Source organism: Camelus bactrianus, chromosome 4, assembly GCF_048773025.1.
Source record: "Camelus bactrianus isolate YW-2024 breed Bactrian camel chromosome 4, ASM4877302v1, whole genome shotgun sequence".
NCBI classification, from domain to species: Eukaryota; Metazoa; Chordata; class Mammalia; order Artiodactyla; family Camelidae; genus Camelus; species Camelus bactrianus.
Window position 1 is genome coordinate 74,863,074 of NC_133542.1, and position 122,395 is coordinate 74,985,468.

A 122,395-nucleotide genomic window follows, 5' to 3' on the forward strand; every position below is an offset into this window, starting at 1 on the left:
GCTGCCAGACCCTGAGCCTTGGTTCCCCAGGGCCAATACCAGCCGCTGTGTCCCAGGTGAGTCACCTCAGCACCCCAACCTCCCAAATCTGAAAATGCAAGGAATTAGGCAGAAAAGCCACATAATGTGGCAACAGGGCGCAGAGGCGCAGTGGGCCGGTCCTGGGGTCCTGGCAGGAGGCCTTGCTCAACTCCTTCCTGTCTGGGTCTCCTGGAGAAGCCACTTCCTCCCTCAGCGCCTCGGTTTCCCACTTTGCAAACGGACAGAAATCTGCACTCTCCCTCAGCTGTGTGTAATCAGACAGTCGGCGCTCACCCGCAGCAGGGCCTCCGGGGGAGACAGCTCTCCACGAAGTAGCTGCTTTATCCACGTCTGGGATCTCATGTCCGGCATCGAGCCGAGCCTGGCACGTGGGCACCGGTAAACCAGTACTCCATGGACTGACTCCCGGACCACTCTGGGGGGAAGGAAACAGGAAGAGGGCAGACCCTGAGTTCCTACCAGAGAGGGGGCAGGCAGCGACTTCCCACCTGGCCAGCGGGCTGGACCCACCTAACCTGGGCAGCAGGGGTGGGGGCTGCGAGGTGCCCATGGCTCTAGGCCGGCCATCTGGAGCCCCACCTGGGTCCCCAGGACCACTGCCGGCTGTGACTTGGCACGTGGCCGAGCACCAGTGGCGCTCTCCCCTCTCCAGCTGCCCTGCCTGTGGTGGTGAGCGGCCAAGAGCCACCAGCTGTCACTGCGCTACTATTCCTCCCTTCCCCCGGCGCCGTGACTGTCCTTAAGACTATTACTACGACTTCCCTTGTGAGGCAGCCCCTGGCAGCTGCGGGAGGGCGCTGAGACCCCCTCCCATGTGGGGCGTCCTCTTTGCCCAGGGCCTGCCAGGGCGGGGGAGGGACCAAGCCTGGGCGCCCCCGGGCTGCCCCCACGGCTTCCCAGCCCCCCTCGGCCGTTCCACTGCAGCGGCGGCGCGGGGAGCGCGCGGGGCGGCGCGCGGAGTTGGTAGCGCCCGCTCCGCCCCCGCCCCCGCCGCCGCCGCCGCCGCCGCCGCCGTGCGCTCCCGCAGGATGGCGCGGGCCAAGCTGCCGCGTTCGCCGTCCGAGGGCAAGGCGGGTCCCAGGGGAGCCCCGGCCGGCGCCTCAGCCCCCGAGGAGCCGCATGGGCTGAGCCCGCTGCTGCCGGCCCGTGGGAGGGGCTCCATGGGCAGCGACGTGGGCCAGAGGTAGGGGCGAGGGCGCGGGGTGCCGCCGGGAGGGGCTTTGCATCTCTGCCGCTCGCATCCTGCACGGTCTGCGCTGGGCTGCACTCGGCTGCACCTGCCGCGTTGCCTGCAGCCCCGGGAAGGGAGGGAAGGAAGGGACCCCAACCCAGGCGCCCTACCCACCTTCTGTGTCTCCAGTCTGCCTTAGGGAGCTTGTGGGACCCCTGTTCCCTACTGCTTTTATAGGCTGAGCGCAGTGGGCCTGCAGGTAAGATCAGAAGGGAGAAAGGAAGTGGGGACCTGGGCGCTGTGCCAGGTGGCTTGGTGACCACTGCCTGAGCCCTGTCCCACTGGAGGCTGCACTCATATTGGTTCCAGCAGCCACCTGGAGGGAGGCAGGGCCAGCATTTGTGTCCCCACTTCAGAGGTGAATTGTGTGAGGCCCAGGGTGGTCCGGGGGCTAGTGGAAGGCTGCACAGCAGATTGGGGCATGGATGCATCAGGGCTTAGGCTCCCTGGGGCTGGTGCCCAGAGCCAGTGACAGCTGGGGTGCAGGAGGCTGGTTCCCTGGCCAGGCAGGGGCAGGGCTGACCCCTCTCCAACCCCTCCTTGACCATGGATGCAGCGCAACACCCCCATTTCATGGATGAGGACACTGAGGCTCAATGTCTGCAGCGCTGATACTTAGCCAGCACCTTCCCTGTGCCAGGAGCCCTTCTAGATGCTGCGGGGGAAACGGAGATGAATCAGACCCACTCTGATGTGGGCACACATCGTGGGCAGGAAACCTGTGCCTGCTAGAGGTGCAGACTTGGCCGGGCAAGGAGAGTGAGGGCTTCCTGGGGCTCTGGCCCTTCAGGGGGAGCACGGAGAGGTGGGCAGGGCCGAAGCCTGGAAGGGGGTGCCATGCCTCTTCAGGGTCGGGGCAAGGAATTGGCAGGGACTCAGCCTGGCAGATGGTAGGACAAGGATGCCTGGGGGGCCTCCTCCTGCCCCTCCCTGCTGCCCACAGGCCATCCAGGCCCCTCCCTGTTCTCACATCCCATTTCCTGCTCCTCGACAGGGCAGTGAGGGGCAGCTGCCTGATGGTCATTCCCATTTGCTGGAGGAGACCGCTAAGGCTGGAGGTTAAGTGTCTCTAACAGGCACTCCTGGTGGGTTCAAGCAGCTCGTGGGCAGCCCCTGGGCAGGGAGAAGGCAAGTGCTGGCTGGGCCCTGGGGACCAGATACCTCTCCTCCCCATTCTCTTCCTGGACGCTATGCGGGCCAGTGAGTCCAGAGCCTCTGGTTACAGCCAGCCTGGCCCTTGCAAAGAATTGGCTCCCTTCTGTCCCTGTTCCTGCAGGGATACAGGGATGGCAGGTCCTGCCCAGGCTGCATCTGAGCCCACAGTGCAGCATGGGAGCTGTGGTGGCAGGGCCACCTCCTCCAGGAAGTCCTCCCCCCCCCCCACACCCACCTGTGCCATCCCCAGTCCTGTGCTGACTCTGCATGGGGCAGCGTCACTCAGTCCCCGTGCAGCACCTGCGGTGCAGGGTCCTAATCAGCCTCCTTCTGCAGAGTAGAGGAAAGGGGGCTGTCTGCAGCTGCACAGCAGGCCTAGCAGCATGGGGGTCTGCAGCCACCTCTTCCCCCTCAAGCATTAGATGTGGAGTTTGCTCTGATGGGAGCAGCAGGGAGCCATGGCAGGTTCCTGAGCAGAGGAGAACTTGCAGGGTTTCAGGGTTTGTTCCTTAAGACTTCAAGTCTGATGGAGATTTCAGCAAGACCAGAGCAGGGAGGTAGGTGCCCCCTGCCTAAGGGAGCCGGCGGCCATAGCTCCTGCAGCTACCCCATTCTACATGCTTGGCCATCTTTGGGAGCCAGCAGGGTCAGGGCTCACAGGGCCATGAGGCCTCAGCCCTCTCCAGGGTGGCCCAGAGCCGCCTGAAGGCCTCATTATTGCTGGGAAGGTAGCGAGGCAGGGGGAGGAATCTCTACTGCCCCCAAGGGACTGAGCCACAGGAAGGTGCTTGCTCCCGACACCCTGCCCAGAGCAACTCACCTCCGCCCAAGCACCACGCCCCCATCTCCTGGATGCTGTGGGCCAGTGTTCATCCCTCCTCCCCCCAGCCCCTGCCTGGGCTCATATCTCAGGGGTCTGCCCCTCCTTCTCTGTCTGCGCCTCCAGCATGGGGTGGGGTGTGAGGGGAGGGGTGGTTAGGCCTGGGGCAGGGGTGATGGGAACCATCACTTAAGAGGTTTTGAGCTAAAGAACCAGTGAAGGAGAGGCTGGCCATGTAATGAACTCTCCTGGTGGATCAGGAGTTTGCGCCCCCAGCAACCCCAGGGCTGAGTGGCCTTGCCGCTCACAGGTGCCACCGCACAGCTCACACCCAACTGGGCCCCAGTGCAGCCTCTGCCTCCTGCCGCCTTCTCCCTGGGGGCTTCCTCAACCACGATCTTTTTCCTGGGTCTGCGCAGAGTGGTAAGCGATGCCCACACTGGGTGGTGGACAGGCCCGCAGGCCTGCTGGCGCAGTCGACACTCCTGCAGGCAGAGCCGTTCCCATGTGTGTTCATCAGGAGCCCTTCCTCCAGTCAGGGCCAGGGAAGGCGAAGCTGCCTACATGGACTGGGGCTCCAGTTTGGGGACCTGCTGGTGGTGGGGGGGGTGGTTCAGCCCTGGCCTTGGAGCCCCAATAGTTGTGAGCAGGAGGGGCTCCGAGAGCCAGGATGGGGTGGGGGTGCTAAGGCCCAGCACTGTCCCCCAGGGCCGGGAGGGGCGGCAGGCAGGGGCCCACAGGAGAGCAGGGCAGGCCAGTGTGCTGGCTCCTGGGGACTCTTGCAGAGAACATGGGGATAGGGGCATTTCCCGGGACCCCCAGGCTGGTAGGGATAGAGTCACTGGATGGTGTAGGCAGGAGGCTTCCAGGTAGGTCCCAGCTAGGTGCACTGACCTGGAAGGAAGGAGGTGGAGGGACAGGGCGGGGCTGGAGGGAAGGGCCTGGTTACTCAGCCACTCTGCCCCAAGTGAGGGGCTCACTGGTGTACTGTTGGAGAGCACTTGCAGGGGTAGCCTGGAAGACATGGTGGGGCCCCGGTGACAAGGAGCAGGCTGAAAAAAGATCTAGCAGGTAGAATCCTGGGGTCTGAGAGTTGCAGGGAGTCGTGGCAGGGTGTAGGGCACACTGTGGACAGCTGAGTTTGGGGGACCTAGAAGCATGCCCGGGGTAGAACTCTAGGAGGCAGAGCCCAGGCTGGGGAGTAGGGACCATTGTGTGGGTGTGGGTGGGGCCACAGGGGCAGGGGGAGGAGTGGGAGGCTGAGGGCAGAAAGAGAGGAAGAGGGTCCCGGGGAGGGGGGAGCAGGAGGACCTGGGCAGAGAAGTAGAAGCCAACAGGAGGTGAGGCCTGCAAGCTGGGCCATGGGGCTGTCTGCACTCCCTCCCTCTCCACCTCCACCCCCCAGCCCATAGGTTTAGGAGCGGGGCTCACCAATCCAGGACCCTCACCAGGAACGGACATCCAAGGAGGGACTTGCTCAGAGCTGGTCTGATGGGAGGGCGTGGGTAGGAGAAGGGAGCTCCCAGAGGTGGGATGGAGGGTGGAGTCAGGAGCGGGGCCTGGGGGGGATTGAAATCAGCAAGAGACCCAGGTGGTGGCTGCAGTGGCCCCTAGAGGCAGCTGGTACCCCCAGGGCCCTGACTCGGGGTGGCCCCTCTGAGCCTGGCTGCCCAGCAAGGACCGGCCTGGGGGGTCAGGGCCCACCTCTGCATGCAGGGCCCTGGGGGCTTCTGTGAATTATGGGGGCTGGGAGGTCAGGGGAGCAAAGACTGCGGGAAGCAGCAACTCAGCCAGCCCAGGACCAATCCGGAACTCTGCGTCCGAGTCTGCACACCCGCCCTCGCCCTCCCCGCGTGCTCAGAGCCCACCGTGTACCCACCACGTCTCACCCTCGGGCAGGCTGCAGTGTGGCCCTCCCTCCTGCTATTCTCAGAACCCCTCAGGGCTGTCTGAGTTCACCTGCTGCAGGCAGAGCCCCACCCCTTACCCCGGGCCTAACTCTGCTGGCCTGCTACCCCTGAGCCCGGAAGCCGCCATGCTGGGGCCCCTCTTCCCCCACAGATCCACACCTTCATGCGGCCCCCTCCCCTCCAGGAACCTGGTCTCTCTCTGCTCTCCGTGTCTCCTAGTCTTCTCCCGCCAGCACCCCTTACCCACTCTCCTGCTGTGACGGGCTATGGTCCTGCCAGGCTCCTGCCACTCCAGTGCAGCTGTCGCCCCAACTCAGCACTGGGGCAGCGCCCAGGCCAGAGGGAACCTGAACCAGATGAACATGCAGAATCGGCTGGAAGCTCCCAGCAACCCCAGGCTCAGGCCCATTTAAGCCCGGGCTTCCCCTGCTCTCTTCGGCGCCCAGCCCCCACCATGCCCTGCCAGGAGCTCTAGGCTGGGGGCCCTGGCGGGGCGCCTGCCCACCCAGAGGGCCCTACACAGGCAGGCAGGCAAGTGTCTATGACCCCACCCTGCTGGCCAGCTCCCTCCTCCCCGCCTGTGGCCTTGGGAAGGCGGTGGTCCTCTCTGAACCTTGGTTTCCTCTTCTGGGAAATGGTTGCTTTAAGAATTAAAAAAAGAGGCCCCCTGAAGTCCTCTGCAGAGGAGCTGGCCTTAGATGGGCGCATCACCAGCAAAAAGCAGACCCTCTGCACCTCCCACCCTACCCAGCCCCAACACAGGCCAGTCCTGGGAGCCAGGAAGCTCAGCTCCTAGCAGCCTCTCTCTCCCTCCCAGTCTCCAGTCTCCAGTCTCCCATAGGCACAGGCTATGTCCACCTTGGTGTCAGCGGGCTGCGGCCAGTCTGGGAGAGCCCTAGGCCAGGCCACCCAAAGGGCAGCAGGTGTGTGTTGCTGACTCAGTAGAGGGGGTGCCCTGGGAATCCCTAAGAAGGGTTAGCTCCCAGCATGGGCCTGTTCTGTTGCCAGGAAGCCGAGGGGCAGGGTGGAGGGCGCCATGGCCTGTGGAGTGCAGGGGAGTCAAGGGGAGGCCAGCAGGCTTGAAGACAAGGAGCCTTGAGCATAATGTCCAGCTGGTGGCCCTGTGTGGGGCCATCCATCACTGCCATCAGCCTCCTGGGTGTCACGGGGGCTGACAGTGCCACTTCCTGGACACTGGGGTCACCCAGGGCTTGCAGCAGGCTCAGTGTGGAGCAGGAGCTGTGAGGACTCGCCACACCTGCTGCCCTAACCTGTTCACTGGGCTGCAGGTGGGGTCCTGCGTGGTTTCCTGATCTGGCCTGGGCAGAGTTGAGGTGCATGTGCTGGCACTGCCACATGCGCCGCGCTGCTTTCTTGGGCACCAAGGGGCCAGGCCCAGTCAGGGGTGTGTGCGCGTGGGCGCGCCTCTGCTGCCCTTGGACCCTGCCCAGATCCTCTGTGCGCCTGTGCCTACGCCTGGTCTGGGAGTCCAGACCCTCCATCTGTCTGTCCACCCCGCTGTCCACGTTGATGTGTCCACTCCGTTCTGTCCCCAGGCTTCATGTGGAAGATTTCAGTCTGGACTCCTCTCTGTCTCAGTAAGTGCTTTGCTTACAGGTGTTCTCCAGCCCCTTGGCAGACCCTAGGGGTGGGCGTCTCGGCCCGTGCCAGCCCTGGTGGGAGAGTCCACTCTGCCCAGCAGCCCCTGTCCTGCAGCCGGACCTTGGGCGGGGCTGAGGCTTGGGATGGGATGATGTGCGGTTCCCTGGGGAGGAGACAGGGAGGAGGAAATGAGGGTGTCCAGAGGCGAGTACCCCCTTAGTCCCACAGTGATGGCTACAGCCCTGGAGAGGGAATGGGGACCCCTGCCGTGGTGCCTGTGTGGAAACAGGCCTTTAGGTCCCACTGAGGCCCTGGCTTCTGCCCACCGCAGCCACCAGTGCAGGTCCTGGCCCCTGGGCGGCTGGCTGGGCTGCACCGCTGTGAACCCCACCAGGCTTTACCAGCTTCAGTTAAGATTTACGTCAAGTTGAAAGTGCTTTGAGGCTGGGGGACCTGATCCCCGCTCAGCAGCCATGTCAAGTGCATTCCTGGGAAAGAGCCCCTTGCCCGCTCAGACCCACGGCGTTCAGTGCGGCCTCCGAGGGGGGCTGGGTTATTCCATTAATCAGCATCAGTGGTGGCGACAGCCACGCCCACTCGGTACTTCCCGTGATGCCCTCCACGTTGCCACGTACAACCCGGGACTCGGTGTCATCACCCCCAGCAGGAGCCTGGGAGCTGGAGGCTGGACCAACTTTGGGCTGCAGTCTCCCAGCCGGTCCCCTGTTGGGTAACGGGTGACTGGGAAGGCACCTCCACGGTCACAGGGCTCTCCAGGCCCCACTGGCTCCCCAGGAGCAGGGCTGAGACTGTGGGAGGAAACAGAAGGTTACAGCCACCCAAGGGGCTGAGGCTGCAGTTCCACTGCCCCAGAGTGGAGTTGTCACTGGTGCAGCAAATGTCCCCAGGCCCTTGGAGGCCCAAGGAGGCTCCCCAGGACCCCTGGCTCAGCCAAGGTGCCAGACCCTCTTGGATGTGTGTGCAGTGGGCCGCAGGTGGGGCTACCCTACTGGGGAGGACCAGCCAGGCCCATCTGTCAGTCTGAGAGGCCACTGTCCACCCTGCCGGCCCCTTGGAGCCCTCCCTTTCCTCAGTGTCCCAGGTACCCACTGCAAGACAACCTGGGAAGTCGGGTGTCCTGTGGCCCAGCCTGAGGCCCCGTCCCCTTCCACCCTGCCTTGGAAGTGGAGCCAGAGCCACCCTGGTGAGAGTCCAGGCGGGGTGAGAGGGATGTCCCCGCCAGAATGTTTTTTGACGCCCATAGGCAAGTCTGCAGGCTCAGGGCTGGCTGTGCTGGGGGGCAAAACAGCCCCTTCCTCCCCCTCCAGCCCAGTGACCTTCCCCAGCGGCCCCCCTGCCAGTCTTCTGTGCCTCCAACCCCAGACCAGCCCCAGGCACCTGCCTCCCTGGCCGGCTCCTTACCCGCCCACCCCAGGACGTGGCGTTGCTTGGGGAGCGGAGCGGGCCACGTGTCTGCCCTTGCCCGGGCCCTGGGCTGGTCACAGGCTCTGCCCATTCTCAGAATAGCTGGCCTCAGGGTCAGTAGTTGGGCCTGGGCTCTGCTTTTCCTTCTTGCCCACGGCTCCGTGGCCTCCTGTGTGGAGCTCCCAGGCACCTGCTGCAGAGCCACCCGCAAGCAGTGGCAGACAAGGGAAAGAGGCAGCCGGACCTCAGCCCCATGTGAGTGTGTGGCTGTCATGGCTGGGCGGGTGGGCCTGCCTGCGGTCGTGTGCCTGGTGTCTGGCCACCCTCCCGCCAGGGCCGGCCGCCCGGCCCTGCATTTGCAGCTTCCCAGCCCAGGCCATCTGCCGGCACCGCCTGCCAGGAATCCCGGGAAGACCCGCCCCCCGAGCCTGCCAGTCAGCAGGGAACGCTGCGGCCCCCGCCCTCCACCTGCCCTCGCCTGGCAGGTCCCAACCTGATGTGGGGTAGGTGGGGTTCAGGCCACTTGGCTGGAACAAGGGGACCTCCTCAGGTCCACCCCAGTGTGGGCAAGACTCTGGTCACAGGGAGGCAGCAGGCCCGGGCCGCACACCGGGTCTGAGCTCGCTCTAACACAAGCTGTGTGGGGATGGGGCAGAGCTACCTGCTGGGACCTGACCCTGCACCCCCAAAACTCGGGAGGCCCAGGCCCAATGGAGAGCCCAGAGCCCCAGTGCCTCTGACCCCCTGGGTGACTGGTGTGGTCTGCCTTACCATGCATGCAGGGACGGGGCTGGCGGGAGTCCTCTGAGGTGCAGGGCTCAGGGAGATGGCTCTCCAGCCACCTGGCCTGAATCCCTGTCCTCACCAGCCCAAAAGCTGCTCACTCTGAGAAGGACAGGAGGGACCAGGGCTGCGGACTGTCCCAGGACAGGGTGTGGGTTTGGCTTGTCCAGTCCTTGTGGCTCATGGCCTGACCCCAGGGGGCATCCCAGGGACCGTCTGAGGCCCAGATTCCCTGAAGCCTCAGGGCCAGGTGACCAGGCCTGCCCAGTACGTGCCGGTGAGTCACCCCTGCTGTAGGCCCTCCCGCACCCCTGGCAGCGGGCAGCAGTGGCCAGCCCTCCCCAGCGGGCATCTTGCCGAAGGAGTAAGTAAAGAAATGTGAATGAACCCCCAGTAGGAGGACCCTCTTTTCTGCCCTTGCCCGAGGCTCTTGAGCTGTGTTTGCAGGCAGCTTGCCACCTGGCTTCAGGACCCGTCACCGTGGGAGCTCTCGCAGCCCACAGTCCCCTGCCCAGCTCCTCCCTGCTCCTCAGAGCATCTTCCTGTGAGCTTGGTCACCAGCTCCACCATGGGGCTTGAGCCACAGCTGGACAGACCACAGTCCTCACCCAAATTCAGGCCTCTGCCCACTGCCCATGGTAGGCGTCAGCCACAGGCCCGCTGCAGGTGCACACGGGGGTTTGGGGTATGGGGCCGTCCTTTTCCGGTGGCGTGAGCGATAGGTGTGGCCACAGTCGGACACACGGAGCAAGGCCAGCCCTGAGCTCCCAGACTGTCTGAGCCCCTGGGTGCCAGGGCCCGCCCCTCACTCACTTCTCCCCTTTGAAAAGCACTGTTTAGCTGGACTGTACAGGGAAGGACCCTGAGACGCCTACAGGACCATTTTAATTTCTCCATGGTCTAAGCACCCCCTGCCAGGCACCCTTGGGACACCCATGGCGGGGGTGGGGGGGTGCTCCTGTCACTGCCTGGTCAGCCAGTCTGTCTGTCCATGACCTCAGGCCGGCTCACTTCCTCCCATGAGCTTGCTGAGCCAGGACCAGCCCATGGAGAGTGTCAGCGGGTGGGCCAGCACCCTCCCCAGCACCACTCTGGGCCGAATTGCACTGCAGCCTTAGCCGTACTGCAGCAGGGTAAAGGAGAAGCTCGGAATTGATTTTTGTGGTGGTGGGAGGAGCAGGCATCTTAGCTCGTGAAAAATAAAAGTGGAGGGGGCTTCGTGGGTTCCCAGCGCCAGGCTGGACCTCCCGGGGTTGGTCTGCCTCAGGGCATCTCCCCTCACCACTCTTCCTCTCCTCTCATGCGAGAGACTGGGGCACAGGGGTCTGTCCAGGGGGACGTCCACAGCCGCCTGAGGGGGCAGGCTGACGAGTGATGGAGGTTCCACATCTGGGGGCTGGAGAGGGTCTAGGATCTAGAAATGAAGGTGTCCGAGGCATGACCAGTGTCAGGCCCGTGGTCCTGATCCACGAGCCCCGGTGCGACTGTGAGAGGCACGTGGGCCGGGAGCCGGGGCAGGGAGGGCGCCAGCAGGTGTCAGGGTGCAGGAGCTGAGGAGGATGGAGGAGACTCAGCCACCAGCCATATGGGCCGAGCACGGCCTTGCTGGCCCAATGAGGGTGCTGTGGGGCTGCCGGAATGGAGGGGCCCAGAGGTGAGGACCCCTCTTTAAGGGTTCGCTGTGCGGGGCAAGAGGGTGGGGGGGCATGTTTGTGAGCTGGTGCTCTGGGCCACGTGGTCCCTCAAGACATGTGGGTGCTGCTGAGGGGCATCTGTCCCCTGATCCGGCCCCAGCCCAGCCGGGCTTGTCTGAGTCCCTCCTCCAGAGAGAAGGGACCCTTGGGAGCTCCCCGACCCCACTCCAGGTGGCACCTACAGAGCTTGGGGCTCCAATGCAACGGGCTGTGCTGGGGTGCTGTGTACAGTGGGGTATGCTGGGGTGCAGTGTACAATGGATTGCTAGGGTACAGTGGGGTGTATTGGGGTGTTCTGGGGTGCAGTGGGGTGTGCTGGGATGCAGTATACAGTGGGGTGCGTTGAAGCACAGTGGAGTACACAAATGTCCTGTAGGACAGTAGGGTGTGCTGGGGTGCAGTGGGGTACACTGACCACTGGCTTTGTGCATCTTCTCCCCTGGGCCTTTCTTGAGCCCTGAGACTAGTGGAGGCCACTGTGGTCAGGCCTGGGCCCCCAGCAAGTGGCAGGTCGGGGAGGTGCTGGGGCTCTGCCCAAGGCCCCTCCCTCAGGCCCAGCCCCAGGGTAGGTCCAGATGGCTGAGGCCAAAACATCAAGTCTGTGTCAGGTACTTTACCTCGAGCAGACTTTGGGGAGTGATGAATATTTTAAACACTTCTTGGGGATGTTGGGGCAGCCAGCCCCTAGCAGAGCAGCACATTTAACTTTCAAGGTGAGAGTGGCATTCACTTCTGCTTTGACAGGAGCCAGAGTCTGGTCAGAGGAGGAGGACGCTCACAGCCCACCCGCCTGGGTGTTAGAGCCCCTTGCCCTGGGAGGAGATGACAGGGAGGTGGGGGTGGGGAGCAGGGACCTGCGAGAGCCAGCACCTCACCTCTGCCTGTGGGCCACTGTCCTGCATCCCCTCTGCTCAACAGCCACCTCCTCCATGCAGCCCTCCAGGATTCCCCTGGGCAGCTGGAGTCTGCCTTCAGGGTGCTCAGCTCCTCTGCCTCCCATGTCATGACCATTGTATGGAGCTGTGGGTAAGCAGTTGCCTCACCTAGGGGGGTCTCGTCCCACCCTGACAACATCCCTGAGTGTCACGGGCTGCCTCCACCTGACATTTGGGTAAGGTGGGGCACAGGACATGGCATCTGGACCAGGCCTTTCTGGCCAAAAGCCTCACCCCAAATCCCTGGGCTGCTGGTGCCTATGCCTGGTCATGGGGTGAAGCCTGGCCACAGTGATGCCTGTGGGCTGCTCGTGGGATTCCTAAGACTCTCTCGCCGATGAGGGCAGATGCAGCCTGTGATGGAGGCTGTAAGAGGCTTGGGAGACAGCAGGTGCAAACCCAGAGCAAGGGGGCCCCACTTCCACGAGGAAAGTGGTGTGAGCCGACCGTTCCTGCCCTGGGAACCTGGCTGCGGGGTCATCCGTGGTCCTGCCTGCTGTCAACACTGGTGTTTTCATTCTGGTGGAACATTAAGCCCTCGCCCACCCATCCAGCATGTGGGTCACAGCAGGCCTGTTGCCTGCAGGCCTCACACTACCCTGGGTGACCAGATAGCTTGTTCTAGCTCCCCTATTCAATGGGGCTCCAGCAATGTCTGTGGGTTCTGGGAGCCTAGACAGGGGCTCCCAGCATCTGAGGATTGGCCAGGTACAGTGAGCTCAAGGGAGGGGAGTGGCTGGAGGGGCCCCACTGCTGGCCGTCTGCCCCAACTGTCCTGCAGCCTGCATGAGCCCCCAGGCATAACCACCAGGGGATGCCAGACAGATCACCTGCCCACCAGCTTCTGGAACATTCTATACAGGTGATATGGCCTTGGAGCCCCAGGCCAGGGGCCACACAGGCCCCATTGAATCCTGGCAGCTGCTGGTGACAGCGAGGCTGGGGGCCCGTGAGTGTGCACCTCTGCAGGGCCCTGGGCGTTGAGACGGTGTCGGCCGGTGGGCAGGTCTGCTGGGGGCCTGGGAATGTCGGACACGGGGCCTCCCATCCGAGGTGGAGGCACTGACCTTGGCTCGGGCAGTGGGGAGGAGCAGCCTGGTGCGGGGGTTTGGGCTTGAGCCCCTGCTGGCCCAGAGCCCACGCCCGTGCTGGCCCCCAGGGTCCAGGTGGAGTTCTACGTCAACGAGAACACCTTCAAGGAGCGGCTCAAGCTGTTCTTCATCAAAAACCAAAGATCCAGTGAGTGGGGCCTGCAGGGGTGGGGGGGGGTTTGCAGAGGAGGGGCTGTGTCGGTGGGGGGTGGGGCACAGGGGCGGTGGGAGTGCCCCCATCTCAGCTCCGCACCACCTTCCGTGGTGGGAGCTGGAGGGAGCCTGTGGGGACCCGGCCCCCTCCCAGGCCCCTGCATGTGCCCCCCCCACCCTTCCCAGCAGGAGCTCGGCTACCTGGGATGCGGGATGGGGCCCGGAAGTGGTTCCCGTGGGTCCTAGTCCATTGGTCTGTCGGTTGCTCCCCAAACCCCTCCAGTCTGCCCCGGGGGCCAGAAGCTTGGGGAATCCTCTGCATGCCCACCTTAGGATGTCCTGCATTAGGACGGGGTGGAGCCTTTCAGAGTCTGGCCCAACAGCACCCCCTCAATGCAGAGCACCCCGTCAGTGCTGGCAGGGCCAGTCAGGGTACCCGAGGCCCAGTAGGGAGGGGGAGTGTGGCCTGACCACCGTCCCCGCCCCCACAGGCCTGAGGATCCGACTGTTCAACTTCTCCCTGAAGCTGCTCACCTGCCTGCTCTACATCGTCCGAGTGCTGCTCGACGACCCAGCCCTGGGGATCGGATGGTGGGTGACCACGGCCCAGGGCTGAGCCTTCCTGCCGGGCCTGCCGCTGTTACAGAGGCCCACGGGGTCTGCATGGGGGTCCATGCCCGGGGCCTTGGGGAGTCCTTCCTTCCCCCACGTGACCCCACCTGACATCTGTCCCCAAAAGAGTCGCGGCCAGCACACTGCCCACAGGATCCCGCTGACCGGAAAGTTGCGCATGAGCAGATGGTGTCAGTGTCTGTGGACAACGGCTGCGTTTGCAGCTGTGCGCGGACCTGGACAGGTCTCTCCTTGGGGGTCTGGGATGCCGCCCCCTCCCCCCGGCCCTGGTGTGCGGGAGGCTCTCAGCTACTGCTGGGTGGGGGTTGGGGGTGTCGCCAGGCCCCTGGGTGGAGTGGGTGTGAGCCCTGCAGGGTCTCTGCCCCTTTCTTGGAGCTCCACCTGGTTCCACTGTGCCACCCGGGCCCCTGGTGTCCTCTTCCTCACCTCTCCGTTTACCCGGAACACGGGCCATGTGACTTCCTGGCAAAGCGCTGGGAACGGCTGCCTGGGCCCACGGCCGGAGGCAGGGTGGGGCGCGCGGGCTCCTGCTGCGGCGTCTTCCTGCTGCGGTCGAGGTGGCCTGGCCGTTTCCACTCGTGATCCTTGTGGGGAGCCCAGCCTTCCTCCCTGGAAGCTGGGGTCCTTCTCTCTGTGCCTGTGTCTGGCGAGTCTCTGTGACGCCTGGCGTGGCCCCTTCTCTTCACCACGTTGGTCCCCGTGGACACTGAGCTGGGTCCACGCCGGGCTGGGCTCCTCTAGAGTTGGGTCTTTGGAGGTTGCCTCCCCCGTCTGCTCCGAGAGCCCTCCCTGGCCTCCCTCGTACCTGGATGTGGGATTCTGGAATGTTCTGGAATGATTGTCTCCCTCCTGTTTCCCTCTTGTTCTTTCTGGCGGCTCTCCTTGGCCTTCTCTCCAGCTCTCTAGTTGAGATTTTCACTTCTGCTCTCGTATTTTCTAATTCCCAAGAACTCTTCATCTCCGAGTGTCCATCCCTGCTGCAGGCAGCACTGTCTTCCATGCCTCTGGGGCTTGTCTGAAACCCTTTTTCTTGCTTATGTGTTCCTCTCTCGCTCCATCTCTGCTCTCCTGGGCTTCTGTTGAGGGGACTTCCTCAGAAGTCCGGCCACCCTGGCACGGCTCACAGTAAGGGTGGGCACTCAGAGGCTGCGAGCCCTGCGGTCAGGGGGTGCGGCCTGGTCACCACCGTCCTCTGGGTGGCCGGGGCCACTTGTCTGCCCAGCTCCTCAGAGTAGATCTTTCCTAGAGGGGAAGGCCTGGTACTGGGCTCCTGTAGATGGAGGAGGAAGGAAGAAGGGTGAAAGTTTGCTGTGCAGGCTTATACTTACCCACCCCCGCCCCCAAGTGCAGCAAGATGGATTCCCCAGGCCAGACTCTAACACTCTCTCCTGAGAACGGACCTCTTGTCTTCATCCCGAGTGCAGGAGGACGGACAGATCCCACCATGGTGGTTTGAGAAGGAAAACTGGGGCTCTAATTGACTCTCATACTGACTTTTGTGGGTGCATCCCAGCTTCTCACACTCCCAGAGGCATCTGGGTCATCTGGCTCCACATCCCCATGGGGACCAGGTCTGCTGTGTTCATTGCACAGATGGGAGAGCGAATGGATGGATGAGGGGGCTGGTAGAGGCATGGGTAGGATGGATGGGTGGGTGGGTGGGTGATTGGATAGATGATGGATAAATGAATGGATGAGTGGATAAACAGAGGATGGAAGGATGGATAAATCAGTGGATGGATGGAGGGATGGTGGATGGATGGACAGTGCACGGATGGACAGTGGGTGAGTAGATGGATGGATGGGTAGGTGCATAGATAGATGCATGGAGGGTGAGAGGGTGGCCAGCCCCTTCTATGGGCGGTGAGTTTGCAACAACAGCCTCAGTAAGACTGAGGAGGAAGCAAGTCAGTTGAGAAAAACCGGAGGGATCTCCCATCACCATGTGGCTCTGAGAGTGAGGGCCCATTGATCAGCGACACTGGCCTTGGTTATAATCTGGGGCAGAACTAATGTGTCCATCAGACCCTTGCCACCTTCCCAGTGACAGGTATCCAGGTGGCTTAGGGGACTGGTCCTCAGGAGTGACTTGGTCTTGGAGTCACCCCAGTGGGTAGGAGCTCTGCTTTCTCTCCATGCCTCCCTCCCACTGTCCAGCCTTGTGTGCAGCAGCTCTGGCGCTCAGGAGCCCCTGAGTGCTCTGTGGTCCTTCTCTGGCCGTGTCCAGCCCTTCCCGGCAAGCTGCTTCCTCTGGCTGGCCTCTCACACCTCAGAGGGTTGTACCCTCACCAAGCCTGGCCTCCTTCATTAGAGACCCTCCGGGCATGTCTGCAGGGTGGGAGCAGGCTGCCTGGTCCCTCCACCCCATCTCTGCTAGAACACAGATGCCTGAGATGTGTGGGCTGGGCCCTGGGAGGGGAAGAGGGTGCCCCCCACACTCCCTGAGCCTGTGGCAGCTCTGGGAGGGGTCTGGTCCCTTCAGGGCTGGTACTGGGAGGGGGAGGGGCTGCAGTTGGGCCAGCTCTGTCTCTCCACAGCTGGGGCTGCCCCAAGCAGAACTACACCTACAATGAGTCGTCCTCCGAGATCAATTGGTGAGTTCAGTGCCCAGCTCCCACTCAGAGGCCGAGGGTGGGGTGCGGTGGACAGAGGTTGACACTGCCTGGCCCCCAGGTCAGATGCCCAGCCTCAGCCTGTGAGCCTCTTGAGGTCCCTGGGGACATAGCCAACCAGATCCCCCAGGCCCTGGTGGAGCAGTGGGCAGCGCTGGGGCACGGCCCTGCGGAGAACCCTGAGGGCCCAGGAGCAATCTGTGAGTTACAACTAGTGTCACCACAAGCAGGCCTGGCCCAGGCCCCATCACGGATGATGGGTGGGGAGGAGAGAAGCTGGGAGGACCTGCCAGAGTGTCAGTCACTGCGACTCCATGTCATGATACTTTAGCCCAGGAGAGCAAGTGCCCCTGTCAGGCAGTGGGAAGTGACCCCAGAGACATAGGATGCCTGGTCCAGAGGTTAGGACGTGTCCCAGGGGCTTGGCTACCTCCCTATTAGGGCCTTCTCCCTTCCAGTCTCTCACCGTCTGTCCCCAAAACCCAGAGCAACCCCCTCGGCCTTATTCTTGCACCCACAACCCTCCCCTGGTACCCCCAGCCCAGCCTTGCAGAGCAGACCTGGTTCTTCACAGCAGCAAGACCGAATTTGCAGGAGCCCTGACCCCTGGTTCCAGCTCCTCAGCTGTTCCTACTCCAGCCCGTCGCCCATCTCTGGGGGACACAGAGGGTTGAGGAAGAAGGGACATGCCAGCCCTTCCCGGCACACCAGGCCCTTGGAAGTCCCTCCTTTCTGGGGCTTTGGCTTGGAGTAGGGGTGGGGTGGCAGGTGCTCACAATAGGCCCAACACCCCCCACCAGATAGGGGGCCCTCCCACCCCAGGGGGGGGCCTCGGGGGTCAGGGCCTTGGACACCTGGGGTCTGGCCTCTGCCTGGGGAAGCAGGCTCAGCGCTGAGCTGGCCTGGCCCCATCCCTCTGTTCTCACCCAACCTTTGTCCGGAGGCTACGTCTGGGCAGGAAGACCCCCTCCCCATGTCGCTCCCCTCACAATAGCTCTGCCAGGTTATGGACAAGGAACTGAGGTCAGGAAACCTGAGAGGGTGGCTGGTCAGCGCCTCCCCTGCTGGGACATGTGTAGGAGCCCATCCCCAGGAGCCCAGGCAAGAAAGGGTGGCACCTGGGCCAGCTGGAGCCTCTGAGCCCGCAGCCCAGCCCCCAGGCAGGCAGTTTAGGCCCTGAGTTCACAGGCACCTCCCTGGAGGCCTCCGGGGAACCTCCGCTCCATCCTGTTCTCGTCCCCTCTGAGGGCAAGGCTGGTGCCCTCTGTCTGGCTGGAGACCCCGGCAGCTGGGGTCTCCCAGTCCGGGGCTCACCTCCCTCTCTCCCCAGGGCCCCCATCCTGTGGGTGGAGAGAAAGATGCCTCTGTGGGCCATTCAGGTGAGTGGGTGGGGTGGGTGCGGCTCTGGGTGGGCCCTGCCTCCCCCAGCCCCGCTCAAAGGCTCCTGACCCACCCCACCCCAGGTCATCGTGGCCATAATCAGCTTTCTGGAGACCATGCTCCTCATTTACCTCAGCTACAAAGTGAGTGCCCCCCAGGCCTGGCCTTGCCCCTGGACCCCCTCCCCCACCCACTTCCCTGACCTCCTGCTTGGTTTGTCTTTCTCCTCAGCCCCCGCCCCACTCCTGTGCCCCCTCCCCACCCCACCTCACCTGAAGGCCCCCTTGGCTCCCCAGGGCAACATCTGGGAGCAGATCTTCCGCGTGTCCTTCATCCTGGAGATGATCAACACACTGCCCTTCATCATCACGGTGGGTGAGCCGCCGGCTGAGCGGGGGGCTGCTGGGCCCCCAGCCCCCTGACCCATCTCCTCTGCAGATATTCTGGGCCCCACTGCGGAATTTGTTCATCCCCGTGTTTCTCAACTGCTGGCTGGCCAAACACGCCCTGGAAAACATGATCGTAAGCCGGGGGCCAGGCAGCTCCGTACAGGGGGGTGGGCACCCCAGGACCCTGGGCAGCAGCTTGGCCCTGGCCCTGGCCTGGCAGAGAGCTGGCCAGCTTCCCACGCTCCTGGTCTCCATTACTGAGATGCCCTCATGTCTCCTTCCCGACCAGCTGGAGCCCCAGCCCTGATGTCCGAGGGGGTCACCATGGGCTGTTCCTGACCCCAGAACCTTGGCTGGGGGAAAGGGCAGGGAGACTTGCAAGTGACAGCCAATGGGGCCATGTGACCCAGGGCTCCACACAAACTCAGGCCACACAACGAGGACCACGTGACCCAGGGCCACAGGCAGGTCCCCGTGCTGAGGTCTGAGCAAGGCCCACGGCAGCAGGCAGCACCGTTTCCTCCCAGGGTGCCACCCCAAGCCTAGGCCCCATTGCTCTCCCTCCCTCCTAACTGTGAAGTGAGGAGACGGTGCTGAGGTCACAGCCTCTGGTCACCCCCCACCCCATGGTGGAAGCCTCTCAGGGTGCTGAGAATGAGAGCTGAGGTCGAGTCCACCTGCTGTACCCAGGGGCCTTCAACCTCCCTCTATTCTCTCTTGTGTATCTGGGCTCCATCCGGGTCCGGGCTCTGCTGCTGACGGCACCCCCGCAGAACGACTTCCACCGCGCCATCCTGCGCACCCAGTCAGCCATGTTCAACCAGGTCCTCATCCTCTTCTGCACCCTGCTGTGCCTGGTCTTCACGGGGTGAGTGTGCTGCCAAGAGGCCCCCGCACGCCCAGAGGTCCCACCGCGTGGCAGGGCTCCCCATTCCCTGGGCAGAGCCAGGCCCTTGTGTCCAGAAGGCCAGGAAGGCCTCCAGGTGGCGGGTGGCAGCCCAGCAGTGACCGAGGACCTCAAGTCAGCTTGGAGCCCATGTTCCCTGGCCAGAGCATCCCACGTCCAGCTCCTCTGGTGCCGAGAAGCCCCAGGTCTGGCTTCCTGGACGGTCCCTCAGGAGGCAGCTTGGAGGAGGGAACTGGCCTCAAACCCTGGCCAGATGGGGACCCTTTACTTAAGGTCCAGCTGAGAATAAGGTCTGGGAGCAGCCTGGGTGAGAGGTGGGGCCCCTGGAGCTGAGAGCCCCACCCCCACCACAGCCCCACCCCTGCTGAGCAAGGCCCACGCCCCAGGCCTGCTTGTGCCCCAGACCAGGATGTGGGCAGGCACTGGGGCCCAGGAGGGAGGGTCATGTGTCTCCTTCCCCCCCCTCCACTCACCCCCAACACACACAGACCTCAACGAGCTGATGGGGTGTCCTTGGGGTAGAAAGCTCCAGGGTGATTCAGCCTGCTCCCTCCCAGCAGACACCGTGTCCATCTGTCATCCCAAGGGGAGGGTCCCACACACCACAGTCCACCGTCAGCACCTTCCAGTCTGGGGACAGGGACATGAGGCCACGGGCATGGGAAGGATTGTCCAGCTCAGCCCCAGCTGGCAGGGGGCTGAGTGTGCCCCATGCCCTGTCTGTCCTCCCAGGCGAGGATGAGGCTCTGAGGTGGGGTGGCACATAGGGGCCCACAGGCTGGGCGGCCATGCCCACCCCCACTGACCACTCCCCCCAGGCCCAGGCTGAACCCACACAGCTCTGTGTCCACACTCCGGGTCAATTTTTTAGGGGCCTCAAAAGAGCCAGGGGGTGGGAAAGGAAGGTCTGGGGGGATCCGAGGTGCTGGGTGTGCTGGCTCTCACTGGTTGGGGTCCGGAAGCACTGGGAGTCCCAGTCGGTGAGCTGGGCTGAGGGCCAGCTGGGGGACCATGTCAGTGATGGGGCAACCCTTGGGCTCTGGGTGACGAGGTACTGCAGGCAGGCAGCACTTTGCCCCAGGAGCTCAGGGTATCTGAGGCCCCACGCAGCCCCTGTCACCCGGCCCCCAGGACCTGTGGCATCCAGCACCTGGAGCGTGCGGGTGACAACCTGTCGCTCCTGACTTCCTTCTACTTCTGCATCGTCACCTTCTCCACCGTGGGCTACGGAGATGTGACGCCCAAGATCTGGCCATCCCAGCTGCTGGTGGTTGTCATGATCTGCGTGGCCCTTGTGGTCCTCCCACTGCAGGTGAGCCCCGCCCAGCAGGAGTCGTCCCTCCTCCAGACAGGGGTGTGAAAGCAGAGGAGGGGTGATGCTCACTGGAGGGTCCACGGGGCCGAGATCCCAAGAGGCAGGGAACAACACTACACGGAGTGGGGGTGCCTGCCAGGGGCCCACTGGGGGTCTGGTAAGTAGTGAGGCCTGAGGCAGTCAGGACTGTGGATGAGGACAGTGTTCTCAGACGTGGAGAGGTGGTCTCCAGGTGCCACAGGCCGGCTCTCCCAGGACCTGTGCGGAGTGTGGAGCTGGAAGAGCTGCCAGTCTTCCGCGGGCTGGGTGTCAGGAGTCCTCAGCTGGCGTAGCTGTCAGGACCACATGTCACCTGTCAGCAAGGCCAGTCTGACAGCTGAGTCACACTGCGGGAAGAGAGACCCCACCTCTGTTTATGTATGAAAGGTGGAGGCCTGGAGAGGGGGCCAGCCAGCTGCAGACACCCCTGACCCTTCAGAGGGCAGGAAAAGGCCTGGGGAGGGATCAGGACAGATTAGGGGAAGCCAGACCCCAAGGTAGACACTCGGGATGTGGAGGGACAGGGGTGAGGGAGGCACCTAACTGTGGCTATAACAGGGGCCAGTCCACCCAGGGGGTCCTCTGCTGCCCCTGAGCTCAGCCCCCCAGCCCCTGCCCCCACCCCAACCTTGCAGCTCAGAGCCCCTAGCCCCAGCCGACACCCCCTGTTCCCTGCTTCCCTCTGGGCCAGAGAACAGCCCCCCAGGAAGGCCTACTTACTAGCACATTGCCCAGGGCAGGTGAGCACTGTGGGGGCAACCGCTGCCATTCATTTTAAACTGTGTTGAATAAATGACCTGAGTGCTTGAGATGGAAACCTGAGAACTTTCATGGGGAGAAACTTCACAGGTCAGACTGCAGCGGGAGGCCCTGGGCGGGTCAGCACCCCGGACAGCTCCCTGGAGCCCTCACACACTCTCACCTCCAGCTGACTTTTATGTATCTGTCAATGTCGTATTTAAAAAGGGCTCCCAACACCCAAAGTTCACGGCCAGGAAGAGTGGGCCAGAGTGGACGGCACCCCAAACAGCAGCCTTGAGTCGGCACACCCTTGGTGTGGGCTCATAACCACAGTGGTGTTCCTTCCACGCTAGGAGTCTGGGTCCCTAATTCTGTGGCCGAGAATTTCCTGACACTTCGAGGTTTCTCCAAAATGTGTCTCAGGTGCTGATGGAGACCCAAAGGTCTCATAGTTATCTGGATGTCCAGACCGCAGACTGGCAGCCACGATGGTCACCTTGGCCTCTAGGGGCTGGGAGCTGGACCAACGTGTCTCTCACTGTCCTACACACTGGCCAGGATGTCCACTCTGCGTCCACCCGTCCCACTGAGTGACCTGTGCTGCAAACACCTAGTCTTCCAAGACATAGTCGGGACGCAGCTTCGTCCTTGCCCCACACCCACCTCCTCCGTCCTGCTCTGCTCTCTGCCCTCCCTGCCCTGCACGTGCTGCCAGCCGTCTGTCTGTCCTGCTCTGTGCTGTCGCAGGTCCTGGAGCCCCAGGCCACCTGGCACTCACCTGCTCTTACCTGCAGTTTGAGGAGCTCGTCTACCTGTGGATGGAGCGGCAGAAATCAGGAGGCAACTACAGCCGCCACCGAGCCCAGACAGAGAAGCACGTGATCCTGTGCGTCAGCTCCCTCAAGATCGACCTGCTCATGGACTTCCTGAACGAGTTCTATGCCCATCCCCGGCTGCAGGTGAGGCCGCACCCACGGCCCCACCCCTCCCCAGGATCTTGGTTCCCCTGGCTGTGTGGTGGAGCCCAGGTGGTCTCCCACACTCTGGGGATGGATTTGTGGGGTCCTGCGTTTCCCTCCTGCGAGATACTCCATCACAGAGAGGGCTGGGGATCTCAAGAAGCAACAGGTGTGAAAACACTAGGAAAGCAGGGTGGGCAGAGGGTGGGGTGAGCTTGCTAGATGGCTGAACCTGCCCTACCTGCAGGACTATTACGTTGTCATCCTGTGTCCCACTGAGATGGACATCCAGGTTCGCAGGGTCCTGCAGATACCCCTGTGGTCCCAGCGGGTCATCTACCTCCAGGGCTCCGCACTCAAGGACCAAGACCTCATGCGGGCCAAGTGAGTGCCAGCTGGGGGTGAGGGTGTGGTCCTGCATCACCTGAGCAATGGCCCTGAGCGTGGGCCGGTGGGGATGGGCCATCAGGCAGGCAGCACCTCCAGCTCCATGCCTGCTGCCCGCCCAGGAGAGCCAGGCCCCCCACTGAGCCCGCAGAGCAACCCAGGCAAAGCTCTCCCACCTGCCCAATGTGCACCAGGTTCTGGGAGAGGCTCAAAGTGGGAGTGAGGGTGGGCTGGTGGGAAGCTAAGGCTGTGGGCGGGTTTTCTCTTAAAGACGAGGTGACAGAGTGACTTGAGGTGAGAAGACTGAGTTGTGAACAGAACTTTTCAGAATGTGATGCAGCACATTCTGAGACACTGCAGGAGCCCCACACCCCCATCATGACTTTATTCCAGAGCCCGATGCAACCTTCCTGCTGAAATGTGGGTTGTATGGGGGCCAAGGGGGTAGGAGACCAGGCAGCCAAGTCCTCCACCTGCCCAATTCCTGAGCCCTGGACCCCACAGTCTCGCACATAAACTGGGGGCAGGAATCAAGTCCCCAGGCAGGGACATGTTGGGGGTGCATGGTGATGGGGTGGGAGGCTCCAGGCCTCCCTGCCCTGGGGTGTGAGTGACAGTTTCTTAGATGCTCTTTCTGTAGCCAGGGGCTCTGGGAGGTGTGAGGGGAGCAGAACTGGTCATCCCAGACCTCAGGCAGCCTGCCCCAAGACGGGACAGGCCAGCAGGCGGGGTCCAGCATCTCTGCTCTGCCACCAAGTGTGTCCTCTGTTCTGTGCCCCGGCCCTATCCCCAGTTAGCCGGGGCCCATCCTCAGCCCATCCAGGGCTGGTGAGAGTGAGATGGGGTCTTGACAAGGTCCACCCCTTCCCCTGATGGCCAAGACAGGAACACAGACAGTCCTGAGGGTGCTCAGACCTGGTGCTTTGCAGGATGGACAACGGGGAGGCCTGCTTTATCCTCAGCAGCCGGAACGAGGTGGATCGCACAGCAGCGGTGAGCAACCCCCACACACCGCCCACCTGCCCACAGGCCGGGGGGCGCCTGCACTAACTGCCGCCCCCCCACCCCCAGGACCACCAGACCATCCTGCGCGCCTGGGCCGTGAAGGACTTTGCCCCCAACTGCCCCCTGTACGTCCAGATCCTCAAGCCCGAGAACAAGTTTCACGTCAAGTTTGCAGGTACATTTGGCCAGGATAGGGAAGAGGGTGCTGGGGTGGAGAGGTGGCAGAGCTCATGCAGGCTGTACACCTGGGGGCCTGGGGGTCAGTGAGGGCAGGAGCCCTGTCTGACAAGCACCGTTATGGGCACCTGGGGGACAGGTGAGTGCCCTGGGTGGGCTGAGCAGAGGAGGGGTTCTGGGAGGGCACCTGGCAAGGGGGCGGCTGCCGTTGGGGCAGGGAGGCCTGCGCAGTGACCTGCCCTCCTCCCGAAGACCACGTGGTGTGTGAGGAGGAATGCAAGTACGCCATGCTGGCACTAAACTGCATCTGCCCGGCCACATCCACCCTCATCACGCTGCTGGTGCACACGTCCCGCGGCCAGTGAGTGCCCCCTCCCTGTGACCACCACCCAGCTGTGCAGTGCCCACAGGGCACCCCAGGGAGACAAGGCAGGGGTGCTAGGGGCACGGGAGGGGTGTGGGGCTGCGGAGATGGGGGAATGCCCCAGAGGGCAACCACGGGAGGACTCAGCTGAGGATGTCGGGCTCATGTGGGAAGCAGTAGGCAGCTCACCAAGGGAGGGGTTGGAGCTGAGGGGCAGCCAGGGGGCTGCTGGGAATTGCAAGCAGCGCGCGCCATGGAGCAGAGGGAAGGGTGGGGGCCGGGGAGAGCCCTGAGTTTTAGGCACAGTGACGGGGGCTAGTGCATCTTGGTTTAAGGGAGAAAGTGCGTTTGGTTCTCAGCACCTGGGCTGCCCTGGGACAGAGGAGGGGCATTATCTTCTTCCTGGGAAGACCAGGTTGGGGCTGGCACCCCCTCCCCAAGACACTGGGCCTCCGCTGGCTCCCTATGGGGCCTGGGTGGCCCCAGGGGAGGGACCAAGCAGGGGAGGAGGACCCACAGGTCACAGAGGCTGGTCTTGACCCTAAAACATTCTGACACCCCCTAAAGTCAGACCATTGTGTTTACAGATTTTGAAAAATGGCCAAGTGACCCATGAGGTCACCCATGTCTAGTCTCAGCCAGATAAGAAGGGGTCAGGGGCCAAGCTGGCTTCCACCCATGCCATCAGAAGCCAAACTAGGGGGGCACCGGCATCCCGGCCAGGCTAGAGAGTGGGGGACAGGGGGCAGCCGTGGAGGTGACCTCCCACCCGCCTCCCACCCAGAGAAGGCCAGGAGTCGCCGGAGCAGTGGCAGCGCATGTACGGTCGCTGCTCAGGCAACGAGGTCTACCACATCCGCATGGGGGACAGCAAGTTCTTCCGCGAGTACCAGGGCAAGAGCTTCACCTACGCTGCCTTCCACGCCCACAAGAAGTACGGTCCCCACCCCGGCCCCCTAGACCTGGACCACGGCAGGGCAGGGCAGGGGAGTGCTGGGCAGGGCTCTGGAGGCTAGAATGGGCGGGCCATGCCCGGTGGGCACGTGGGGACCCGGGGGTTGGACATCACATCCACACCAGCACCAGACCCGCCATGGGGCGTCTCCCCTCCGAGGCTCGGACCTGGGTGGGTCTTGGGTCGAGTGGGAAGGGGTCCCGATGCCCAGGCGGGGTGCCAGGAGGAGTAGCTCTGGGCCCCACCGAGCCCCCGCCCGCCCGCCCAGGTATGGCGTGTGCCTCATTGGCCTGAAGCGGGAGGAGAACAAGAGCATCCTGCTGAACCCGGGGCCGCGGCACATCCTGGCCGCCTCCGACACCTGCTTCTATATCAACATCACCAAGGAGGAGAACTCCGCCTTCATCTTCAAGCAGGAGGAAAAGCAGAAGAAGAAGGGCTTCTCGGGGCCGGGGTTGTACCACGGGCCGCCCCACCTGCCCGTGCGCAGCGTCCTCGCCTCCATGGGTGAGGCGGGGCGGGGCGGGCGGGGCCGGCGGGGCGGGCAGGGCGGGCCAGGGCCCGCCCCCTCCTCCTGGCCTGCGCTGTAGCCGTGGGGAGTCCCGTGTCTGGGCCTGTTTTCGCTTCTGGCCAGAGGGCTATCCCTGCCTTCCTGTGGGGACTGTTGTCGGCATCGGTGTCCAAGTGCCTGTGGGGTGAGACCGCCCTGCATCATGGGAGCCTCTGTCCACCTCCGCTCTGGGAACACCTGCCCGCAGGAGGTCTGGGAGGGGCTGTCAGCCAAGTTCAGCCTCTCTGTTCCAGGGACCGTGGCCATGGACCTCCAAAGCACGGAGTGCCGGCCTGCACAGAGCGGCGGGGGCGGCGGGGGCAGCAAGCTGGCACTCCCCACGGAGAACGGCTCCGGCAGCCGGCGGCCCAGCATCGCGCCTGTCCTGGAGTTGGCCGACAGCTCCGCCCTGCTGCCCTGCGACCTGCTGAGTGACCAGTCCGAGGATGAGATGACGCCGTCGGACGACGAGGGGCTGTCTGTGGTGGAGTGAGTGCCACCTGGGGGATGAGAGCTGGCACCCCGAAAGAGGCAGGGTCACTGGCGAAGGTCCTGGGTCCCCTCCATGCTCTCAATCCCAGCTTCCAAACAGCTTCCCCCAGAGACCTTGTTTGTACAGGGAATCTTCTGAGGACACAACAGGTGGACAGGAAAGTGTCTGTGCCTGCCCTCACCCCTCATCCTCCCTGCCTCGCGCCCTGGGTGGCCACTCCTCAGTGCCGTGGCCTGCTTGGCAGGGGCGGCTATCCTCTGAGCATAGTCTGCAGAGGTCACCTCTAGGGGAGCCCTGGTCGAGGAGCTGGCCAGGCCTGGAGGCCACTGGCCCACCCTGAGCTGTCATCCCAGGGTTTGGGGCCAGGGCTTCCTCTAGATTATGAGATGGGAGAGACCCCACTGTGACCTCAGCAACTCTTAGTCACTTGGCCTCAGCCAGAACAGGCGGCTCCTGACCACAGGGCCATGGCCAGCCACCATCCCATTCCTCCCAGCTGGGCCGTCACTGCAGCTACTCTCTGCTCCTGCCTTTGCCTCTGGGTAGGGGAGACGTGCTTTAAGGGTAGAGCGCCTGCCAGGGATGAGCTCTGAGAGGGAGGGGGCCAGCAGGGCTCTGACACACCTGGGGCAGAGGAAGGGCTAACCTCTGATGCCACGTCCCTGAAGCCAAGTGGAGGCAAAGCAGGAGGCCAGCCCCTCCCCAGGCTGCTTGGGGGTCTCGACCATGGCAGGGTGACCACTCCAGGTGCTGCTGGGGACGGCAGGGGGATCCGCCTGGCTGTGGGAGCCAGTAGAGAAGGGCCAAGGGCCAGCACTGGCCTAGTCACTGGGACGCTGGGGGCACGGGGGGTCGGGGTGAGGGGCCGTCAGAGCCCCTTACAGTTTTGCTGCGGTCTCCAGGCCTGTGTAAGCTCGTGCAGGTGTGCGTGTGCATGTGACTTCCGTGTGCATGTTCTCTGTGTGTGTGTGTTTCGTGGAATCTCCCCCAGACCCCCAGGGAATAGATGGTGGTCCCCGGTACAGCCCTCCTTCCTGCCCCACCCTGGAGTGGCCAAGGCTGACTGTGGGGGTCCTGGGGCTTCCTGGGGGCAGGGAGCAGCAGCAGGGGCCGCTTCACACACGGGAGGTGGAACAGGTCTGTGGGATCTGGCGCCCCCAAGTGGCCACCTGTGCTGAGACTTCTGTCTCCCCACACCCTCCCCTCCCCCCCAGGTACGTGAAGGGCTACCCCCCCAACTCGCCCTACATCGGCAGCTCCCCCACCCTGTGCCACCTTCTGCCTGTGAAGGCCCCCTTCTGCTGCCTGCGACTAGACAAGGTAGGTTGCAGCAAACATCAGGGAAGCTGCAGGGCCACTCTGAGGAGATCCTGGGCCTGATCCCAAGTCCACAACTTGCCCCTTGGCTCCCTGCCTTCCTGGGCAGCTGTTCTGTCATAGGGACATCCTTTCTCACGTTTCCCTCCTGTGTTCGCGTGCATCTCCTGAAGCCAGGGCAGCCCTCCGGTAACCACAGTCCACACACCAAGGCCAGGACACGGTATCAGACCTGCAGCCCACACTCAAGTGCCCTGTTGTCCCAGGAGCCCTCACCACCCTTTGTGGCCGGAGCCAGTCCCAACCCCATGCTGCATCTGGCTGTTGCGACTGCCTCCCTCCATCCTTAATGCTCCTCGTCCCAACCTGGTCCTCAGTGTCTCTGGGCCTCGGCATCTGGGGATCCCAGCCATCAGTTCAGTGGAGTGTCCCCGGAGGGGCACCTGGGCCTGTATGTGTGTTTAGGGCCGGGTCCCTCCTAGGGGCCCTTGTGATGCCGCCTTAGGTCACGTGGTTCAGGTGGCTCCCCTGGGTCCCTCCGCTGGAGAAATGGGTTTTGCCTTTGCAGTCAGGACGTCATTTGGAGGGAGACATTTGGGGGCCAGGTACATAAGCCGCTCTTCACCGAGCTTCCCCCATGCGTTTCAGCTGCATCCGATGTTTTGCTGATTGCATTCCCTTCCATATTTATGTCAGCTTTCCACAGCAAGGATGTGCCTCCCCTTTTCCCAAATGCGTGTTCTTAGCCGTTTACGTACATCAGTGTGGATCTGCTGTTTTATGCAGATGGTTGCTCATTACGGCAGGATCACTGCAGTGCCGTCATTTGCTACAGATCATGCTGGGTTTGATGCGCAGACTTTCCTAGTTTTGCTGGCGGGGCCTTCGGTCGAGCTGGCTTCTGGGTCCTTCCGACACGTCCCCGTTGTCCGTTGAGCACTTGCGTGCTTTTGAGTCCCCGGAGTCCCCGCCCCATCTTGTACTTGCCCAGCCCCAGTCCTGGAACCTACCACTTCTCCAAGAATCCTGACTCCCTTTAGTGGAAACGATGTTTAAAAATGACACCTGGGTCCTGGGTGTGTGCACTGCAGCTGTGCGTCTGGGCCTCTCCATGCAGAGCTGGAAAGTGTGAACACACACGCACCCAGGACAGAACGTGTGTACAGACACGCACACCCGAGACCTCTGTCCATTTCTGCATCTACTGAGACCACGTGCTTGCACAGACACCTCCCTTCCCTCCCGGACGCGAGCTCCCCCGCCGCGGCCCCAGCTCTCTCTGGCGGGCTGGTGGCCTGTGGCCGTGGTGGGCCCGGGTGGCTGAAGACCCCGTCCCTCCCCTGCCCCTCCCTCACTGACTCGACGTCTTCCCCCAGGGCTGCAAGCACAACAGCTACGAAGATGCCAAGGCCTATGGCTTCAAGAACAAGCTGATCATCGTCTCGGCGGAGATGGCGGGCAACGGACTGTACAACTTCATCGTGCCACTCCGGGCCTACTACCGGCCCCGCAGGGAGCTCAACCCCATCGTGCTGCTGCTGGACAACAAGTGAGGCCAGCTGGGCTGGGGGGGCTGGGGGGGAGGCCGGCAGGGCCCGGGGTGCGGGTGGGCCCCTGGCCCTTTCCCACGCTCTCAGGCCCTCAGGGATGCTGCATCGTCCTCCCTCAGAGTCTCCCCGACCCAGCTGGGGCCCCACAACCATGAGCCCCTGGGCACCTACCCAGCACCACTACCCCCAGTCCTGGCAGCCCGGAGCCCAGAGTCCAGCTTTGGCCATCCTGCCCCCTGGGGCCTTGGTTTCCCCTGGGATGAAAAAGATCCTCCCCATTGGCCTCTCATCCAGGTCAGGGCCGGGCTGGACATGGGTGGCGGGAGCGGGTCAGGTGGGTGGCTCCAGGACCGGCTGTCCCCACAGGCCCGACCACCACTTCCTGGAGGCCATCTGCTGCTTCCCCATGGTCTACTACATGGAGGGCTCCGTGGACAAGTAAGGCGCTGGGCCCAGGGCGGTGGGCCACTCCCATTCTCAGAGGGAAGACCCCTGCTCTCCCCTCTGCCTCTGGGCGGTGGCTGGACCAGGCACCCAAAGGGAGTCTCCCTGCAGCCTGGACAGCCTGCTGCAGTGTGGCATCATCTACGCCGACAACCTGGTGGTGGTGGACAAGGAGAGCACCATGAGCGCCGAGGAGGACTACATGGCCGACGCCAAGACCATCGTCAACGTGCAGACCATGTTCCGGTGGGCGCCGCGGGCTCCTGTGCAGGGCAGATGCACCGAGCCCCCCTCTCCCCCACTGTGACCAGGGACCCTCTCTGAGCACCCCCACCAAGTCTGTGACCAAGGGACCCTCCCTGAGCCCCTCCACCAAGTCTGTGACCAGGGACCCTGAGCTCTCCCCATGTCTGTGACCAGGGACCCTCAGCCCCCTCCCCGTCGTGACCAGGGACCCTCCCCCTACCCAGGCTCTTCCCCAGCCTCAGCATCACCACAGAGCTCACCCACCCGTCCAACATGCGCTTCATGCAGTTCCGCGCCAAGGACAGCTACTCTCTGGCTCTTTCCAAACTGGAAAAGGTGAGTGGCCCCCTGCCCAACCTCCCCTGCCCGACCTGTGGAGCTGATGGGGTTCAGAGCCTGTACCAGAGCCTGGAGGGAGTGAATGAAGGGGCTGAGGGGCCCTGGGGGTTGGGGGCCACGGGAGGCCTGGGTGCCTGCCCTCCTCCAGCCAGAGGGCTTCAGAGATGGGGGCTCAGATGTAGCCAAGAGACGGTACGGTCATTGTCCAGGAGCAGCATCATCCCCTAAGGCAGGGTCCAGGCCTGGCCATGTGGGGGGCCGAGGCTGCCTGTCAAGTCAGAAACTTCTAACCCAGGTGACACCACCCTCAAACCTGAACCGTGTCCATTCTATGAACTGCCCAGAAGGGATGTGCCCGTCCCAGCACAGACGAGGGACTGGGAATCAGAGAGGGGAGTAATGTGCCTTAGGTCACACAGCGGAGCAGTGACAGAGCTGGAATCAGTTTTCTGCCCCTGGGGACCCCATGAGGCGCATCAGCCAGGATCAGGTGTGGAGCCCAGGGCAGAAAGACACCTTCAGGGACACCAGCAGTGCTGCCAGAGTGCCCTCAGCTCCCTGCTGACAGTTGCCCAGACGTCTGTCGGTCCCACCATCAGTGCTTGCAGCAAGGGAGCTGCAGGGCAGGAAGCAGCGCCAGCGAGAAGGGCCACGAGCGGGCTCCTGGGTGGCCTGGGCATCTCGCCTTCTTTCTGTCTGAATTGCATTCTGGTCCAGCAAGAAGGGTGGCCTCTTGGGCTCTGAGCCCACCCCTCCGTGGTAGGCCTGCCTCATGCAGGGGGGGGCAGCAGCCCCAAGATGTCCAAGTCCCAACCCCAGAACCTGCACAGAGTATGGGACACAAACAACTCAGTTAAGGATCCTGAGGTGGGAGATGACCCTGGACACCAGGGGGGGCCCACGCCATCACCCAGGCCCTTGTAAGATGGAGGCCAGAGGTCAGAGTCACAGAGGGGACAGTGCTGCACTGCCGGCCGTGAAGATGGAGGAGGGGGCCGCAAGCAGAGGGACATCCACTTCCAGAAACCAGGGAAGGTGGTGAAGAGATTCCCCTCGAGGGCCGCCTGAGGGACTCGGTCTTGATTCCAGGCCTGAAATCCACTTGGACCTGCCACTTCCAGACCGTGAGCGCGAATGTGTGATGTTTTAAGCTGTTGGGTTTTCGGTAACTTGTTCCAGCAGCCGAAGCAGGAATCACACATGGGGGGCCTTCAGAATCTGGGCCGTGGAGCCTCGTGAATGCCGTGTATGCAGGGAGGCAGGAACCACGAGACACACGTCTCTGCCTGCGCACCCCACCTTCCCCGATTTCACTTACAGAACACGAATTCCAGGATCAAATTACTAAGGGTGTTAGGAGTGCCAGAGTGGCAACAGTAGGGCATTAAACCAAGCACAGTCCCCATTTCTTCCCATCAGAGCCCCGAACCCTTACTCCTGACTCTGGCCCCTGAGTGTCTGGGGGGACACGTAGCTGGGCACTTGGCCTGTGGTCAGCTATCTGCTGGTGCTTGCCCCGCGACCATGGGCACCAGCCAGCCTGAGCCCCTGTCCTGCAGAGGGAGCGGGAGAACGGCTCCAACCTGGCCTTCATGTTCCGCCTGCCGTTCGCCGCCGGCCGCGTCTTCAGCATCAGCATGCTGGACACATTACTGTATCAGGTCAGCGGGAGGCAGGCAGGGAGGCGCCCGCGGTGCCGGGCCGGGGCCCAGCCACTCTTGGTCTCTGGCCGATGTCCAGTCCAAGTTCTGAGCGCCCACCCCTGGGCCCCGGGAGCAGCAGGGGCTCACCTCTAAACGTCCCCCGTCCTCTTCCTCCCAGAAGGTGCTGCGCTGGGGTCACCTCCCAGCAGCCTTCGGTTTCTGATCCCTTTTGACCAAGTGAATCACCACGGCCAGGGAAGGCTGCCCAGCTCTGTCTGCTGGGCACGCTGTGCTGGGGGCCCAGCAAGCAGGTGGCATGGGAGGCTGGGGTCATGTCCGGGGAACCAGTGGAGCCCTGGGATTGGGGGGCGGTCTGGGCCCCCATCCCGGCCTCACCACCACCCCTCCTTCCAGTCATTTGTGAAAGACTACATGATCCCCATCACCAGGCTGCTGCTGGGCCTGGACACCACGCCGGGCTCCGGCTACCTCTGTGCCGTAAGTGCCCTGGGCCGGCCGGGCGGGCGGCAGGCTGTGCCCGGGGGGAGCCCAGGGGAGGGAGGCCAGCCCAGCCCAGGGCTCCTACGCGTTCCAGATGAAGATCACCGAGGATGACCTGTGGATCCGCACCTACGGCCGCCTCTTCCAGAAGCTGTGCTCCTCCAGCGCCGAGATCCCCATCGGTATCTACAGGACCCAGTGCCACGTCTTCTCCACCTCAGAGGTTTGCAGGGAGGGGGCTCCCACTGGGGCAGCCCCCTCTTTCTAGCTTTGGGGATCTGGGCCTTTGCTGTCAGGTCCTGTCACGGTCAGGTCCACGTGCGGCACCCTTTGGGTGGCTGTAACCCCCAATGGGGCAGGGGAGGCTCCAGAGCACCGAGGGGCCGCAGACTACCAGCTAGAACCACGGAAATCGGCCTGCCCACTGTCCTGAGCCCACGAGGGCTTGGGCAGCATTGGGGGCTGGGGACAGAAGCACCCACAGGTACCCAGGCTGCCCTGGTTTCCTTTGCAGCCCCACAACCTCAGGGCCCAGGTGAGTGGCCCCTTTGGGCCCACGTGGGTTCACTTAACTCACAAGAGTCCTGCCTGAGCCCACACTCACCCCAGGCCTGGGAGGGGGTGAGGGAACAGGTCCCCAGGATGTGCTGGCCGAGGTGCAGCTCAGAGGCCTCCTCACCCCCCACCCCGCCGCGTACAGGTGGGGACAAGGCCCGATGGGAAGACCGGGATCCCCCCATCACGTGCCACCTGCACCTCAGGCCACGGCCCCTATCTTGGCGGGTGCACCTTCCTCCCCACTGTCTGTCCCAACCTCCATGCCCCCAGGCCCCCACATCACCCCCAGAGCCCCACACCCCCACCGAGCCACCCAAGGCCCTGGTGCTTCAGAGCCCACCATGCACCCGCCCCAGCTCTCCCCACCCACCCCCCTGCCAAGATGAAGCAACTGAGTGGCACAGAGGAGGTGGCCCTCTTGTGGCAAAGTCAGGACATGCATGGCCCAGAGGCTGAGGGAGGTGCCCTCTCTCACCAGCAAATCAGGGACAGACCTGGAACCAGGGCTACTGAGTGGACAGTTTGGGGCTCAGGAGAAAGGCTCTGGCCTGGCACCCCCTCCCCAGCTGGAGAGGAAGGCACTCACGCCCTTGGGCTGGGGACCCTCCGGAGGCTGTGACTGTCCTCCCCACACCCCTTCCGTGGGTCCCGTCCCATGCTCTGTTCAGCACCCCTCCCCGTCCCGCTCCCTCCCCTTCCATCTCTGCCCCAGCCAGTCCTCTGTTTGCATGCCCTCCCCTGGCCCTCACTCCTCCTGCCTGCCAGTCCCAGGTCTCTGTGAGCGTGGAGGACTGCGAGGACACGCGGGAAGTGAAGGGGCCCTGGGGCTCGCGGGTGGGCGGCGGCGGCGGCAGCGCCCACGGCCGGCAGACAGCAGGCGCCGACCCGGCTGAGCATCCGCTCCTGCGGCGCAAGAGCCTGCCGTGGGCACGGAGACTGAGCCGCAAGGGCCCCCGGCACTCGGGGAAGGCGGCGGCCGAGTGGATCAGCCAGCAGCGGCTCAGCCTGTACCAGCGCTCCGAGCGGCAGGAGCTCTCCGAGCTGGTTAAAAACCGCATGAAGCACCTGGGGCTGCCCACCACTGGCTATGGTAAGGCCGCCCCGCCTGCCGGCCTGGCCCAGCCCACGGGGTGCCCACCCCATGTCTGTCGGAGCTCCGCTGCTGGGGCGGGTGCAGGAGCCCCGAGAGGAAAGGGCTCACCCCCTCTGCTCTGCAGATACGGGCGCAGAGCTGGCCGAGCCGGCACGCAGCAGCCCCCGAGGAGGCCACCGTGGGGCTCCCCAAAAGCCAAGGGCACAAGCCTTGGTGGGGACTGATGAGCCATTCCTGGCCAGTCCTGCTGGGATCAGGGGTGCAGGGGCCCTGCAACAGGAACAGGAACAGGAGACCCCAGAGACCCAGGCCCCCCTCCCCTTCCCCTCCCAGCAGCCAGAGGTCCGGTGGGGGCAGGTCAGGGGCAGCTGGTCGAATGGCCCAGCACCAAGGCACGCTTCCTGGCTGCCCCTGGGGCATTGCCGCCCTGTTCCTGCTACCCCGGGGCAGGGCCACCCAGGCATTCATAATTGGCAGATTCACCCTGTAGCTCATTTTGGGGAAAAGCTGGTGACCTTGACCATGAACAGACCTGGGGTGCCCTGGCTGGGCCAGAGGAGAGACGTTCACCTCCTCCTTCACTCCAGAGATGCTGCCTCTGTTGATGGGGCCAAGAGGCCACGCTCCCACTGCTGGCCGGCCTTGTCCACGCCCTGGGCTGAGTGGAGGCTCTGGCCTCCTTTGGGTTCCATCTCGGGGACTCTGCCCACCGCCCAGGCCTGGCTCTGTCCCCCAGAGGTGCCCAGCCTCCCCACCTTCTGGGTCAGGGGCCCGTGAGCCCCCTCCCAGTGGGACCAGGCAGCTCAGGCTTCACTCAGAAGCTGCCAAAGGGTCACTCCAGCCAGGCTGTCTGCTGGCTGTGCACACCTGGCCCCGAGGGGGACGGGTGGCCCACGAGAGCCGCCCCAGCCCCTCCCCGCCACACAATTTACCTTTGTCCCCTCTCAGTGACTCTTCCCCAGGTGGGTGCTGTCACCCCTTCTGGGTAGAACACTGACCACTGAGGTTCCAAGTGGGGTTCCCAGTGTTCACTGCCCCAGGTTGCATGCTGGCAGACTGAGACTCCAGCCGGGCTGACCCCTAGGGCAGGGACCCGCCTCCGCAGCCTTCCCCTCAGCTGCTGAGACCCCCCGCCAGCCCCCACCCGAGCTTGGTAGCCGACTTCTGTCAGGGACAGACAGGCCTCTCAGCTGGTGGTCGCTGGTCCCATGTGCAGCTGGCTGCCCCCACCCTGCTGTGCCGGCTGCCACCTCCGCACTGCTTGCTGACCTCTCTCTCTCTGTTTCTGTCTGTCCTTCTTTTTGTGTGTTCCGTAGAGGATGTAGCAAATTTAACAGCCAGTGATGTCATGAATCGGGTAAACCTGGGATATTTGCAAGGTAATTCTGCTCCGGCGGCCGGAGTCTGGCCTAGAGGGCTTGCCAGCGCCATGCTGACAGTCAGCCTGGTGGCCGCCTGCCCTGGCCAGGGAGGCAGATAGGACAAGGCACGAGAGAGGGTCCCGCAGGCAGGAAGTCACGTGCTCCCAGGCCGCCCCACTGCAGGGACCTTGACCTCCCCTCTGGGCCTGTTGCCAACGGGACGGACCCCAGGGGGCCTGTGGTTTGTGCCGGTGCCCGGACTGTGGAGCTCACCCCAGTACCCCAGTCTCCTTACCCCGACTGTCGTCTAAGCCCTGACCTGACCACACAGGCAGGCGTCTGCCTGCAGCCAGGCCCTGGGGATGCCCGAGGACCCTAAGCCCACCCAGCTCTCGGAAAGCACCCAGATGGCTCCAGCCCAGGGTGCCCACGCCCCTGCACGGTGGGGTGTGGTGAGGCCTGGGCTGGCGCCTGGGGCCTTGGGGTCTGCTCCACCCTGAGACGTCGAGGGCCCCCCAAGCCAGGTAGACTGCTGACGTCCATGCCCCGCCTGGGGCTTCAAGAAGGGTATTCCCTCTTCAGTTAAAGCAGAGTCTGTCTGCACCCCATTTCTCATAGTCTACAGGCTCAGGTGCTGCCTGGACTCCGTTTTTTCCAAGAAGACACCCTGTAGACCCCAGACCTGCCCCAAGACCCCAGCAGAGGTCAGAGCAGAGCCTGGGCCACAGGCCCCATTGCTGGGACCCTTTCCTACCCTGGGCTCCTCATGCCCCAGGGGGAGCTCGGAGCCCACATGCCCAGGTCCCTGGGGTTGGGGTGAGCCCAGAGCTGCCCTGAGTCCAGGGAGGCGTTAGCTCAGGTGGGCCTGTTTCTTGCGATGACCTGGCGACATCTAGGGGCAGGCCCAGGAGTGAGCTCTGTGCTTCACTTCACAGACGGGGGTGCTGCCGGGAGCTGGCCTGCTTGCCCTGCGCTCCTCCTCACCCCGCGCCCCATGACTCCGCTCATGAAGACCCACCAGGCCAGCACGGGTCCGAGCCTGGGGCTTCTATGAATGGATGGCTGTAGCCCCCTTCCGACACCCGGCTGCGCCCCTGCTTCCTGCCATGGCTCCTGGGCAGGGACGGCCTCCCCTATGGGGTCACCAGGACTCACTGGGTGGTGTTTACTGAGCACCCCTGCCACCACCATGTGGACTCCAAGAGGTGCCTGGGCCAGGACCTAAAACCAGAGGGGAGGCTAATAGGTGTCCAGTGGGGCACCATCCATGAGGGCCCCCAGCTGCATGCAGATGAGGGAGGAAACACCACCAGCCCCAACACACAGACACAACCCCTTCCTCACAGCCACCCTGGGGGGCACTACAGTACCTTCAATTCATGGAGGAGGAGAGCAAGGCTGGGGTCGGAGCAGGGGCTCCAGAGGAGTGAAGTGGACGCCAGAGCTGGGCGGGAGCCTGTGTGCAAGTGCCCAGAGCACAGCGGCCATGGTGAAGCCCACCCATCCCAGGGAATCAGGGTCTGTGCCTCATGACTGACCATGCTCAGCCTGGCCCCCCGTTCCCCGCCCCCGGCTCTCAGCCCTGTGCCCTAGAAGCACAAAGCTGGCCTCACTCGGGCCAGCCACAGGCCCATCAGTCCCAGAAACGCCCATGGTCCGTCCACCCCGGGGGAGGAGCAGAGTCTAGGCCAGGTGGGGAGGGCCAGCAAGGCAGGCGTGGTTCTCGCCCTTGTCCAGCAGAGGGGCCCAGACATGCCCTTTCCTTTTTCACTTGTTCTGACTACGCATCTGTCACCAAGTGGCTGCCCAGCTAATGGCTGTGCTCAGGGTTGCGGGGTCCCCAGGGGCCTTCAGAAGCCGCCTCCCTCTCCCACCTGCGTCTTGCTGCTGCCGGCTCCATGCTGCCCACCCCGGAAATGCTTAGCCTCCAGCAGGAGCCACCCCCTCAGAACACACAGCTGCCATCAAAGGGTCCCAGCCCCGGCCCTGGCCATCAGGCAGGGTGACTCACCTGTGTGGTGGGGGGGCCGAGTAGGCAGGCGTCCCATCCCTGGGTACAGACGTGAAGGCTGGCACAGATGACCATCAGAGTCTCCACGTATCTGTTGGCCCCCCAAGTCCCAGCCCATGCCCCTGCCTGCTCCCCTGGAAGCACACTGTGCTCCACCTGTCCCTGAGGGGACCCCGAATCCACCACCAGATTCGGCTCTGAACTCAGCAGTTCAGAGAAGCAAGACCCAGACAAGCCAACAGCAGCCGCTCCCGCTCCCCGGAGAACTCCGTCCCTCAGTGGCTGTGGCCAGTGCACTCCCGGTGGGGGGGCGGCGCAGAGGCCACCCAGGGCTGGAGCCCTCTGGAGGGCGGCCCCTTGAGGCCCAGTCCTGGGTCAGGAGGTGCCTTTAGACATCACCAGATGATAAATTAAGGCCACAAGCTTTAATTGAGGGTCACTGCTGAATGGTGGCCAGCGAGACACCTGGGAGGTGATCAGTTTCTCCTGAACCCATTTGCACCCCTGTGGGTCACACCCCGTGAGCCAGATGCCGGGCTATCCCCAGGACAGGCAGCAGCCCGGGCTCCGAGTGCACCCAAGGGCCCCCTCCAGGAGGGTAAGCTGGTAGACACTCTGGGCTGGGCCACAGAACAGGTTTCAGGAAATGGAGGACAAGTCCAGAGTGGAAGGCTGAGGAGGGACGGGGTGGCCTGTGTGGGGCAGAGACGAGCCTGAGGGCTGGGCCAGGGGTGTGTGCAGGTGATGGGGGTGTGTGGTGGTGCCAGTGTGTGCATACGTGTAGGTGTGGGCGGGTGTGGGCAGCTGTGCTGGATGCCTCTGCTCAGGGCCACCACGTCTTGAGGTGCTGGTGACTCAGCTGAGCAAGCTGCCTAGGTAGGGGGTGGGTCAGAACTGGTGCCCCCGCCCCTCATGGCTGACCCAACCTGTGCAGGGTCGGGGTGTGGCAGCTGTCTGCCAGGGAAGGCGGCCCCAGCTGGGTTCAACAGGACCAGGGCTCAGGCAGGATGGCTGGAGAGGCCGGGAGGAAGCTGCCGCCACTGCTCCGAGCCCCACAGAGCGGAGGTGGGCAGGGGCAGAGTGGTGACCACCCGCCGGGGCCCTGTCTCCTCTGCAGACGAGATGAATGACCACCAGAACACCCTCTCCTACGTCCTCATCAACCCCCCGCCTGACACGAGGCTGGAGCCCAACGACATCGTGTAAGTACCTTGTACCCGAGCAAGTGTGGACAGCTGCCTGTCTGCCACCTGTGTGACGGCCCTGCGCACCCACACCTCCTGCCCTCCCCGCAGGTATCTCATCCGCTCCGACCCCCTGGCCCACGTGGCCAGCGGCCCCAAGAGCCGGAAGAGCAGCTGTAGCAACAAGCTGGCCTCCTGCAACCCGGAGACGCGGGATGAGACGCAGCTTTGAGCTGCCTAGAGCCCCTCCGCCACCCTGTCCCCTCCCGACTCTGCAAGCCGCGTGATGCATGAGCCTGCAAGGGCCTGTCACTTGGCCCAGCCAACCGGCCAGAGCTGCCCCGGGACTGGCCCAGGGGGAGCAGACCTCACCTAGGTGGGGGCGAGGCTGCCCCGGGCACCACAAGAAAGCTGGTGGAAGTCTTTTTTAACCTGTTTTTACAGATCCATACAACTCACATGTCTACACAAACGCACCGCAACTCGTGACTGGGTCTGACTGAGGTGACAGGCGGGGAGCCTGGCTGGAGCCTGGCTGGATCCTGGATGCAGGGCGGGCAGGAGCCTGGGCCGAGCCCCGGCCCCACACTGGGCTCACATGGAGCGCACTCCAGACCAGGAGAGCCACGCCCACCTCAACCCGCCCGTGTTCATGGCCACGCACCCGGGCCAGTTCGTGGGCCTGCCCTCGGCTCTAGGCCAGGCTGCAGGTGGTGGGCTGCTCTCCCTGGCCCTGTGGGTCCCAGCTGGTCTCAGCTGTGAGGTCTGACCCGGAGTCAGGCCACACGGGGCTCCAGAACCAGGCACAGGCGAGCAAGGGAGCCCCTTCCAGAAGGAGACGGAAAGCAAGGGGGTCTCCATCTTGGCCAAGCCCCTGGCTGAGGCTGGGCGGGCTCTGGACATATGAGGGGGGAGGTGGGGCTGCCTGAGACCCCCAGAGGGGCCCACAGACCATGACTCTGTGGAAGAAAATCAGACAATGTCCTTTTTCTGTCTCTACGTGGAACTTGCGCAGCCGCGCCGTCTGACACCCTTTTAACGCCAGACCTGAAGCACAACTCAGCCCCCCGGGGCTGCTGGCCCGTATCTCCCGGGTGGAGATTTCTCACTGAAGAAGGGGCTCTGGTTGCCACCACGGTTCCTTTGTGACTGTTTGACGGGTTTTGCACGGTCAGTGCTGGAAACTTCTATTAAATGGATGCATTCTGCAGACACGAGGATCCTTGTAAGGCAGACCCCGTGGCCCCCCGCTCCGGCCTGTGTAGGCCCCTCCCAGGCGCCCAATTTCAAGGGTTAGGAACACCTGCTCTGGTCCCCAACCCACCTGGACCCCACAGGGAAGACCCCAACCCCAAGGAAATGCTGGTGGCCTGGGTCCTCCCCAAAAAGTGGGAAGCAAGTCAGGTGATGGGGAGGGGGGTCCCAGTGTCCAGGAGGACTCCCTGGTGAGCTGCCCAGTCCTGGAGCCCGGCTGAGTCCTGGTGAGGGTGACAGAGACCCAGGCTCTGTCCAGCTGTGGCACTTGTGCACAACCCCCGAGGCCCACAGCTGGGCACCTCGCCAGCACAAAGGCACCTGTTTGTTTGGGGTGGGAGCTCTTGCTCAGAGTACCCCAAGAGACTGGCAGGCGAAGGACCCACACAGCCCCCAGGGTGGGACATGACCCAATGCCAGCCTCTTCTCCCTGTGCCCTGGCCACAGGGCCAGCTCTCACCCCACATTGCCCTCCTGGGACCCTCCTGCCCAGAAAGTGTCTACAAGCCCAACAGGGGGCGGTGCTGGGGACAGTGCTGGCTGTGAGCTGTCAGGAAGGTGCTGCTGATCTGGGAAGGGAAACCTGGGGCTCTTAACAGAGTGACAGGCTGTCGACATGGGCTGGGGTGGCCTCTGGGGGCCAGGGCCTGTCCCAGAGGGTGTCAGTGGCTTCCAGGGTTCTGCCAGCAAGTGTCCCCTCCTGGCCAGCCACCCCTCCTGGCACTCACGCTCCAGCTCCCTGAGAGAATGGGGGCAGAGGGGACCCTACCTGGCCACTGGACGGGGGGCTCCATCCTGGCAGGGCTGCAGCCCCTCAAACCCCACACCGGGAAGACAGCATCTGGGAGGCAGCCCTGGAAGCTGCCCGAGTTGAGTTCGGGGTTCAGAGGGCAGGGACTGAGGAGAGGGTTCTGCCCCAGACCAGGACGCAGGCTCACGTCCACTGCTCCCTGAGGACAGAGGGCCCAGCAAAGGCCGGAGACCTGAACCTAGGAGCTATTCCTGCCCAGAACCGGCAAGTAGAGGGACGTGCAAAGTTAGACAACGAGAGGGAGGTGAGAGGAGCTGGAGCCACGTAGAACACTCACTAGAACCACAGGAGTGGGACAGGGAGACGGAGACGAAAGACAGGGTGGGAACACGTGCACCTGTCAGCAGACAGACCCCCGGGGGCGCGGAGGAAGGAGGCCCGGCCTCGGGGAGGGGCCATGGCCCAGCCTGTCCTCCTCCCCTCCCGGCAGATGCATGCTGGCACAGGGTCCCAGCCCTTGATGGCACGAGGCCACAGCAAGGCCTCCATTTGGTCTCCACAGAAGCACGAAGCAGGCGCCCCCACAACACTCAGACCCCGGCCACACCCAGCCATCTCAAAGGTGACTTTTCTTTACGGGGACTCAACCTCGGGTGGACTCCTGCGCGCACTGACTGGTGGACTTCTCAGAAGAGAGCTGCAGAGTCTTCTTTGAAACTGGCAAGCTACAGCTTCTCACAGGCTGGGCGGGGCTGCGTCTGGAGGGCCGGGGCCCAGGGCCCGACAGTAATGCAGGCTGGCCGCACGCTGCAGTCTGCGGTCCAGGACCTCAGCCTGCCCACCCCGCAGCAGCCCCGCCCACCTGGGGCTTGCGGGGCTCAGCTGGGATCTCCGCGGGCAGGGGCTGGCAGAGCACCTCCCAGAACTCCAGGTCTCCAGGGCGGCCAGCTGGCCAGGGCCACCTTCATCCCCAGTGATTACAGCAGGAGCTTGGGGGCACCCAGAGCAGGGCCTCCAGCTGGGACCGTCCCAGATTGGGGGGGGGGCTCCCTGCAGCATGTCCCACCTCACCCTGGTCACAGAGCGTTGCGGTGGGAGTGACCGGCAGGTCCTCTGTGGCCGTGGCACCCTGCGTGGGCACCTGCCTGAGGGCAGCACTCCGCGCTGCCTCCCTCACCACACAGGCAGGCCCAAACCCTCTGCAGCCATTCCGCAGTGGGGGCACCGCCTGGCTCCCACTCCGGCACGTCACTGTAGGCTCAGAGAGGCCCGCTGGACCAGGAGATGTGGGCCAGGCTTGGGGGCGTCTTCCTCTCCCCCGGAAGACACCCTTCCTGCCAGGCCTGCTCTGTCAGGGACGCAGCTGTGGCTGTGAGGGCCCCACAGGCCCATCTGCCCGAGGCCAGGATGGTTTCCCTTCATGGTCGTGGCCTCAGGGCCCTGCTCCGCCCTCCTGCTGGGCACCTGGGCAGTGTAACTGGGAGCCTGGAGGGGCTGGCGACCAGGAGGATGTCCAGGGACACGAGGTTTCCACTGGGGGTGCGACATGAGTGTGTGGACAAGGGGGTGGCAGCTCAGGAGGCCTGCGTCCCGCGTCCCCCTCCGGGGCCCTTATCACAGCACTCTGAGCCCCCTGCCGGGGGTGGCTGCCGGATCCCTGCCACCCCAGGGCCTGTCCCTCTCGGGCACTTGGGCGTGAAGTGCAGCATCACGCTTGTGGACTGAGCTGCACCCTCCTGCCATCCTCAGGAGCGCCTGGGGCTCTGAGGCTGCAGACCACACCTTGGTCCCTGCTCCACCTGGGAGGTGCCCTCTGAGGCCTGAGTTTCATCCTTTAGAAGACTGGTGCAGGGGGCGACGGGCATACGAAGTGTTTTTGATAGAAAAAGCATCTTTACCCAGGACTGTTCCACACCAGCCCCCCCCCCCCAGTTCTAGGTGACTTAGGCCCAAGTTAACAACTTGGGGTCACAGTGGACCTCCACTCCGGCCCTGGTCACCTCCAGGGAGGTCACTGGCTCCTACAGATCTCTTCTCTGGCTGGCACCTCCACTACCTCAGAGGGACTCTTTGTCAGGGGGAGGGTCCCCGAAGGTCTACAGGGAACCTGGCCCCCAGGCCGGGGTCCTGGAAGCCGCAAGACCCAGGCCTCCAGGGTCTCTCTGGGGTTGTGTTGTGAGGGCGGCTCACCAATGCCGCCTTTCTGCTGCCCCAAACCGTCCCAGTGCCTGAGCCACAGCTCCCTCTAGACGTCGGGGGCTCAGATTGGCTCTGAGCATCTGCCCTGCCACAGCTCCTCTGGACCAACCTTGGAGCCCTGTGCCTTCAGGCTAGCAGCTCCCAGAGTCCCTGATGGAGGAGGTCATGGGGGGACATCGGTTCCCGCTGTCCTGCTGCACAGGTGGGCTTGGGGGTCTTCCAAGGGAAACCCCTCCCCAACCCCGGGCCTCCCCAAGAGCTGGTGCTGAGCCTGCGTCCTGCGCGAGGGGCTGAGGTGGACGGGGAGCCGCAGGCCGCGTGGAAGCGCATGGCCCTGCTCGCTCCCTGGGGCCTCAGAGCCCATCACCAAGCCCAGGAGACAGGGAAACCACAGTCAATACACTCGGGGCGCCCTTCAGGGTGCCATGGGGACAGGGCATGTGACGTGACTGTGGGCCTGGGGCCCAGGGGACGCCCGCGCACGCCACACGCCCTGCGTGTGACGCGGAGTGTGCAGAGGCCGGAGGCAGGGGCCCTCTGCGCGGGCTCTGGGTGGGGGAGGCGGCCTTCGGCCTTCCCTGACGCACTTCTCAACCTTTTACCGCGCTTAATATTCTTAGTGAATGCGTCATTTTTTAAATAAACAAAAATAACATAATGCTCGTCCGGGAAGCAGGGCCTCCTTGTTCAGCTGATCCATTTCCAGTCCCAAGGAAGGAAAGCGGCTCCAAGTAGGAGGCACCACCCAGCGTCCCCTCAAGGGACACCCGCCTGCCCACCCGCCCTCAGGGGCCACACTGAGGGCTGCTAGCCCGTGTGCGAAACCACTGTCGAGTCCTTCCATCTGTGTGGCTGAGGCACTGCCTGACAGGGCTCCTAAGTGTTGTCCGTGCTTATGTGACGGCGTCGGCCTGGCACTCAGGAGGCCAGACCATTCAGACATCCAGCCCGGCTCCCAGACGGCCTGCAGGTCTAACAGACGGCCCTACCCAGCTTCAGGGTGGCCGTCCGCCCCCACCCTGAAGACAAGGAGCCCTTCCTGTGGGACCACACCTGACACCTGACGAGTTAGGACTCGGGTGAGAAGGGCCCCCACCAAGCACATGCGGTGCCCCAGAGCCACCCCAGCCAGCCCACGCCCCCCCACCCCGTGCCCATGTCTGACATCTGTTCCCACACTGACATCAGCCATCACCCCAGCTGTGCTGGCCGTCTACTTCCACGGCGCCGCTCTCCAGTCCCCACTCAATGCTTAGTGGGTCCCCGGGATTTCTGATGCAAACTTCCATCACCAACGTTTTACAACCAGGTGCAGGAGCAAGGACTAGGTGCCCCCCGGCCTCAACCCAACAGGAAGTTTAACCAGCTTTTACTGAATGCCAGTCGGTGCCAGCCACACAGTCGGAGGGCCAGGAACAAAGAAAGGAAGACCCCCCCCCCTCCAGCCTGCCCCATGTGCCCCCACCTGGCTGTTCACTCCCCGCCCTCGTCCCCGACCCTCTGCTAGCACCGGGCCCCCCGTGTACCCTACAAACCACAGCGCGGTCATCCTCAGGAAGGCGCCGCAATGCCCAAACCCCATCCGCCTTGTCCAGCGGCGCCCCTCCAGTGCGCATCCGGCTTGGGTGAGGAATCGCACCGCCCACCAAGCACGGCACCTGCGAGCTGAACGCGAGCCTGATGTGAAGAAACACACGCAAAACACCCTCAGTGCCTGAGAAACAGGGCTGCGACACAGCCCACCGGCCAGCAGTCCGCACGCTCGGCCCTCCCGTCAACCTCCGCACAGCAGCAACGGCCCCGCTGATGCCACCAACACCGGACAGGGTCATCACTGCTAAACACAACTCCGGAGCAAAAAACTCCAGGGAGAACTTCGGTGACAGATAACAAGAACCGCTCATTTAAAAATCAGAATAAACACTCAAAATTTATCAAAACGTATCACTTCTGATCCATTTACTTTTCTCTAGGTGTGTTCTACTTCAATTTTTAGAAAAGAACAAAGATTATAATGAAAACAACAGTATCACCTCACACCAGTCAGAATGGGCATCATTCAAACGTCCACAAATGACAAATGCTGGAGAGGCCGTGGAGAAAAGGGAACCCTCCCGCACTGCTGGTGGGAATGCAGGCTGGTGCAGCCACTGTGGAAAACAGTACGGAGATTCCTCAAAAGACTAGGAATAGACTTCCCATATGACCCAGGAATCCCGCTTCTGGGCATATATCCAGAAGGAACCCTACTTCAAAAAGACACCTGCACCCCAGTGTTCATAGCCGCACTATTTACAATAGCCAAGACATGGAGACAGCCTAAATGTCCAACAGATGACTGGATAAAGAAGATGTGGTATATTTATACAATGGAATACTACTCAGCCATAAAACCTGACAACATAACGCCATTTGCAGCAACATGGATGTTCCTGGAGAAGGTCATTCTAACTGAAGTAAGCCAAAAGGAGAAAGAAAAATACCTTATGAGATCACTTATATGTGGACTCTTAAAACAAACAAACAAACAAAAGAACATAAATACAAAACAAAAACAGACTCATAGACATAGAATACAAACTTGTGGTTGCCAAGAGGGGAGGGTGGGAAGGGACAGACTGGGAGTTCAAAATTTGTAGATACTGACAGGCATATGCAGAGCAGATAAACAAGATTATACTGTATAGCATAGGGAAATACATACAAGATCTTGTGGTAGCTCACAGCAAAAAAAAAAGTGACAATGAATATATGTGTGTTCATGTGTAACTGAAAAATTGTGCTCTACACTGAAATTTGACACAACATTGTGAAATGACTGTAACTCAATAAAAAAAAAGTTTTTAAAAAAATCAAGTTTGCTCTTATAAAAAAAAAAGACAAAAACTTACCACTTGGAATAAAAAGAGCAAAAAAAAAAAATGTTTCTTGCAAAAATGGAGACTAGAGAGGTTTTATCAGTTCAACTGAAAAGAACAGCTTTAAATCCCAGTCCTGCACTTCAGCCTGCCTCACGGTGCTGCTAACGCCTTCTGAAGGCTCACAAAACCCCATCCTGGGACCCGACCTGGGTGAGCAAAGAGCACGCTTTGTCTGGGGCCGCCTGAGCCCCCTGTCTCAGTGCCTGGTCCTTAGAGCAGCAGGCCCAGTGCTCGGGATCCTCTGTTTGTCAATTTAACCATCATTCGGAAGAGCATTTCAAACTACCAACAAGGAGAGCACGTGGGCACCCTGATACCACACCTCAGTAACCCCAATGCTGGACGGAGTGCTCGGGCCGGAACTCGTCCCCACCCAGGCTGGCCGTGTGCACAGGCTGAGCCCCAGAGTTTCCAGTTCCAGACAGTCACCCGGAGAAAAAACAGGCCCAGGAAAGTGCCTCCAAGGCCAAGTCTGTCAGCTTCCGACCTTCACAATAATTAGCCCAGATGTCACTTTTATGGGAAACGTGGTTATCATGCTGTTGCTATTTCTCTGCACCAGAAGCAACTCCACATTTTCATTGCCAAGAAGGGTTTCCCCCAAAACAAAACTTTCATAAATCACATCTGGGCTGGACTACGTGGATTTCAGACTGTAATTTTTACCACATTTCTTTGTTCTGTTACTCATTCCCATTGTAAGTGGCTTTTCCTCGCCATTTAGGAACTAATTCTCATCAAAAGACGAGTGCCAGGGGAGGTGGTGGTGGGGCCCTCCCAGGTGAACACAGGAAGGGGGAAGGGACGGGGAGCCTGCATGCTCACCAGGGCAACTCCTGCCCCCTGGGACCTCAACCAGTGTCCACAGCTCCTGCCTTGAGCCTGGTAAGTCACGGCACCGGAGACCACGGGAGGGAGAGCATCCGACAGCTCTGCTCTGACTCCAGGCCTGTGGGGCGCTGCCCAGCAGCAGCCCGGGTAAGGGCTCCAGACCACAGTGAGGTCCTCCCTGAATCCCAGAGATGCCCCCTGGACGGACCTGGCTGTGGCCGTGACGCAGAAGCACAGCCCCGCCCTCTCCACCGCAGACCCCTCCAGAAACGAGGGAAACCACCTATGTGGGAAGCTGTGTAAGGACGCTGGCTCCCACTTCTCCAAAGTCAAACCCCAGTTCACAAAACACGTCAGCATCAATTGTAAAAGGTTATCCAAGCTACTCTTACCAGGGAATTTTATTTCAGGTACTCTCCGCCCCAACACAACTACAGTTTCAAGGAATCAAAGTATAACCCAGAGGCAACTTGGAACGATTACACCTCTCCATTAGCCTGCGTGAAGAGCGTGGCTGGGGCCCGGACGCCGCCATCAGAGGCCGCTCTGCAGAGACATGCAAAGTCCAGGCAGAGGACATGAGGGGACAGTGCACCTCCCACACCTACGCTCGCTCGTGCACACGTGTGGGAACAGGACAAACATGTCCGCACGTGCACCTGTGCAGCGACAGGGCTCCCGGAACCCTAAGTCGTTGTCAAGGACACACACGAACCTCATCACAGACTCAGTCATCTGGTTAATGCTTTCTTGACCAAGTTAAATTTTAAATGGGTAGACAAGGTGGCCTGTCCTACGTGACACAGAAATCTAGGAGGTGAGGCAAGAACTCCCTTCTGCCATAAAAACAGGACACAAACCCGCAGGGGCTCTGGAAAACGTGGGACACTTACAGAGAGAGCCATGACCACCAAAGCCATTGAGGACTAAAATCTCCACCCGAGAAGTGACTCCTGGGATGGGAACTGTCTGTGACAAACAGAACCGGCGGCCGTGCCTGCTGGCCTGGTAAAGGGTGAGACCCTCGCACGTGAACGAGCAAGTCCCAGGACACGCCGCACGCTAAGTGCACCAAGAAAGACCCAAGTTTACCCAGGAGCTCGGCAGGAACGTGGTTTTCCAGCACCGTGCCGGGAGGGCCGCGCAGTCTACGCGGAATATGGTCAAAGTCCACTGACTTCAACAGCACTGCGCCCTGAAGTGAGAGAGAAGCTGTCACATGTTGCAACTTCATGAAGGGTGGGCTCAGAGAGCCTCACTTCTCCAGAAGAAAAACGTGGCTTCCTGATAAAGAGACACCGGTTAACTCAAACCACCGGACGGCTCTCGGCAGCACAGAGCTGGGACACAGACCAACAAAATGAGCCGTGACCGCCTCACACACACGTGGTAATAAAAGCGTATTAGTTAATTACTTTATTACAGTTTAGTGCTTTCTTTAAAATAAATATAACAATATAATATCAAACATACAGTGAGAAATAAAGCACACGTGTGAGCAGCGTGGGAACAGGAGCGTTCACTCAGGACCGGTCCACACTCTGCACTTGGGGGACCGGAAGCCCCGCCTGGATTCACAGTGCGGAGCTGCGGGCCGATGGCAGGCACCCCCCCACACGAGGGGGGAAGCCCGCCACCCCCCAGGCCCTCCTGCACCGCGCCCCTCCTTCCTTGTGTACACAGCTCATCCCCCTCACCTACCTAAAATTTCCGAACAGTTTACTTCACTAACTTTTTCTCTCTACTGATGTTGAGTTTATTCTGCAGTCTGAGATGGATTCAAGTAACACTCCCAAGAAAACATGTGCAAAACTAACGTTAAGCGGCTCCAGAATCTTCCAGCGGTCGGGTCAAGTCCAGACTCACAGCAGCTGGTCAGTTGCCGGGTGGCGGCAGCCACGCACAGCCAGGAGGGCAGGGGCCCCATCCCAGGGGACATCTGGTCTGGAGAAGTGCTAACGACCGTCAGGGCAACACGGAGGAGCCCGGAGCATCCCACTTACGTGGAGTTCACAGACGGCTGCAAACAACCACTGTTTCTAAGCAGGTGGCAGAACGACGTGACCAGTCTCAGGCAGGAGCTGCACACTCCACTCCGGGCACGCTGCTCTTCCGGAAGCAAGGATCAAGACAGGACAAGTGACGACATAATAAAGACACTAAACGAACCATCAGCTCAAGTGCATCACCTTTTAAGAGAAACATGCTCAGAGTGAAAAATATTCTACTTTACCAAAATCTGTCTTTATTAAAGTGAACAAGTCACGAGCGCAATCCGAAACTGGATGAACGAGCCTGTAATCTGCTCAGCCCGCCTGTCGTCCACCGGGCAGACGCCAGCAGAGAGCACGCCCACGTCCTCACGACTGCGTGTCAGCGAGGCCACCTCCGTCCTTGTAAACGTCGTTTTAGCAGAAGACAGACTTTGCAGATTTCAGTGCTTTTAGTGAACTGGTATTTTCAGTAAACTTTTTCTGAGCAGCAAGGAACAAGAATTTTTTTCAGAAATCTTAGAATTGGATATAAACGTTGGCAGTAGACATAATCAATAAATATGATACAATTTCTCAAATGAAAAAGATTTCCCCAAATCAAATTCCTTTCCTAAAGACATTCGAACACCCTGACCTGAGAGCAAGCCTCAGTCCTATAATCTCACGAGATGACAGCTGGCCAACGAGGGGGTTGGGTCATGTGCAAAGGGGGCGAGGTGACCGGCGAGGAAGCAAAGCAAATCATGTCCCACTGATGCTGCAGGAGAACTTCAAGTAAAAGGAACCTGCTGCCCGCAGCTCCGCACACACCGGCCCTCGTCCGAAGCCTTGTGTGAGGGGGGCCCACGGCGGCCGAGCCGCGGGGGACGCACCACCTCCCCGCTCCCGCTGCACCCGCCAGCCTGCGTGCTGGGAGCCCGGGGAGGGCTTTCTCCTGTTGTCCAGAAGCCTCTTGTAAAAGGTCTGTGATTCTGCACACTTCGTACCCAAAAGGATGAAAATAATAAACACGGGCCCGGCCAGCACGCCGCAGACCCCCGCCCGCACGGGGTCATTTACGAGGCTGGGTCTTCTTTGGCACCGAGGGCCGCCTGGGCTGCCACAAGTGGTTGTGGATGGTGAGCGCGTCCACGCTGACAGACATGGTTTTGGCCGGGATCAGGTTAAACTGTTTTCGGTCTGAGCTGTATTTATACAGTTTGTCGATCATTTTCTTGGTGATACTCTTTGGCCCCGTGCCAGTTAGTTTGTAGATTTCTTCAGTGTCAGGATAGTAGCAATAAAGTGCCCTGAACTGGCAGCCAGCGTCGCGAAACAGTATGATGTAGTGATTGGCGTCACACTTCTCCAGCTCCTGTATGGAGGGAGTGAAGGAACAGAGACAGGGACTGAGTGTCTCCAGGAGGCACGGCACCACAGTGCTGTGGGCCTGACCGAGAGGCCGGCGGCCAGCTGACCCCCTACTCCTGGGGCAGGCTCACTAGTGCCCACCACAGGTGCCGACTCCGAAATCAGGGGCTATCTCTTGGGTGAAGCATCGTCTTCCCCTGAGAGCTTACTTAAGAGTCTAGGCATCCAAAGGGAAAAATGCTTTTAAAATTATGTGAAAAATCACATGAAAAGACACTCAGTGTCATTAGCCATCAGAGACATGCAGATCAGGGCAAGAGAGAAGCCTGCTCCACCGCCAGCCTCGGTCAGACAGACAGACAGGAACGAGCGCTGCTGGGAGGCACTGTCGGGGACAGTGGCAGTGCAGCCGCCGTGGAAACCAGAACGGCAGACACAGTCACGTGACGCAGCCGCTCTTCCCTTAGTTACACACGTGAGAGAAACGAACACACGCATCCACATAAAACCTGTACATGAACGTCCACAGCAGCGTTACTCACAAGTCAAAAAGTAGAAGCGACCCACACGTCCATCAGCAGATGGATGGGAACACAAAACGCGGTGTGGACGGACAACAGAATGTTACTCAGCCACAGAAAGGAATGAAGCCCCCACACTGGCTACCACACGGTGAGCCTTGGAAACATCATGCTGAGTGAAGGAAGTGGCCCCAAAAGGGTGCACAGCGTAGGGGCCCCTTCCCAGGAAATGTGCAGGGAGGCAAACACACAGAGAGGGCCAGCAGGTGTGTGGCGGCCGGGGCCAGAGGGGCTGTGCGAAGTGGTCATCGGCACAGGGCTCCTGTTTGGGGCAATGAAGGTTCTGGAATTAGACAGTGGTGACGGTGGGGCTCATCTGTGAACAGGCTGCACTCTAACAGGGTGGCGCTCACGGCGGGTGAGTGACCTGTCGACAACACCAGCACAAGGAGCCTGCAGACCGGGTCCTGACCTCTGAAATGTTTCTGTGTCGACAGTTTCTTAAAAGCAGATCCTCCTCACGCTTGAAAATACCTGCTTTAATTGTCTACCCCAGCAGTTTTCAAAGCATGGCCCTGGGGTTCCTGAAACCCTCTCCCCAGTGTCTGCAGGACGTCCTCTGCCTCTTCAGGCTCCCCTCAGTGTGCAGCAGGTTTCCAGGGGCCACGGGCCAGGCGGCCAGGTAACAGACCGGACGCGGAAGTGGGGAAGAGCCAGCTATCTTTAACAATACCGAGAACTAGAAAGACTTGTAAAAATGTAAAACAACGCCGCTCTTCTATTTATTTTGCTTTCAGAAAACTGTAGTTTTTTCACAAACATATACTGTCCCTTTCAACCTATAACAGGCTTATAATTTTAAATAGATTAAGAAATAAATATACATTTCTTAAATTAAGTGGAAAAAGCAGAATCCAAACCTGCATCTGTAATACAGACTTCTAATTCCATAAAAGTTGTCTGAACGTAAACAGAATGAGATGTGAGGAAGCATCCTGGCCCAGGTCCCGTCACTGACTCCCACGCCCACCCCCACATCTGTACTGGGGTCACGGTCCTCCTCTGCCCACAACTGCAGCTGCCCTCTCCCACAATGCAAAGCCAAGTCCCTTTGGCCAACAGAAGGCATGTAGGAGCTGCCCTGTGAGCCCCAACTTCCCAGCTCCATGCTTCAGCCCAAACTGGGGGCTCAGTCCCGCCTCGTGCCCGGACGCCTCCCTCCACGAGGCTCTGCTCCAGCATCACTTTCCTGAAGACCCTCCCTGATCCCACCCCGGGCCCCACCCTGCTCCGTTACTCTTCGAGGTTCCCCCTCACGTGTAACCTACGGCCGCAGCCCAACCGGCCACCACTGCCCCTGGACACGGCCCTGTGGGGACCAAGCCACACTGTCGGTCCTGTGACGTCACCACCAAGCGGACATGGTAGCCGAGCCGGCGTCGCTTCCTGTGTGACTCCTCTTTCAGGGCTATCTCACACCCTGGATCGTAAGCCCCCTGGCGAGGCAGTCAGGCCAGCTCCCTGACCGACCCAGGGGCTTGACCAGCCAAGGACAGTGGAGGGGGCCCTGCTGTCCCCTCAAGACTGAGCCTCAGTTGGGTGATGGGCATGACCCTGACTACCAGTGCCTCCCAGATCTGCCACGCCCCGCAGCCTCCACAACTCACCGATGACGTGACCGAGGCCCAGTGGTGCAGCTGCGCAGTCGTGGGCAGTGTGGCCCGCAGGGGGGCAACGGCCAACATGACAGGACAGACACCACCACCAGCATTCTGCCCCCAAACTTCCGTTCTCCAGGGGTCCCCGCTCAGAGCTGGAATCCCTCCTGGAGCCTCCTCCTCCTCCTCCTCCCCTGGGAGCCCACAACCCCGCCCGTGAACCCCTCCAGTCTCCATCCCTTACATCCACCCCGTTGGGACTCTCCAATCTCAGCACCTTCCGCCTCGTCCACCTGCAGTCACCCGCACTCAGCTACCAAACCATGTCTGCTGTGGAAACCTCACCACCTCCGGTCCCCTACCCGGACCCAGGCGGCTTCCCACTGGGCCCCTCCCTGGACCCCCAGCTCTGTCCCCTCTGGGTCCACTGGTCTAAATTCTGCTCTTCCACAGAGCCCTCCCCACCACGAGGGCCCAGGAATGCTGGTTGGCATGCCCCGAGCCACTCTCACACGTTGACAACCAGGGTGCTGCTCCCTTCCAGAGGGAGCCCTTATTTACAGACACTGCCATTCTGTACAGAGACTTAGAGGTAAAGCTCAGTACTTGCCTCCAACACTGAATTCTTGTGAGGCTCGTTCACTTTCCCCGCCAGACAGCAATGGGACACGGCGTTATGAATAATCGACTTGTTCGACTTGCTGCTGGGCTCCTTAAAGAGCTTGGGACCTGCGAAAGCCAGGCCGAGACTTGCAAACTCGCTACTTAAGGCATAAACACACACACAAAAGAAAACGAACAATTTCGTAGAACCAACCAACAGGTAGGCTGAATTAAGGATGTTTGTAATTTTTTGAAGTAACAGCCACTTCCAATCTATGGGGGAATTTTAAACTACAGATTTAAATAAACTAAGAAAAAATTAAACTAAGTAATTACTTAGTCTTTTTCTAACAGTTTCTTTGATATAAAAAAGACAAAACCAAGGAACAATAATTTATAAAAGTCTAAGGTTCCAAAGCACCCGGGGCACCCTACTGAGCTGCAGGGCTGTGCACACACAAAGGCATGGCCCCCCCGGAGGCAGCTGGAGAGCCAGTGTCCACCTGACAACACAGCCGCACCCGCGACCTAGGAAGAGCGAGGGTCACCTGTGTACTCGGCCACCGAGGCGAGGGAGGACGCTGCGGACGCCGTCTCCCAGTCTCTGTCCGTGCTCCTGCTGGGGTTGCGGCTCAGGATGGGCAAGGCTTCCAGGGACTCCACTCTGTGAAGAGAAGGACAGAGGTGGGGTTGGTGATCGCGGACACACCCCTCACCCACAACTGCCATAGCGTGGGGGGTTCCACCCTGAAACGGCCAAGCTGCACCATCAGCACAGAGGGACCAGCCACTGCGGCAGGAGCCCCGAGGTTATGGTGGGGGCAGCGCGGTGGTCTACTCCCCCAGAACACGACGGCGAGGTCTGGGCAAGGTACAACCCAAGCCCTGGGCACTGCGGAGTATAGAAACACACGGCCGGGAGGAGTGCCTGCCAGGGAAGTTCACCCTCAGGCAGCCCCGTGGAGCAGGACGGCAGTGCTCAGCCGTGCTGGCTCGGGCACCAAGGGGCAAGCGTGGTCCACCTGTGCTGCTGCCCAGCAAGGGGCAGGTCCCCGCAAAGGAGGGAGGGCACAGCGGGCTGTCTGGGCCCCAGTCTCAACGGCTCTCCCATCCCCAGCAGGCCTGAGCTGCGTCCCTGCAGGGCAGTCCCCGCTGAGCGCAACAGATGCTGCCATGCATGGGAGGCAGGCACCGCTGAAGTTCAAATCCAGCCCTGGTAACTGACCACCTGAACAAAGATCCAACCGGAGTTCAGAGTCCCCGGGAGGTGTCCTCCACAGAGCCCAGGCGATGAGAAGCCACCAGACGTGCGAAGGGGCAGGACAATGCGGCCACCGGGTGCATGCACGTGACAAAGGACCGGGGTGGGGGCGCCTACCAGAGGCCAACCCCACCCACAGAGGAGGTCACCGAGGCCAGTGGGCAGACGTTCAGTGGTGCTGACGAGGACCCCAGCACCTCCGCCCAAGTGATTCTTTAATCACAGAGGGAGATTTTTCACTGCTGGGGAAAACCACACCTCAAACAGCCCAAGTCAAGGGACAGGCCTGACAGGCTGCCCCGAGAACCAAACACCCCCCTCCCCTTGGCGCCGTCTCCAGGTGTTCCCGCCAAGTGTACAACCCGAACCAGACCCCAGGGAGAGCACACCAAGAGGCAGGTGACAAAATAACCAGCCAGCCTGTGCTCAGCAGGTGTCAGGGCCCAGGACGCTAAGGGCTGCAGACGTGCCCCAGGCGGACAGACAGGGACTCAGCTCGACCTGGGCCCCCCGGTCCCCCCACGCAAGGGCACTCCCGGACACCCAGCCACAGCGAACAAGGACCGAGGGCCCCGTGAGAGTGCCGGCCCGACGACCAGCTGCGTAAGACAACACCCCCGCTCGTAGGAAGTATTCAAGGACGCAGAGCAGGCTGTCACCAACTCCCTCCTGAACAATCAACACACAAGTGTGTGTGCGGCTGGGAGGGGGCGAAGGGACAGAAGATAGAGCAAACGTGGCGAATCTGGTGAACCCAGGGGAAGGGTGCTCTGTTTTCGAGAAATCACAGCAACTGCCCTGGACGCCTGAAGTCACACCACAGAAGTTAGAGCCATCGCCCGCACATCCTCCCAGCCCCCTTACCGCTGGGCGGGTGTGCCCCCCGAATGTACACTCTCGGGCTCTGTGGTCGCCGCAGAGGCCAAGGACAGGCTGGAGCCCGACTGGGCCCGGCTCAGGTTATCAGCTGCCAGGGAAGAGAAGAGCTTTCATGAGACACGCATCTGTTCCCCCAACCGCCTGCACAGCCCCTCATGGCCCGGGGGCACGGTAAGAGGCGGACACCCAAGGGAGGGGGTGTCTCTGCTCTGCCTCTGGAGGGGCACCTGCGAGGCCTGCGCTCCACCACCTGAGGACTCCAGCACTCGGCCCACCTCTCCCTCCTGAGAACCAGAGAGCCCGTCCGCCCCCAGACGCTGCAGGGAGCGGGGAGCAGGGAGCTGAGGGCAGGGCCACGGCGCCCCTTACGGGTGGAGGCGCTCTTGGGTCCCGAGTCACTGTTCGGCTCCTCGCGATGGACGGACTTCGGCCGCGGCTTCTTGGGTCTGGCCTTGGGTTTGCCCAGGCCCTGCTCCTCTAGGATCTGCTGCTGCTTCCGCCGCAGGTACTCCTGCTTGATGAGCTCCCGCCGCGCCTTCTCCTCCTCCTTGCGGATCCGGTCTTCCTCCGCCTTACGCCTGACAGAGGATACGGCCGTCCTGCTCAGAGGCTGGGGGCCAGGGCCGGCGCTCACAGCCCGCCCAGGTGGCAGCAGCTCCCCCGCCCGTCCCGGGGGTGGACCTACCGGGCCTCGTCCCGCTTGAGCTCCACCTCAGCCTCCAGCTGCTGCCTCCGCACGCGCGCCTCCTCAGCCTTGCGCTGCTGCTTCAGGAGGAAGGCCGCCCGCTTCTTGGCGAGCTCGTCATCTGCCTTCTGCTCATCCTGCAAGCAGACGTCACCTACAGCCCAGCCACCTTGCTCCCCAGCAGAGCCACGCCCCGGCAGCCGAGCTGAACACACCCTGAGAAAACACCACGTGGGGCCCAGCACTCACCCTGCTGATGACGAATGAGCATGTCCTCGTGGACAGCAGAACGCAAACCGAAGAGAAACAGGCCACTCAAAAAGCATTCAGTTTGTCATCCTGAACTCAGCCTGAACCTGAACTCACCTGCCTTACAAACCACGTCTAGAGCCCCAGGCAGGAGCCACCACCAGGCTGGTTACTTGTCTGTTCCCCGCGTACGAGCAGATGCCACCCAGCACCCGCGTCTCATGACAGGGCGGCTCACACCGCTCCACAGTGTGTCCCCACCTCACAACTGCCCGGGGAGGGGAGACCCCGTCCAGACAGAAGAGAGCCTCACAGTTCACCGCTCTCTTCTCTCGAAGAAAAAATTACAAGGAACAGACAGGAACAAAACCGTTTCCTAAAGCTTCTGCATCTGCCCAGACCCTGTAACAGGGTTCAGCAAACCTTAGCCCGAAGGCCCAACACCTGTTTTCTGGAGCCTGCGAGCCAGGAATAGTTTTTCATTCTCACACGGTTGGAAAACCATGGGAAGAAAAACTTTCATGTTTCGGGGCCTTGAGGACAGCTCTGCTAGCGCAGCCAGACTCCCGCCACTGGGTGGGGTCCTCGCAGGGACTGGCGGCCAAGGAGTCGCGTGCGCTGGGCCCTCAGCAGAAGAGGCTCAGTTGTCTGTGCTGCCCTCACGAGCATGGCGAAGTGAGGACACCTGCCTGCCGTGTGACACAGACGCCACCTTACCTTGAAGAAGAAGCCGACACCCGGCTTCTGGTCGCCATCGCTACCAAGGTCCACGGCACTCTCTTGGCCCCCCGTCTCCCCGTCCTCGTCAGGGGCCTTCAGGTCGGAGAGGTCCACCTCGATGAGGCTCGCCTTGCTCCGCGGGGGCTCATCCAGGGCCATACTCTCCTTCACCGAGATGCTGAGGGCGCTGAGCCCTGCCTCCTTCACGCCCTCCAGCGCCTCCTTGAAGCCCCCCTGCTCCGATATGATGTTCGCGTCCCTGGGCGACCTCTGGTTGTTCTCATCATGAAGCCTGTAACTGTCCAGGAAGCCCTTCTCGTGGGCATCCCTTCCAGGGTCAGTGATGCCGTCCCAGCTCGGGTCGGAGGGCGTCCGCGGAGGGAAGGGCCGTAGGTGCGGGAGGGTCTCGACACTGGGCGTGGGGGTCTTGCTTCGGGAGGAACCTTGAGGTCGCTCTTTCGGAACCTTCAGCTCAGCTGGCCTCCCCGAGCGGGAATTCCGACCCTGGCCGAGCCGCAGGGGTTTGCGGTGACCGGCTGTTCCCGTCGGAGACAGCGGCTCAATGAAGTGGATGGGCGCCTTGACCTTCGGGTCCTGGGAGCCGTTTTTTGGGCCGGGGGCGGGTGCGGTGGGGGGCTCCATGAGCAGCTGCTCCTGCTGCTGGGAGATGCGGAGGATGGCCTGCTGGAGCGCGCTGATGGTCTCGCTGAGCTTCTCGATGGAGAGCTCACACTCGCCCGTGCCCACCCCATCACCGGCGCCGCCCTCCAGGAGGGCCGCAGACAGCGCTGTGCTCCTCTCCAGCTCATGCAGGACGGCGGGGTCCTTCGGGCTGTGCTGCTGGATGAGAGCCTCCGTGCCCAGGTCCTGTGGCTCCAGGAGGCCCACCCTCCCCTCCTCGACGAGGAGGTCCTCCGTCCTGGACCCACCGCTGGCGAAATCGTCCCCGTTGTGCTGTGAATACTCTCCAGCCAAAGCTTCTGCTTTGAGTGGCTGCGGAGCCACATCGGGCCTGCCCTTCTTGACCACGTGCAGGAAGGCCGCCTTCCCCAGCGTCAGGCGCTGCCGCGCGGACAGCGCCTCCATCTTCCTCTTCTGCGCCTCGATGGCCCTGCGCTTCTCCTCCAGCTGCATGTGCAGCTGCACCAGCTCGGAGGCCAGGAGGCTGGCGTGGTCCCTGCTCTGCCTGCTCGGGCTCTGCTCCCGCCTCTGTTTCCACGTCGTCAGGGGAGCCGGGCAGCTCTCCGAGGCATCGGGCGTGGTCTTCTGGGAGCTGCTCGTGCTCGACTTGGTTTCACAGCTGTTGAGCCTCTGCAGCTTCCTCTCGGCGAAGCTGGTCATCTTCACGCTCCCACTGGCCATGGAGACGCTGCTGACCTGGGAGACGGTGCTCAAGCACGGGCTGGAGCGGCCGCTGGCATCGTCCTTGTCTTCGTGCTCCTTCACCTTCATGTCCTCCTGCAGCTTCGCTGACTCCTCCTCGCCGCCGTGCAGAGCTGTCCCCAGGGGGTGGTCCTCGCCAGCGAAGTCCTGCTCGGCCTCATCCAGGTCAGCCAGGTCGGAGTCCGAGTCCTGCCTTGGGACGCGCCAGGGCTCTGGGCCGTGGGCACCAGGGCTCCGTGTGCAGCCCCCATAGAACCTGCCCTCCGAGTCCTCATCAGCTCTGGCTACGTGAAGAAAGAAGCCATCGGCAGACTGTCCCTGAGATGTTGGATCGAAACTGCTGCTGGACAGGGGCCCACTGCGGGCCTCCCCCGCCACCTGCGGCCCTGCCTCAGTGGGTGCGGGGTCGAAGCCCACAGGAAGTTCTGAACAGGAGACTGGGGTGAAAGTCCTGTTCAAGTCACGGCTGACGTGACAGCCAGGCGCCTTCTTCCGCACCAGAGGCTGGTGGCCCTCGCCGGGCCTGCGGGACGAGAAGCCCCTCGGCCGCCCCTCCCCGCACTCATCCTCCTTGGTGATCGCCTGCTTCTCCTTGGCCGGCCTGAGCACGGCCGGCATCAACGGCTCCAGGAAGAAACTGTCAGGCTTGCTCTCTAAGGGGTCCGCCTGCTGCTGGGGAGACCTGGCACTTGCCATCAGGCCTGGGTCACCACTCTGGTGGGTGACATCCGTCCTAATGATGGCTACGAGTTCCTCATCCTCGTCCTCGATGTCTACATTGTTCAACAGGCCCTTCCCATCAGCCTTGGTGCCTGCGGGGTGTGGCTGGTTCTGCGGGGTCAGATGAACAATATTGGATGCCAAGCTGTCCTTGCTGATGGAGCGCGCCAGGCTGACGCTGTCGCCAGAGCCAGGGTCCATGTCGCAGCTTGCTGCATGATGGACAGCGAAGGGCGCCGGCTGAGACACAGGCCTGCAATGCGGGGGAAAGAAGCCCACGGGTTACGAGTCATGAGAAGAGGATCCGCATCTCAAACACAGGAGACTGACAAACCCTCCCCCAGGGAGAAAACTGGAGTCCTCTCCATTCTGGGACTGGCAGACACCCTGGCCCAGGGCCCCTTAAACTCGCCGAGGGGCCCCCAAAGCTTTTATTTGTTCATCCACATTAATCAGTATTTATCATACTAGAAATTAAAGCTGGAACATTTTCAAAAGGACTAAAAATTACAGTAAGAAATCTGTTACACGAACAATGACCATATTTTCTAAAATAGGGAAGTTTAATAGAGTGCAAAGCATGGCCTCATTTGACACCTGTGCAGACCTCCCAGACATCCGACGGGATTCCCAGGTCTGGCTCTGACTCAATCTGCTGTGACACCACACCGCCCCGTGCCCTTGGAATTGGAAAAGCAGGTTACGGAAGTAAGTCTGACCTCTGAAGGTCTCAGTGGGCCCCAGGGCTTGCACTAAAGGGCGCTGCATGGAGATACTTATTAGAAAGGCAGGTAGTTCACCTGTGTTTTTTTTCCATCCACGCTACCGCTGCACCTCGGGGCTGACCATCGACTCGGGTTAAAGAATTAGATCGGTGTCGCTGATCTGTAGTGCGGAGGAAACGGTAAGTGCGTTCAGCATTAAGTAACCTGTTTTACAATGCTTGAAGTGCTTTCAGTATAATAGCCATTTCTCAAGGAAATGCATCATAACTCAGCACACCGAAACTGCTCAGGGAAAGCAGATAATCACAAAGACACAATTTTCAACAGTTTCAGTAACAAGTAGTGCGTAATTCAACAGCAATCAGCCCAGGTCATAATCAGAACGTCAGTTATAGGTCAATATCAATTAAATGATGTCACCATCAATTAAAACAATCAGTGAAGAGCAACGCGTTTAAGTTCTTCCTCAGGCACTACAGTAACTTTCTGTATACATCGTATAACTTACTAGATTTTCATAATATTTTCACAACAAAGACCATAATTTCTAAGGCACAGCAATAAAAATTACAATGCATTCTGCCACGGTCTTCTTAACTAGAAATGCGACGTCACGATGAGAGCATCTTTCTGAGAACTATCACTTTCACGAGCGACACTGAGAGGGACGAGGAACAGGGGAGGCTTCTCACCGGGGGGGTCCTCTCCCTGCACCGTCTTTTGCTGTTTCTGTCTCAGGGGCAACAAAGGATGCGATGGGCTAAAGGCAGAAGCCCCTTTCCCCCTAAACGGAAGAAGGATGGCAGAGAAAATCACTACTTCATCAATCTTTAAGATCAAAGACAAATGCATAAGAAGCTACAGAGAACACCATGAATTCACCCCCAAAGAAGGAACCAAAATTATAATTCTCCCCAAAAAATGAATCAAAAAGGTACCAAGAACATCAAACCTGGGATAAATATCCAAACTGCAGCCAGGAGACATAGTGACTTCTGGCTGGAGCCTGTAATACAAGTCTCAACTTTTAACAACTATGCAATTAATTAATTAAGGTTATCCTCCTTGCCTCCGGGCAGCTGGGGCCAGAGAGAGGCCTCTGGCTACCTACTCGGTACTTCTCCTATTGCCCCATGAGAAAAGGCAACTCCAATCAGAGCTGTAAACCAGCGAGAGAAGGGGCAGGACGGCGACTTAACCCTGAGCAGACAGGCTTACAGGTGCTCGGGCTCCTCGAGGTGCAGGTGGTGCCTGTGGCCCTCGGCCTGCAGCTGGGCGGAGGGCTGGAGGTCGGCCGGGCTCGCCACAGCAGGGCTGCCCAGGAAGCTGCGTTTGGTGGCGTTGGAGATGGGGACAGGAGGCCGGCTGCTTTTCTGGTGTGACACTGCTTTAGCTGCAGAAACAATAGTTTTATAGAAATAGTTGCATTATTATTTACAGTTACTTGAAACACTAGCAAGAAATCCTTTTTTTTTTTTAATCCCAGTTTTTGTAAGCACTAAAAATAACGCAACTTTTACTTGAAACCAAAGTTCTCCTCCCCAAAGCTGGTTTCAACTTCAACAAGTGTATTCTGTATTGAATATTACAAATGTGATACCAGAATCAAAAGCCACAACACAGCCTAGAACAGCAGGAACTGGAACTGGACATGCAAGTCTGACAACGAGCAAGCTGCCTCGTCCTGGGCCCCGCCCCGGGGAGCCGCCCTGCAGCTCCAGGAGACCCACAGGAACAGCAGCAACAAGCCACAGCAGGGTGAGGGCCGAGGACAGAGTAGCTCTTCTGCAGCTGGGCCAAGTCAGGGATCTGGGCCTTGAAAATCTCAAATTCCCAGATCTCCTGCAACTCTGTGAGCCTGCAGAAGGTGCCCTCCCCAGGCCCCTGTGGGACTTGCCCTGCCTCCCGTCCCGGCCACCAGCCTCCAAGCACAGGCTGGACCCGACAGGGTGTGTAGCCAGCAGCCGGGGCAGGCCTGGGTCAGGGAGAGCGTGCTGACATGGGAAGACTCCTGGACCCACGGTTCAGCAGGGACCCCGGCACGCACAGCACACAGACTAACAGCACAGCCCTCACTATGCGAGGGCCACCACGGCTACCTTCAGACAGCTGATCCACTACAGAGGGATGAGGAGCCCGGGGCAGACACCCCAGCTCAGAGGCGTGAGGGGCTGCCCCCAGTGACTGCCTGAGCCGGCAGAATCCACATGGATGAGATCACCCAGAAGCAGGAGGGGCAGCCAAGGGGACTGGTAACAGCGGGTGGGGATGGGAAGGGCACACAGCCTCCCCAGGGGCCAACAGCCAGCAGCTGGCTGGTCCCACGAGAAGAAACCAAGGATGGGTGACTGGACGCTGAGGAAAGCCCCTATCAGGGCCTGAGCCTGGAACCACCTACCCATGAAAAGCTTCCCAGGAGCCAGACCCACCCGCTAAGGCTGGAGCGCACGGCACTGACCCGAGCCCCTCCCCACAGGACAGACGCCACTTCCTCAGGTGCCCTGTGCTGGGGGTCAGGGACACCCAGCACGTCCCAGACAGGGGACACAGAGCAGGACAGAGCTTCTCCTTGGGCCCAGGCTGTGCAGTCCAGTGGGCCCCATGCTCTGCAGGCATCGGGGCAGGTGAGAGCCACAGGGGCTCCGGCAGGTCCCAGTGGGAGAAGCAGAGGGTAGGATCCTGGGGTTCTGGGGCAGGGCCACACCACCTGCCACAAAGAACCACACACATTAAAGATACAAGGCCTGGCATGCACTGGGCATGGCTGAGACCACATGCCTTGCTCACAAGACACCCAGGGACCAGGCACTGGCACTCAGAACTGTCCCTCGGGAGCACAGTTCTGTCAGACACCCCCAGTCTCCAGGGTGAGCTCACCGTCAGCAATTCGCCCCAAGATTGATGTGACACATTGGGATTGAGCCTGTGCAGGACCAGGCCCACCAGCCATGTTCCATCCACCCCTACAACACCAGCACCCCCTCGGCTCCAACTGCAGCCACACGGGGACCCCTGACGGTCGCTGACAGAAAAAGGAAAGCCTGAGTCTGGTAAACAGATGGGTGGATTGAAAACGTGAACAGACGCCACTGGCCGCTCTCAGCCAGCCTGTCATCAGCCAGCACCAGGCAGGCACCACGGGCACACGCAGGAAGTGGCCAGAGGCAGGGATGGACCTGTGCCCGGGAGGCCACGGGCACGGACTCCCACTGACCAGCTCCACGGGGCCAACGCTGAGCCCCGAGCATGGCACCAGTGCGGGGGGGGGGGGGACAGTCTCACTGGGAGGGCTGGCAGTCCCTTCTGGGAAGACAGGTGCACCATGTGCTCATCCACAGGACCCAGCCCACCTCTAGCCAGCAACAGAGAGCAGGACCTGGCCACACAGGCCCCAAAGAGCGCGCGTCAGACAGGAGGTGGGTGGGGACCACGGCCCTGCCGGAGCCCAGAGCGAGCGCCCCTACAGCTGCTGCTGGGGGTGCGACCCTTGCTCCCAAGGCCGGGCTTTAGGGAGAGAGAGGGGAGGTCGCCTCAAGCCACAGCTGGCACCATGGCACTGGCGGCACTGGCGGCACTGGCAGCCCCACGCACGCCCGCCCTTCTCCCCAGCGGCTCCTCCAGGCCCCTGCCCCCTGGTCTCCCGGAGGCCAGCATGGCCGCTGAGCCACGGCACATCCTCATGTCGGGGCCCCACACCAGCTGTCCTCGCTCGAGTGAATGAGCACCGGGCAGGGAGCTGCGGCTCCTGGGCAAGCGGGCTGAGGTCCGGGGTCCTGAGAGGCACGCGGGGGATGCAGCCCCGCCGACACCACGGGAGGACAGCGCGAGCAGCAGGCACCAGGCCGGGGCCAGCGGAAGGGGCCCCTGGGGGAGGGGGACGCCGAGGTTCCGGAGCTGAAGAGGCATGAGGCGGGCAGGGCAGGCCTCCGCCACGGCCCCGAGCACATGCCAGCACGGCGGGGGTGGGGCTGTCGTCACTTGTTTTAGCTCCTGATGGGGCTAAGCACCTTCTCTTAACCTTCCTGGGCAGCTGGAGCCCTGCCTCCACAAAGCACCTGTTCAAGTCTTCTGCTCAGCCTCCTATGGGCGGGCCTTCTCCTCACTGGCCAGGCTGAGCTCTTCCACGCCCTGGACACTTGTGGAATACTGACAGTACATAAACAGTATCTCCTACCCCAGTAGCTACTTGATTTCTTTCTTTTTTTACTCTTTACATCATCTTTTAATGAAAAAAAGGTCTTAATTTTAATGTGGTTAATTATCAATCCTTTCTTGCATGGCTACTTTTTTTTAATCTTTTCCAAAAAATTCCAAGGACATGAAGACATCCTCCCACATCATCTTAAAGTTTTACAGATTCCCAAGGCTGGCAGGTTATTTCACTCTGGTAAAAAAAAAAAAAAAAAAAAAAAAAGCATTTTCTGCCTTGTTTTAGGGCAGAAAGTCAGATCTGTGGAGGATGAGGACGGGTGTCACAGACTAGAGGCCCTCCTACCCACGGAGGTTCACCAGCGTCACCTGGAGCCTTCTCTCCAATGACCGCTGCTCAGCCTGGACCCTGACACTGCAGGACAAGGTCGCAGCCTGCAGAGCCCGGGGAGCAGCTCGGCCCCGTCAGCTCTCCGCCCCCCAGAAGAGACGACCACATTCAGACACCACTGCTGTACAGAACACGGGAAGCAGCCAAGGACACCCTCTATGCACTCTGCCCACACTCTTTCCGGGGACACGGCTGTAACCTACAGGAAGTGGCTCACTCACCGTCTTTCAGCTCTTGGACATCCCTGGGCTGAACAAAGTCTGGTTTGACGTTCTCAAACCACCAGAAGAGCTCGGCAATGAAAACCATGACGTTTGGCTGAAAGGAACACAAAGACCCAAGGACACCGTAAGTAGCTCATTCACACGTGGCTTTAAAAACGTATCTTTAATAACTCATTATTACCTTCAGCACTAAGGGGGCATACAGCATATCTTCTAGCGTGAGATAAAAGCATCTGTTAAGATACTCATTTGAGAATTCTCTCAGAAGCCGAATATTATACAGACTGTCAGCCATCGATGTTACCTCCTTCAAGCAAATATCTAACAGATAAAAAGAAAACTACATTATAAAGATATTCTGCTTCATATGTTTGTGTGCACATATATGTGCAAATATATAATTTTAAACTGAAAAACATTTTAAACGAAGGAAGTGGTGATAGTTTAAAAAAAAGGTATTAACGTTAAGAAATCTAAACATTACAACCAGCATTATAAGGCATGCTAAATACAGAAACAAAACACTCAAGAAAAAGATAGTAGAAATCTTCAGGACCTGAATTTAATTGTTAACATCTAAAAAGCCTACAGAGGGGGGAGGGTATAGCTCAGTGATCGAACACATGCTCAGCATGCATGAGGTCCTGGGTTCAATCCCCAGTACCTCCATTAAAAACTAAATAAATAAACAAACCTCATTACCCCACCCCAAATAGATAAACAAAAATAAATTATAAAAAGCATCCAGAAATCACTGAAAACGTTGACACTTCCAGCATGGACAGCAACAATCAACTTTCAGTTTACACAAAGGCCTTGCTGCACAAAGCTAGCTCACGTTTAACCAAGCTTCGCTCTCCAGTCCTCCGCATGGGGTTATCTCCACGCTGCGGAGAGCGGGGCATGAAACAGGACGCGTCAGACTTCCCCAGAGAAGAGTGCAGGAAAACCATGCATCACGAGGGGCGGGGGCTCTGTGCAGCACGTCTCCGCTGCGGGCCATGCGCCCCGTAGCAGGACAAGTGTCCACCCAGCTGCCCTGCAGGACGCCAGGCCCTCCACCAGTACCCTCAGCACAGGAGTCCCACAAGTCTGAGCGCTCCGTGGGGGAGGCGGGCAGCCCCCAGACAAGACCCACGACAAGACCCAATACAGCTCAGGACTGAATGAGGAGGAGCCACACTGACAACACACGTTAACCTTGCCTGTAAATCAATAAATAGGATTTGAGAAACGTAAGTTATTTCAAAACAGCTTTACTGCTAAGAAGAAATCATTTTCAAGGATTTAGAAAGCTCGTGCATAGATGAGATTCACGGCACCCAGGACTCAAGCGTGAACTCCGCCCTACGCGGTGTCCTAGCACTGCGGATTCCCGAGAGAAACCCGTTAGAAGCTGAGTAACTGCCCGTGTTTATACTGCTAAGACACGTTTCTTTTTAAAAATTCTGATTATGAAATACTACAAACAGAAAGATCAGACTCCCATGTACCCCCTACCCAGATGAAACACGTCAACATCAGACCTTCTCTGATTCAGACCTTGTTCCCTTTTGGTAACAAAGCATCACAGTGCTGAAGCCCCCGCCCTCGGAGACAACGGCCCTCCCGGAGCCACGTGACCCTGACCCCTGCAGGTGTCTTTACCACATGAGGTCGGTGCCCGTAAATCACGTAAACACTGCGCTGCTGACTTGGCTGTTAAAAATCTACATTCACAACCACAAACGACGCCTGTCATTGTGATGCCTGCCATTCTCCCCAAACTCAGTATTATGATTTCCAAGAGCTTCACGCAGCTGGGGGTAGATTTCAGCCAGTCATTCTAGCAGCTACATAGGATTCCACAATTTTCACTCTCATGGAAAAAAGTGTCACAAAATCCAAACTTGTGTGCGCTCTGCACCTGCACGCCCCAAAGGGGCCAAGCGAGCTCCCACTCTGGCCACGTCCCGTCCGTGGCTGCTGGACGGTGGGAGCGGCCGCCACGTGTCCCTCCCGTCCCCCGTGCTCCGACCTCCTCTCCTGGGAAAAGCCTGCTCTGTTTTGCCTCCAGCTTGCTCATCTTTTTCTCCCTGATTTGTAGGAATTCTTTGTGCACTATGGTTACAAGCAGTGGAGTGACCATCCTTTGTCAATTTATATTTGTTACTGGTATTTTTTCACAGATACAGTTTATCACTTAATTTTGTTTATGACGTTCCTCTGTCATCATACTGCATTTTAATATGATTATAAACATGGGACTCTTTCCTATTATTTGTGCTTCTTTTTGTAATTTAAATACTCTACCCCAACATCAATGTTATAAAAGTATGTCCCACCTCTTCTCCACGTTCTTAGACACTGCTCTGCAGGGTTAGGCCTCTTGCCCAAGGACGGTGCTCACCTCATAGGGGGTAAGATCTCACTGCGTTTCCCCCCGCAGTCTGCACTGGCCAGTCCCCCTCCCCCTATGAGCTGCGCCCCCACAGGCACTGGGTCCCACAGAACAGCACTGGTCAGGCTCCTCCCTGCAGCTCCCTGGGGCCCCACGACCACTCCTGGACCCAAACACACCGGTTTAGCAGATGTGACACTGAACAGAACTTGGTCTTCACAGAGAAAGGACCCCATGCTCTTGTTCCTCAAAATCAACCTGCCTGAAATCTGGGACAACCAAAGAACAGAACAATGAACGTAATGAATTACAACTGGTTGAACTAAATGAAGAGCCCACGAGGCCACCCTCGTATGATCACCACGTGGCTAAGGGGGGCAGAAAAGGAGCGGCCCTCGCACGGAGCCCGGCTCACGAGCCAGCAAGCAGGGCTGGGAGCCCCAGCGCGGCGACGAGGCCGGGCGGCCAGTGTCCGTGTGGTCGCAGAGCCTCCCCCAGACTGCTGACCAATCCACCATAAAGCCAGAAACGTGATCTCAGAGCGGGCAAGGCCAGCGTGTGCCACCTGACCAAGGGTCACAGCTGTGTCACCTACACTGGGCGCAGCGACAGCGCATCCAGGCACTCCTGCCTCCAGCACAGGCCCCGTGCGTAGTCAGGAGGGACACCGGACCAGGACACACCAGGGCGGTCAACACATTAAACGGCCTGCACTCCTGGAAGACCAAGGAGGCTGGGATGTGGCTCCAGGTCCAGGAAAGCAGACATGGCCGCTAAGCGTGGCAGGGATGCTGGACCAGAACCCGAGGGGGAGTGACGGCTGCGACAGGCAGAACCCAAACGGGCTGTCAGCCGCAGATGCACCGGCCTCCCCGATGTGAGTGTGAGGGTGCCTGCCTTATCATCACTCCCCATCACCCCAGAGAGAGGCACAGATGTGGCCAGATGTAACCGCTGGGCGGCCTGGGGAGCAGTGTGCTGGACGTCCTGGGCCTTCTTGGTAAATGTAAACTTACACCAAAATAAAGGGCTCCAAACATCCTCTGTCCCTTTGGCCTTCAGTCTCCCACGAGAATTTTTACATTCTGTGTCAATCTCTGTAAGAAGGAAATTAATTATTTCTTGGACTGGTGATAAACACATGAATAACTGGGGAGATCACAACGTGCACACTGACTCTCGGGGTCTAAGGACCAAAGCCTTCCTCCCCGGCTACAGGAGAGCGTGCCACTTTCCCGCAGGCTTGTCTCTTTGTGGATTTATTCCCTGAATCACAGGCAGGTCCTCTGTGGGTCACCACACTCACGGGAGCTGGCACCCATGTAGGGCAGGTGGACAGCGCAGCCCCTAGACCCCAGGGCTGCGGCTACGGCGCCCCCTCCTGTCCTCCTGCCCACAACAGTCTGGGGTCAAGAGCCCCCGTGGGGTCAGATCACGTCACCAGGAGGCCGAGAGCATTCATCACAAGTGGGCAGTGGTCCCTAGGACAACTCTGTGCCCCTCCTAGGTGGCCTGGCCATACAGAACACATCCAGCTGCCCCATTCTTTTTTCTAGGGCTTCACGCAGGATTTTCGATCCAGGTTAGGAAGGAAAGAGCCCTTCCCCTCAACTCTGCTCCAGGTATCGGAATGAGCCTGACGAAGGTGACCACACAGAGCAGGGGCACCCGCCTCCCTCTTCTCTGGAACAGTCTTGTGACACAGGGGTAGTCAATTCTTGGAAAGCCAGTGGGACACCCGTCCACATGGACGTATTTCTGACAACTGAGCCCTCTTATTTGTAGTTTTGGTCTATTGGTTCAACAGGAAATCGTCCATTTCATCTAACATTTCAAACACACCTGGCGGACAGACACTCTCAGCATCTCCCTCGTTACCCACTTCAAGTTCACTGCATCTGCGTTCGTGCCCTCTAACTACTCTGCTCTTTACTTTGCTCTCCTTAACCAGTCTTTCCAAAGGATTATCCATTTTATTAATCCTTTATAAGAACAAGCTTTTAGTTTCATACATTCCCTAAAACTTCAACATTTTCTATTGTTATTAAGTTTACCTAAAATTTTTAAATTAACTTTTATTTTAACAAAGTCTTTAAAAAGCCAGGGGAAAAAAAAAGCTTAAGAGAAGCAGCAATCTTTGCCCATCCCTCACCTCCGTAAGAGCCACTGGCCCACCCCCAGCCAGCCCACACGCCCACCCCCGGGGTCTCACGCTGCCACGGCTACGGAGCCGCCTCTGAGCTGAGCTACAGTGCCTCTGCTTACACTTCTTACACGCTTTCTTTTTTCCCGACCTAACCCTCCCCTCAGTTTTCCACGTCCCTGTTACTCTGAACGCCCCTCCCTAGGCCTGTGTCTCATCAGGGGGTGTCTCTGTAGCACACCCACACCCCTGACACTGATGCCGAGCTTGGAGAGGCTGCAGCATGCACTTCCTGGTCAGTATCTCTAGATGCTCCGGTATTGATCAGGCACACCGGGGACAAGATCGCTGGGGCCAAGATCGCAGGGGGCAAGATCGCCGGGGACAAGATCACTGAGGGACAAGATCGCTGGGGGCAAGATCGCGCGGGACAAGTTCGCGTGGGACAAGATCGCAGGGGACAAGACTGCCGGGTACAAGGTCACTGAGGGACAAGATCGCTGGGGGCAAGATCGCAGGGGACAAGTTCGCGCAGGACAAGATCGCAGGGGACAAGACTGCCGGGTACAAGGTCACTGAGGGACAAGATCGCGGGGGACAAGATCACTGAGGGACAAGATCGCTGGGGGCAAGATCGCGCGGGACAAGTTCGCGCAGGACAAGATCGCAGGGGACAAGACTGCCTGGTACAAGGTCACTGAGGGACAAGATTGCGGGGGACAAGATCACCGGGGACAAGATCGTTGGGGACAAGATCGCAGGGGGCAAGATCACAGAGGGGCAAGATCGCGGGGGACAAGACTGCTGGGGGTCCGGACTGGAGCCTGTCTGCTCAGGTCCAGAGAGCACCCCCGTCTCCCTGGACTTGGGCTCTCGAAGACTTTTAAAGGACCCCCGCCCAGTGGCCACCGTCTCCTGCCAGCCCAGCACGTCCATTCTGGCACCTTCCCGGGTTGTGTGGGTGGGCGCCGGCTCGCCCCTCGGTTTGGCCCCCTCTCCTCTGCTCTTGATCAGGCGGCTGCTCAGAGTCCAGACATCTTATCTCCTCCAGGATGGAACCTGGATTCAGCCTGTCTCCTCCTGGAGCTGGAGTGATGTCTGCCCAGATAGGCAACCCCTCTTTGTTTCCTTTTCCTTCCTTCACTTCCTTTGGGTTTATTTCCATGTTCCTTTCTAATGCGCTGACATCAGCCTGATTCATTAATTTTTAAATTCCTTGGTGTCCAGAATATGCACTGAGGCTACAAGTTTCCCTTTACCCACCACTCTGAGATGCGTCCCGTGAGTTCTGGCCTGCATGTCATTCATTGATTTATTCAGCAGATACCCACTAAACACCAACTTGTCCCAGACACTATTTAGATGGTTGGGATGAATCAGTGAACAGAACAGGCAAAAAGGCCTGCCCTACAAAGCTCCCACTAGAAAATTCCACCATGATTTCTACTTTAACCCATGAAATATTTTAGTATCTTCTTTGGTTTCCAAGCACTGAAGAGTTTAGAGGTTTGGAAAAAGAGGCTGCATCTTTTTGTTGATCCTCACTTTACTGTGCTGTGGGGAACCTGTCAGCTCTGTGTGATCTATCAGGGTTTCTTTTGTGGCCTGAATCGGGTCCATTTTGGTAAAGGCCTCCATGCTTACACAACTTCACAGGGCACATTCCCCACAAGCTGGGGCCCTGGGGCTGTCTGTTGCCCGTGTGTTCAGTCTCCTCTGGCCTCACTCTGCTCGCGCCTGCCCCATCAGCCCGGTTCTGCAAGTCAAGTGAGAGTGTGGCTCTGCTCGTGTCACCTGTAATTCCGGCAATTTTAAAACCCACTTGGATGTTCTGCTTTGTGAGGCAATGAGCTTCAGCAACTGTCCTGTGGGTTTTCACATCATCGTTAACAATGACTCTGACCCCCAGGATTTCTTTCTGTCTCCAGACCCCTCAGCAGACAGGGTGGAAGCAGGCTACACAGCCAGAGCCAGAACCGAGAACCGCTGGCGTCAGTGAGCCGCGAGGCCGACTGGAGAAAACACCCAGGGTGTGGAGGGGGAAGGCGGACGGGACGGCCCGCGCACAGGCGCGCCGCTCCAAGTGCCCCCTGCGTCCTCGTCACTTCAAATGTCCCCCGTTCACACTCCAGTGTCCCTCCCCGCGTCTTGGCCGAGCCAGCCGCGTGGGGCTCTGTGCTCCCCTCCGCGCGTCCCGGGCCCCCGCTCCGCCTCACTCCTGCCCAGACCCACGAGTCTCACAGTCCCAGGCTCGACTACATACCAACTCGCCGCCCGCTTCAACCCCCTTCCCACCTCCTCCCACCCCCCGAAATGCCTCCGCGCCGCCCCTCCCCAGGCCTCCAGGTCTCCCCACAGCCAGGCCACTGGAGCACAAAGGCCCAACAGGCCCGGGAAACCAGGTGACAGTCCAGCAGTTTTCACTCAAAATAGAGACCCCTCTTGGAGCCTGAGACCTGCCCCCACCCCGGTTCTTTCAAGTTCAGCGTGTGTCTCAGGAAAAACTCTGTCTAAAGAAACTATAAAACCCAGCACTTCCGCACTTGGATTAGGAGCAGGACAACGTCAGCTCAGCGAGTCTAACAGACACTCCCCATGTGGCCAGCAGTCGGGCCCTCTGTCTGCCTCGCGCCTCCCTCCTCAGACAGAAGGGCGCTCAGCAGAACCTACACCCGACTCCTGGCCCCTGGCCCCGGCCCCCGGCAGGTGCCCGTCTGCCGCTCACGGCATCCTCGTGCTCTCCCCACCACCCAGTGTGAGCGCCCGGAGACGCACCGCGTAGTGAGGCCCCAGCACTGAGAGCAGAGGAGAGCTCAGGAGGGCAGACAGACGGGCTGGACTCTGCACTCCTGCCATCCCCAAACCACACTCCAGATGTTTCCAATCAGCTGGAGCAGGCTGACAAAATCTTAACCATGCTGAGACTTAGGTAAAGTCACAAATGTTTAACACACTACCCAAACACTTCAAGGTCCGATTTCCCCACCAGACAGGATGCAGGCTGAGTACAGCACCTCATCCTCAGACCTGCTCCTCTGTTCGCGACCACGGTGGTGCTGAGGACTCGCTGTGTCCGTCCCCGGTGCCTTAGTGCTTGGGTCGCTGAGCAGCCTCAGGTCTGCTCAAGAGGAGCGCCCTCCACTCACCATCCAGCTTCATCTGCTCTGGGCAGTAGTAGTGGACCACGGCCAGTAGGGCGGCCCCATCACTGCCATCCCTCAGCAGGTCCTCCAACAACGGGAAGTAGGGCGGCTGCCTGGCGGACAGGTGCTCTCGGCGATAGCGCACCTGCAGTTGAGAAAAGGAAAACGGTCTCTACGTGCGATGCGCCTCGCCGCTGCCTCCGTTACAGGCGGACCGCTAAACATGGAGCTGACCACGCGGCTGGACAACGTTCAGAACAACGGCACCCACGTGGGAAAAGCCCAAGGTGTCCGGATTACACAGTCCACCTGGAACACACATGTCAAGATCCAGGGAACGGGCTTCAAGGCCACACTGGGCGACAGCATTTAGCTGCTCGTGACACCAGGGCCATCTCTCTCAAGTGCTGTGGCACAGCCTGGGGAGGCGGCAGGGTGACCGTCTACACTACCAAAGGCTGGAATTCTATAAACAGACGAGAAACGATTAAATGGTGAACATCCTCATGCCTGGAAGACCCCCGTTACTGTTCCTTTGCTCAGAATTGTCAGCATTAAGCTTGGCCGTTATGAAAGACACAAAACAGCATTAACATACAGTTTGAGAAGGTTCCCAAACCAGGTGAGGCAAAATGCCATCTAGCACGTCAACCAGGCCTTCAACAACTGCATGGAAGCGCCAGGAGCCTGAACACGGGCAAAGTGCGACATAAAATAAGCATCTTTTCCAGGTTTCTGTGCTTCTGCCTTTCCAGGAAGCCCCAGGCATGGTGCTCTGAGCCTCCTGGGCCCCCAGCGCCACCCCATAACCAGGTCTCGCTCAGCAGTGCGGACCCACGGCGCCCGCCCCACGTCCGCAGCACAGGTGAGCGCAGCATCGCCTGCAGCCGCGTGTCACCCCAGGGGAGAATACCTGCCGTCCCCCTAGGCTGGACCTCCACGGGCCGTGGGAGGGTTCACGCAAAGGGACTCCCTCCGCGCGTGGAGGAGTTCAAGTCGCCCGCAGCACAGACAGCGCTGGCGTCTGGGTGCTGCACCTTCCCCCTCTGTTATGACTAGGAGTGCAGCTCATTCCCTACCACTTAATCGGTCCCGGTGGAGACCTGACTTGTCTCTGGGCCCGCACAGCCCGGCCAGGCCCCCGGCCCCAGCATGCAGGCACGAGGCATGCGCCAGGCCGGGCCCACACACAGCAGGCCGGATGAGCACAGCATGCGGTGAAGCAATGGATGGTGCACGGCAGGTGAGGACAGCGCTGGGCGGCGGGGCGCGGCTGGCAGGGCCCCAAAGGCAGCCCTGCCCGAGCCGGCCTGGCTGGACACTCACACTCGCCCCGCCGTGCGGTCGGACAGCCACAGTGACAAACAACCACGAGGAAGCGCGAAGGGTCTCTGCTCTTGGGCGCACTTTCTGGTCTCTGCAAAGCTCTCACCCGAAACCCTGGTCCCTGCAGACCCCCGCGTTTCTGACCACATCCTCACTAAACCTCGTAACTGTCTTAATGGTTCGCTCTCTGGCCTTCAGGATTCTCGAAGTTAAAAGATACGCAGTGGGGAGGGTGTAGCTCAGTGGTAGAGCACATGTCTAGCATGTACGAGGTCCTGGGTTCAATCCCCAGTATCTCTATTTAAAAAAAGATACGTAAATAGCATAAAAACGCTTCCCCCCTCTGGGTGACTCCAGAAGCCAGAGAGCAGAACATCACTGCTCAAGGGGTCCCGTTCACGGTCTATATCCACGGCCTCTGCTTTATGAGAGAATTCTAAGGGTAATTTGATCCAAATAACTAAACTTAAGGAAGAGGCAATTAAAGGAGTTTGCAAAGAGACTTGTTTTCCAAAACTTCATTTTACAATGCACCACTTCGAGCACCAAGAAGTTTGCCATGGGAACAGCATAACAACCGGTTCCACTTTCGGGACGGGTCGCTGAGTGGAGCTTGGGGAGAACTGCAGAACCAAATCACTACTTTTCAACTTTCTTTCTAGGGGAAAACTCACATTTAACATTAGCGTGGATTCCAGAAATCAGGCCCCCACGCTGACCTACCACAGACCCTCGCCACCCCACGGAGGCAGGCACAGAGCAGCTCCGAAACCCAGGGGAAGGTCCGGGAGAGAGAAGTCCGTCTCTGCCACCCACGAGCACCCTCCCCAAGGGTCAGGGCAGCATCCTGGTCACTGGATGACCCATCTTACAGTCACTAAGGGACACCAGGTTAAACAGCACCGTCAGGGATGGTGACATCAGTAAGAACTAATTATGAAGAATAATTCGGGAAATCAGGTGATCTGTGGCTCCTTCTGGGCTCCATTAGCAAGGAGAACGGATCCCGTCATTGATGTTTAAGTTCATCACATAAAAAAGTAACTAAGTGTCTGTAAGAAGAGACAAACTATCTATAAAATTACCTAAGAAATCAGGCAAAACCAAACTCTGTGTTGGCTGTAAAAAGCAAGAGAGAACTCCAAAGTGCCAAATTACAGTCTATTCAGCCCAGAGTCAGGTCACCACTGCACCGCAGGGAGCGCGCACCACCACCAAGGACATATGAACAGAGAAACAGTCGCGAGCAGTTGTTAATGGAAGCGAGTGATTGCGACAGGACGGCTGTCTGGATGGCAGCTGGTGCGCAGAGTTCACTTACAGGCACTAACTTCCAGTACCACTTGGAAGGAGACTGCTCGGGCAGCAAGGGAAGGAAGGCAGGAGAGGAGGTCAGCAGGGCAGGCCCACGTGTGGAAGGACGTGACACACACTTTCTCACAGTGCTGACAGGGGAGGAGGGATGTCCTGAGAAGTGAGGCCTGTCCCATGCACGTGACCCGGGACATCCTGTACCGTCAGGTGCCTCAAGTGGAAGGTCACAGGCACCTCTACAACACTAGCCTCTGCAGGAGCAAAGAACACTCCAGAGACTGGCCAGGCAGGGCACCAAAAGGGACAGGAGCCAACTGCCACTCAGAGAGGGGCTCAGCAAGCCATCTGTGCCCAACCAATGAGTAGGGAGGCTAACGAAAGCATGGCCCGGGGTCAGGTGCCCACAGACGGCATCCCCAGAGTCTAGGGCAAGAGAGGGCGGCTAGGGGACACTCACTGACGCCGCAGCCCAGGGACTGCAGATGAGTCCGGGCCACGCACTGCATGCATTTGAGGAACATGGATTCAGTCACAGATGTGCTTGACAGAAAAATTGGGAAGAATGGGACAGAAGTGCATCATTTCACTGGACAGGTGACATTTATCCACCTGAATCCCACGCTGGACTTGACAAATGAGGGGCAGAGGGGACTCCGGCTCCAGGCAACCACGCCTCCTCTGCTGGCTTCTCGAGGCTAAACCCCGGTGACCCTTACATCCCTTACCCTTGAGCTTCAGATACCTCCCACCTCTCCCTCACCCTCCCAAGTTCAACACCAGGCCACCCCTGTCTGGGAAAAAGCAGGGCAGGCGGAGGCGCCCTCGCCACCAGGACAGGGGTCCAGGGCACTCGCTCCCGGCCTGGTGAGTAAAAACAAAGAACACGCAGGGAGCACATACGGATACAACTCTTCAAGACAGGGAGTAACATTAACTCAGTGGTTCCAGAAAAGTTAAGTTTACCCTTTACCTTTTGATGAGCTGGACTTTCCAGTAACTGCTGTTTTAACTTAACTTCTTTCTCTGTTATCTCTCTCATTTTAAGATTTACCTAAAGTAGAAGAAATCAAATGCATTAAAAAGACAATTGAAGTTGACCTCTGACACTGGAACGCACATCTTTCCTTCACCACCCAGAGCCCAGCTCGCCTGTCTGACTCTGACCCTCAGACGCAGCTGACCCTCAGACGCAGGTGATAACTTGGGACAGTTACACACACGCAGAGACATGCAGATTCCCCGTGAGCAGCAACTCCACGTGGAGCACAAAGCTGGCTCGGCCCACGACTCTGGGAATGCCTCTGTACCTCCAAACGCCAGTGCGACGCTTCCCACCCCAGGATGGGACCGACGGCCTCGTCCCTGATGTCCCCGGTGCGCGAGCAGCACCAGTCCTCCAGTACCACTTCAAATGCTGCCGATGGCATAGCCTGGGGCTCCCCACTGCTGCCCAGCAGATGCTCGCAACTGCCTGACCAAGACGACACTCATGACCTTCCACACGCACCCGGGGGCAATCCCTACAGCTCAGGAAGGCCCTTTTACAGAGCACACGCATGATGCTACAAAACCACGGTGAGGAGTGGGGCCAGGAAAAATACACGAAAGACTTTACTACAACAGAATATGAGACATCCAACGGTCTAGGATCAAGATTATTATAAAAGAATCCTTTCAACAATAAAAAGACAATCCAACTTTAAAATGGGCAAAGGCTATAAAACAGACACTTCTCCAAAAAAGATCTACAAATGGTCAGTGAGCACAGAGGCTCCCCAACGTCACTGCCAGGAAAGTGTGAGCCCCACCACGACAAGCCGCCACCTCACACCGTCCACCACAGCTCGAGTCAGATTCTGCTGGTGGGGGTGCAGGCGGTGCAGCTGCTGTGGAGAACAGCCGGCCAGTTCTTCCCAAAGGCAAACAGTTTCTATGCAACCCGGCAATTCCACCCCCAGATAAATACGCCCCCAAATGAAAGTACATCCAGACAAAACCATGCACGTGCATGTTCACAGCGGTCTTCACAACAGCCAGAAAGCAGCTGGTGCACGTGCGTGCTCACAGCGGTCTTCACAACAGCCGGAGAGCAGCTGGTGCACGTGCATGTTCACAGCGGTCTTCACAACAGCCGGAAAGCAGCTGAGGAAGGATGGGGTCAGCAAGGCTGGGGCATCTCTACAGGAAGTATTACTCAACCCCAAGAAGGAATGCGGCACTGGTAAACGCTACCCCGTGGATGGCAGGTGAGAACAGTCAGACACAGAAGAGCACGCGCTGCAGCTTTCGTCTACAGCCACGTCTGAGGATCCAGAGACAGAGCGCGACCCGTGGCTGGCAGGGGCGGGGCAACAGGGACCAGCATCTCTTCCGGGTGTGATAAATTCATTTGGTGGTGATAGCAGCACAACTGGTGAATACATTAAAAACCACCACACTGTACACTTTAAAATAGTGAATTTCACAGCACATGAATTATATCTCAACTTCTAAAAAAAGTTAATTGACAGTGGTTTCAAATTCCACATTCTGGTTAACCTTCAAGAAATTACCACTTGTCAAGTTTTAGCGTAGAATCAAAAAAAGATGTACGTGTAATGGAAATAAAAGCAAAAATAAACAAATGGGATCTAATTAAACTTAAAAGCTTCTGCACAGCTAAGGATGCCACCAACAAAACAAAAAGACAACCTACAGAATAGGAGAAAATATTTGCAAATGATGCTACCGACAAGGAACTAACTTCCAAAATACACAAACAGCTCATATACCTTAGTATCAAAAAAATGAGCAACCCAATCAAAAAATGACCAGATCACCTAAATAGACATCTCTCCAACAAGCACAGGAAAAGATGCTCAATATGACTAACTGTTAGAGAAATGCAAATCAGAACTACACTGAGATACCACCTCACACCAGGCAGAATGGCCGTCATTAAAAGTCCCCAAATGATAAATGCTGGAGAGGGTGTGGAGAAAGGGAACTTTCTACATTGTTGGTGGGAATATAAATTAGTGCAGCCACTATGGAGAACGGTATGGAGATTCCTCAAAAAACTAAAAACAGACTTACCACGTGATCCAGCAAACTTCCAGGCATATATCCAGAGAAAAATATAATTCAAAAAGACACATGCACCCCCAAGTTCACAGCAGCACTATTTACAACAGCCAAGGCATGGAAACAACCTAAATGTTCATCAACAGATGACTGCATAAAGATGTATGTGTGTGTGTGTGTGTGTGTGTGTGTGTGTGTGTGTGTGTAATGGAATACTACTTAACTATAAAAAAGAATTAAATAATACCATTTGCAGCAACATGGATGGACCTGGAGATTATCATTCTAACTGAAGTAAGTCAGAAAGAGAAAGAAAAATACCACATGAGATCGCTTACATGTGGAATCTAAAAAAATGACACAAATAAACTTATCTACAAAACGGAAACAGACTCACAGACATAGAGAACAAACTCATGGTTACCAGAGGGTAAAGCGGGTAGGAAGGAATAAACTGGGAATTCAAAATTGCACCTCCTGGGGAGAGATGGAAGTGTTAGCTCTCTTGATTGTGGTGGTGGCTTCACGGGCGTGCACATCTGTCAGAATTCATCAAACTGTACATCTGAAATCTGTGTAGTCTACTGTACAGGAGCCCTACCACAATAAAGGAGTTAAAAAAAAAAAAGAAAAAGATGTACATAATTACCTGAAGAGACCATAAAAATATTCCCCCTCTTCAACTACATATCCTTGTGAAACCAGATTTTCCTCATGTGCTTCAATAGACATACTGTAACAGATGAGAGCAGAAGCAGCTAAGAGAGCCCAGCCACCTGCCAATAAGCCAGCATCACAAAGCGTGAAATATCACCACTTTTGTTTCAGAAGAGTGATTTTTCATTTAAAAAATTACTATATTGACATGCAATGAGTTTACTGTTACTTTTAGGTGGATTAACAAATATTTTTAGATTTTCCCGTTTTTGATTTCTAATCTGGTAAATACTGATAGATTTTTAAAAAGTCTTTGAGGTCCACAGTATGTAATAGTGTAAACAGGCTCTGAAACCAGAAAGCTTTGAGAACTCTATCTGCACAAAGGAATGAGGAGCAACAAGGGTGGAAAATATGTGGGAAAATATTATTCTCCATTTTTAATCACCTTGAAAGATCAGGGGCTACTGAAGGCAACAATGACATCTCTGGCTGCAATGACGTGAAAGACGACAGCAGCACGAAGGCCAGAGGGGAAAGGACACTTATGGTGCTACTCGTGAAAAGGTGTCACTTTGTTTGCAGGCAGACTATGAAAACCTAAAGATGCTTGCTGCAGATCCTAAAAGGGGCCCTAAACGATACTGGAGATAAAATGGAGCCTGAAAAGGGAAGAAAAGTAAAGACGAGAAGAACGGAAAGCAGACAAGATGTTAGGCTCAGACATCTCAATAACCACATTAAACACAATCAGTCTAAACACTCCAATGATGCGGCACAGGTTACCAGAGTGAATAAAAAGCAAAGCCATCCATATGGTATCCATGAGGAACTCTCTTTAAATAGAAAGACAACAGGAGGTTACACGTCAGAGGAGGGAGAGAGAAGCCACGCACACGCTCATCAGGAGAAGGCGGAGGCAAGGACGGACACCTGCAGTACAGACAGACATTGCACGACAACAAAAGGACAGAAAAACCCTGTACGTGTATAAACGCAGTAGCAGACCAAAAACACACAAAGCAAAAACTGACACAACCAGAAGGTGAAACAGACACAATTACCACTGGACATTTCAACTCTCCTCTCCGAGTAACAGACTGACGGGGCCCGAAGACTCCGGAGATGCAAACACCCCCACAGCCAAGCTGGACTGACTGACACTGACAAAGTACCCCACCAACAACATCAGGACACACGAAACACCCCGCAAGACTGTGCGGTGGATGACACGTCTCAATAAATCTAGAAGGACTGAAATCACACAGAGTATGTTCTCTGACCACAACAGAATAGAAACCAGAGCACTGACAGATATCTCGAACCACCCCCAAAACATGAGGAAACTAAACTACAAGCTTCTAGATAACCCACTGATAAAAACAAGAATCAACAAGTGAAACTGGAAATATTTTAAAAAGAATGATGAAAACCACAACATATAAAAAAGTGTACGGTGCAGCTAAAGCCCTACTTAAAGAGGAAGTAACAACTTTAAATGTTTAGAGTAGAATGAAGAAAGATGAAAAGGACTAACTTTGTACTTAAAACTACAAAGGAGGGCAAATTCAATTCAAAATAAATAGAAAAAAAGCAAGAGAAGAAATTATATTGAAAATAACAGAAGAAATCAATACAAACCAAAAGTAGGTTTTTCATAAGATTAATGAAGTTGATAAACCAGACCAACTAAGGGAAAGAAAAAAAGACAGAAACTACCAAGAACTGGAAGCAAGAGGGGCATCACTACAGATCATACATACATTTTTATAAATCAATATAGATAATAGAGAAATAAGAATACGCCAATAAATTTAATAATCTGAATGAAACTGACAAATTCATTAAAAGTCACAAGTTATCAAAGCTGACACAAAGTTAAACAGAAACCCTAAGTACTTTACATGTATACTAAAGAAATTAAATCCATAATTAAAATCTTCCCACCAAGAAAACACCAGGCCCAGAAGACTTCACCAGTGATTCCGTCAAAGATACAAGGACAAAATAATACTTATACAAAAACTGTTTCACAAAATAAAGGAGAAAATACTTCCCAAGTCATTTTTTGACACCAGCGTTTATCCTGACACGAAAACAATTAAAAAAAAAAATTACAAGAACACACACTTAACAAAGCGCTGGATCCCTATGTATGTAAATGTGTGTGTGTACGAATGAAAAGTCCTGAAACTCATTAGACAAACAACTTCATTAAAAATTGAGCAAAGTATCTGAACAAACACCTAAAAAAATACATAAAAACATCTTCAGTCATTAGGGAACTGCAAACTAAAATCCTGAGATACCTCTGCACACCCACGCAGCTGGCTAAAATAGAAAGACTGACTACACCCAGTGTCGACAGAACGTGCAACCACTGGGATTCTGTCTTGCTAGTGGGAGTTTAAAATGGCTCACTTTGGAAAATACTTTGGCAGTTTCATCTAAAGTTAAATATATACTTATCATGTGACCCGGCAATTCCACTCCTAAGTGTTTACTCCAAGAAATGAAAATATATCTGCACATAAAGACTTGTGCACAAAGGTTCCCAGCTTTGTCCATAATAGGCAAAAACTAGAAACAACACAAGCGTCCATGAGCAGGTAAACGGATAAACAAACTGCAGTGCATCTGTCCAGCGGGATCCTACCGAGTAGCAAAGAACAGAACTACTGGTGGGTGTGATGACGGGATCAGTTTCAAAAACGTTCTGTCCAGAGAAAGACACAAAACGAGTACATACCACATGATTCCATTTTTACAGAACCTAGGAGAGGCAAAACGAATCTCTAGTGAAGAAAGCAGATCAGCAGGTATCTGGGCCTCGTGGGGGACTAACAGCAAAGGAGCAAAAGGGAACATGTTTAGGGTGATGGAAGTGTTACCCTGATGGTGAATGTTGAACAGATGGAGCCGCCTGCCAAAACTCCAGGAACTGGGTCCTTTTACTGCATGTAAATCATGTATCAATAAACCTGGGCATTTTGTAAGAGGCTCAAGCTACTGGCCAGGCACCAACGAAAAATAAGAAGAGCCACAGCAAGAGGGTTCATGGTAAAACTCCAGACCTGGGACAAAGAGGGGACCAATCCAGTCACACACAGAGCAGGAAATCCAGAGGACAGCCGGGCGGTGCTCCACCCCCAGGGAGAGATTTTGCCCCCAGGGTACCCACCCGATTATCCAGGGAGGGGAGAGGCTTGCTCAGAACCACATCTGGGAAGTGTAAGCTGTGGGCGAGGAGGGGAGCAGGGACGGTCCCCACATAGGCACAGCTGGGAGGCAGCAGGGCTGGCCTGGCGGAAAGCGAGGCGGTCTCTAAACGGTGATGAAGGCAAGTCCCAGACGACGGGCAGGAGACCCAAGCAGCAACCAGCTAGCCTGCGGCAGGATGGTCTCCAAACTGATGCCACAGGGAAAGGGACACTCCCAGAGGCCGCCTCACAGGCCACCCTGTGATTCCAGAGATGCTGATGGGACGAGAGCACCTGGACGCAGAGTCAACCAGAGAAGGAAGTGACCCCACAGGGAGGCCCCACAGGACGGGTGAGGGACACGCCACCGGCTCCCAGTGTGCTCACACAGCAGCAATCCTGGGGACACGGAACCTACGAGCAGAGCGGCAAAGAGACTTCAGATCTTACTACACATCAAAGGACGACGCTGAAAGGAAAACTCATCAAGGTCAGGCCTCTCCAGGGCCCAAACCTTGCTAAATTTAGGTGCAGCAATTTTCAGGAGAGAAAAGCCACTGGGGGAAGATGGGAAAGCTCCCAGGCCCGGCTCAGGGCTTCTCAGCCATCAGAGCCCCGTGGAGTGCAGAGCAGGTGGGAAAGGTCCGGGGAGCTCAGACGACACCACAGTTGAGGGAAGGTGCACTGAGTAGAGACCTCCATGCGCAGACCGCAGGGGCGCATCTCACCTGTACCTGAGCCTCTGCCCGAGAGGAGCCAGGAAGGCAGTGACTGCGGGAACCCCCATCCTCACAGGACCTGAGAATCTGGCTCAGAGAACCTGCCGGACAGCAGGGTGCAGGCGGGCCCCCATCAGAGACTCCACCCTGGGGACAACCTACTAACGCAAGACGCTGAAACGCATGTGGGAATGCTAAAGGAAGAGCAGAATGTGGAACGTGTGGGACACAAATGAAAAAACTGGGCAAGGGCAAAAAGGTCACGAAAAACCGAGGCATGTATTAACCCGGGGAAACGTGGCGTGGCCAGGAGGCTGCTGGGCCATCGCCACAACGCTGGGTCAGACCGCAGCTCAGAGGAGGGCAGGCCAGGTGGCCACGCAGAACAGGGGCCCCAGGGGCCGCCCGTGAGCTACAGCTGTCACAGTCACAGCCGGCAGTGGGGAGGCAGCGTCTAGCGTAGACAGAGCCAGAGCTGGGGGTACAGTGCCGGGGGACAGCCGGATGCAGTGAGGGGACAGTGGAGCTGTGGCACTGATACGCAGCCACGTCCACAGGCAGGGGGGCGCCGAGCACCTGGGGAAGCACCCGCCAGCACAGGGCAAACAGGCGACTCCCCGCAGATGTGGGAAACCCCTCAGGGAAAAGGAACACCCCGTCCCCGCAAAGAAACACGGCCACGGGGAACAAGCCGCAACCTCCCAAAGGGAGAGATAAGCACTCAAACATACACTCTCTTCTTTAAACTTCAACTTCACCAGTGAATGAAGAAACAAAAGATGCTGTTTTTCACCTTTCAAATTGGCAAGTATTTTTTAATAACATCCAATATACAAGAAAACATGGGGAAAAAACACCAACTAGACTAACAGTACGAGAAAATGGTACAATCTTTATGGTCAGAAATGTGGCAAAACTAATCAAAAGCCTTTAAAAAATGAACCTCAGTTTCTTCACAAGCACTGCTCACCAGGAACGCGTGGAGGGAAATCCTCGTGACGCACGGGAACCGGCTGCTCGAGGCAGGAGGCCGCTCAGCCCCCGCGCCGCGCTCCCCGCATCTCGTCACGCAAACCTTGGCTCGCGGTCAAACGTCTGGGAACACCTCAACCCTGCCTTTCAGTCTAAGCATCACACCCAAATGAGCACAAACCATGAGAACTGACATCAAAACATGACATTTACAGGTGGTCAGGTTGTAGAATTTCCAGTGTGTTCTGTTTGCTCATCTGTGTTTTCTAAATTTTCTATAATAACTATATCATTTATTTGATAAGGGGGGAAATCAATAAAAGCTGTTAAGAGAAAAAGATAAAGAAAATGTGAACTTTCAGCCACAGGAAGGAAACTCATGCTAGGATTACACAACTCTCACCCAACGGCCAGTCTCCCAGGGAAGCGTGCACCACTCCCTCCCAAGCATCGTCTCCCGGCCAAGTTCGCACGGGGTGCTTTCCACGGCACTACCATGTGAAGCCAGGGGACGAGAAAGACGAGGTGCCCACCACCAAGAGGCGACCTCATGGGCACTGGCCAGCTCACCAGTCCAAACCAGGACCCAGAGGCTCCGCAGTGAGTCCTAGAAAAGCCCTTTGCCTCCCTGCAGGAGCAAGGACTGGAGGTGGTCTGCACACCCACTTGATGTCCCAAAGCCGTACCCAGGGGGGAAACCAAGTCAGGGCAGGGCAACCGTCTGAGACAGACATCACAGCATGTGATGAAGGAGGCCCCTCAAGGGAGCAGCACACACTCTGCCTGGCTTTGCCATATTCTGCAACTAATCCCACCTCACCTCTTACAAAGCCCTGACGTGGTAAGGAATCCATGCAGGGCAGGAGGTACAGCGCAGTGGTAGAGAGCGTGCTTAGCACGTACAAGGTCCTGGGTTCAACACCCAGCAGTTTCACCAGAAGTAAATACAGAAATAAACCTAATTACACCCTCCTACAAAAATAAAAAATAGGAATATACGTACTAACTGTGCGAGATCATTTTCAATTCTTGCATGCTAATACAGCTCTGCAAGGAGCTGCTCTATTCCTTTATTAACAAAGTGTCCCTCACTAAACACCTTTCTGCAAATTAGGAGGCTTAATAACCAAAAGGCTTTGCTAAGGAAATCTTACAACACCCACTATGAGAAATGAACATTCTTTATATACAATGTACAGAAGAGCCTGCTGTAAACTTCTAAACGTAAGGGGAGAACAGGCATTTAGGAAGACACTTTTCTCTTAATGATCAAAATGCCTTCCAAAACTGGGGTCCCCTTTAACGCACGCAGGCGCCTGGGGTGAAAATGGAGAACCACCAACACGCCTCACCTTTCAGACTCGCTCCTCCCTCTGCACATCCAGGAGGGTCACCTGTCTGCTGGAACTGCAGCGGACACGCTCCTGAGGCCTCTGCTGTGCCTGGTCTCAGCCGGACACTTGGGGACGGTGCTGCTCTCAGGGAAGAGGACCGGCCCCGAGGAGCACCGGCCGTCCACGCTGCGGCTCCTGCTTGCGCTCCAGGCGGCCCACACTCACCTTGTTGATCCAGAACACCATGGCGTCCTCCAGGTCGTACGGAAGCTCTTTGGAGGCGCTGAACGTGGAGAAGCGCTTGACGCTGGCCACCACCTTCTCGATGCTGATCATCTCCACGGTGTAGGCCATCATGAGGGCGTCCACCATCGCCATGTGGGCGCTCTGGGGGCAGAGGCAGCAGGGAGTCGCCCAGCCCGCCTTCCCTCCCCACTTCCACGCAGACTTGCTCAGACTCCAACCTGAATGAACCCATTGTTTCTCCTCCTCTCCCCCAAAGGAGGCAGGCAGCCCCCCCACCCCCACCCCCACCGGCCCAGGGAGAGCACGCCGCCGGGAGAGACGCGCCAAGGCCCCACGACTAAACTCCCCAGCACCGAGTAACATCCTCTCAACCCACAACACGTTGTCCACAGAGGCCAAGAGTGAAACCACAGAACAAAAAGCGAGGATGGCCTGAGCCAGCGCACTGTGGGACTTCAACCTGGAGTGGCCTGGAGCAGTCACACCAGCAGCACGGCTTTCAGAGAAAGAAGGGAAGGGAGATGCTCGGGGGAGGAAAGGCATATTTATTCCTTTATTTTGGCACAAAATGCCTACAAGATATACATGAAACAACCTAAGAGAACAGGCGTGACAATCACATATCACAACACCTGCAGAAGGCTGGCCTCCAAACAGACGCTCCTGGGAACACAACGCCACCTCGCTCTCACGGACGCCCAGTGAGGAAAGGCCGCGCGGAAGCCGCTGGGCCCCCTTTCCCCAAAGCACCCCGGCCCGTGCGACTAAGCCCCACGCAGGCGGCCCCGCACGGGCCCAAACCTCGCCGGCCGTCTTGCTGGACACTTGTGCTCACACCGTCCCAACCCCTGAAGTTTCGGGGCTGACTCTGCCTCACCCGAGCGGCCGAGCTGCAGAGGGACAGCTGACAAAGTGCAGGCTGAGGGGCCACCCGCAGTGGGACAGACCTGCCCCGCAAACCACACGACGCACAAGGCTGGAGGGGGCACTCACCATCTTAATGGGCGCATGGCTGAGGTCAGGGTCCGTCACAGGGGTGTCATCGCTCTCCATCACGTAAATCCCTTTCCGGGACAGGGCCTGGATGACGGACTGGTGTCCCTGCAGGGTGGCCGCCTGGTCCCCCTTCAGGATGAGGCTGCAGACACGGCGGTACAGCTCGCTGGACAGCAGGAGCTTGATGACGGGAGGTTTGATGTGCTCCTGCTCGTACTGGTCGACGTAGAACGGGTCCCTGAGGTCCTCGGGGATGTTATCTGCCCCGGGGAGAGATCACCAGTGAGGACCACGCAGAGGACAGGCGTGCCATTAACCACAAAGGCAATGGACCGACGCAAAGACACCCAGCTACTCGGTAACCCTCGGCCTCTCTATCGGCGGAGGCAAGCGGGCTACTCACCCTACCTGGGGCCATGGGCCACGCACATCACTGAGCAACATCACCACCTCAACCCCCAGGGACAACTCTGCCGACACGGGAGAGTGAGAAGCAGGTGTGTGAGCCTGAGGGGCTCGTGGCTGAAGGGAAACCAGGACAAGTCAGGCTAGGACCACGCAGGGCCTGGTCGCGTCAAGTGCCAGCCCGGGGCAGGGAGCCAGGTGCGTCCTTTTTCTGATGTCAAATCAGAGGTGACTACGAGGCCAAGCACCATGTCTTAGAAGGGAGCACCAGGCCTGCCACCACCATGGTGCAGCCGGGACAGCGTCAATGAGTATTTACCTATCTTTGGGCCGAGTGGCACGGAACTACATGAGCCATGCCACCAAGCACCACCACAATCCTATCACATCAAGACTTTTGTCCTTACTTGATAAGGAGGAAACTGAAGCCCAGAGGAAGCAAGCGATGTGCCCAAGGTCAGGAGAGTCAGAAACCAACTATGAGCCCAGCGCAAGCCACAGGGTCTACGCCGCCTCCCACAGACGTACTCCAGCCGCACGTGCACAGCTGGGGACGCTCCCTCTCCAGGCGGCCACATGGTCTTCGCATCTGGTGTCCCTCGTGCTTGCTCTGCAAGTGGGACCGCTGTGCCCCAAAGTGGGGGCGCTGGAGTCAAGCACAGACGTGCCTCGTTTCACCGCGCTTTGCAAATGCTGTGTTTTTCACAAACTGGAGGTCTGTTCCGACCCCACGTGGAGCAGCCCTGTCGGCTCCATTTTTCCAACAGCATTTGCTCCCCTGTGTCCCTGTGTCACACTTTAGTAACTCTAGCAATTTTCGAACTTCTTCATTATTATTATATTTGTTACAGCGATCTGTGGTCAGTGATCTTTGATGTCACAACTGTAATTATTTTGGCACTTTTCAGCAATAGAGTATTTTTTAATTAGGTGTGTGCACTGCTTTTCAGACACAACGCCACTGCATGTCTAACAGACTACAATCTAGGCTAAAGCACCCTCCACACGCCCTGGGAAACCAAAGCCTTCGTGCCACTCGCTTCACTGGGACACTTGCTCTATTGCGCAGCCCGGAACTGGTCAGGGAGGGTCCAGTAACAGAGTCCCCGTGCAGGGACCCCAGACCTCTCTGGCCATAGAGACAAGCACTCATAGAGGTCTTCTAGTTCTGGACCCCTACCCACACCAGGGTAGGAAGACAGAAGAGAAAGAAAACAGCTGACGGCTGTCCCCACCGGGCAGAGCCCACTGACTCCCTCCCCTACACCAGTGAGCACCAGCAATAAAACCACACCCCTGCACTGAGGGCAGGTGGGCGCCACGGGCTCTTTCCTCACCCCCTTGGCTGAGGCAGCCTCAGCTGCGGGACACACACAGGCTCAGCTTCCAGTCAAACAGCCAGGGACGGAGACCCCCAGGGGGCCCAGAGCCCTGGGGTGCGGCGATCAGAGAGAAGAGCGGGTAAACAAGGAATCCTAAATCTGTGTAGACCCCCCCTGGACAGCCCCAAGCGGCCCACGTGTGACACCGACTGGGATCAGCACAGCGACAGCACTGAGAACTGAACTCAGGTGGACAGACGGGAACGCGCCACGAAGGCTTGGGAGAGTCCAGCACTGAGCCGCGGCTGCAGAAGGCAGGCTGTCAGGGCCTGCAGTCTCAACCCAGCGGGGTGGCCTCCCTGGTTAAAAAGAAATCAACATTCTCTAGATTTTAACAGGACCCAGAGTCTCACACGTAAGAGTCAGAATGTCCAAGGCACAATCCAAATTTAGTCAACAAAGGAAACAAGGAGTAAAACCTACAACCACCGAGAAAGACAACCAACAGACCCCAACCCCGTGATGACCCCAAAGTCAAAATTATCTGATGAAGACGTCAGCAGTGTATACAGCCATGCTCTAAAAAGGAAGGGCAAACATGCCTGCAGTGAACAAAAAACGAACCCAGAGCTCTAAGCAACCCCAGGGAGAGAGGTCCCAGGCTGGAGGGAAACCAAAGAGGGGAGGAGAAGGGGGTCAGGCACTGCTGAGAAGGGCCTGCAGAAAGTCTCACGGTGCTGCCCGTGTCCCCCATGGGACCCCTCACCACCCAGAGGCAAAGAGCAGCAGCACTGGCCCAACACAGCCTGGTGGCAGGTACCATCAGGGCACCAGGCAACCCAGTGGGGGAGGGAAGGGGACCCACCAACCCTCAACACCCCCTCCTCCCATCACTTCCATTTCAAGGTGATCCCCAAGGACAGTACCTGGGGAGGGACAGACTCCCAGAGGGCAAGACAGCTGAGTGGGCAGGGGATAAATGACAATGGCCGGGCATGAACTCTGCTGCCAGGGTCTCCTCACCCTGAGGCAAGACCCGCCTCACTCACCCCTCAAAGACTCCCCAGGCAGGCACTAACCCTAGGTCCCCTCCTAGACAAGGAACACCGCACCCAGCTAACAAGCATCCAGGGATCCCGACACAGGTGCACAGGAGCATAACCAGTGCAAAGGAGACGCAAATTGGAGACCTCACACCTGGCAAGACTAACGAGCAGACAGATGACCAAGGAAACAGAGCACGTATCTTTACAGACCTACGTGGAGAGGAGCCCCTCCAGCAGCAGGGGGACTGCAGAATTCAGGTCAACTGGCCAGCAAAGACAACCACGGAGGCCATACAGATGTAAGGAACATTCGAGAGGCTGGGACCAGTGAACTAGAGGGAGGGGGGTCACTTGGGCACCAAAGAACATCAAAGTAATAACTGACAAAATCCAAAGACAAAGGAAAAACTTTTAAAGCAGCCAGAAGGACCACACAGGGTGGCACCTGTGTCTCCAGCTCCTCTCCACAAGGTGCAAGTATAAACCCCAAAATCACTCGAAGGAGAACCAAAGGAGAAGTCTGAAAGGTGGAAGAAGGCAAACCGGTTTGGGATCCCAGGACTGGAAGAGCACAGCAACAGGGTGCTTTACAACCTCCCACCCACCAGAAAGTGTCCCAGGTCTCGTGTTTTCTGAGCCCCTAGAAACAGAAGGCGAGCCAAGCAGGCTCATTCCTGACCCAGATGGACGAGGAGTCCCACCTACGACCCCAGGCCAGCCTGGCAGGACCAGCAGGGGACTGACAGGAAGCCCCACTAACAAACAGCCTAGACACCTACCTCAGCAAGCCCCCAGCCTGGAAGCTCCCTGTCCTGTGGGTGGAGAACCCCATCCACCCGGAGGCAGCACGCAATCCGACCCCAGGGAGATCCTCCTGCCTCCTAAAGCATCACCAGCAGGGACAGTGGGGGCCCCAGCGGCACCAGACACGCCAGGCACAACAAAATGGCACCACAAGGGCTCTCAACACTAGACTGTCATTGGAACCACATCCACAAGAGGAGGCCAGGATCTGCATGCTGAATCTAAACAGGGAGACTGCCTACTGCAATAAAAAATTTAAATAGTACCCAAAGTCTCCTAACATAACAGCCAAAATGACCAGAAAGCAATCGAAAATCACCCGTCATACCTGGAACCAAAAAAACCATGACTTTAATGAGAAAAGACAATCAACTGACACCAGCACCAAGATGAGTCAGATGTTGGAATTACCTGACAAAGGACTTTAAAACAAGTATCATAAAAATGACTCCACAAACAATTACATATTCTCTTGAAACAAATGAAAAATGAAAAAAAAAAATTCAGTAAAGAAGATACAAAAAGAATGAAATATAGAACTAAAAAATGTAGAGCAACAAATTTTAAAAGTCACTGGATGGCCTCAATAGTAAAATGGAGACGACAGAGGACAGTATCAGTGAACTTGAGGACAAGTAAACAGAATTTACCCAATCTGAACAGCAGATGGAAGATATACTGAAAAAATATATCAGGGACCTGTGGGAGAATGACAAAAGATCTAACATTTGTACGACTACAGCCCCTGGAAAAGAAAAAGTAAGTGGGGCTAAAACAGTATTTAAGGAAATAATGGTTGAAAGCTTCCCAAATATGGCAAAAGATATAAAACCACAGACTTCAAGAAACTGAGTGAACCCTAAAAGGACAAATCCAAAGAAATCCATGCTAAGACACATCATGATCAAGCTTCTGAACACTAAAGACAAAGAAAACGTTTTGGAGCAGCCAGAGAGAAACAACACTTCAGGGATAACGGAGCACGAACTTGACTGACGGTGAACTTCTCACCTGAGCCAGGGAGGCCAGAGGGAAGCAGCACCCATTTCTCAAGGGCTTGAGGAAGAGAACTACCAACCAGATTCCATACCTGGTGAGACTATCCTTAGGAATGAAGGAGAAATAAAGACTTTCTCAGGCAAAAGAAAACTGAAAACTAAAAAGAAAAAAATAGTCTCTGGCAAATCTTAGAAGGATGGCTAAAGAAAATTCTCCAAAAAGAAAGACAATGGTATTAAAAAAAAAAAAAAAAAAAAAGGAATCCTGGAGCATCAGGAAAAAATAATGTAAAGAAATGGGTAATGTATGTAAATATATATAAATAGACAAAAGACTATCCTTCTCCTCATGAGTTTTCTAAATTATATCTGATGACAAAACCTGCAACACCTTGAGTTACTCAAGTAGTACTTAAAAGCAGGGAGAGCAAAGAGACCTAAATGGAAAAACAGTCTTCACACCTCACTCAAAATAGTAAAACAATACCTGTCAAGTGTTTTAAGTCACATGTATATATCATAATACCCAGAGCAACCACTAAGATAACATACAAAGAAACATACCCAAAATGATACAAATAAATCACAGACGGAATCCTAAAAAATTGTCAAGTAATCCACAGGAAGGCAAAAAAAAAAAAAAAAAAAAAAAAAAAAAAGAAGGTAACAAGAAACAGAGAAAACAAAAACAAGTAATAAAATGTCAGGCATAAGCCATAACAAAGCAACAATTACATTAAATGTAAATACTTTAATACACCAAGTAAAAGGCAGACTGGCAGAATGGATTTAAAAAATGACACAACTATACCCTGTTTACAAAAACTCACTTCAAATTCAACAACTTAGGTTGAAAGTAAAGGGACAGAAAAGGCTACACCAGGCAAATACTGTTTTTATGTTTTAAAAAGGCAGGAGCAGCTATATTAATATCTGATAAAGTAGACAGAAAATTACTAGTGACAGATAGAGATGTTACAATAATAGCAAAAGAGTCAGTCCACCAAGAAGACCTCACAATCCTAAATGTGTATGCACCAAATCCAGAGCCTCAGAGCTTGTTTAAAAAAAAAAAAAGAAGAAAGACAGAGCTGAAAAGAGAAACAGACACTACAAGTACAGTTAGGGACCTCAACACCCCCTGTCACCTGACATGTGCAGAACACTCCCCCAGCAACAAGAGAAAGCACTTCTCTTCAAATGCCCACAGAACACTCACCACAACAGACCTTACCCCGGGCCACACAGCAAACCTTAACAAGCTCTAAAGAACAGAAATCATACACAATATGTTATTTTACCAAGATAGAATCATACTAGAAGTAACAAAAAGACAAAATAGGAAAATTTCAACAACTGGAAACCACGTTTCAAAATAATTCATGAATCAAGCAGGAAGGATCAAAGGAAATAAAGAAAAATACATAAAACTAAACAAAAATACAACATATCAACATATATGAGATGCAGCCAAGGCAATACCAAGAGGAAAATTTATACCACTAAATGCTTGTACTAGGAAAGAGGAGAGGTCTCAAATCAATGATCTAAGCCCCTACCTCAAGGCACTAGAAAAAGAGCAAAATAAACCCAGAGCAAGCAGAAGGGAGGGAGGAAGGTGGTTATAAAAAGGCAACAGAACAGGAGAGGTCTTTGCAGGCATGGAATGCCTAGTTACACAATGTCAGTACCCTAGTTGTGATATTATGTTATGATTGTGCAAGAAGTTACCATCTGGGAAGGGTGCCCAGGACTTCTCTGTGTGATATCTTACAACTGCACATTAGCATACAATTCTCAAAATAAAAGTTTTTTTAATTGGCCAATGATCTGAAAGGACACTTCACAGAAAAAAAGATCCAACTGGCCAATAAGCACATTAAAAAAAAATGCTCATCATCACCAGTTATCAGGGAAATGCAGACCAAAACCACGGCGAGATATCACAACCCATCCTCTTGACTGGCTAAAATTAAAAAGACTGACAACGCCATGTGCTGACAAGGACACAGAGCACTTTGCTGGTGAAAATAAAAAATGACACAGCCACTTTGGAAGACAACTGAGCAGTTAAATACACTTATATATGACCCAGTAATTCCATGCGCAGATATTTACCCAAGACAAATGAAAACGTACGCCCACACAAAGACTTGTAGATGAATGGTCACAGCAGCTTTATTCAGAGCAGACAAAACTCGAACCAATCCAAGTGTCCCTCAATGAGTGAATGAGTAAGTAAAATGTGGGCAGCCCAACAAGGAACACTGCTACCAGTGCTCAGCAAAAAAGACCTACACACATGGATGAGTCTCCGAAATACCACATTGAGTCAAGGAAGCCGGACAGAAATTACCTGGTGTAGGACTAGAGGCATATGAAACTCTAGAGACCAACCTGACCTACGCTGACAGGAGCAGATCAGTGAGCCTCGGGTGGGGGTGGGGGTGACTGGAGGGGGCGCAAGGGAACCCTTGGAGGTGATGAAAATGTCTTACCCTGATTGTGGTCCTGTCCACAGAGGCATCTACATTTGTTTAAACTCATCAAACTATACTTTAAAAAATGTATGCATTCTACTGTGTGTAAAGTATGCCTCACGAAAGCTGGTTTTCTCAAAGGTCCAAAACAAAGCTCTTCACTGTACACTCAACAGCAACCACTACCCTGCCCTACAGAGACCTCCCTGAAACCCAAGGTTTAACACATCTCCTCCCTCCTGAGAAAACTTCAGTGGCTCCCCAGCTCACACACAGCGAAATCCCAGCTTATCAGCTGTTCAAGGTGTTCCAAGATCCGACCCTCTGCATTCTTTCCAATATACGTTCATCTCCGCAGCACCTTAATTCACAGTTCAACACAACTAGAGCACCAGCCTCCCCTCAGTGTGAAGGAGGCCACACCCCTCCTCCCTGCCTTGCCCTGCCCCTTCCCTTACTCTTACCTAGTTCTCACCCACCAAAGTCACCGGCTCAGCTGTTAACCAGTCCATGTTCCCTCCCTCTCCCTCTCCTGCTCTGCAGGGCACCTGCTCCCCTCTCGGGCACTGTCTCCGTGACCCTGCATTGCAGGTCTGTGGTCATGGCCACAGCCAGTGCCACGTGAGCCCTGAGAAGCAAGCCCAGCGCACATCGGAACACTCAACTGAACTGGTACAAGTTTAATTTTGACTCCGTGAGTTTGAAGTAACTGGAAGACAGTGACTGATGGATTTATAAGTGAACTAGTTGGCATGAACAAGAAGATAGCGCCAGGCAAGGGTGCAGGAAATAAATCAGAAATAGAAAGAAAAACTCAGAGATGATCTCTCTCTGTGGCAACAAAGCCATGAAAGAAGAAAGTTCTATGGAATAGAGACTATAAATATTCCCGTCAGGAGTACCCCCAGCTGACATTCCTCCTTCCTGCCCACTTCCCACCCCCACCCACCAGTCAACCCAGTCTCCAGGACTCTGCTTTGCCAAGATCTGCTGGCTCAATCTACTTTCTCATTCCCACCACAGACAAACTAGGCAAGGCCTTGGCACTTCAGGCCAAAACGACATCAGCTATGCTATAGATTCAAGGTGTGCGTCCCCTAAAATTCACATACGGAAACCTAGCCCCCAAGGTGAAGGTATCAGGAGGTGGGGATTGGGGGAAGCGACTAGGTCATGAGGGTTCAGCCTCCATGAATGGGATGTGAGCCCATATAAGGAAGTCCCTCACCCCTTCTGCCCACGAGGGCACAGCAAGACGACAGCCGTCTACGAATCAGGAAGCGGGCCCTCACCAGACATTGAATCTACTGGCACCTCGGTCTTCAACTTCCAGGCTCCAGCACCGTAGAAATAAACGTCTGCTGTTCGTAAGCCACCCCGTCTACAGCATCTTGTTTCAGCAGCCGGAACGGACTAGGACAAGCTCCTGGATATTCCACTGACTACAGCTTCTACCCGCTCCAACCTGCTAGAAGAATCTGCCAGGCTGTCTCTCATCACATCACCCCCCTGTACAAAAACCTTCCCAGGCACATATCATGAAAGAAATCCCTAGCCAGCTTGGACAATCTGGCCCACACTATTTTCCAAACTAATCACCTACTATTTCGGTCCACAAATCCTCTGTCACAACAAGGTTAATCGACTCAGTGCCCACAAACACTTCTTCCTCTGCACGGAACTTGGCCAGATGCCGTCCCTCTACTCTTGGGGGGACTACCCCAAAACCAGCTACTCTCCCCACAAAGCCCCGCCACACACCCCTTCCACAGCGACCACTGCTCCCTGCAGTGTAGGCACTCTGGTCTCCATCTGCCCACCTGACAGCTCCACTTTCTACCTTAAGACAGCTCCCGTGCTAATGCCATGCTGCCATGTTTCAGTTCTTGCATTATTTCATTTTCCTTTGTCTAGGTCGATAGTTCACGTGGATTCTAAGCAACTAAAGAGACTGCATCATATAACTTTCCCCCTTGTATTTCCTGTAGTGCAGAACACAATTACACACACAACAGTTATGAGACTATGAATGTAATATTGGCTCCGTCCTGGTCACCTTCAGATTAGATGAAAAAAATGATAGCAATCTGAGTTTTTCAACAGTTCGACTAGGAAGTAAAAAAGGACACTGGTACATATAATGGTGACATAGCCACAAAAAAATCATTAGCAAGATGAAAACTCTAATTCAAAAAGATACATGCACCCCAGTGTACAGAGCAGCATTATTTACAATAGCCAAGTCATGGAAGCAACCTAATGTCCATCAACATGATCACATAAAGATGATGTCACATATATATACAATGGAATGAATAGTATTCAGCCATAAAAAAAGAATGAAATATTGCCATTTGCAGCAATGTGGACGGATCCAGAGATTATTATACTAAGTGAAGTAAGTCAGGCAGAGAAAGACAAATATTATACATCACTTACATGTGGAATCTAAAAAAATAACACATATAAACTTATTTACAAAACAGACTGACAGACATAGAAAACAAAATTATGGTTACCCAAGAGGAAGAGGGGGATAAATTAGGAGTATGAAGTTAACATATACACACTACTATGTATAAAATAGATAAACAACAAGGACCTACTGTATAGCACAGTGAGCTATATTCAATACCTTGTAATAACCTACACAAAAGAATCTGAAAAAGTATAAATGTATACCTGAATCACTTTGCTGTATACCAGAGACTAACACAATATTGTAAACAGACTATACTTCAATAAAAAATAAATAAATATAGTAAAAATAGCAGAAGAAGCCTCTGAGCTATTAGGAGGATAAATATAATACAAAGAAGAAAACACTTCAGGCTTCCTGGAAGATCACGTGCACAGATTTAACGCCCTAAAGCACAACAGTGGCCAAGCCTTTTGAGGGTCACTCAGATTTAAAGGATTGGGGCAGTTTGAACTTAAAGATGGATTTACCTTTTATTAAACTATATAATTAAAACTCTAATGAGACAAATTAACTAAAATTTATTAATATTAATTTGTGGTATCAGGACAGGAAAGAGAACACGCACCAACTGGTGCATCTTTAAAAATACAAACCCATCCAGGCATGGCCTCCCGGACAAAATGATAAAGCACATCTTTCTATTCCACCTGTTTCAAAGGTGCTTCTAACTCTTTTATCCACCTGACCAGTATTTGAGCACTGACTCTGACCTGCAGACATGGCATGAAATGAGACAACCTGGGTCAGTAACCCCTGACCTCGGACACCAGGCGGTTCTCAGCCCGCCCACGCAGAGGGAAGGTGATGCTACAAAACCAGCCAGCAACCTGACCCCACGGTCTCCAGCACCGCTGAGCAGGTGCACCTAGGTTTTCTGTAACCTCCCAGCTCAGCAGCACCCAATTCCTTTGCTAAGAACAGAAGACTACTAAAATATAAAACCTAAACTCAAAAATCAATACCCTGAGTGAATCATCATGTTAAAAAAAACTCTACATGTTTCTGAATGAGGGCTTCCCCGCTGAGACTCGGCAACTGTCCTCCCAGAGCTCAGGGATGAGGGCCTGGCAGGCCTTCACTTCCAGTCCCGAGGCCTGGAGAGGAGCTCTGAGCACGCGTTTCATCTTAACCAGAGGTCACGACAGCACAGGTAGGTGGTGGCCCCCGGAGCTGACAAAGAAGGGTTTCTGCTCCTAATACCGACAAAGCAAACAGAGTCCAAGCTGCTCTTGCGGTCTGTGCAAGAGACAGCTGGCAGCCGCTGTGCCCACAGACACCCTGTCAGTGGCTGCACAGGGCAAACCATCCACACGTAGAACTCCTGTCCCACAGCACGGTTTCCAAATCAGCAGTTTAACTGACGAGAGGGCAAGAGGACAAGAGTGTCGACCCCTTACTAGCAGTTGGCTCCAACTGTGGCCTCTCTCCGTTCCAGTCTGTGGCTGGTGACAAGAGAAGGTTGACCCTGGATGCTCCCACGGTTGGGCCTGGTTCAGGGCAGCTGACCAGGCTGTGAGTTGCAACTTGGTTTCCAGGGCTCCTCAGAGGGCGAAATCACCCCCACTGAGCGACACAGCAACACACTAGCAAAGGGCTGAGTGCCTTCTAGTACTTTCAAAATTGTCCTTGGGCGATAACAAAAGCTATTACCGAAACCAAGGCCTAAATACTTTTAAGGTTCCTAAGTTCAGGGAGTAAAAGCAAGAGCCAGGCCAGGAATGTAGTAGCCCCAGTCCAGTGCTCTATTCTGTAAAATAAATAGTATCAAGTCACTCCCTTAAACTTAACCAATTTATTATAACTTTCACCCCAATGGACGTAACAAAAATATTCCAGTGAAACAGGTTCTCCTCCTTCTTACAGACACTTTTAAGTGAATAACTTTCAACCTATCCAATATATTATTTCTAAAGAGATAATTAAAGCACTGTCGATGAAACAAGAGTTACCCCAAAACAGGAGGAGAAGAATCTAAAAATAAAAGCACAAGCCAGCCCACAGTTCTTGGCTGTGACACCAGAGATGAAGAAAACTGGAGAAGACGTTTCTGCACAACCAGACGCCACCTCAAGGCCTGGCCAAGGGCGAGCGCTCCTGAGCCTCCCCCCGTTACTACAAATGGCAGACGGTGACCCCGGGGACACCGAGAGTCCCAAAAGGCAAACGCAAAACAAGGTGGCCTCAGAGCACCTTGCTCCAGAGTGTCTGCATGCTTTCAATTCCTATACAAACGGAAAGACTGTTTGTTCGGCTTCATCTGGCTACTTGATGAGCAATTGTACAACAAGTAAAGATTCGAGCCCCTGTCACCATCACCCCCCCCGCCGCCCCTCCCGTAAAAGCTGACTGGCAAGGAAATGCAGGCTAAAAGAACCAGCTCTCCTTAACTGCAAGCTAAGCTGGAGAGACACATGGAGATGTCCAAAAGATGGTGGAAATAACAGACCCCCAGATCAGGAAAAGAGTTTTGGGGAGAAAGATCTACACTACCCTACCAAAATCCCTTCCCCACCCTGCCTCCTCAAAGCCAAGCCCCGACGCTGGGTAAGTGGCGAAGCTCCCACTCAGGCTGAGCACCCCCCCATGCCAACTACACCCATTAAATCACTTCGGCTGAGCCAAGCTGAGTCTTCTTGGTCATCTGAATTGGGGGTCACCCAAATTTGTCAATTTAAAGAGCAATTCTCAAAAAGAAAAAAGATACATGTTTGCCTTCCTGAAGCAAGGTATAGAATGGAAAATCATTCTCATTTAGCAAAACTTAGTGAAGAGCAGACCTCCTACAGCCAGCAGTTGACGAGCTCCCCGCAGCCCAGGGATGCTGGTGACATGTAGCCCAGCCTCGGAGCCCCAGGCGCCCCAGGCTCCTTCAGCTCCTGCTCTATAACCACACGCCTTTCATATTTCAAAACTTCAAAGTTAATTTTAATATCAGCTTTTGAACTAATTATCTGAAGAATCATCAAGTATTAAAGAGTGATTTGGTACTGGAAATAAAACTAGATTCACCCAACACTGACCCTGAGAAAGACACATTTTTTTCAATGTATTTGTTTGTTTGTCTTTTGGGGGAGAAGGTAATTAAGTTTTCACTTACTCATTTATTTTTAAAGGAGGTGCTGGGGACTGAACCCAGGACCTCATGCATGCTAGGCACGCACTCTACCACTGAGACATTTATTGCCAGATAGCTAACAAATCCCACGCTGAATGCCAAAGCTAAAGGCAAGGAGATAAAAACGAATTCACTCTGCTTAAGAAACTGGAAAGCAAATGACGAGAGGGCTTTTTAAAGGTATTTGTGTCTCTGTAGCTTTCATTACCAGAATCTTGCCACCTCCATATGTAAAATCTTAAAAATACAAACAGGAACGAATCTTTGCACATGCGCCACAAGAGCCAAGCCCAAGAATGCACAGTGTTTCCGAGCAGAGACCCACAACCCAGCCAGTGCCCATGAGCAGTGAACAGGCTCCCGATGAAATACTACACAGTGGTAGAAAAGCAAGGAGAGGAAGCTAAGAAGAACCTAAGACCGTGATGTGAATAAAGCAGTCACTCTGACAGGAGCAAAAATGCGGAAAAGTAAATAATACAGCTTAGTGATGCAAATGTAAATGGTGAAATATAAAGAAAAGCAAACCAACAGCCAACACAAGACACGAGGTGGGCGTAACAGGAGGCCACGGCATTGGACAGCCGCACATTGCTCTGCAAAGCTCCACGGTCACGTCCTTTTCCTTAAACTGACCACTAGATACCTGAATGGTCACTCTGGTTACTAATTACACCTTACTCGAAAACTTTACATATGCTTTTTATCAATTTCGTATTTTCCCCAAAGCAGTGTTTCTCCATCATACCATACGGACACTGAACGAAGTTCAGCGCAACCATAAAAAAGAACTGCAAAACCGAAAACTACAAAATGAAGGGGAAAATGCTCCTTGTACGCTACAAAACCAACTTAAAATAAGGCACTGCATTTAATCCCTGTGACTTGCAGAGCGTGTCTGTCCTCATGACTGAGTCCACCTACCGCACAGGCCACTCCAACTGGTGAGATCCAGTCTCAGGGAAACGCCTGCTCAGCGAGTTTTTCAAAACTGGTCAACCCAACTCTTTTCTGAACGGGTTACCTCTCCACTTCAGTCTCAATCTAGAAACACGAGTGTTTTCGCCAGAACAAAGGTAATTTTTTTAAAATGCTTCAAATTAAAAGAAAGCAGAGTAAGAGCACTCAATCTTGTAGCTGAAACAAAGCACCTGAAGTTAATAAAGAAAACCTTTAGAGCCCAGCAATTAGGAGAGTCACTGGGTCTGCAAAATTCCGAGAGCTGGAAATAGGAGCGTCTTAATCCACTAAGCATATTACGGCCTAACAAACTGGACTCAGTAACAAGGTTACCCAGTTCTTCAAAACAGGAATTAACCGAAGGCAGGGATTCTGAGCAAGCACTGCCCATTCAAAGCATGGTCTCGTTAGGGAAAGCCCAACACCTGACACTCGGTCAGAACCAAGACAGGCCCCGGTCAAGCGTTCCTGGGCTGGACTCACGCCCGACCCGCACGGACAGGAGAGGCTCCGCCAGGAGCGCCGACCCCTCGCTGCACCTGCAGGACCAGGCGCCCCCGGACGCCGGAACACCGGACCGACCCGCGACCCCGCGAACCGCGGCCCGCACGCTGCGGGCGGTCACCGCACAAAGGCCCGGCCCTCGCCGCCCCTCCCCTGGCGCCCCCGGCCCACCTATGCCGTAGGCCTTGGCGCAGATCCACTGCAGGTTGGCGGCGATCTTGGCCCGCGCCGGGTCGTAGCGGTCCAGCGGCACGATGTCCACGGCGCCGTCGGGCGCGGCCTCCATCCTCCTCCAGCCCTCCCCGGCCGGGCAGCCGCCCGCGTCCACCATCTGCACACAAAAGGGTGCTGTAGCGCGGGCGGCGCCGGGCCGCGGCCGCAACAAAGGCGCCGCGCCCCTCGCCGCGCCCGGGACCCGCGTGGGGCCGCTGGGCACCGACCGCCCGCGCCCCCCGCTGCCCGCGCCCCGCGCCCGCGCAACCGCCCGGCCTCACCTCAGAGCCGCCGCCGTCGCCGCCGCCGCGGGTGCTGCTGCTGCATACTGCGCGGCCGAGCCGGGGCCCGCGGGCCGAGGGCTGCGAGCCGGGGGGCGCGGGCCGGGGCCTCAGGCACGGGCGGGGGGCGCGTGCGCGGATCCGGGGGCGGCGGCGGTGGCTGAGGAGGCGGCCAACCGGCGGGAGCGCGCGCACCGCCGAAGCCGGCGCAGGCGCAGTGGGTGCGGCCACAGGCCCGCGCCCTCCCCGCCCCTTCCCGCAGGCGCAGTGGGGTCCGGCCCGCGCTCGCCCCGCCCCTTCCCGCAGGCGCAATGGGCACCACCCAAGGCCCCGCCCCCTTCCGCGGGCACGGGCGCGGGGTCGCGCGGCGCGGGCGGCGTGGGCGGACAGGCCCTGGCGGGTCCCGCAGCATCTCTTTGTCTGGGCGGCGCCTCCCTCTCCCTGGCACTGGGTCGTCTGGACCACCGGCGCTCAGCCGCCGCCCGACGAGGGCCGAGTCCTTCGCGGAGCCCCCTGTGCGTGCCGACTGCAACCTCGGGAAGCGCTCGGAGCCGGCGACCCCACACCCCGGAGCAGCCCGGGGGTTCACCCTCCCCGAGCAACGCCAGGAGCCCGGGGACGCCTCCGTCCACATTGGTCCTCGGTGCCTAGGACTTCCCCCCAACCCAAAGTAGCCTGGGGGGGGGTGGGTCCCACCGTATTGGGGCCCGGAGCGCGGGGACCCCACCCAGAAAGCAACCTCTGGAGTACCCTTTTACCCCCAACCCAGCGCAGCACTGGTGGCCAGGGAAACCCCTTCCTCCTGCAGCATGTAGAGCCTCAGGGACCCCCAGAGCCTGCCAGAGACACTTGTGACCAGGAGTGCGCCAAGTGGGCACATGGTCTCCAGGGAAGGTGGGTATTGGACACCTGAGACAAAATGAAGCGTCCTCACCCGCCTCCCCGCCGACCCCGTGCAACCGTAGGGACAGTCCTTAGGCACATCCCCCAAAAAGGGGATGGCTTCGTCCTAAGTCGGCATCAGAGAGCCCTTATTGGGCTTATAATTCTAGTAACACTGTGTAACCTCGTGTCTAAGTGATGTTTATGTGAGGACCTCACAGACAAACTAAGAAAGGACTACAACTGTGCCAAACGCAGGGGTCAAGGAACCCAAGGCCTGGAGAACGGCAAGAAGAAACGGCCCTTCCTATGACTAAGGTGCCCTGGGGGTGAGGGCAAGAGGGCTTCCAGCCTCCAGGGGTTTATAAAGTGCCACCCACCTCCACTTCACCCAGCATCCTTAAGCTGGAAAGAAGATGCAGGTTATCAAGTGATGTAAACTCAGACGACCCAGCCGGTCATCCACAAACACTTCCTGGTGTGCAAGCATGGGCCTTACTCTGGCTCACAGCAGAGAACAGAACACAAATCCCTGCCCACCCCACCACCCCAGGGGGCTGAGATCTAGTAAACAGAGAATGTGACTGCAGGAGTAGGAGGTAAGGCAGTGAGCAGCACCATGGAAAGGTAGACGGGTCTGAGGCAGACAGGGAAGGAAAACTAAGGGGACATTGAGCTGAGGGCTGCAGGAGCACAGCTGGGTTCTGGGCAGGGGGTACAGCAGGCACAGAGACCCTGAGACAGGAGTGCCTGATATTTAAGAAGCCAGGAGGCTGCCCAGTCCAGAACCCAGGATGCAGAGACACTGGTAGGAAAGGGCGTGGGGGATGGAGAGGTGGTGGCAGATGGTGCACAGTAAGAACCTTGACCTGTTCTGTGAGTGAGACAGGAAGCAATAGAAGGACTTTCAAGCACAGGGAGGAAGGATGTGACTGACCCTATAGAGGGGTCACATGGGTTCCTGGGTGAAGAATAGGTGTAGGAAGGAAGCAGAAAGACCATTCCCTGATGGGTGTGTGGAGGAGTGTAAGGTGTGGAGATCAGGAGAAAGAGAAGGGGTGGGGGGGCCACTGACCCTTGTTTGACCTTGTTTCCTACAACCTTGCTGAACCTATTCATTACTTCTTTTTATTTTTTCAAACTTCTTATTTTTTGGAGGATTCCTTAGGATTTTCTATGATATGAGATCAGGACATCTGTGAATAGAGAGAGCTGTACCTCTTCCTTTTCAGTCTGGATGTCTTTTATTTCTTCTCACCTCATTCCCTAGCCAGAACCTCCAGCACAACGTTGAATAGAAGTAACAGAGCAGATATTCTTGTCTTGTTTCTGCTCTTAGGAGAAAAACATGCAGTCTTTCACTACGGAGTATGTACGATATTAACTGTGGTTTTTTTGTTTTTTTTAAATCAGGTTGAGGAAGTCTCCTATTCCTATTTTCTTGAGTGTTTTTATCACAAAAGGGTGTCAGATTTAAGCAAATGCTTTTTGTGTGTGTAACCATTGAGACGATCATGTGTGGTATTTTTAGTCATTCTGTTAATGTAGTACACTACATTGATTTTTTTCAGTTATTGAACCAACCTTGCATTCCTGGATAAATCCCTCTAGGTATTAGCATATTATTTTTTTTTCGAGTTTGGCAAATCTTTTTTTTTTTTTTTTTAGAGCTTTACTAAAATACAATAAATAACATCTAACATTGTCTAAGTTTAAGGTGTACAATGTGGTAATTTGCTCTAAAAGTATATATTGTGAAATGATTACCACAATAAGGTTAAACACATCCATCACTTCATCTAGTGTGCGGGTGTGGGTGTGGTGAGAACATTTAAGATTTGCCCTCCTAAGACCTTTCAGGTATACAATAAGTATTGTCAACTATAGTTAGCATGCTGTACGTTACATCCCCAGAATATATTCACCTTATGAGTTTCTGTCTTTTGATCAAAATCTCCCCCATTTCCCCCACTCTCCCAGCTCCAGCCAACCACCAATCAACTCTTTGTCTCTATGAGTTTGTTTTTTTAGATCCCACATATAAGTGAGTTCATACAGTATTTGTCTTTCTCTGTCTGGTTTATTTCATTTAGCATAATTCCCCCACAGTTCATCAAAGTTGTCATATGTGGCAGGGTTTCCTTCATTTTAAAGACTATACTAATATGTTTCATTATATATACATTTCCTCTGTTCATCCACTGAGGGACCCTTATGTGGTTTCCATGCCTTAGCTATTGTGAATAATGCTGCAGTAAACACAGGGGTACAGATACCTCTTTGAGATAGTGGTTCCATGTCCTTCAGATATCTATTCAAAAGTGGGACTGCTGGATCATATGGTAGTTCTATTTTTAATTTTTTAAAGACACTTCATACTGTTCTCCATAGAGGTTGTACCAATTTCCATTCCTTCCAGAGTGCACAAGGATTCCCTTCTCCACATCCTCACCAAAACTTGTCATCTTTTATCTTTTTGATGACAGCCATTCTCACCAGTGTGAGGTGGTATCTCCTTGGTTTTGATTTGCATTTCCCTGATGAGTACTGATGTTGAGCACCTTTTACTGTACACATTGGCCCTTTGTATGCCTTCTTTGGAAAAATCTGTCCAGATGCTTTTCCCATTTTTAAATTGGATTATTTGGTTTTGGCTGTTGAATTCTATGAGTTTCTTATATATTTTGGATATTAACCCTTTAGCAGAAATATTGCAAATATTTTCTCCCACTCCAGCAGTTGCCTTCTCATTTTGTTGTTTCTTTTGCTGTGCTGAAGCTTTTTAGTTTGATCTAGTCCCATTTGTTTATTTTTGCTTTTGTTTTCTGCTTTTGGTGTCATATCCAGAAAAATCATTGCGAAGACCCACATCAAGAATCTTCTCCCTTATGCTTTCATCTATGAATTTCATGGTTTGGGATTCTTACATTTAAGTCTTTAGCCTGTTTTGAGTTAATTTTTGTGAGTGGTGTAAGATAAGGGTCCATGTTTTGCATGTGAATATCCACTTCTCCCACCACCATTGATTGAAGAGACTGTCATTTCCCTGAGTATTAGTTGGCCATCTGTGTGTGAGGTGGGCATATTTTGGGGCTCTCAATTCGTTTCCCTTGGTCTGTGTGTCTGTTTTTATGCCAGTACCATACTGTTTTGATTGTTCAAGCTTTGGAATACAGTTTGAAATCAGGAAGTGTGATGACAGCTTTGTTCTTCTATCTCAAGATTGCTTTGGCTATTTGCGGTCTTTTATGGTTCCATATAAATTTTAGGATTTTTTTTCTCTTTCTGAGAAAAATGTCATTGGAATTTTGACAGGGGTTGCATTGAATCTATAGATGGCTCTGAGTAGGATGGACATTTTAACAGTATGAATTCTTCTTATCCATGATCACAAGCTATCTTTTCATTTATTTGTGTCATCTTCAATTTCTGTCATCAATCAATGTTTTATAGTTTTCAGTGTACACATTTTTAACTGCCTTAGTTAAATTTATTCCTAAGTATTTTGTTGGTTTTGGTGCTATTGTAAATGGGATTGATTTCCTCATTTCCTTTTCAGATAGTTCGCTGTTACCGAAATGCAACTACTTTTTGAATGTTGATTTTGTATCCTGCAGCTTTACTGAATTTGTTTATTATTTTTAACAGTTTTTTAGTGGAGTCATTAGAGTTTTCTATATATGAGGTCTTGGCATGTGCAAACAGAGAGTTTTACTTCTTTCTTTCTAATTTGTATGCCTTTATTTCTATTTCTTGCCTAATGGTTCTGGCTAGGACTTCCAGGACTATGCTGAATAAGATTGTTGAGAGTGGGCACCTTTGTCTTGTTTCTGATCTTGAGAGAAAAGCTTTCAACCTTTCATCGCTGAGTCTGTTAGCTATGATCATCATATGTACACTTTATGATGTTGAGATACATTCCTTGCATATGCAATTTGTAGGGAGTTTCTAACATGAAAGGATGTTGAATTTTGTCAGATGCTTTTTCTGCATCTGTTGAGATAATCGTGTGATTTTTATCTTTCATTCTATTAATGTGGTGTATCACATTGATTTACATATGTGAACCATCCTTGCATCCCAGCGACGAATCCCACTTGATTATGATGTACGATCCTTCAATATGCCATTGAATTCAGTTTGTCAGCCTTTTGTTGAGAATTTTTGCATCTATACTCTTTAATGATATTGGCCTGTAGCTTTATTTTCTTATAGTGTCCTTATTTGGCTTTGTTATTGGGGTGATGCTGACCTTGTAAAAGGAGTTTTGGAGTACTCACCGCTCTAAAAATTTTTTGATGAATTTGAAAAGGGTTGGCATTAATTCTTCTTTAAATATCTAGTAGAACTCACCAGTGAAACCTTCTGGTCCTGGGCTTTTCTTGGTTGGAAGATTTTTAATGTTTCTTTCAATCTCTTTAGTCATTATTGGTCTTTTTAGGTTTTCTGTTTCTTCATGATTCAGTCTTGGTACGAATTTATTCATTTTTTCTAGGCTATAGACTATCCAGTTTGTTGTTTGTTGGAGTATTACTATCTATAGTAGTCTCTTATACTCCTTTGTATTTCTCTGGTATATGTTGTAATATCTCTTCTTTTATTTACACTCTTGTTGATTTGAGGCCTCTCTTTCCTTGGTTGGTCTAGCAAAACTTGTCAATTTTGTTTATTTTCAAAAAACCAACCCCTGGCTTTGTTGATTTTTTTCCTGCTTTCTTTTTTTCTAGTCTCTATTTCATTTATTTCTGCTCTAATCTTTACTACTTCCTTTCTTCTGCTAATTTTGGGCTTACTTTGTTCTTCTTTTTCTATTTTCTTGAAGTGGAAAGTTAGGATGCTTATAACTTAGGAAGCTCGCGTATGACTCTCCCACAATATAAAAAATGTTTTGATAGTAACATCTCAGGACAGTTGACTTCCACGTTCATCTTACTGTATGGACCAGAAGGGGTTATCTGAGATGGAGTCTGTGGGCTTCACTAGATCACCCACAGGGTCCGTGGCGCAGGAATGATTAGTGGTGGGTCTGCTGCAGCCGGTGGGGAACAGGGAGCCTGGAGAGGCGTCTCAGCCTCAGAGCCGCAGGGTACCACACGCCATGTACACACCTGCTCAGAGCAGCTGTGTTCATAGTAGCTGACAGGCAGAAACAGCCCAGATGCCCCTCAATGGGTGCTTGGATGAATAAAATGAGGTGTAGCATGCAATGGAATATTATTCAGCCTTAAAAAGGAAGCCCCGACAGACACTACCATACAGACCTCCCCTGCCCTGGGACCGTGAGTGGGTGTGGTGTTTATTTTGGGGGTGGTGAAAATGTTCTGGAACTAGATGGTGGTGATGTTCCCCCAGCTCTGGGATATGCTCTAATCCACTGAACTGTACACTTTGAAAGAGTGAGTCTTAAGATGTGGGAATTAGCTCTCAGTAGAAAAATTATTTGAAAACAGGCAAGACTGACCTTGGTGTCAGTCAGGGAGGGGAAGTGGCTGGGGGTACTCGAGGGACTTCCAGGGACAACCGTGTCCTGTGTCATGGCCTGGATGGCAGGCACCCAGCTGCGCTCACTCTGGGATGACCCAGTGATGTCTGTATGTAGGTTAGTATTTCAGTCAAAAATTTAGAAGTCAAAAATGCCGCCACAGACCGATTCTGTCTTCACTGTAACGCACTTGAGGTCAGAGGTGCAGTTTTTTCCCATGCTTTTTTTTTCCCATGCTTTTTTTTTTTTTTTTTGCAGTTTTGCTTTTTGTTTCCTGACACCCCTCCCAAACCAGGGTGGACCCCCAAGTTTGTTCCTGGGACACTTGGGACTTTCACAAACTTTGCCTCTCATTGCTGGTTCTCTGTCTCTTTCTCCCGGGGCGGGGGCTCAAGGGTGGGGGCAGTTCTGTCCTACTGGGCCCGCTGCCTACCCAGCACTGGGACGATGGATGACTTGGGTAAAAGGAGGCCACGGTCCTTCAGCTCAGTGCACACGTGTGCCGTGTGCCACTTCCTGGATGTTAGTTTCACCTCAATAAAAAGGGGAAGAGGAACGGAATTTTAAATATCCTTAAATGTTAAGAAAATCATCTCCTCAACACAAGCCTAAAACATGAAACAAAAATGAGAAAATTAACACCAGCACTAGAGCCCAGCCAGTCCGCGGGGTGGCCGGGAGACCCGGAGCCCTGCGAGAAGGGCGCCAATGGACTTGGCCCCGGGTCCCGGGGGGCCGATCCAGGCCGGTGTTCAGGCTCCTGCTTCCAAAGAGGCAGAATTTGGACTTTGGAGCTGCTGCGGAGGACATCCTATCTCACCCGGAGTCTGTAACTCACCGGAAAACGGCTTCGGCAGAAAGAATCGCCCTTGCTCCTGGGAACAGAGGGAGTAGCAGCCCATCCCCCATAGAATCCTCCGCGCTGCAGTGACAGCGCATGCGCATTGTCCTATTGTCTAAACATAAGATGCAATGAAAGCTGATTGACTGGGAGGAAAATTATAGATCAAGTCACGTGCCCAGCTGCAGCTGGTCCCCACAGCCCATGAGGACACTTGGGCCAGAGGAGGTCCCGCCCCCCACCCCCCACCCCCCCTCGAGCTGGGCGCTGTAACAGTGGTGGCTACAGGGCCATCAGAGACCCCCTCCGTCCCCTCTGGACAAATGTAATGATGTAATTAAATATCGAAAACCGTTCCCACTCCCATCCCGAGATGCGGTGACAGGTGCAGGGAAGTCCTGCTGACGCAGGCAGAATGCATCTGGAATGTTCTCAGCTGGATACAATGGGGGCCTCCAAGGGGGAACCCCCTTGTCTGCCCATGTGATGGACGCCACCTGCACTGGGACCCTTCTGACAGAGAGACCTGGACTCGTTTGCACCTGAGCCCCTGACACTCCCATAGAAGGCATGTGTACAGCACTTGGGGCTTCCTGGCCCAGGCTGGTGACAGCACCCTGTACCTGAGCAGCTGAGGGCCAGTGGAGCTGGGAGAGGTCAGGAGGAGAGAATGGGGTGCTCCCTGTGGGCACAAGCTCCCCTGGGTCTCGGGAGACCCCATGAGGACCCATGCATACCCTGCTTCTCAGGGATGCGGCAAGGACAGGGTCCTGGGCAGACTGCCTGCAGTAGGTCTGGACCCCAGGGAGGTGGCTGGACACTTTGTCAAGGAGCAGCAGGGAGAGCAGACTGGACATCAGTTTGGATGGGGGCCATGCACCAGCAAAGGAGTCAGAACCGGGGAGGCAGATGTGCCACCAGAGCTCCCAGACCAGGACGCCCAGGGAAGGGTGGCTTGGAGGTGGCCTGCCCCTCCTGTCTCCATCAAACACCCACACGATGCCCCCACCCAATTAATGAAAATGGGACAGACCCAGCAGTCGTGCTCCCTGCTATTTACCCAGATGAGCTGAACACTTCCATCCACACAAACCAGCACATGGACGTTCATAGCAGCTTCATTCGTAATTGACAAGACTTGGAAGCACCCAGATGTCCTTCAGCGGGTGAATGAATGAACAATGGAATATTATTCAGCACTGAAAAGCAATAAGCCATCAAGCCATGAAAAGACACAAATGTGTGTGACCACGTGACAGAAGCCCACGTGAAAAGGCTGCACTCTATGTGATTCCAGCTCTATGACGTTCCAGAAAAGGCAAAACTGTGGAGATGGTAAAAAATCAATGGTGGCCAGGAAGAGGGAGGGAGGGATGAACAGGTGGAGCACGGAGGATTTTTAGGGCAGTGAAACTACTTTGTGTATTACAACGGTGGGTGCGTGTCCTCATGCATCTGACCAAACCCATGGAATATACACCACTACATACACCACCCTACAGCAGAGTGAATGGGAATGCAAACTGTAGGCTTTAGTCAGTAACAGTGTATCAAGATGTGTTCTATTGTAACCAATGCCCCACATTAAGGAGAAATGCTAATAAGAGGGGAAGCTGGTTTGGGGGAGGACGTGGGAACTCTCTGTACTTTCTACTCAATTTTCTGTGAACCGGAAACTACTCTAAAAAATAAAATCTATTAATTAAAACAACAAAGCAAAACCAGGGCCCAGCTATGCAGCTACAGTTTCAAGACCAGGCCCCAGCCCCAGTCAAGCCTTTGGGAGCTCCACTGCTCCCAGGAGAACCCACTGAGCCAGGTCTACCCGCCCCTCTGGTCCAGCCCCCAGGGGACTGGGTCCTATCCCCACCTCCTGCTGGCCCAGAGCATGCTGTTCCCTGCCCAGACACCATTCCATGTGCTGTTCCCTCTCCAGCCGACGGCCTAGGTCCCACAGGCCACCTGCCCCAGTGCTTCACTACCAGACCTTCTGTCAAACGCTCATGAGAACCTCTGGGGAGGCCTGGTGGGACGGCCCGTTCACCATGGCCAGTGGGCAGCTGGGCACAAACTAGCACTGCAGGCGGACCCTCAGATGGCAGCAGGAGAGGGGGCACAACCCGGCGTGGGGAGGCCCGGCAATGCGGCTCCCACCCCTGTGGTAACTGGACCTGACGATCCCACAGCTAACCAACCACTGGGAGAACCTGGGGGCAGTGACAACGTGGCTCTCCGTTAGTGCCAGGGGCCTGACCGTTCCTAACTTGGACACCCACTAAGCACCACGCACCCGAAGTTCAGCCTAAAATGCTGGCTTCCCGGCCCTCCCATCGTCGCCACTCCCCCAGGGAGAAATGCTAATTCAATTTAAGCTTAATTAATTGAATTAATTAATTAAAATGTAATATGCCCCTTGTGAGAGCGACTAGGAGAGTCTGTCGGGGCGGGCTGGGCTGTGAAGGACCACAACCACCGTTACATGCTGCCTCCCTGCACCTCCGTCTGCCTTCTTCTGGAATAGCCCTGTCCCCAACACTCTGGCCCCTCGGGCCCTCTTTCTGCAGCCTACTCTTTGCTGTCTCCTTGCCCACCTCCAGCTCCTGGGGACAGGTGCACTCAGGACACACTCCAGGCTTCCACACGTGCCTGAGCTCCTCTCTTGACACCCCCCGGGCTGCCCCGTCCTTTCGCTACGCTGACCTTCCCGTCCTGCACCAGCATCAGGCTCCTAGCAACCGGGCCACGATGTGAGTGGTCGTGGCTTCCTCACGGGTCAGCAGATTGTGGACCATGGAGCCCCCACGCTGGCCCAGGGTCCCAGCCCTCGTGGCAGGACAGGGCAGCGGGGATACCTCAGAGTGGCCTGCAGCCTGTGCATCAAATCCCCAGCACCCCAAGCCCAACACTGGGGTCTCCTGGTCCTGAGGCCCACGGTCAGGGCCAGGACTTTCTGGAATGCTGGCTTTTGGCCGCACCCTCTCCCCATGACCCCTAAGTCATTGCACAAGGGACTTGGGCAGAACTGCTTGCCACGTGTCCTGTGGAGCCTTCTGAGCTTTGGGGGCACAATGTCCTGAGAAGGACGATTCCTCAGGCACTCTGGGACCACACCTGTTGACCCGAGCAGATGCTCACCTCTTCTTAGGGGCCCACGATGGCCCTAAAATAGCCCCTCAGTTCCCGAAGGGACAGAGTGTGCAGGGAGGGCCACTCTGGAGGACAATCCGACGTCCGCTGGGCCCCGAGCCCCCACCTCCCCCCCTGCCACTTTGGAGGGAGGGCAGACAGCACTGAGGAGGCCACAGGAAGGAGATCTGGGTCTGAGCAGGGCACCAATGAGCAGCCCCAAGTTCCTGGCCCAGGCAAAGGATGGAAATTCTGGGGCACATCCTCGTGGTGGGAGCTGTCCAGCTTCTGCCCAGGGTGGGTGGCAGAGGCCTCCTGGGGGGACAGTCCCCACTGCAGCCCCTCCACCAACCAGAGAGATGGGGTCCCTCAGTGGAGATCTGAGGGGCAGCAGTCCCCTCTCTGCGCTGTGGGAGGAGACACCTGCCAGAGGAGAGGGCCTCGGGCTGTCTGGGGGGCAGACCCTTGCCGCGGTGCTGAGGGGTCTGGGGTGTCCGGGTGGTGGCTCCTCGCAGCCCAACTGCCCCGAGAAGCAGCCTGGAATGTCTGTGGCCATCACACACCCCCATGCCCAGACAAAGAGAGGAGGGTGGTGTCAGCCTGCAGGCCACCCTGACTGTTGCCTGGGAGAGAGCTGCAGTCAGGGGCTTGCCCTCTCCCTGGGGCAAGCCGAGGGCCTCTGCGCAGAGCTGGCAGGAGGCCAGACACAGCGCAGAGCAGGCCACTCTGCAAAACGGCCTTGCCCAAAGGAGTGAGGAAGGGGTCCAGCTATGGGCGTCGGGGCAGGCGGGACTCCCCGCCACCAGGCATCCCCTGTGTGACTGGAGGCTCTGCCGGGGCACCAAACACACAGCCATGTATCCCGTCTCCCAGGCCTCACCGTTCCTTCTCTCTGCCAAGTGTCACCAAGAGGATGGGGCACCGATTCCTTCTACCCTTCCCTTAGGAGTTTTCAGGGTACAGACAGCAACATCCCCCTTCTTATTGTGGTAAAACGCACATCACAGAAATTTACCATCTTAACCGTTTTTTGAAACTGAAGTATAGTCGATTTACAATGTTGTGTTCATTTCTGGTGAACAGCATAGTGATTCAGTTATACACAAGTATATATATTCCTTTTCATATTCTTTTCCACTATCGGCCGTTACAAGCATTAAATATAGTTCCCTGTGCTGTTAACCACTTTTAAGAGCACAGCCCAGTGGCACTCAGCACATTCGTGCTGTTGAGCAACCACCCCCACCATCCATCTCCAGAACTTTCTCGTCTTCCCAAACGGAACCTCTGTCCCCATCAGACACTCCCCACCACCCCCTCCCCGCCCCCAGCCCCACCACCTACTTTCTTTCTCTGTAGGTTTGACTCCTCTGCACCTCGTGTGAGTGGAATCACACGATAGTTGTCCTTTTGTGACTGGCCTGTTTCACTCACATAATGTCCTCGTGTCCTTCAATCATGCTGCCGCCTGTGTTGGGATTTCCTTCCTTTTAAGAATGAGTAACGTTCCAGCGTGCGGATGGACCACACTTGTTTATGCCGCCGTCCGTCGGTGGGCACCTGGGCTGCTTCCAGCTCGGGCTGAAGTGAACACACATCTCTTCGGGATGCTGCCGTCAGTTCTTCTGGAGACACACCCAGGAGCGGGATTGCTGGGTCATATGGGGATTCCACTTGTAATTTCTGAGGACCCTCCGTACCACTTTCCATGCTGGTGGCTCCACCCTACACTCCTGACAAGGGTCCCAGTGTCTCCACATCCTCACCAACACTTCTTTTCTGGTTTTCTGATCCACTTCCTTTCTTGACAACACTGAGTTTTGAGTTGACGATAGCTCCGCTGACAAAGCTGTCTCCAGGAAGCAGGCAGGGCCCGGGGCCCCCCACCCCCCCGGCTCCTCCCTAGGGAGCCTTTCCTCCTGGCTGGCGCGAACAGAGCCTTGGGTCTTGGAAAAAGAGCTCTTTACTCCTGTCCTCCTTCTCCATCTTGGCTGGAGACCCCAGTGGCTCCTGTGCAGCCCCCGCCAGCCCCCCACCTGGCGTGGGCACTGCACATCGGGCCCTCCTTCTGTCCCCTGCCCCTGGTCTCCACCTCCAGCCTGCACACATGTGTTCAAAGGTGTCTCCCACCGTCTGGCCTCCCTCCGTCCCTCCTGTCCTGTCCCCTTGGTCCTGCAGCCCTCACCCACCTGGGCAGCACCCAGCTCTTGGACGGACAGAAGCCGGCAGCCGGGCTGCGGCAGGAAAGGGCTATGAACTGAGGCTGGGACTCGGGGCAGAGCTGGTGCAGGGCCTCCAGTGGTGCTGGGGGCACACGCTCACCCTCCAGTCCCCGTCTCTGCTCCAGGACCCGCTCCCGGGGGAACAAACCCAGGTTGCTCTCAGATCAGCTCGCTTGGGTCCCACGCCCACCCCTGGGGACAGTGCAGGAGTGGGGGCTTATAAATACCCACAGCGGGGGCAGGTTGTGGGAGCAGGAGGAGAGCTCGGCAGTCCGACTGTGGACCCTATGGGCCTGCCAGAGACAGAGGCAAAGCTAACCGGCCACCCACTGCCCCCCTCACAGCGTCCCAGGGTGGACGCGGGTCCCTCCGCCCCCTCCAGGTGGACCCCTGCTCCCCAACCCGGCCCTGCCCTCCTTGCACCGGTGAGGTTGACCGTCCTGCTGCCCTCCTTCCAGCTTGTGCAGCTCTAGGTGAAAGGACTTCCCATCTGCTGAATGCCCTGGCCCCTCCCCACCCCCCTTCATCCTTGGACCCCCAGCCCATCCCTCCAGGATCCCTTCTCCTTGCATCCTCCCCCGCACCCTGGGCTCATCTGCTCAGCAGGGCAGCCCCGGTGGAAGTGCCTGTTCACCTGTCTGTTGGGCCCCGGAGCCCCTGGGCGCCCCAGACCGAGCCCGGCAGGCTGCCCCCAGGCATGAGCAGGGTGAGCAGCAAGGACCCCGCTGGCCACGGTCGGGCCGGAGCTCCCTGACTCTGGCCTGGCTGGCGTCTTCACGGCCACGCCTTCTCTGCGGCCCCAGGATGGCCGGGCAGGCAGGACCGGGCCCCTCAGAAGGGAAGGCACCTCATCGCAAGGAAGTGATTTCAACACATCACCGTTTTTCCTGATAAAGTTCTAACAGCATTCGGCACGTGTAGTTTCCCTCCGAGGGGAGCTTTTTAAAGAACGGCGTTCGGTCGTCGGAGATGAAACACATCACCATGGAGCAGGTGCCACCACCCCCCGCCCAGGCCAAGTCGGGGAAGCGGGTCCCAGACACCCAGCCTGCTGAGGACCTTGGGTCTGGTGCCACGTCCCACAGGTGCACCAGGGACAGAGGGCCGGTCACCCGACCCCACTCCCCTCGCATGGACACCGCAGGCTCATTCCCCCACAGCTGCCGAGCCGGGTCCCAGGAGCCAAGGTGGGGTCCCGGGTTGGGGGGGTGAGCTCCTGCACCCCAGAGGCCCCTTCTGGTCCAGGCTGCATTCTGCCCACGACAAATGCTTTCAGTCCCATGATGTCCACATCCAAACGTGCAAAACCCAAACCACAACATGCTCCCCTGACAGTATTAAAATACCGCTCTGAGAAACGTGTCAGTAGTGAGAAATTACTCTTCTGTGAAGAAACATGCAGACTGGGTTTAACAAGCCATCTGATCATCATCCCAGGCACAGGTGGGAAATCTGAAGACCACAGACAAACATGAAGGAAAGGCGAGCGTAGCCCACGGTCTGTCCCCGGGGAGACCCGCTGCCTTCCTTCCAGCCTTTCTGCTCCGCCATTTCCCACTGTGGAGGGAAGGAGGGGAGACGCAGCTTAGGGCTTCACCTTCTCACCGTGAGCCTGGCCTGCGGCCTCTCAGGGGCGGCACCCTGCCCTAACCGGCTGGACGTTCTCACTGCGGACGTGGCTGTTGCCCACCTCCCACCGCCGCCGAGAAGAGGCTCCCAGACGCCGCACTGCGGCCAGGGCTCCTCCCTGGGCTCAGCTCTGGAGCTTTCCCCTCTTGTCATTTTTTTCAAGAACCTTCTAGAAAATGGAATGTATTCGTTTGGTGGTTAGGAAGGACAAATTACAGGTGGAATGGGCTTGAAATCATAAAAGTTGTAACTGGAAAGAAAATTGGAGGAAATTTAGGGTTTTTTCCCTCTTTTTGGTATTGAGGTGAAATTCATACAACATAAAATTAACCACTTTAAAGTGCACAGTTCACGGTGTTGGACATGCTCACGGTTCTCTGCCTTCACCACTGTCTAGTTTCAGAACATCCACATTGTCTCCAAAGGAGACCCAGTCCTGTCCACAGCCCCTCCCCAGCCCCGAAAACCACGGATCCACTTTCTGTCCGTGGGTCTGCCTGTTCTGGGCATTTCCTGTGAGTGGAATCGCATCCTGTGTGGCGTTTGTGTCTGGCTTCTTCCACGTGGACTCCAAGGCCGTCTGCCTGCAGCCTGTCAGAAGAAACCATGAAACCACGCACCAGGCAGCCAGGCGGCTGTAGGTCCCCCGCCCCAAAGGTGGCCCGTGGGTCACAAGCACGATGCCCCCTGCAGCCAGGCAGGGTCAGCACAGCACCCCAGGCACAGAGCATCGCCACCCAGGACGTGGTCCCCACTCCCCAGACACGACGTGTGCAGAGGTTTCCCCGTGCCGCACCTCAGCCTCAAACCCGGAGGTCACATCCGGGGGCCACGTCCCTGCCAGCTCCCCAGAAGCCCCAGGGTGGGGTTCGGGAGCTGCTGGACTTGTAGAATTGTGCCCCTCGCAAGGTGTGCAGGGAGAGAATGAGCAGGTCCCAGCTCGGCAACCACCAGAGTGAACTGCTGGCACCCAGACTGTGTAGACGCAGCTTGAAAGAGTGATGCACAGCTGACTCCGGCTCTGGGGATGTCTGTGACTGCATGCAAACACACCCCGTGTAACAGGGCACAGATGGGCTGGGGGCTGCCTGGAAAGGGACAGGGAGGGGCTCTCAAAGGGGCACCAGGAGACGGAGACAGGCGCGTGCAAACCTTGCAGGTGTGCACACGTCACACACGTGAGTTACCATGTGTCAGGCACACCCACAGTGCGGCTCTCACGAAAGCTGGCCTGGCACCTCCCCCTCCCTGATACCGTGGCCGGAAGATGTGCAGGAGGAGGAGAGACGGGAATAGCAGGGTGCTTGGACCCCCAGAGAGACAGTGTCTGTGGTCAGCAAAGACATGGGCGCACTGCTGACGGGGCTGGGGTTCCGGGGCCCTTTTCTGGGGTCTCAGGGCTGAAGGGGCTCTCTGGGAGGAGATGCTGCCAAGAACACCACCCCCCACAGCCTCTGCACGAAACGGCATGCCCCGCCCAGCGCCTTCTGGGGGAGAAAGCCCAGCCAAGTCCTCCTGGGTAAGCAGCCCAGGGCAGGACGGAGCCCCCAGCCTCACCCCGTGGGGAGGGGATGGGGGAAACGCCTGTCCTTGTGCTGACAGGGGGTCCCCTACAGAGGAGACGCTGTGCGACCCCGAAAGTCATGTCCACCCAGAACCTGTGCACATGACCCCAGTTGGAAAAAGTACCTTTGCAGATGTAATGAAGGGTCTCGAGATGAGACCACCAGGGATTGGAAAGGGGCTGACAGCTGGGGCCCCAGGTCTGGTTCAGCTGAGTGTCCCTGAGGGTCGGAGTCTACCGTAGTGACATGTGGGCAGGACGCCAGCCCAGGTGGGCACCACAGGTGTCAGTGCCTCTCTTTGGGGAACAAGGCCGGGCCAGGGATCAAGGGCTACCCTTTGGGGTGAGTGACAGAACCCCCTCTCCCCTGCCACCAAGTAAAGGCCTCTAAAAGGCTGTTGCGCACTTACGAAAAAGTTAAAAGATTTCAGAGGGGTCCCCAGAGGTAAGATTTGACATGTTGAGGCATCTCTGCCCCGCCCTCCACCCTGCCCAGGCCCCACATCCCCCTGCACCTGCCCTGGAGCCCTCTGGCCCTGCCCAGACCTGCTGGCCTGGCGGGCCACTGCCCCTCCCTGGGCTATGAACAGGGTCGCAGCCCCACCCCCACCCCCACCCCGGGTCCGCTTCCCCTGCCTCTGAGTGAATACCCAGGACAGGCAAGGGCGTGGGAGGGTGGCTCTGTGGCGAGGCGTGGCCAGCCCGGGCAGGGAGTGACCAGAACGCCCTGTTGTCCTGAGGGTCACCCCAGTGGGGTCCTGCAGAATCAGCCCCTCTGGTGGGGAGCCCCAGGGACAATGAAGGGCCTCAGCCTTCTCTGAAAGCTGCCATTTCCAGCCTTGGACCAATATGAGCAGCCTCAGTACAAGAGCCGTCAGTCAGAAAGTGAGATGATCATGATGTCATGATGCAGGGTGTGGGCGTGGCCGGATGAGTGCGGAAGGTTCAGAGTTTGGGGGCGGGAGGGAGAGCAGCTCATTCTTTTCCCAAAGAGAGGCTCTCAGGAACCAAGTTCTGCAGGTCCTCTCCGGGGCGGCCTCGGTGGTCCAGGTGGGCCAGGATGCGAGGGAAGCCAGTGCAGCCCAGGCTCAGCCCAGGCTCAGCCCAGGCTCCGCCCCCGGGCACAGACAGCAGAGTGGGCTTCTCCAGGTCCCCTGCACCCAGGGCAGCAGGTGGCAGACCAGCCTCTAGGCCAGACCTGCAGTTCCGGGGTAACTGCTGGGGCCAGTGACCAGGCAACAGCTTCGGCTCCTCAGCACTCTCGCCGATTGGGTCAGGATAGGTGGTCCCCACTCCAGAGCCTGGGCCTTGGGAATGACGGGTGAGCCCTGGGACTAGAATCACACACGTGCAGTGGGGGATTCTGGCTAACACCCCAAGCGCCCAGCATGGCCTCCATGGGGAGTGGAGCCTTACGAGGCCCTAAGGGCAAGAAGAGTGAGTCTTGGCTAGAGGGCAGGCCCCTCTGACAGGCCTGGGGGGCTGATAGTCACCTTGCTGACCCCTCTTGGGCTGACCCACAATTGATGGCCATGGGATTCCCAGGATTTGGAGAAACCATCGGGGCCACATGGTATCCCCTACTCTCGTGATGCAGGGAGGAGGGGCTCACTCCAGGCCTCAGAACGCAGGGACAGAGCTGGCCGGGATGCCCACTGCTTCCCGAGTCCATCCCGCCGTTCCTGGCTCCAGCGTCCCCGTGGCAGCCCAGGGAGTGGGACCGACCCCAAAGTGCCTCACGGGGCTTCTGAGACCCTGAAACAGACCCCCCCCCCAGGGTTCTTCTTTGAAAGGAAGCCAAGTGGAGGAAGATGCTCTGTCCTTGCCTGTCTGGGGTCCAGGGGTTCTGCCCACATGGCCTGCCCAGCCTCAGCCCGTCTTCCCAGTGGCACCAAATCCCCAGCTCAGGGCCACCCCTCCCGCATCTGACCTCAGCAGGGCCGGCACCACCCCGACCTGGGGTCCAGAGCTGCCAGCCCTGCTCAGAGGCCTTTGTCTTGGGGGACTCATGGGGGAGCCCAGAGTTTGGGAACACACCTGGCACTCAGCCCTGAGGCTCCCCCTGGGCACCCCAACACACACACGCAAGTGTGCATACGGTCTGGGCAAGTCCCCTTTGGAGCTCACTTCAGCCAGACTGGGGAGAAAGAACTTTCTGGTAAAACGGAGCCACGTTCTGGGCAGGACAGGCCGGAGAACCTAGCATTGGTTTTATTAAATGTTGTCGGGAAGGCGGTGCCTGGGTCAGGGTGCGGCAGCCAGGAGCGGGCGGGCCTGACAGCAGCTCCTCCACCCCAGCTGGTTGTTCCTCTTGATTCTGAGACCGGCCAGGGCTGGACTCGCCAAAACATGATGCGGTAGTCGCTCTTCTGTGATTATCCTGTCTCTTCTTGAGGGTGAGGAAGCAGAGGCCATGGAGGTGACGCCACATGTCACCCAGCTGGTGGAGCTGTAATGCATCCCAGCGCACGGCCAGGCCAGCCCTGGCCTGCGGCCCAGGAGCATGTGGTTCAAACTGGGGCGCACCTGCTTGCCTGCTCACAGTCAGAGGACCTGGCCTGGGCTGTGCCACCCCGTCCTTGGGTGAAGCAGGAAGATGCTGGATTCCACTTCTCAGAGCCTCGGAGGGGCCCCCTGCCCCCAGGGAGAGCTGTGGGTGGGTGTGCTGAGCACCAGCACTAGCGCCATCCAGCTACCTTGCCCACCTCCCCAGGCGCTGACACAGAAAGCCAGTTTGCAGTTGCCACACCCAACCCAGCCTCTAATCCCGGGAGAGGCTGGGGTGGGTAAGGCGCCCTGGGCACTCCACACCCTGGGAGGCACCCTCTGAAGAGTTAGGACTGCTCAGGGTCACCTCGGGGTCCTGTTTGCAATGCAGTTTCCTTCAAACTAGCAACCTCCCAGACCCCCGCCACTGGCCTGATGCTGGGCCCGGGGAGCTCTGCATCCGTCCCTGGGCCGAGACCCGGGCTGGTACACTGACATACACTCACGTCAGAATGCACAGCCTGCTGGGGATCGTGGGGTGTGGAGTGGAGAATGAGCACCTCGCACAACGCAGTGTGAGGCGCAGGCCCTGGGAGCAGAGCCTGCAGCTGAGGCCTGACGCTGATCTCAGGCAGCAGCCCGGCTTCCACAGCCGCTGGGACAGACCGTAATCCAGCGACGTGCCGGCAGACACGAGACTCTCCGTGCCCTGTCCAGGGGAGTCCCTACATGCTGCCCAGCCAGGCTGTCTCATCAAGTGTTTCCGGAGTGACACCAGGCCAGCTGATCCTAGAATGGGGATCCAGCAGAGGTCCACCCTGGTGGACACCCCCACCCACCTGCTGAGAGTGAGCCTGGCCTCTCCTGCCCTGGGAGTCCTGCTGCAGCGGTGGGTGCAGGGGCAGAGGTCACGCTCGCCGCACCGATCAGCCCATGACAAAGCAGAGCTGCCCCCCTAAATCCCACGTACGTGCCACCACCAGCAACTGCGAGCTTCGATGGGGGGACGTTCACTCCCCGCGGCAGCTCCTTCCTCGACTGACTCTACAGCCAAGGCAAAGCCATTCAGGTGAAAACCCGGACCTACCTTAGGAGGACAGGCCTGGGGAAGAGGACACCCGGCTGGGCGTGGCCCAGCGGGGGCGCGGCCAGAACAGGCCCTCGGGGCCAGACACGCAAACTCACTATCTCCAGGGAGGAAAGGGGAAGCACACGGAACTCCCCACATCACAAAATCGGGGTGGACGTCTGCTCGGTCGCCCATCAGGCTGGGGCACTGACATCACAGCGAGAAGGCCTCACGGGTGCCAGCCGGGGCCTGGAAAGCCCACGGCCCGGCCCGCGGGGCTCTGAGGCACGGGAAACTGCCCCTGCAAGAAAGTTCTCCAAGGGCTCGCCTGTCCAGACCCCAGTCAGTTCCCTGACTTCAACCTCCAAAGAGAAAGTCCTCTCCCAGCCCAGAGCCCAAGGGTGGAGGGGGCGGGGGTGGGCAGGGCCGTTGCCCAGCACCGGAGTCTGGGAGCAGCAGCGTGGCCTCAGGCCGGGTGGGGCCCTGCACAGGGTGGTGCTCTGCAGGATGACCGCCCAGGTCTTGGGGCCTCTCCACCTGCCTGGCCTTCTCCACACTCCTCACACCACTGCTTTGGTGGGTCTCCACGCTGACCATGTGGCCATAAGCATGGCACTCTGAGGAATCTTCTGGGGCACATTCGTTAATGACCATCAACCTTCATGACCTGGAAGAGTAGAGAATCCGATGGGCCCCAAAGAGCAGTCACACAGCTGCCTCCTTCTGGCAAGCCTGAGCAGTGCGGGGACGAATGGAAGGGACCCCAAGGAAGCGCACTGTGTGCAGGACGTTGAAGGTGAACCCCCTACCCTCGTCCATTCCTGTTTCTTCTAACGCTGGCTCCTCTGCTTGCCTGGCCCTGACCTTGGGTGTCCCAAACCCTTAGCAGTGGCGTGTCCACTCACTGAAGGAGCTTCCTTGTCCCACGTGGCTTCCTCGGGCTGCCGGGCAGCATGTGGCTGAGGCCCTGAACAGCATTACCTGTGCCTAGAAACTGGCTGCTTCAAGCTCAGTACTATGTGTGTGGACAGAAATAACCAGTCAACTGTCCGTAACAGGATAGAAAAGAGCTTTACTCAAGCCAAACAGAAGACCATAGGTTGGGAGACAGATTCAGGAATTAGGATCGGAGTTGGAAAAAGTAAAGGTGCTTGTTAAGCAAGAATTGGTTGGGGTCCAAATGCAGTTACAAGGGGAGACCCCGAGACCATAAGGTTGCAGGTGGCAGATGCTGACAGATACTGTTTTGAGAACGGCTGGTGGTGTCCTCGAGTCTGATACAGTTCAGAAAAGTCAAGTTCTCATTGATGCAGGAATCGTCTGAAACCACATGCACAGTGGCCACCCGGCTCCATCCTTTTCTTTAAGGTTAAAGCAGATGTGTGATGCCTGTTTGGCAGGCCAGGGAACAGTCTGTTCTGGTTAGCACGAAGTTCAAGCCAAACCACGTACAGTCCAGAATGACCTCCCCACTCCTCAGCACGTGAACATTTTCTCCATCTCTTGCACGCACTCTTCATTCTAGGAATTTTCTAGGAGCGCCCCTACCTTGTGAGCCAGGGAGAAAAGCACTTGGCAGTACTTGTAACTCCGTCAAGAACAGACGCCCCTTCTGAGTCGGGGCTCCAGCGGCAGTGCTCCCCAGCATCTGCGCCAGAAGCCCAGGCCTGTCTGTCTGAATGTGGTAACTGCCAAGGGCGAGGGACCCGACTCTGTGAGCAACAGACAACTTCCCTTCTCCTTCTACGACAGTTGTGCAGTTATGCCTGAGAATCTTGACTCAGACGTACGTTTTATGAAAACTGCAACCTTTAGTACACGTTCCTGTGACGGCATTGAATTGACTTTTTAAATTAGGCACGTAACTAGGTTTTATTTTCTGGGAATTTCATTGCAGACAGTAAGGGAGGCACTGCAGATCTGTCACAGAGCGGGTGGGAGTCCACAGGGCTGAGAAGCCCTGGCCGCGCCCAGACCCCGCGCCCACCCTGGCACAGCCTGGAGGCAAGTGGACCCATGGCAGCACCAGCAGCGTGGCCGCCTGTGGGCAGGCCCGCGGCATAAATAGTACCCCACCTCCTACCCAGGACGGAAACCTCCAACACCCAGCGCCCTGTACCGCGGGGCCCGGCTGCCAAGGCCTCCCCTCAGCCTTCCTTCCAACGCCGCCAGGTGCCCCCTGAGACCCACATCCTCCGGGAACCACAGTGAAGGGCCTCACACCGCACAGCCACTCTGCTGGGCCAGCCCCGTGTGTGCGGAAAACCACACGGAGCACACACGCGCACCAGCAGAGCACACCACGGACGTCCCCCGCAGGTGGGAGCAGCGGGCCACGACACCGGCTCTGTGGCAGGTGACTGACTGCATGGGGTGCAGCCGCCCAGGGCCCCAGACGGGGAAGGAAGCCAAGCAGGAGCAAGAGCGCAGGTGGGGCCGCCGGCCACCGGGAAACGGCACCCAACACCCAGCTGCCACGGCCCCCTCCCTCCAACCTGGAGCAGGCAACATGGGAATTGTGTCTGACGGAGGGCTGGCCGTCAGGAGGTCTCAAAGGTAAGGGATTTCTTCAACCAAAGTGAATGGCCGGGCCGCGCTGGCAGTGCACAGGCATCTGAGAAGTGGGCTGACTCGTGCACTGATCTTTTCTTACTGAGGGATCTCCTTAAACGTCTGCCAGGAAGGAAGGTGCCCTCGGTGAGTCCAAGGACCACCCACACCCACACTGGGTCCGCGCTGGCCCACCCCCCACACAGGCCAGCCCCTGGAGGCGCAGCCGGTCCGTCTCAGGTCAGGGACTTGGCTTGCCTAGGGTTTGAAACCCGCAAAGCCCCTCAAGCCTCATCCTGGGGCTGTGCTCAAGTTTAATGGGGGGCGGGCGGCACCACCTGGCAGCACCACGAAGAAGAAAAACAAGACATAAGTCCAAGAAGCACCTCTGCTGGGCGTCTTACCAACAAACACGGGATCAAATAACAGTAAGACGCAGAGCCGGTCGCTGAGGCTTCACACCCACGGCCCAGGAACGCATGTCACTGTCTCAGCGCGAGGTCCACCACCTTGAAAAATGATTTTTAACATTTCTGTCCAGAAGTTTTCAATCTGAATCTAAAGAACAATGAAAAAACCTAGGGCTCCGAGCCGGTGGGGGCTTCCCCGTGGCGGGCGGCCCGCCGGGCACCGGCTCGGCTGAGGCCAGCAGCCGGCAGACCAGGTGCGGGCTCGGGCGGTGGAGCTGCTGCAGAAGACAATTAACCGCTTTAAGCAATATATAATGAGCAGAGTGAAAAAGAAAGGAACCCATCTTCTCATTTAAAAACACAGACAACAGTGGGGTGGGTGGGTATAGCTCAGTGGTAGAGAACGCACTTAGCACGCATGAGGTCCTGGGTTCAATCCCCAGTACCTCCATTAAAACAAGTAGATAAATAAACCTATTACCCTCCCCCCACCAAAACACACACATACGCACCCACAAGAAACCAAAAAATAAAATAAAGACAACAGATAACGTTTTAAAAAAAGGTG

General features: G+C 56.9%; 2 protein-coding genes across 8 annotated transcripts; one reads left to right on the forward strand and one right to left on the reverse strand.

Annotated features, from left to right (window-relative positions):
* Positions 1-1,070: 1,070 nt before the first annotated feature.
* On the forward strand, positions 1,071-39,206 carry KCNT1 (potassium sodium-activated channel subfamily T member 1). Of its 2 annotated transcripts, none has more exons than XM_074362501.1 (31): positions 1,071-1,225; positions 6,715-6,756; positions 12,757-12,836; positions 13,333-13,432; positions 16,012-16,068; positions 17,417-17,465; positions 17,550-17,609; positions 17,763-17,837; positions 17,905-17,988; positions 18,629-18,723; positions 19,894-20,074; positions 21,652-21,816; positions 22,064-22,200; positions 23,133-23,196; positions 23,275-23,383; positions 23,638-23,746; positions 24,534-24,683; positions 24,973-25,211; positions 25,509-25,743; positions 26,962-27,067; positions 28,441-28,613; positions 28,981-29,052; positions 29,170-29,304; positions 29,529-29,640; positions 31,203-31,304; positions 31,701-31,784; positions 31,882-32,010; positions 32,302-32,322; positions 33,111-33,435; positions 37,928-38,012; positions 38,106-39,206. In XM_074362501.1, exons 1-31 carry the CDS (start codon positions 1,071-1,073, stop codon positions 38,224-38,226), a joined length of 3,651 nt encoding a protein of 1,216 aa, XP_074218602.1. In that variant the 3' UTR covers positions 38,227-39,206. The 2 variants fall into 2 exon arrangements, with proteins under 2 accessions (XP_074218602.1, XP_074218601.1); XM_074362500.1 differs by lacking the exon at positions 32,302-32,322 and adding an exon at positions 34,755-34,817.
* Positions 39,207-47,351: 8,145 nt separating this feature from the next.
* CAMSAP1 (calmodulin regulated spectrin associated protein 1) lies at positions 47,352-99,767 on the reverse strand. 6 transcript variants are annotated; one of them, XM_074362494.1, is made up of 19 exons: positions 99,566-99,767; positions 99,243-99,402; positions 84,953-85,215; positions 83,939-84,100; positions 74,739-74,819; positions 73,776-73,808; positions 71,132-71,273; positions 63,644-63,783; positions 63,460-63,556; positions 59,917-60,091; positions 59,391-59,482; positions 58,774-58,858; positions 55,868-58,226; positions 54,902-55,038; positions 54,586-54,794; positions 54,202-54,304; positions 52,625-52,740; positions 52,084-52,202; positions 47,352-49,298 (listed from the first exon to the last, which is right to left on the reverse strand). In XM_074362494.1, the coding sequence occupies exons 2-19, from the start codon at positions 99,400-99,402 to the stop codon at positions 48,996-48,998; spliced, it is 4,776 nt and encodes a 1,591-aa protein (XP_074218595.1). In that variant the 5' UTR covers positions 99,566-99,767; the 3' UTR covers positions 47,352-48,995. The 6 variants fall into 6 exon arrangements, with proteins under 6 accessions (XP_074218595.1, XP_074218596.1, XP_074218597.1 ...); XM_074362495.1 differs by lacking the exon at positions 73,776-73,808; XM_074362496.1 differs by lacking the exons at positions 73,776-73,808; positions 74,739-74,819.
* Between the last annotated feature and the right edge of the window lie 22,628 nt (positions 99,768-122,395).

Coding starts and splice junctions, on each gene's coding strand:
- KCNT1 (XM_074362500.1), top strand. CDS start 1,071: ATGGCGCGGGCCAAGCTGCCGCGTTCGCCGTCCGAGGGCAAGGCGGGT. Junction 17,466..17,549: donor TGCCTCTGTGGGCCATTCAG/GTGAGTGGGTGG, acceptor ACCCCACCCCAG/GTCATCGTGGCCATAATCAG. Junction 24,684..24,972: donor GCCTTCCACGCCCACAAGAA/GTACGGTCCCCA, acceptor CCGCCCGCCCAG/GTATGGCGTGTGCCTCATTG.
- CAMSAP1 (XM_074362494.1), bottom strand. CDS start 99,402: ATGGTGGACGCGGGCGGCTGCCCGGCCGGGGAGGGCTGGAGGAGGATG. Junction 52,741..54,201: donor GGGGGCACACCCGCCCAGCG/GTAAGGGGGCTG, acceptor TTCTCTTCACAG/AGTGGAGTCCCTGGAAGCCT. Junction 52,203..52,624: donor CTCGGTGGCCGAGTACACAG/GTGACCCTCGCT, acceptor TGGCTTTCGCAG/GTCCCAAGCTCTTTAAGGAG.